This window comes from Bombina bombina, chromosome 1 (assembly GCF_027579735.1).
Source record: "Bombina bombina isolate aBomBom1 chromosome 1, aBomBom1.pri, whole genome shotgun sequence".
NCBI classification, from domain to species: Eukaryota; Metazoa; Chordata; class Amphibia; order Anura; family Bombinatoridae; genus Bombina; species Bombina bombina.
This window is the reverse complement of record NC_069499.1, coordinates 362,710,190-362,854,368: the sequence shown is the minus strand read 5'-3', so window position 1 is coordinate 362,854,368 and position 144,179 is coordinate 362,710,190. Positions and strand designations below refer to the sequence as shown.

General features: G+C 39.6%; 1 protein-coding gene across 1 annotated transcript; it reads right to left on the bottom strand.

Moving 5' to 3' along the window:
• Nucleotides 1-26,661: 26,661 nt before the first annotated feature.
• UBXN4 (UBX domain protein 4) lies at nucleotides 26,662-131,578 on the bottom strand. Its single transcript, XM_053698248.1, has 12 exons — nucleotides 131,474-131,578; nucleotides 130,423-130,451; nucleotides 128,887-129,005; nucleotides 128,312-128,474; nucleotides 128,121-128,223; nucleotides 121,061-121,115; nucleotides 106,510-106,674; nucleotides 97,940-98,067; nucleotides 97,734-97,836; nucleotides 71,955-72,086; nucleotides 70,603-70,814; nucleotides 26,662-27,282 (listed from the first exon to the last, which is right to left on the bottom strand). The coding sequence occupies exons 4-12, from the start codon at nucleotides 128,472-128,474 to the stop codon at nucleotides 27,147-27,149; spliced, it is 1,197 nt and encodes a 398-aa protein (XP_053554223.1). The 5' UTR covers nucleotides 128,887-129,005; nucleotides 130,423-130,451; nucleotides 131,474-131,578; the 3' UTR covers nucleotides 26,662-27,146.
• Nucleotides 131,579-144,179: the final 12,601 nt, after the last annotated feature.

Here is a 144,179-nt window from a genome sequence, read left to right as displayed (position 1 = left end):
GCAAATAAGAGTTAGGAAATATCACAAATAAGGAAACAAGTGTAACAAAATGTGCCACAATAATGTGCAAAGTCTCTACAACGTAGCAAAGGATATTTGCAAAAAGTCCCAAAGCAGTGGTTCCAAAATTGGGCGGTATTGACCCCTGGGGGGCAGTTAGATTACTGAAGGAGGGGACTGATAGGCATTAGAGGTGGAAGGGCAGCACTGGGGTTACCTTAGGGGCACTACTAGGAAAGGTGTGGAAGACACAAGAATAATCATCATAATTAGTTGTGGTTTATCCTATATGAGTAAAGCAAAATGTCTTTCTCTTTTTGTATTTGAAGTTTTACTGCTCTTTGCCTTCAAGGCTTTTTCTTCTATGTTATTTCAGGTTTATTAGCAACTTACACTTTTCTCTCACTATGATAAATTGCAGTACTGTAGGCTTGCATTCTTTGTTTTGCCAGCGCTGTACATTAGCACTGATTATTATTAACATGACCTGCACAGTTTAGAAATGATTGTGTAGTAGCAGGAAACACAGCAAAGGGCTGTTGTGCTTGTCTGAGTAGCTTTGTAAACAGAAAAGGTTTTTAAGTCTTCTGTCATCAGAAATGATCTGGCGTTGCACTACATAACATTTTAGTAAGTAGAAAACACTTTCTATAAAGTGGATTTATTGGTGCAGTAGTAAAACTAAGCTCTAAGGAAAAAAAATCAACTCTAGATCACCAACTATGGAAATTTAAGACTCCATCAGATTAAGTTTTTGAACAGTGACATTATTAAAGGGACAGTCTAGTATAAATTAAACTTGCATTATTCAGATAGGACTTTGAATTTTAATTGACTTTCTAATTTACTTTTATCATCAAATTTGCTTTTTTCTCTTGGTATTCTTAGTTTAAACTAAACATAGGTAGGCTCATATGCTAATTTCTAAGCCTTTGAGGGCTGCCTCTTATCACATGCTTTTTAAATCTCTTTTCAACACAAAGAGACAGAAAGTACACGTGGGCCATATAGATAACACTGTGTTCAGGCACAGAAAGTTATTTAAGATCTAGCACAATACAATGCTAAATGTAAGACAATAGATAATAAACAGTCACAGTCATCTGATCATGGGGCTGGAAGAAGGTCCCTAGATACAAGGTAATCACAGAGGTAAAAAGTGTATTAATATAACTGTGTTGGTTATGCAAAACTGGGGAATGGGTAATAAAGGGATTATCTATCTTTTAAAACAATAACAATTCTATGGTAGACTGTACCTTTAAATGTGGTTTATAAGAATCTTGCACAGTGACTATTGACTGGTATCAGAAGATAAAGATAATACAGTATCAAATAAAAAAAATATCTTCTAAAATGTTTAATAAGTTACTCCTTTAGATTGTATTAGGTTATTATCTTTATTAAGTGTTGTGCCCTTCTGGGGCCCCATTTAAGACCATTGCTACTTAACCTCTCTGCTACCTCAAGGCTCACAAAGTTAAATTATTCTGAGAAGATTCAAATCTGGATTATTGACAAGACCTGCTCTTGTGTTATTGGCTGTGCGAGAGCAGGGGACAAGGCTGCACAAGCAATTGCTTGTGCAATGTTAAATGCAGGCAGTGAATGCTGCCCGATTGCCATAATGCCTGGTGGACAGGGTTACCAGAGGCGAACCTCTTACGTCCAGCTTTAATAAATGGGGCTCCTGGCCGGAATATTTGTATGGTTTTGTTAGGGGGACACTGATGGTAAGTTTATAGAACTAAGGAAGTGAACCAAAAACGTTTGTGAACCACTGTCCCAGAGTTTTGTAGCTTGAAGAAATCCTCTATGCAAAAGTGTGAAGCAAACACACATAGGGGCCAATTTACCAAGTAGTCAACCGGCCCCCAATGCATCTAATTCCATGTGAGCCTTCAGAATCAGAAATTAAGAAGTAGCAGTCTTAAGACCTCTGCTCCTTAACTCGTCCGCCTGCTCTGAGGCTGCGATCGTGTACGATTGAGTTGACACCCCCTGCTAGGGGCCGATTGGCCGTGAATTTGCAGAGGGTGGCATTGCACAAGCAGTTCACCAGAACTGCATGTGCAATGTAAAATGCCAAGTGCGTATGCTGTCGACATTCAGCGATGTCTGGCGGACATTGATAAATTGTCCCCATACTGTTTTATCTACGCTCTCTCAGTGATATATGAAAACAATGTACTCACACACGACAGAGGAACTAATTGCTCTATTTATAATGCTTGTCGTATGCTTAAAAGGGACATGAAACCTAAATGTTTCTTTCATGATTCAGATAGCGAATTCAATTTTAAAATAACTTTCCAATTTACTTCTATTGTCTAATTTACTTCAATCTCTTGGTATCCTTTGTTGAAGAAACAGCAATGCACATGAATGAGTCAATAACTTCTGGCATATATGTGCATCCACCAATCAGTAGCTCTTTAGCCTACCTAGGTATTCTTATAACAAAGGATACCAAGAGAACAAAACAAATTAGATAACAGAAGTAAAATGGAAAGTTGTTTAAAATTGCATGTTTTATCTGAATCATGAAGGGAAAAATTGGGCTTCATGCCCCTTTAATGAGTTACGTCAGTCAATATCCAAGGAATGATCTGACCAAGAAAATGTTACTATATATAGTGTAATGGCACCCAGTAATTAGCTCTATTTACGTACACTATATGCCTTTGTTTCACAATTTGTTTTATAGACTATTTACTATATATAGTGTAATGGCACCCAGTAATTAGCTCTCTTTACGTACACTATATGCCTTTGTTTCACAATTGACGATTTACTATATATAGTGTAATGGCACCCAGTAATTAGCTCTCTTTACGTACACTATATGTCTGTTTCACAATTTGTTTTATAGACGATTTACTATATATAGTGTAATGGCACCCAGTAATTAGCTCTCTTTACGTACACTATATGTCTGTTTCACAATTTGTTTTATAGACAATTTACTATATATAGTGTAATGGCACCCAGTAATTAGCTCTCTTTACGTACACTATATGTCTTTGTTTCACAATTTGTTTTATAGACGATTTACTATATATAGTGTAATGGCACCCAGTAATTAGCTCTCTTTATGTACACTATATTCCTTTGTTTCACAATTTGTTTTATAGACAATTTACTATATATAGTGTAATGGTACCCAGAAGTAAAATGGAAAGTTGTTTAAAATTGCATGTTTTATCTGAATCATGAAGGGAAAAATTGGGCTTCATGCCCCTTTAATGAGTTACGTCAGTCAATATCCAAGGAATGATCTGACCAAGAAAATGTTACTATATATAGTGTAATGGCACCCAGTAATTAGCTTTATTTACGTACACTATATGCCTTTGTTTCACAATTTGTTTTATAGACGATTTACTATATATAGTGTAATGGCACCCAGTAATTAGCTCTCTTTACGTACACTATATGCCTTTGTTTCACAATTTGTTTTATAGACGATTTACTATATATAGTGCAATGGCACCCAGTAATTAGCTCTCTTTACGTACACTATATGTCTGTTTCACAATTTGTTTTATAGACGATTTACTATATATAGTGTAATGGCACCCAGTAATTAGCTCTCTTTACGTACACTGTATATCTTTGTTTCACAATTTGTTTTATAGACGATTTACTATATATAGTGTAATGGCACCCAGTAATTAGCTCTCTTTACGTACACTATATGTCTGTTTCACAATTTGTTTTATAGACAATTTACTATATATAGTGTAATGGCACCCAGTAATTAGCTCTCTTTACGTACACTATATGCCTTTGTTTCACAATTTGTTTTATAGACGATTTACTATATATAGTGTAATGGCACCCAGTAATTAGCTCTCTTTACGTACACTATATGCCTTTGTTTCACAATTTGTTTTATAGACGATTTACTATATATAGTGTAATGGCACCCAGTAATTAGCTCTCTTTACGTACACTATATGTCTGTTTCACAATTTGTTTTATAGACGATTTACTATATATAGTGTAATGGCACCCAGTAATTAGCTCTCTTTACGTACACTGTATGTCTTTGTTTCACAATTTGTTTTATAGACGATTTACTATATATAGTGTAATGGCACCCAGTAATTAGCTCTCTTTACGTACACTATATGTCTGTTTCACAATTTGTTTTATAGACAATTTACTATATATAGTGTAATGGCACCCAGTAATTAGCTCTCTTTACGTACACTATATGCCTTTGTTTCACAATTTGTTTTATAGACGATTTACTATATATAGTGTAATGGCACCCAGTAATTAGCTCTCTTTACGTACACTATATGTCTTTGTTTCACAATTTGTTTTATAGATGATTTAATATATATAGTGTAATGGCACCCAGTAATTAGCTCTCTTTACGTACACTATATGTCTGTTTCACAATTTGTTTTATAGACAATTTACTATATATAGTGTAATGGCACCCAGTAATTAGCTCTCTTTACGTACACTATATGCCTTTGTTTCACAATTTGTTTTATAGACGATTTACTATATATAGTGTAATGGCACCCAGTAATTAGCTCTCTTTACATACACTATATGCCTTTGTTTCACAATTTGTTTTATAGACGATTTACTATATATAGTGTAATGGCACCCAGTAATTAGTTCTCTTTACGTACACTATATGTCTGTTTCACAATTTGTTTTATAGACAATTTACTATATATAGTGTAATGGCACCCAGTAATTAGCTCTCTTTACATACACTATATGTCTTTGTTTCACAATTTGTTTTATAGACAATTTACTATATATAGTGTAATGGCACCCAGTAATTAGCTCTCTTTACGTACACTATATGTCTGTTTCACAATTTGTTTTATAGACAATTTACTATATATAGTGTAATGGCACCCAGTAATTAGCTCTCTTTACGTACACTATATGTCATTGTTTCACAATTTGTTTTATAGACGATTTACTCTATATAGTGTATTGGCACCCAGTAATTAGCTCTCTTTACGTACATTGTATGTCTGTTTCACAATTTGTTTTATAGACGATTTACTATATATAGTGTAATGGCACCCAGTAATTAGCTCTCTTTACGTACACTAAATGCCTTTGTTTCATAGACGATTTACTATATATAGTGTAATGGCACCCAGTAATTAGCTCTATTTACGTACACTATATGCGTTTGTTTCACAATTTGTTTTATAGACGATTTACTATATATAGTGTTATGACACCCAGTAAATAGCTCTCTTTACGTACACTAGATGTCTTTGTTTCACAATTTGTTTTATAGACAATTTACTATATATAGTGTAATGGCACCCAGTAATTAGCTCTCTTTATGTACACTATATGCCTTTGTTTCACAATTTGTTTTATAGACGATTTACTATATATAGTGTAATGGCACCCAGAAGTAAAATGGAAAGTTGTTTAAAATTGCATGTTTTATCTGAATCATGAAGGGAAAAATTGGGCTTCATGCCCCTTTAATGAGTTACGTCAGTCAATATCCAAGGAATGATTTGACCAAGAAAATGTTACTATATATAGTGTAATGGCACCCAGTAATTAGCTCTATTTACGTACACTATATGCCTTTGTTTCACAATTTGTTTTATAGACGATTTACTATATATAGTGTAATGGCACCCAGTAATTAGCTCTCTTTACGTACACTATATGCCTTTGTTTCACAATTTGTTTTATAGACGATTTACTATATATAGTGTAATGGCACCCAGTAATTAGCTCTCTTTACGTACACTATATGTCTGTTTCACAATTTGTTTTATAGACGATTTACTATATATAGTGTAATGGCACCCAGTAATTAGCTCTCTTTACGTACACTATATGTCTGTTTCACAATTTGTTTTATAGACAATTTACTATATATAGTGTAATGGCACCCAGTAATTAGCTCTCTTTACGTACACTATATGTCTTTGTTTCACAATTTGTTTTATAGACGATTTACTATATATAGTGTAATGGCACCCAGTAATTAGCTCTCTTTATGTACACTATATTCCTTTGTTTCACCATTTGTTTTATAGACGATTTACTATATATAGTGTAATGGCACCCAGAAGTAAAATGGAAAGTTGTTTAAAATTGCATGTTTTATCTGAATCATGAAGGGAAAAATTGGGCTTCATGCCCCTTTAATGAGTTACGTCAGTCAATATCCAAGGAATGATCTGACCAAGAAAATGTTACTATATATAGTGTAATGGCACCCAGTAATTAGCTCTATTTACGTACACTATATGCCTTTGTTTCACAATTTGTTTTATAGACGATTTACTATATATAGTGTAATGGCACCCAGTAATTAGCTCTCTTTACGTACACTATATGCCTTTGTTTCACAATTTGTTTTATAGACGATTTACTATATATAGTGCAATGGCACCCAGTAATTAGCTCTCTTTACGTACACTATATGTCTGTTTCACAATTTGTTTTATAGACGATTTACTATATATAGTGTAATGGCACCCAGTAATTAGCTCTCTTTATGTACACTATATGTCTTAGTTTCACAATTTGTTTTATAGACGATGTGTCCCAAACAGAGACTTTGCACATTATAATAAAATGTAATGTAATATACCCCAAAACTAAACACAAACAGGACATAAAAGTGCAAACAGAAAATGTTCTGTTGTGTTACAGCTTTTTAAATTGCGCATTTGCTTGTGCATAACTGTACTAGGCCAAAGGGTTAATGAGAAGCATATGTGAGTAGCTAATTACCAGCAACCTCCCAGTGGTTTATTACAGCTCATGAGTCTACCTAGGTATGCTTTCCAACACATGATACTAAGAGAATAAAGTCAATTTGATAACAGAAGGTCTTAAAGTTGTACGCCCTATCTGAATCATGAAAGTTTACTTTCCCTTTCCTATTGTTTGCATGAGTGTGAACTTTAACCTTGTCATTTATAGTCATACATGGATCTAATATCTGTAGTGTCACTCCAGAGCTTTATTTAAAATAAAAAAGTAAATTTATGCTTACCTGTTAATTAATTTCTTCTATGGTACGACAAGTCCACGGATTCATCCTTTACTTGTGGGATATTATCCTCCTGCTAACAGGAAGTGGCAAAGAGCACCACAGCAGAGCTGTCTATATAGCTCCTCCCTTAGCTCCACCCCCCAGTCATTCGACCGAAGGTACAGGAAGAAAAAGGAGAAACTAAAAGGTGCAGAGGTGACTGAAGTTTAAAATAAAAAAATATAATTTGTCTTAAAATGACAGGGCGGCCCGTGGACTCGTCGTACCATGGACAAAATTAATTTATCAGGTAAGCATAAATTTACTTTTCTTCTATAAGGTACGACGAATCCACGGATTCATCCTTTACTTGTGGGATACAATACCAAAGCTACAGGACATGGATGAACGGGAGGGACAAGACAGATGGCTAAACAGAAGGAACCACTTCTTGAAGAACTTTTCTCCCAAAAATAGCCACCGAAGAAGCAAAAGTATCAAATTTGTAAAATTTGTAAAAGGTATGAAGCGAAGACCAAGTAGCAGCCTTACAAATCTGTTCAACAGAAGCATCATTTTTAAAAGCCCATATGGAAGCCACCGCTTTACTAGAGTGAGCAGTAATTCTTTCAGGAGGCTGCTGTCCAGCAGTCTCGTATGCCAAACGGATGATGCTTTTCAGCCAAAAAGAAAGAGAGGTAGCCGTAGCTTTTTGACCTTTACGTTTTCCAGAATAGACAACAAACAAAGAAGATGTTTAACGGAAATATTTGGTCGCTTGCAAGTAAAACTTCAAAGCACGAACCACGTCCAAGTTGTGCAACAGACGCTCCTTCTTAGAGGACGGATTAGGACACAGAGAAGGAACAACAATTTCCTGATTAATATTCCTATTAGTAACAACCTTAGGAAGGAATCCAGGTTTGGTACGCAAAACCACCTTATCAGCATGGAAAACAAGATAAGGTGAGTCGCATTGCAATGCAGATAGTTCAGAAACTCTTCGAGCCGAAGAGATAGCAACTAAAAACAGAAACTTTCCAAGATAGAAGCTTAATATCTATGGAATGCATAGGTTCAAACGGAACCCCTTGAAGAACTTTAAGAACTAAATTCAAACTCCATGGCGGAGCAACAGTTTTAAACACAGGCTTGATTCTAAATAAGCCTGACAGAACGACTGAACGTCTGGAACATCTGCCAGACGCTTGTGCAATAAAATTGATAAAGCAGGTATCTGTCCCTTTAAGGAACTAGCTGATAGCCCCTTCTCCAATCCTTCTTGGAGAAAGGACAAAATCCTAGGAATCCTGATCTTACTCCATGAGTAGCCTTTGGATTCGCACCAATAAAGATATTTACGCCATATCTTATGATAACTTTTCCTAGTGACAGGCTTTCGAGCCTGAATCAAGGTATCTATGACCGACTCAGAGAGTCCCCACTTGGATAAAATCAAGCGTTCAATCTCCAGGCAGTCAGCCGCAGAGAAACTAGATTTGGATGCTGGAACGGATCTTGAATCAGAAAGTCCTGTCTCAGTGGCAGAGTCCATGGTGGAAGAGATGACATGTCCACCAGGTCTGCATACCAAGTCCTGCATGGCCACGCAGGTGCTATCAAAATCACAAAAGCTCTCTCCTGTTTGATTCTGGCAATCAAACAAGGAAGGAGAGGAAATGGTGAAACACATAAGCCAGGTTGAACGACCAGGGTACTGCTAGAGCATCTATCAATACTGCCTGAGGATCCCTTGACCTGGACCCGTAACAAGGAAGTTTGGCGTTCTGACAAGACGCCATCAGATCCAATTCTGGTGTGCCCCATTGCTGAATCAATTGTGCAAACACCTCCGGATGGAGTTCCCACTCCCCCAGATGAAAAGTCTGACGACTTAGAAAATCCGCTTCCCAGTTCTCCACTCCTGGGATATAGATTGCTGATAGATGGCAAGAGTGAGTCTCTGCCCATTGAATTATTTTGGAAACCTCTATCATCGCTAGAGAACTCTTTGTTCCCCCCTGATGATTGATATATGCTACAGTCGTGATATTGTCCGACTGGAATCTTATGAATCCGGCCAAAGCCAGCTGAGGCCACGCCTGAAGCACATTGAATATCGCTCTCAGTTCTAGAATATTTATCGGGAGGAGAGCCTCCTCCTGAGTCCACACACCCTGAGCTTTCAGGGAATTCCAGACTGCACCCCAGCCCAATAGGCTGGCGTCCGTCGTCACTATGACCCATGCTGGCCTGCGGAAACACATTCCCTGGGACAGATGATCCTGTGACAACCACCAAAGAAGAGAGTCTCTGGTGTCTTGATCCAGATTTATCTGAGGAGATAAATCCGCATAATCCCCATTCCACTGATTGAGCATGCATAGTTGCAGTGGTCTGAGATGCAAGCGAGCAAACAGAACTATGTCCATTGCCGCTACCATTAGTCCGATTACCTCCATAAACTGAGCCACTGACGACCGAGGAATGGAATGAAGAGCTCGGCAGGAGGTTAAAATCTTTGATTTCCTGACCTCCGTCAGAAAAATTTTCATGTCCACCGAATCTATCAGAGTTCCCAGGAAAGGAACTCTTGTGAGCAGGATAAGAATACTTTTTTTTTTACGTTCACCTTCTACCCGTGAGATCTTAGAAAAGCCAACACGATGTCCGTGTGAGATTTGGCTAGTTGGTAAGTTGACGCCTGAATTAAGAAATTATCCAGATAAGGCGCCACTGCTATGCCCCGCGGCCTGAGAACCGCCAAAAGGGACCCTAGCACTTTTGTGAAAATTCTGGGAGCTGTGGCCAACCCGAAGGGAAGAGCCACAAACTGGTAATGCTTGTCCAGGAAGGCGAACCTGAGGAACTGGTGATGATCTTTGTGGATAGGGATGTGTAGATACGCATCCAAGTCCACGGTGGTCATATATTGACCCTCCTGGATCATTGGCAAAATAGTCCGAATGGTCTCCATCTTGAAGGATGGGACTCTGAGGAATTGTTTTAGGATCTTGAGATCTAAAATTGGTCTGAAGGTTCCCTCTTTTTTGGGAACCACAAACAGATTGGAGTAAAACCCCTGCCCCTGTTCTGTTTTCGGAACTGGGCAGATCACTCCCATGGAATATAGGTCTTCTACACAGCGTAAGGACGCCTCTCTTTTTGTCTGGTTTACAGACAATTGAGAAAGATAAAATCTCCCTCTTGGAGGAGAATCCTTGAAATCTAGAAGATACCCCTGGGTTACGATTTCTAACGCCCAGGAGTCCTGAACGTCTCTTGCCCAAGCCTGAGCAAAGAGAGAAATTATGCCCCCTACTAGATCCGGTCCCGGATCGGGGGCTACCCCTTCATGCTGTCTTGGTGGCAGCAGCGGGCTTCTTGGCCTGTTTACCTTTGTTCCAAGTCTGGTTAGGTCTCCAGACCGACTTGGATTGAGCAAAATTCCCCTCTTGCTTTGCAGCAGGGGAAGAGGTAGACCACCTTTGAAGTTTCGAAAGGAACGAAAATTATTTTGTTTGATCCTCATCTTATTTGTCTTATCCTGAGGAAGGGCATGGCCTTTTCCTCCAGTGATGTCTGAAATGATCTCTTTCAATGCAGGCCCGAATAGGGTCTTACCTTTGAAAGGGATGGCTAAAAGCATAGATTTTGATGACACATCAGCAGACCAGGACATAAGCCATAACGCTCTACGCGCTAAAATGGCAAAACCTGAATTCTTCGCCGCTAATTTAGCCAGTTGAAAAGCGGCATCTGTAATGAAAGAATTAGCTAGCTTGAGAGCCCTAATTATATCCAGAATATCATCTAATGGAGCCTCCTCCAGAGCCTCAAACCAAAAAGCAGCTGCAGTAGTTACAGGAACAATGCATGCTATAGGTTGGAGAAGAAAACCCTGATGAACAAATATTTTCTTAAGGAGACCCTCTAATTTTTTATCCATAGGATCTTTGAAAGCACAACTGTCCTCAATAGGTATAGTTGTACGCTTAGCCAGGGTAGAAATAGCTCCCTCCACCTTAGGGACCGTCTGCCACGAGTCCCGCATGGGGTCTGATATGGGAAACATTTTCTTAAAAGTAGGAGGGGGAGCGAACGGAATGCCTGGTCTATCCCACTACTTAGTAACAATATCCGAAATCCTCTTAGGGACCGGAAAAACATCAGTGTAGGCAGGAACCTCTAGAAATCTGTCCATTTTACACAATTTCTCTGGAACTACAATAGGGTCACAATCATCCAGAGTCGCTAAAACCTCCCTGAGCAACAAGCGGAGGTGTTCTAGTTTAAATTTAAAAGCCGTCATATCTGAGTCTGTCTGAGGGAACATCTTTCCTGAATCAGAAATCTCTCCCTCAGACAGCAAATCCCTCACCCCCAATTCAGAACATTGTGAGGGTACATCGGATATGGTTAATAAAGCGTCAGAGGGCTCAGCATTTGTTCTCACACCAGACCTACTGCGCTTCCCCTGCAACCCAGGCAGCTTAGATAAAACCTCTGTGAGGGTAGTATTCATAACCGTGGCCATATCTTGCAGGGTGAAAGAATTAGACGCACTAGAAGTACTTGGCGTTGCTTGTGCGGGCGTTAATGGTTGTGACACTTGGGGAGAATTAGATGGCATAACCTGATTCCCTTCTGACTGAGAATCATCCTGCAACATACTTTTAGTAGCTAAAATATGTTCTTTGCAATTTATTGACCTTTCAGTGCATGAGGGACACATTCTAAGTGGGGGTTCCACAATGGCTTCTAAACATATTGAACATTGACTTTCCTCAATGTCAGACATGTTGAACAGGCTAGTAATGACTATAAACAAGCTTGAAAACAGAATTTATGCTTACCTGATAAATTACTTTCTCCAACGGTGTGTCCGGTCCACGGCGTCATCCATAACTTGTGGGAATATTCTCTTCCCCAACAGGAAATGGCAAAGAGCACAGCAAAAGCTGTCCATATAGTCCCTCCTAGGCTCCGCCCACTCCAGTCATTCGACCGACGGACAGGAGAAAAAACAGGAGAAACCATAAGGTGCCGTGGTGACTGTAGTTAAAGAAAGAAATTAATCAAACCTGATTAAAAAACCAGGGCGGGGCCGTGGACCGGACACACCGTTGGAGAAAGTAATTTATCAGGTAAGCATAAATTCTGTTTTCTCCAACATTGGTGTGTCCGGTCCACAGCATCATCCATAACTTGTGGGAACCAATACCAAAGCTTTAGGACACGGATGAAGGGAGGGAGCCAATCAGGTTACCTAAACGGAAGGCACCACGGCTTGCAAAACCTTTCTCCCAAAAATAGCCTCCAAAGAAGCAAAAGTATCAAATTTGTAGAATTTGGCAAAAGTGTGCAGGGAAGACCAAGTCGCTGCCTTACATATCTGATCAACAGAAGCCTCGTTCTTGAAAACCCATGTGGAAGCCACAGCCCTAGTAGAGTGAGCTGTGATGCGTTCAGGAGGCTGCCAATCGGATGATGCTTTTTAGCCAAAAGGAAAGAGAGGTAGCAGTAGCTTTTTGACCTCTCCTCTTGCCAGAATAAACGACAAACAGAGAAGACGTTTGTCTGAAATCCTTTGTTGCTTCTAAATAGAACTTTAAAGCACGAACTACATCTAAATTGTGTAACAAACGTTCCTTCTTTGAAACTGGATTCGGACACAAAGAAGGCACAACTATTTCCTGGTTAATATTCTTGTTGGAAACAACCTTTGGAAGGAAACCAGGTTTAGTACGCAAAACAACCTTATCTGAATGAAACACCAGATAGGGCGGATTACACTGCAAAGCAGATAACTCAGAAACTCTTCTAGCAGAACAAATAGCAACCAAAAACAGAACTTTCCAAGATAACATCTTGATATCTATGGAATGTAGAGGTTCAAACGGAACCCCTTGAAGAACTGAAAGAACTAAATTCAGACTCCAGGGAGGAGTCAAAGGTCTGTAAACAGGCTTGATCCTGACCAAAGCCTGAACAATGGCTTGAACATCAGGCACAGCTGCCAGTCGTTTGTGTAACAAGACAGTTAAAGCAGAAATCTGTCCCTTTAGAGAACTCGCTGATAATCCCTTATCCAAACCTTCTTGTAGAAAGGAAAGGATCCTAGGAATTTTGATCTTACTCCATGAGAATCCCTTGGATTCACACCAACAGATATATCTTTTCCATATTTTATGGTAAATTTTTCTAGTTACAGGTTTTCTGGCTTGTACCAGAGTATCTATTACAGAGTCCGAAAACCCACGCTTAGATAAAATCAAGCGTTCAATTTCCAAGCCGTTAGCTGGAGGGAAACTAGATTTGGATGTTCGAATGGACCTTGTACTAGAAGATCCTGTCTCAAAGGTAGCTTCCATGGTAGAGCCGATGACATATTCACCAGGTCTGCATACCAAGTCCTGCGTGGCCACACAGGAGCTATCAAGATCACCGAGGCCCTCTCCTGCTTGATCCTGGCTACCAGCCTGGGAATGAGAGGAAACGGTGGAAACACATAAGCTAGGTTGAAGGTCCAAGGCGCTACTAATGCATCCACTAGAGTCGCCTTGGGATCCCTGGATCTGGACCCGTAGCAAGGAACCTTGAAGTTCTGACGAGACGCCATCAGATCCATGTCTGGAATGCCCCATAATTGAGTCAACTGGGCAAATATCTCCGGGTGGAGTTCCCACTCCCCCGGATGGAATGTCTGACGACTCAGATAATCCGCCTCCCAGTTTTCCACACCTGGGATGTGGATCGCAGATAGGTGGCAGGAGTGATCCTCCGCCAATTTTATGATTTTGGTCACTTTTCTCATCGCCAGGGAACTCCTTGTTCCCCCCTGATGGTTGATGTAAGCAACAGTCGTCATGTTGTCTGATTGGAATCTTATGAATCTGGCCTCTGCTAGTTGAGGCCAAGCCCTGAGAGTATTGAATATAGCTCTCAGTTCCAGAATGTTTATCGGGAGAAGAGACTCTTCCCGAGACCATAGCCCCTGAGCTTTCAGGGAGTCCCAGACCGCGCCCCAGCCCACTAGACTGGCGTCGGTCGTGACGATGACCCACTCTGGTCTGCGGAAGCTCATTCCCTGGGACAGGTGATCCTGGGTTAGCCACCAACGGAGTGAGTCTCTGGTCTTCTGATCTACTTGAATCACTGGAGACAAGTCTGTATAGTCCCCATTCCACTGTTTCAGCATGCACAGTTGTAATGGTCTTAGATGAATTCGCGCAAAACGAACTATGTCCATTGCTGCAACCATCAACCCTACTACTTCCATGCACTGAGCTATGGAAGGTCGTGGAACAGAGTGAAGAACTTGACAAGCGTTTAGAAGTTTTGACTTTCTGACATCTGTCAGGAAAATCTTAATTTCTAAAGAATCTATTATTGTCCCCAAGAAAGGAACTCTTGTCGACGGAGACAGGGAACTTTTTTCTATGTTCACTTTCCATCCGTGAGATCTGAGAAAGCCCAGAACGATGTCTGTGTGAGCCTTTGCCTTTGAAAGGGACGACGCTTGTATCAGAATGTCGTCCAAGTAAGGTGCCACTGCAATGCCCCATGGTCTTAGAACCGCTAGAAGGGACCCGAGTACCTTTGTGAAAATCCTTGGAGCAGTGGCTAGCCCGAATGGGAGAGCCACAAACTGGTAATGTTTGTCCAGAAAGGCGAAACTTAGGAACTGATGATGATCTTTGTGGATAGGAATATGTAGATACGCATCCTTTAGATCCACGGTAGTCATAAATTGACCCTCCTGGATTGTAGTTAAAATCGTTTGAATAGTTTCCATTTTGAACGATGGCACTCTGAGAAATTTGTTTAGGATCTTTAAATCCAGAATTGGTCTGAAAGTTCCCTCTTTTTTGGGAACTACAAACAGATTTGAGTAAAAACCCATTCCTTGTTCCACGGTTGGAACTGGGTGTATCACTCCCATTTTTAACAGGTCTTCTACACAATGTAAGAATGCCTGTCTCTTTATTTGGTTTGAAGATAAGTGAGACATGTGGAACCTTCCCCTTGAATTCCAGAAGATAACCCTGAGAAACTATTTCTAGTGCCCAGGGGTCCTGAACATCTCTTGCCCAAGCCTGAGCAAAGAGAGAGAGTCTGCCCCCTACTAGATCCGGTCCCGGATCGGGGGCTACTCCTTCATGCTGTTTTGGTAGCAGCAGCAGGCTTCTTGGCCTGCTTACCCTTGTTCCAGCCTTGCATCGGTTTCCAAGCTGGTTTGGTTTGTGAAGCATTACCCTCTTGTCTAGAGGCTGCAGAGTTGGAGGCCGGTCCGTTCCTGAAATTGCGAAAGGAACGAAAATTAGACTTATTCTTGGCCTTGAAAGGCCTATCTTGTGGAAGGGCGTGGCCCTTACCCCCAGTGATGTCTGAGATAATCTCTTTCAATTCTGGCCCAAAAAGGGTTTTACCCTTGAAAGGGATATTAAGCAATTTTGTCTTGGAAGATACATCCGCTGACCAAGACTTTAGCCAGAGCGCTCTGCGCGCCACAATTGCAAACCCTGAATTTTTCCCTGCTAATCTTGCTAACTGCAAAGCGGCATCTAAAATAAAGGAATTAGCTAACTTAAGTGCGTGAATTCTGTCCATAACCTCCTCATACGGAGTCTCTCTACTGAGCGACTTTTCTAGTTCCTCGAACCAGAACCACGCTGCTGTAGTGACAGGAATAATGCACAAAATAGGTTGCAGGAGGTAACCTTGCTGTACAAAAATATAGGAGGGGGGGACAAAAGGTATGCCGGGCTTCTCCCACTCCTTATTCACTATGTCCGCCACCCGCTTGGGTATAGGAAAAGCGTCGGGGTGCACCGGAACCTCTAGGAACTTGTCCATCTTGCACAATTTTTCTGGAATGACCAGGTTGTCACAATCATCCAGAGTAGATAGCACCTCCTTAAGCAGTGCGCGGAGATGCTCTAATTTAAATTTAAATGTCACAACATCAGGTTCTGCCTGTTGAGAAATTCTACCTGAATCAGAAATTTCCCCATCTGACAAAACCTACCTCATGGCCACTTCAGATTGATGTGAGGGTATGACAGAGCAATTATCATCAGCGCCCTCCTGCTCTACAGTGTTTAAAACAGAGCAATCGCGCTTTCTCTGAAATGCAGGCATTTTGGATAAAATATTTGCTATGGAGTTATCCATTACTGCCGTCAATTGTTGCATAGTAACAAGCATTGGCGCGCTAGAAGTACTAGGGGTCTCCTGCGTGGGCAAAACTGGTGTAGACACAGAGGGAGATGATGCAGAACTATGTCTACTCCCTTCATCTGATGAATCATCTTGGGCAACTTTACTATCTGTGGCAGTACTGTCCTTACTTTGTTTGGACGCTATGGCACAATTATCACACAATTTTGAAGGGGGAGACACATTGGCTTCCATACATACAGAACATAGTTTATCTGAAGGCACAGACATGTTAAACAGGCTTAAACTTGTCAAAAAAGTACAAAAATCATTTTAAAAAAAAACTGTTACTGTCTCTTTAAATTTAAGCAAATTTTCAGCACAGTGTCTTAAAGCATTGCACCCCAAATTTCAGACAGTTAACCCTTAAAATGAGGAAACCGGGGCCGGTTACAGTTTTAACCCCTCTACAGTCCCAGCTACAGCCTTTGCTGCAACTTTACCAAACCCAGGGGGGTATACGATACCAAATGAAGCCTTCTAGGAACCTTTTCAACTACTTTCAGACCCACACACATGCAGCTCTCAAAAGTAACATGTCCTGCTTTCAAAAGTAACTGCGCAGTAATGGCGCGAAAATGAGGCTCTGCCTAATACAGAGAAGGCCCTTCTTGACTGGGAAGGTGTCTAAACCAGTGCCTGACGTAAAAAACATAATTTATGTATGAACTTACCTGATAAATTCATTTCTTTCATATTAGCAAGAGTCCATGAGCTAGTGACGTATGGGATATACATTCCTACCAGGAGGGGCAAAGTTTCCCAAACCTCAAAATGCCTATAAATACACCCCTCACCACACCCACAAATCAGTTTAACGAATAGCCAAGAAGTGGGGTGATAAGAAAAAAGTGCGAAAGCATAAAAAATAAGGAATTGGAATAATTGTGCTTTATACAAAAAAATCATAACCACCACAAAAAAGGGTGGGCCTCATGGACTCTTGCTAATATGAAAGAAATGAATTTATCAGGTAAGTTCTTACATAAATTATGTTTTCTTTCATGTAATTAGCAAGAGTCCATGAGCTAGTGACGAATGGGATAATGACTACCCAAGATGTGGATCTTTCCACGCAAGAGTCACTAGAGAGGGAGGGATAAAATAAAGACAGCCAATTCCTGCTGAAAATAATCCCCACCCAAAATAAAGTTTAAATGAAAACATAAGCAGAAGATTCAAACTGAAACAGCTGCCTGAAGTACTTTTCTACCAAAAACTGCTTCAGAAGAAGAAAACACATCAAAATGGTAGAATTTAGTAAAAGTATGCAAAGAAGACCAAGTTGCTGCTTTGCAAATCTGATCAACCTAAGCTTCATTCCTAAACGCCCAGGAAGTAGAAACTGACCTAGTAGAATGAGCTGTAATCCTCTGAGGCGGAGTTTTACCCGACTCAACATAGGCATGATGAATTAAAGATTTCAACCAAGATGCCAAAGAAATGGCAGAAGCTTTCTGGCCTTTTCTAGAACCGGAAAAGATGACAAATAGACTAGAAGACTTTCGGAAAGTCTTAGTAGCTTCAACATAATATTTCAAAGCTCTAACAACATCCAAAGAATGCAATGATTTCTCCTTAGAATTCTTAGGATTAGGGCATAATGAAGGAACTACAATTTCTCTACTAATGTTGTTGGAATTCACAACCTTAGGTAAAAATTTAAAAGAAGTTCGCAACACCGCCTTATCCTGATGAAAAATCAGAAAAGGAGACTCACAAGAAAGAGCAGACAATTCAGAGACTCTTCTGGCAGAAGAGATGGCCAAAAGGAACAAAACTTTCCAAGAAAGTAATTTAATGTCCAATGAATGCATAGGTTCAAACGGAGGAGCTTGAAGAGCCCCCAGAACCAAATTCAAACTCCAAGGAGGAGAAATTGACTTAATGACAGGTTTTTATTTAAATCATAAGTTTTTATTGAGGTATTTACACATTACACTAAAACAAAATATATGTTCTGTCACATATACCACAGTTGCATAAATATCAAACACAATGATACATATTTAATTAAATTGAGTTACATTTTTACCGAAACATATTTAGCCAAGAAACCTCAGATTTTAATTTTTATATACCTCCTATCTAACGCTATAGGACACTCTTGGACCCATCCCTAATAGCTTGTATCGCTGGAGGAAAACATGGTATCTCTTTATCAAGATATGCTATCTAATAGGATGATACTTTAATCCTACCAACGTAAGCCAAAAACATATCATCTTTATTGAGAGATACAGCTCTTCACATAAAATATATAGTATTGAAATTTTAGCATTAAGCAACAGTTAGCCTGCACATTCATTACAACCTATGTTCACTTTAATATAATTTCTCGCCTGGGATACTTACATAGCTGAAAATGATAACACTCATAAGCTATATCTATGTGCTTATAGTATAAAATATTATTATTAATCCAGACATGTGATCAAACCTTAACCGCTCATTGAGCCTAATAGTGAACAAAAATGATGAGAGATATACTGATTATTATGGATGCCCACTTGCAAACAGTCTGAAAGCCAAGTTGAACACAACTAAATACAAATAAATTGAAAGCTAGTATCTCTGATTTATAATGAGGTAACTGTTTGCAATAAGCATCCAATACAATTGTATAAGCATACATTCTAATAGATAAGCGAGTTACCAGAATTGTCGAAGTAAATAAAGAGAGCAATTTATATATATGTATAACTAAACCCTAGAGTGAGAGCGAAAATAGCAAGCTAATTTTAGAGTAAACTATGTGCACGAAAACTAGATAAAATGACCATGTCACTATTCAATAAGATGTACATACAGTCAGCTATATATTCAAGAACTGCTTGCAACGTCCCACAAATCTTAAGAAATAATACAATAAAGTATGTAACCTAAATACCATCCTGCTTCCAAAACTACACCTCACACTTCTTGCATAGGTCTAACTGGAAGAAAAAAAAAACAACAACAACACATACGAATGTACATCAGACTAAAGTCTTCATTGAGCTGTATGAACACAGAATATAAGTCTATACAGTCCTTTTCGTATGGGTTGTGAGAGCAGCGACAGAGTTATCCTATCCCAATACGTGTAGCCACAGTTGCTGAGCTGCAATAACTGAAAAATTGGTGGGTATGATAAAGAGAATGATACAAGCTGGGAGATACACTCGCCTGTAGTCCATCCACCTGTAGCAAGGGGCAAAGGAGGGTGTGAGGATCCAATGACTCCTTCTCGCTATCTCCAGAGCACACTGGGGAGACTCCACAAGCCCAGGTCCGCTCCGGAGCGCAACAAGGTTCCATCTTATATTGTGGGCGGTCGGCCGCATCCGCCCGATCATGAAGTGATCTCACCTCCTCTAAGCTCTCCAGCTCCTGCTCAAACTTGATGTAGTTTGGAGTTTCAACATACCCAATGTCACATTCGGCTCCTTGCTCCCCAGTCGGTATTAAATCCATGAGCAGCGAATAGTCTTGGGCAGGTTCATTCTCACAGACAGTACTGTATGAATCATCTCGCCCCTCCGATATACAATCTTCCTTTACTCTTAAGCACCCAATGAGGGAGACCAAGTGACCCTCCATTTTGTGGGATATCGCATCTAAAAGCGTTAGTGCAGCAGATGCCATTTTTTAAATAGTTCACTTTCTTATGCTCCAATTCTCGGCACGTTGTGTTGCTCACTTGTATATTGCAACGAAGTACAGCTAATATGATGAATTTCAAAGATCATAGCAGGTGAATACTGCTTTACCCGGCATGAATCCAGCCGGGGGGGATGGATAAAAAGACATAGGCCGCAGACAACAAATATTGTAATTTCAGAGCTTATAATGTCCTGATCTCACCCAAACACACTTCAATCAATTCCAGATCATCTTGTTGTGTGACATCAAAAATTACAGTTATAAATGTAGAAGTGGAATGAAAATAAAAGCCAGCCAAGTCAAATTATAATCAGAGCTACTGCAATCCATGTCTTATCATGGCCGCGGCTTAGTCACGCCCCCCTTAATGACAGGTTTTATACGAACCAAGGCTTGTACAAAACAATGAATATCAGGAAGATTAGCAATCTTTCTGTGAAAAAGAACAGAAAGAGCAGAGATTTGACCTTTCAAGGAACTTGCGGACAAACCTTTATCTAAACCATCCTGAAGAAACTGTAAAATTCTCGGAATTCTAAAAGAATGCCAGGAAAAATTATGAGAAAGACACCAAGAAATATAAGTCTTCCAGACTCTATAATATATCTCTCTAGATACAGATTTACGAGCCTGTAACATAGTATTAATCACAGAGTCAGAGAAACCTCTTTGACCAAGAATCAAGCGTTCAATCTCCATACCTTTAAATTTAAGGATTTGAGATCCTGATGGAAAAAAGGACCTTGCGACAGAAGGTCTGGTCTTAACGGAAGAGTCCACGGTTGGCAAGAGGCCATCCGGACAAGATCCGCATACCAAAACCTGTGAGGCCATGCTGGAGCTACCAGCAGAACAAACGAGCATTCCTTCAGAATCTTGGAGATTACTCTTGGAAGAAGAACTAGGAGGCGGAAAGATATAGGCAGGATGATACTTCCAAGGAAGTGATAATGCATCCATTGCCTCCGCCTGAGGATCCCGGGATCTGGACAGATACCTGGGAAGTTTCTTGTTTAGATGAGAAGCCATCAGATCTATTTCTGGAAGTTCCCACATTTGAACAATCTGAAGAAATACCTCTGGGTGAAGAGACCATTCGCCCGGATGCAACGTTTGGCGACTGAGATAATCCGCTTCCCAATTGTCTATTCCTGGAATATGAACCGCAGAGATTAGACAGGAGCTGGATTCCGCCCAAACCAGAATTTGAGATACTTCTTTCATAGCCAGAGGACTGTGAGTCCCTCCTTGATGATTGATGTATGCCACAGTTGTGACATTGTCTGTCTGAAAACAAATGAATGATTCTCTCTTCAGAAGAGGCCAAGACTGAAGAGCTCTGAAAATTGCACGGAGTTCCAAAATATTGATCAGTAATCTCAGCTCCTGAGATTTCCAAACCCCTTGTGCTGTCAGAGACCCCCACACAGCTCCCCAACCTGTAAGACTTGCATCTGTTGAAATTACAGTCCAGGTCGGAAGAACAAAAGAAGCCCCCTGAACTAAACGATGGTGATCTGTCCACCACGTCAGAGAGTGTCGTACAATTGGTTTTAAAGATATTAATTGAGATATCTTTGTGTAATCCCTGCACCATTGGTTCAGCATACAGAGCTGAAGAGGTCGCATGTGAAAACGAGCAAAGGGGATCGCGTCCGATGCAGCAGTCATAAGACCTAGAATTTCCATGCATAAGGCTACCGAAGGGAATGATTGTGACTGAAGGTTTTGACAAGCTGAAATCAATTTTAGACGTCTCTTGTCTGTCAAAGACAGAGTCATGGACACTGAATCTATCTGGAAACCCAAAAAGGTTACCCTTGTCTGAGGAATCAATGAACTTTTTAGTGAATTGATCCTCCAACCATGATTTTGAAGAAACCACAAAAGTCGATTTGTATGAAATTCTGCTAAATGTGAAGACTGAGCAAGTACCAAGATATCGTCCAGATAAGGAAATACCACAATACCCTGTTCTCTGATTACAGATAGAAGGGCACCGAGAACCTTTGTAAAAATTCTTGGAGCTGTTGCTAGGCCAAACGGCAGAGCCACAAACTGGTAATGCTTGTCTAGGAAAGAGAATCTCAGAAACTGATAGTGAGCTGGATGAATCGGAATATGCAGATATGCATCCTGTAAATCTATTGTAGACATATAATGCCCTTGCTGAACAAAAGGCAGGATAGTCCTTACAGTTACCATTTTGAATGTTGGTATCCTTACATAACGATTCAATATTTTTAGATCCAGAACTGGTCTGAAGGAATTCTCCTTCTTTGGTACAATGAAGAGATTTGAATAAAACCCCAGCCCCTGTTCCAGAACTGGAACTGGCATAATTACTCCAGCCAACTCTAGATCTGAAACACATTTCAGAAATGCTTGAGCTTTCGCTGGGTTTACTGGGACACGGGAAAGAAAAAATCTCTTTGCAGGAGGTCTTATCTTGAAACCAATTCTGTACCCTTCTGAAATAATGTTCTGAATCCAAAGATTGTGAACAGAATTGATCCAAATTTCTTTGAAAAAACGTAATCTGCCCCCTACCAGCTGAGCTGGAATGAGGGCCACACCTTCATGTGGACTTAGAAGCTGGCTCTGCTTTTCTAGAAGGCTTGGATTTATTCCAGACTGGAGATGGTTTCCAAACTGAAACTGCTCCTGAGGATGAAGGATCAGGCTTTTGTTCTTTGTTGAAACGAAAGGAACGAAAACGATTATTAGCCCTGTTTTTACCCTTAGATTTTTTATCCTGTGGTAAAAAAGTTCCTTTCCCACCAGTAACAGTTGAGATAATAGAATCCAACTGAGAACCAAATAATTTATTACCCTGGAAAGAAAGGGAAAGTAGAGTCGATTTAGAAGACATATCAGCATTCCAAGTTTTAAGCCATAAAGCTCTTCTAGCTAAAATAGCTAGAGACATAAACCTGACATCAACTCTGATAATATCAAAAATGGCATCACAGATAAAATTATTAGCATGTTATGAGAATCATGATCTGTTACTTGTTGCGCTAAAGTTTCCAACCAAAAAGTTCAAGCTGCAGCAACATCCGCCAAAGATATAGCAGGTCTAAGAAGATTACCTGAACACAAATAAGCTTTTCTTAGAAAGGATTCAATTTTCCTATCTAAAGGATCCTTAAAGGAAGTACCATCTGCCGTAGGAATAGTAGTACGTTTAGCAAGGGTAGAGATAGCCCCATCAACTTTAGGGATTTTGTCCCAAAACTCTAATCTGTCAGACGGCACAGGATATAATTGCTTAAAACGTTTAGAAGGAGTAAATGAATTACCCAAATTATTCCATTCCCTGGAAATTACTTCAGAAATAGCACCAGGAACAGGAAAAACTTCTGGAATAACTACAGGAGATTTAAAGACCTTGTCTAAACGTTTAGATTTAGTATCAAGAGGACCAGAATCCTCAATTTCTAATGCAATTAGGACTTCTTTAAGTAAAGAACGAATAAACTCCATTTTAAATAAATATGAAGATTTATCAGCATCAACCTCTGAAACAGAATCCTCTGAACCAGAAGAATCATTAGAATCAGAATGATGATGTTCATTTAAAAATTCATCTGGATAAAGAGAAGTTTTAAAAGACTTTTTATGTTTACTAGAAGGAGGAATAACAGACATAGCCTTCTTAATAGATTCAGAAACAAAATCTCTTATGTTATCAGGAACATTCTGAACATTAGATGTTGATGGAACTGCAACAGGTAATGGTATTTTACTAAAGGAAATATTTTCTGCATTAACAAGTTTGTCATGACATTTAATACAAACAACAGCTGGAGGAACAGCTACCAAAAGTTTACAGCAGATACACTTAGCTTTGGTAGTTCCAGCACCAGGCAGCAATTTTCCTGAAGTATCTTCTGACTCAGATGCAACATGAGACATCTTGCAATATGTAAGAGAAAAAACAACATATAAAGCAAAATTGATCAATTGACAGTTTCAGGAATGGGAAAAAATGCCAAAGAACAAGCCTCTAGCAACCAGAAGCAATGAAAAATGAGACTTAAATAATGTGGAGACAAAAGCGACGCCCATATTTTTTTAGCGCCAAATAAGACGCCCACATTATTTGGCGCCTAAATGCTTTTGGCGCCAAAAATGACGCCACATCCGGAACGTCGACATTTTTGGCGCAAAAGAACGTAAAAAATGACGCAACTTCCAGGGACACGTATGATGCCGGAAACAGAAAAGATTTTTTGCGCCAAAAAAGTCTGCGCCAAGAATGACGCAATAAAATGAAGCATTTTCAGCCCCCGCGAGCCTAACAGCCCACAGGGAAAAAGTCAAATTTTTTAAGGTAAGAAAAAATGATTGATTCAAATGCATTATCCCAAATATGAAACTGACTGTCTGAAAATAAGGAATGTTGAACATCCTGAGTCAAGGCAAATAAATGTTTGAATACATATATTTAGAACTTTATAAAAAAGCGCCCAACCATAGCTTAGAGTGTCACAGAAAATAAGACTTGCTTACCCCAGGACACTCGTCTACATGTCGTAGAAAGCCAAACCAGTACTGAAACGAAAATCAGCAGAGGTAATGGTATATATATAAGAGTATATCGTCGATCTGAAAAGGGAGGTAAGAGATGAATCTCTACGACCGATAACAGAGAACCTATGAAATAGACCCCGTAGAAGGAGATCATTGCATTCAAATAGGAAATACTCTCCTCACATCCCTCTGACATTCACTGCACGCTGAGAGGAAAACCGGGCTCCAACCTGTTGTGGAGCGCATATCAACGTAGAATCTAGCACAAACTTACTTCACCACCTCCATAGGAGGCAAATTTTGTAAAACTGATTTGTGGGTGTGGTGAGGGGTGTATTTATAGGCATTTTGAGGTTTGGGAAACTTTGCCCCTCCTGGTAGGAATGTATATCCCATACGTCACTAGCTCATGGACTCTTGCTAATTACATGAAAGAAAATGCTTTCATCCTATTGGCTGATTTGAATGTAATGATTTTTTTATTTTTTGTAATTAAGTAAAAATGAAAGAAAAACGTTCCCCAAAGTTTATAAAGTGTGAATTTCAACATAAAGCTGTATAAAATGCCCAATAAAGCAATCGATCTAGCCCATAAAAGTGTCTACCAATTTTATAGCCCATATTAAGCCCTTTATTCTGTTTGAGAAAAGAAAATGGCTTACCGGTCCCCATGAGGGGAAATGACAGCCTTCCCGCATTACACAGTCTTGTTAGAAATATGGCTAGTCATACCTTAAGCAGAAAAGTCTGCCAACTGTTTCCCCCAACTGAAGTTATCTCATCTCAACAGTCCTATGTGGAAACAGCAAACGATTTTAGTTACTGCTGCTAAAATCATATTCCTCTCACAAACAGAACTCTTCATCTTTTTCTGTTTCAGAGTAAATAGTACATACCAGCACTATTTTAAAATAAACTCTTGATAGTAGAATAAAAAAAACTACAACTAAACACCACATACTCTTCACCATCTCCGTGGAGATGCTGCTTGTTCAGCGGCAAAAGAGAATGACTGGGGTGGGCGGAGCCTAGGAGGGACTATATGGACAGCTTTTGCTGTGCTCTTTGCCATTTCCTGTTGGGGAAGAGAATATTCCCACAAGTTATGGATGACGCCGTGGAACAGACACACCAATGTTGGAGAAAAACACTTTATTTACGGTACTGCGCCTTTAAGAGAAAAAAAAAAAACACACGTTCTGCAAAACTGCTTTAAAATACATCAAACTTTCCAAATTTTTGATAGCAGTCTCAATTTGTGTAGTAAAGTTTGCCCCACAAGAAATTAAAACATTTAACCCTTTAATGTGCAAACCGGATTGAAATAAGGCCTAAATCCGGAAAAAACACCCCCAGCAGGGCTGTGGCGCCTTCCTGCCCTCAGGGATTGTAAATATGGGGTTAAAGCTTCGATTTGGCCCAAAACATCCACAAGGGCCCTCAGGAGTTGGAGCTTGCCGAGTGAAAACAACTGCGCACCTAAGGCGTGAAAATAGGCCCCGTCCATCCCCCTCGATGTCTCTACAGCCTCAAAGAACCGCACCAGAGCGGTTTTAAACTAGCCATGTGGGTTCTGAGACCCAAAAAATAAGCCAAGTGTACCCTCAATAAAGTTGCCCAAAAAACGTTATTGCCACAAAACGTTAAAAGCACTCCCAGTTACAAAACGTTTGCCTACAAACATTCAAAAACTCAGTGTCAACCATTTTTTAATTAGCCCCTTATTGCAAGCTTAGTAATGCCCTTCTATAGCTCTTAGGATTACTGCTTACCCTTACCCTCATGGGGATACCGTCAGCCTTTCTGAAATACACAGTCTCTCCAGAAAAAATAACTGAACATACCTCACTGCTATATAGCATGAAAACGTTCCTCACACTGAAGTTTCCTGCACCCCTCAGCCTATGTGGGAACTGTACTGGATCTTAGTGACAAATCATCCATCTGCTGCCTGAGAGTAAATAGTACACACCGGTACCATTTAAAACAAAAAACTCTTGCTTGAAGAAATTAAAAACTAAAATTTTATCACCTCTTTCACTTTACCCTTCCTAGTACTTAGAGTAGGCAAAGAGAATGACTGGGGGGTGGAGCTAAGGGAGGAGCTATATAGCCAGCTCTGCTGTTGTGCTCTTTGCCACTTCCTGTTAGCAGGAGGATAATATCCCACAAGTAAAGGATGAATCCGTGGACTCGTCATACCTTATAGAAGAAACATTTTGTAATAAATCACATTCAGACTATAAAAAAAGTAAGACAGGTTGCTGAAAATCTTTTATTGGCAACATTTGAAAATGGACAATGAAAAAAATTGACAAATAATTTGCTTTAGCGTGTGATAAAGTGATAAAGGAAAACAGTTTTATATAAATAAGTTATCTGATTTAAGGATTATTATCAATCTTAATTCTCAAAAAGAACGCATTACATTATAATAACAAAATATCATCAGGATAACCTCAAAATGTATAAGAATGTTAAATATTATTAAATGAATTCACCAACGCAAATGTCCATAATGCTAAAATTCTTTAGAAATGATACTTGTAAAGCTTCTAGTACAGTCATACAAAACCATACGTAAAGCCGCTAAAGAAAAGGTTATCGCGCCCAGGGTTTCAGAGCCTAGTTTCATGCACCACACTAAGTAATGGGCTTATGAACGTGTCTAAAATACAGAGGTCCCACCTGTTCTGTGGCCGTTAATCAAACCAAAAGCATATAGTACATTAGGTGATTCACTCTTCTACATTTGCTGGGTTGAGTTTCCATTCCAAGTGTTATTTTCATCTTCGTCATCCTGAGTTCTCAACCTGTAGATTTTACCTTCTTTCTTAAATTCCTCTGGTCGCTTTTCAAGCACTCTTTTCCTAAGAGTTTCCCTGAAATTTTGACAAAACAAAACAAACAACTAAGCAAACTCAAGGTCTTTGTGAACAAATGTATAATATTGTATTAATGTTGTGTCTATACATTTAAAATGAAAACCACACACAGAAAGTATATTTCAGAAAAGAATGTTGGCAGAGAAAAAATGTAATAAAATTCAAATTAACCATTTGCAGCCCACATTTTACCCACTGTTGATGCAAGTAATTAATGATTGGCAAACACTTGTTTTACGGACAAAGCTAAAACTACTTGGGACAAGATACAGTATTAGTAGCAGGTGCTGGTTGTAAAATTAAAGTAACACTGTACTGTAACATTTTTTCCTCTTTAATGTGTTGCAAATGATCAATTTCACCTGTTGAAGTGTATTACATTGATTAAAAATAGCCCCTTTACTTGTCATTTGAAAAAGTTGCTTAAGCCTGTCAAACCCCCAATTTAGTATTGGCTATAGAAAAGCTATGTAAGCAAAACGCAGCATCATGAACCAACCCTTCCAGTGGAGGGAGGGAGAGAAAGCTCAGCCAATTTGCTCCTGCATCTGTTGCTTGCTTGAGTACATTGTCTCTTTAAATATTATTAAAGGGACAGTCTACTCCAGAATTTGTATTCTTTAAAAAGATAGATAATCCCTTTATTATCCTTTCCCAAGTTTTGCATAACCAACAAGGTTATATTAATACACCTTTTACCTCTGTGATTACCTTGTTTCTAAGCCTCTGCAGACTGCCCCCTTATTTCAGTTCTTTTGACAGACTTGCATTTTTTGTCAATCAGTGCTGACTCCTAGGAAACTCCACGTGCGTGAGCACAATGTTATCTATATGGCACACATGAACCAACGCCCTCTAGCTGTGAAAACTTGTCAAATGCATTCAGATAAGAGGCTGCCTTCAAGGGCTTAGAAATGAGCATATGAGCCTACCTAGGTTTAGCTTTCAACAAAGAATACAGAGAGACAAATAAAATGTGATGATAAAAGTAAATTAGAAAGTTTAATTTTGACTAGACTGTCCCTTTAAACACACACAATAGACAAAAAGCAGCCCCCAAACACAAACCATCATCACCTAGAGATACTTAAAATACTTAAAGGGACACTAAACCCACATTTTTTTCTTTCATGATTCAGATAGAACATGCAATTTTAAAGGGACAGTCTAGTATAAAGTAAACTTTCATTATTCAGGTAGGACTTTTAATTTTAATCAAATTTCCAATTTACTTTTATCATCAAATTTGCTTTTTTCTCTTTGTATTCTTAGTTTAGACTAAACCTAGGTAGGCTCATATGCTAATTTCTAAGCCTTTGAGGGCTGCCTCTTATCACAGGCTTTTTAAATCTCTTTTCAACACAAAGAGACAGAAAGTACACGTGGGCCATATAGATAACAGTGTGTTCAGGCACAGGGGGCCATTTAAGATCTAGCACAAAACAATGCTAAATTTAAGACAATAGATAATAAACAGTCACAGTCATGTGATCAGGAGGCTGGAAGAAGGTTCCTAGATACAAGGTAATCACAGAGGTAAAAAGTATATTAATATAACTGTGTGGGTTTGCAAAACTGGGGAATGGGTAATAAAGGAATTATCTATCTTTAAAAACAATAACAATTCTATGGTAGACTGTCCCTTTAAGGTACTTTCTAATTGACTCCTATTATCATTTATTCTTCATTCTCTTGCTATCTTTATTTAAAAAGCAGGAATGTGATGCATAGGAGCCGGCACATTTTTGGTTGAGAACCTCGGTTATAGATGGCAACAGTGATATAAATGATGACCGGGAGAGATTTGCAGGTAAAATTGTGATTTTACCTGCAAATCTCTCCCAGTCATCATTTATATCACTGTTGCGATCTATGTTTCTTCTCTGTGACTTTGCCAATAGGGGTTTGGAGAGCCCCAGCAGCAGTGGTGATTTATGCCGTTTTGCCAGAATTATACTGTCATTCTGTGAGGCCCTGGACTAAAGCTCTTCATGCATACAAGTGCTCGGTGCTACATGATTGCACTGTTGTTCGCAACTGGAGATTAGGAGATCGTTCCACACCGAAAGGGCAACATTCTGGGTGAGTCCTCATTTGCAAGTTATTTATACTTGGAATGTATATCGTGTGTTAAAGGTGACATCCGCATTAGTGGGACTCTTTGATAGAGTCGGTTATGAACTTTCATTTTATACTAATTGGTCTGTACAACAACAATACTGAGCAGTCTTTTTTTCCTTTGAACATTATCTGGGTTATACTTGCTTATTGGTGGCTAAATGTCAGCCACCAATAAGCAAGCGCTATCTATGGTGCTGAACCTAAAATGGGCTGGCTGCTTAGATTTACATCACCAAAGGAAGTGTATGCATTAAGCAAGTATATGCAGTATGTATAAATATAAGTGATAGATTTATTACTCTCAAATGTTGCCGTTAAAATTCAAATTGACATATACAGTTAAAAAACATAATTTATGTAAGAACTTACCTGTTAAATTCATTTATTTCATATTGGCAAGAGTCCATGAGCTAGTGAAGTATGGGATATACAATCCTACCTACCAGGAGGGGTATCCCAAAGTTAACCAAACCTCAAAAATGCCAATAAATACACCCCTCACCACACCCACAATTCAGTTTAACGAATAGCCAAGTAGTGGGGTGATAAAATAAGGAGTAAAAAAAGCATACAAAAAAAGGAACTGGAAATAAAATTGTGCTTTTTATACAAAAATCATAACCATCATAAAAAAGAGTGGGCCTCATGGACTCTTGCCAATATGAAAGAAATTAATTTATCAGGTAAATTCTTACATAAATTATGTTTTCTTTCATGTAATTGGCAAGAGTCCATGAGCTAGTGACGTATGGGATAGAAATACCAAATATGTGGGAGACCACAGAAGAGTCACTAGAAAGGGAGGGATAAAATAAAAACAGCTATTTACGCTGAAAAAATTAAATACACAAAAAAATAAGTCTCTTAAAACAAATTGACATAAATTTCAAGAAAAAAACTTAAATCATAAGCAGAAGAATCAAACTGAAACAGCTGCCTGAAGAACTTTTCTACCAAAGACTGCTTCAGAAGAAGCAAATACATCAAAATGGTAAAAATGTATTAAATGTATGCAAAGAAGACCAAGTTGCTGCTTTGCAAATCTGGTCAACTGAAGCTTCATTCTTAAAAGCCCAAGAAGTGGCGACTGATCTAGTAGAATGAGCTGTAATTCTCTGAGGCAGGGCCTGTCCCGCCTCTACATAAGCCTTGTGAATCAAAATCTTTAACCAAGATGCAAAAGAAATGGCAGAGGCTTTCTGACCTTTCCTAGGACCAGAAAAAATAACAAATAGACTAGAAGTCTTCCTGAACTCTTTAGTAGCTTCAACATATTTCAAAGCTCTTACAACATCCAAAGAATGTAGAGATCTTTCAAGAGTATTCTTGGCATTAGGACACAAGGAAGGAACAACAATTTCTCTACTAATTTTGTTAGAATTCACAACCTTAGGAAGAAATGTAAACGAAGTCCGCAAAACAGCCTTATCCTGATGGAAAATCATAAAAGGAGACTCACAAGAGAGAGCAGACAATTCAGAAACTCTTCTAGCTGAAGAGATAGCCAAAAAGAACAACACTTTCCAAGAAAGTAGTTTAATATCCAAAGAATGCATAGGCTCAAAAGGAGGAGCATGCAAAGCCTTCAAAACCAAATTAAGACTCCAAGGAGGAGAGATGGCTTTAATAACAGGCTTAATACGAACCAAAGTTTGAACAAAACAGTGAATATCAGGAAGATTAGCAATTTTTAAGTGAAATAAAACAGAAAGAGCAGAGATTTGGATTCAAAGTACTTGCAGACAAACCTTTATCCAAACCATCCTGAAGAAACTGTAAAATTCTAGGAATTCTAAAAGAATGCCAAGAGAATTTATGCGAAAAACACCATGAAATATAGGTTTTCCAAACCTGATAACAAATCTTTCTTGAAACAGACTTACGAGCCTGTAGCATAGTATTAATCACTGAGTCAGAGAAACCTCTATGACTAAGCACTAAGCGTTCAATTTCCATACCTTCAAATTTAGTGAGTTGAGATCCTGGTGGAAAAAACATAATTTATGCTTACCTGATAAATTCCTTTCTTCTGTAGTGTGATCAGTCCACGGGTCATCATTACTTCTGGGATATTACTCCTCCCCAACAGGAAGTGCAAGAGGATTCACCCAGCAGAGCTGCATATAGCTCCTCCCCTCTACGTCACTCCCAGTCATTCGACCAAGGACCAACGAGAAAGGAAAAGCCAAGGGTGAAGTGGTGACTGGAGTATAAATTAAAAAATATTTACCTGCCTTAAAAACAGGGCGGGCCGTGGACTGATCACACTACAGAAGAAAGGAATTTATCAGGTAAGCATAAATTATGTTTTCTTCTGTTAAGTGTGATCAGTCCACGGGTCATCATTACTTCTGGGATACCAATACCAAAGCAAAAGTACACGGATGACGGGAGGGATAGGCAGGCTCTTTATACAGAAGGAACCACTGCCTGAAGAACCTTTCTCCCAAAAATAGCCTCCGATGAAGCAAAAGTGTCAAATTTGTAAAATTTGGAAAAAGTATGAAGCGAAGACCAAGTTGCAGCCTTGCAAATCTGTTCAACAGAGGCCTCATTCTTGAAGGCCCAAGTGGAAGCCACAGCTCTAGTAGAATGAGCTGTAATTCTTTCAGGAGGCTGCTGTCCAGCAGTCTCATAAGCTAAACGAATTATGCTACGAAGCCAAACAGAAAGAGAGGTAGCGGAAGCTTTTTGACCTCTCCTCTGCCCAGAGTAAATGACAAACAGAGAAGACGTTTGTCGAAATTCCTTAGTTGCCTGTAAGTAAAATTTTAGAGCACGGACTACATCCAGGTTGTGCAGTAGACGTTCCTTCTTTGAAGAAGGATTTGGGCATAAAGAAGGAACAACAATCTCTTGATTGATATTCCTGTTAGTAACTACCTTAGGTAAGAACCCAAGTTTAGTACGCAGGACTACCTTATCCGAATGAAAAATCAAATAAGGAGAATCACAATGTAAGGCTGATAATTCAGAGACTCTTCGAGCCGAGGAAATAGCCATTAAAAATAGAACTTTCCAAGATAACAACTTTATATCAATGGAATGAAGGGGTTCAAACGGAACGCCCTGTAAAACATTAAGAACAAGGTTTAAACTCCATGGTGGAGCAACAGTTTTAAACACAGGCTTAATCCTGGCCAAAGCCTGACAAAAAGCCTGGACGTCAGGAACTTCTGACAGACGTTTGTGTAACAGAATGGACAGAGCTGAGATCTGTCCCTTTAAAGAACTAGCAGATAAACCCTTTTCTAAACCTTCTTGTAGAAAAGACAATATCCTAGGAATCCTAACCTTACTCCAAGAGTAACCTTTGGATTCACACCAATATAGGTATTTACGCCATATCTTATGGTAAATCTTTCTGGTAACAGGTTTCCTAGCCTGTATTAAGGTATCAATAACTGACTCAGAAAACCCACGTCTTGATAAAATCAAGCGTTCAATTTCCAAGCAGTCAGCTTCAGAGAAGTTAGATTTTGATGTTTGAAGGGACCCTGTATCAGAAGGTCCTGTTTCAGAGGTAGAGACCAAGGTGGACAGGATGACATGTCCACCAGGTCTGCATACCAAGTCCTGCGTGGCCACGCAGGTGCTATTAGAATCACTGATGCTCTCTCTTGTTTGATTCTGGCAATCAATCGAGGAAGCAACGGGAAGGGTGGAAACAAGTAAGCCATCCTGAAGTCCCAAGGTGCTGTCAGAGCATCTATCAGGACTGCTCCTGGATCCCTGGATCTGGACCCGTAACGAGGAAGCTTGGCGTTCTGTCGAGACGCCATGAGATCTATCTCTGGTTTGCCCCAACGTCGAAGTATTTGGGCAAAGACCTCCGGATGAAGTTCCCACTCCCCCGGATGAAAAGTCTGACGACTTAAGAAATCCGCCTCCCAGTTCTCCACTCCCGGGATGTGGATTGCTGACAGGTGGCAAGAGTGAGACTCTGCCCAGCGAATTATCTTTGATACTTCCATCATAGCTAGGGAGCTTCTTGTCCCTCCCTGATGGTTGATGTAAGCTACAGTCGTGATGTTGTCCGACTGAAACCTGATGAACCCCCGAGTTGTCAACTGGGGCCAAGCCAGGAGGGCATTGAGAACTGCTCTCAATTCCAGAATGTTTATTGGCAGGAGACTCTCCTCCTGACTCCATTGTCCCTGAGCCTTCAGAGAATTCCAGACGGCACCCCAACCTAGAAGGCTGGCGTCTGTTGTTACAATTGTCCAGTCTGGTCTGCTGAATGGCATCCCCCTGGACAGATGTGGCCGAGAAAGCCACCATAGAAGAGAATTTCTGGTCTCTTGATCCAGATTCAGAGAAGGGGATAAGTCTGAGTAATCCCCATTCCACTGACTTAGCATGCACAGTTGCAGTGGTCTGAGGTGTAAGCGTGCAAAGGGTACTATGTCCATTGCCGCTACCATTAAGCCGATTACCTCCATGCATTGTGCCACTGACGGGTGTTGAATGGAATGAAGGGTGCGGCAAGCACTTTGAAGTCTTGTTAGCCTGTCCTCTGTCAGGTAAATCTTCATTTCTACAGAATCTATAAGAGTCCCCAGGAAGGGAACTCTTGTGAGTGGAACGAGTGAACTTTTCTTTTCGTTCACCTTCCATCCATGTGACCTTAGAAATGCCAGCACTAACTCTGTATGAGACTTGGCAGTTTGAAAGCTTGAAGCTTGTATCAGAATGTCGTCTAGGTATGGAGCTACCGAGATTCCCCGCGGTCTTAGTACCGCCAGAAGAGCACCCAGAACCTTTGTGAAGATTCTTGGAGCTGTAGCCAATCCGAATGGAAGAGCCACAAACTGGTAATGCCTGTCTAGGAAGGCAAACCTTAGGTACCGATAATGATCTTTGTGAATCGGTATGTGAAGGTAAGCATCTTTTAAATCTACAGTGGTCATGTACTGACCCTCTTGGATCATAGGTAAAATTGTCCGAATAGTCTCCATCTTGAACGATGGAACTCTTAGGAATTTGTTTAGGATCTTTAAGTCCAGGATTGGTCTGAAAGTTCCCTCTTTTTTGGGAACCACAAACAGATTTGAGTAAAACCCCTGTCCCTGTTCCGATCGTGGAACTGGATGGATTACTCCCATTAACAAGAGCTCTTGTACGCAGCGTAGAAACGCCTCTTTCTTTGTCTGGATTGTTGACAATCTTGACAGATGAAATCTCTCTCTTGGAGGAGAGTATTTGAAGTCCAGAAGGTATCCCTGAGATATTATCTCTAGCGCCCAGGGATCCTGAACATCTCTTGCCCAAGCCTGGGCGAAGAGAGAAAGTCTGCCCCCCACTAGATCCGATCCCGGATCGGGGGCCCTCAATTCATGCTGTTTTAGGGGCAGCAGCAGGTTTCCTAGTCTGCTTGCCCTTGTTCCAGGACTGGTTAGGTTTCCAGCCTTGTCTGTAGCGAGCAACAGCTCCTTCCTGTTTTGGTGCAGAGGAAGTTGATGCTGCTCCTGCTTTGAAATTACGAAAGGAACGAAAATTAGACTGTCTAGTCTTGGCTTTGGCTTTGTCCTGAGGCAGGGCATGGCCTTTACCTCCTGTAATGTCAGCGATAATCTCTTTCAACCCGGGCCCGAATAAGGTCTGCCCTTTGAAAGGTATATTAAGCAATTTAGACTTAGAAGTAACATCAGCTGACCAGGATTTTAGCCACAGCGCCCTGCGTGCCTGAATGGCGAATCCTGAATTCTTCGCCGTAAGTTTAGTAAGATGTACTACGGCCTCCGAAATGAATGAATTAGCTAGTTTAAGGACTCTAAGCCTGTCCGTAATGTCGTCCAGAGTAGCTGAACCAATGTTCTCTTCCAGAGACTCAATCCAGAATGCCGCTGCAGCCGTGATCGGCGCAATGCATGCAAGGGGTTGCAATATAAAACCTTGTTGAACAAACATTTTCTTAAGGTAACCCTCTAACTTTTTATCCATTGGATCTGAAAAAGCACAGCTATCCTCCACCGGGATAGTGGTACGCTTAGCTAAGGTAGAAACTGCTCCCTCCACCTTAGGGACCGTTTGCCATAAGTCCCTTGTGGTGGCGTCTATTGGAAACATTTTTCTAAATATCGGAGGGGGTGAGAACGGCACACCGGGTCTATCCCACTCCTTAGTAACAATTTCAGTAAGTCTCTTAGGTATAGGAAAAACCTCAGTACTCGTCGGTACCGCAAAATATTTATCCAACCTACACATTTTCTCTGGTATTGCAACTGTGTTACAATCATTCAGAGCCGCTAACACCTCCCCTAGTAATACGCGGAGGTTTTCCAGTTTAAATTTAAAATTTGAAATATCTGAATCCAGTCTGTTTGGATCAGAACCGTCACCCACAGAATGAAGTTCTCCGTCCTCATGTTCTGCCACCTGTGACGCAGTGTCTGACATGGCCCTAATATTATCAGCGCACTCTGTTCTCACCCCAGAGTGATCACGCTTACCTCTTAGTTCTGGTAATTTAGCCAAAACCTCAGTCATAACAGTAGCCATATCCTGTAATGTGATTTGTAATGGCCGCCCAGATGTACTCGGCGCTACAATATCACGCACCTCCCTCTGAGCGGGAGATGTAGGTACTGACACGTGAGGCGAGTTAGTCGGCATAACTCTCCCCTCGTTGTTTGGTGAAATTTGTTCAATTTGTACAGATTGATTTTTATTTAAAGTAGCATCAATACAGTTAGTACATAAATTTCTATTGGGCTCCACTTTGGCATTGCAACAAATGACACAGGTATCATCCTCTGAATCAGACATGTTTAACACACTAGCAAATAAACTTGCAACTTGGAAATACAATTCAATTAGAATAATATTAAAACGTACTGTGCCTTTAAGAAGCACAGAAGATCTATGACAGTTGAAAATTAATAAATTGAAACAGTTATAGCCTCAATCCTTGTAAACAACACAACTTTAGCAAAGGTTTAATCCCATTAGCAAAGATAACAAATTCTGAAAGCAGGAAACAAATTACAGAATAAACGTTTTTTATCTCAGTCAAACTATAATTCTCACAGCTCTGCTGAGAGAAATTACCTCCCTCAAAATAAGTTTTGAAGACCCCTGAGCTCTGTAGAGATGAACCGGATCATGCAGGGAATACAATGAGTTGCTGACTGAAATATTTGATGCGTAGTAAAAGCGCCAAAAAAACGGCCCCTCCCCCTCACACACAGCAGTGAGGGAGAACAGAAACTGTCAGAAAACAGATTAAGCAACTGCCAAGTGGAAAAATAGTGCCCAAACATTTATTCACTCAGTACCTCAGCAAATGAAAACGATTTTACATTCCAGCAAAAACGTTAAACATAATCTCTAGTTATTAAACAGCTTTATGTATTTCTTACAGTGTAATTCTAGTGAAGTACCATTCCCCAGAATACTGAAGTGTAAAGTATACATACATGACATTATATCGGTATGGCAGGATTTTCTCATCAATTCCATTGTCAGAAAATAAAAACTGCTACATACCTCTATGCAGATTCATCTGCCCGCTGTCCCCTGATCTGAAGTTTACCTCTCCTCAGATGGCCGAGAAACAGCAATATGATCTTAACTACTCCGGCTAAAATCATAACAAAAACTCTGGTAGATTCTTCTTCAAACTCTGCCAGAGAGATAATAACACACTCCGGTGCTATTTTAAAATAACAAACTTTTGATTGAAGATATAAAACTAAGTATAATCACCATAGTCCTCTCACACATCCTATCTAGTCGTTGGGTGCAAGAGAATGACTGGGAGTGACGTAGAGGGGAGGAGCTATATGCAGCTCTGCTGGGTGAATCCTCTTGCACTTCCTGTTGGGGAGGAGTAATATCCCAGAAGTAATGATGACCCGTGGACTGATCACACTTAACAGAAGAAATGGCCCTTGAGACAGAAGGTCTGGCCTTAAAGGAAGTGGCCAAGGTTGGCAACTGGACATCCGGACAAGGTCGGCATACCAAAACCTGTGAGGCCACTATGCGATTGTTCCAAAATGATCTTGGAGATCACCCTTGGAAGGAGAACTAGAGGCGGAAAAATGTAAGCAAGTTGGTAAAACCAAGTAACTGCTAACGCATTTACCAGCTCCGCCTGAGGATCCCTGGACCTGGAAAGGTACCTGGTAAGCTTCTTGTTTAGATGGGAAGCCATCAGATCTATTTCGGAGAGACCCCACATCTGTACAATCTGGATGGAGAGACCACTCCCGTGGATGTAAAGACTGACAACCTGGAATATGTATCGCAGAAATTAGACAGGAGTTGGATTCCGCCCAAGAAAGTATCCGAGATAATTCTTTCATCGCTAAAGGACTGCAAGTCCCCCCCTTGATGATTGACTTATGCCACAGTTGTGATAATATCTGTCAAAAATTTAATTAATAATTCTCTCTTTAATAGTGGCCAAGCCTGAAGAGCCCTGAAAATAGCACAGAGTTCTAAAATATTATTTGGTAACCTCGCCTCTTGAGGATTCCAAACTCCTTGTGCTGTCAGAGACCCCGAGACAGCTCCCCAACCTGTGAGACTTGCATCTGTTGAAATCACAGTCCAGGCAGGACGAACAAAAGAGGCCCCTTGAATAATCAGATGATGGACTAACCACCAGGACAGAGAGAGTTGAATGTTGGGATTTAAGTATATCAACTGTGATAGAGTATAATCCCTGCACCATTGATTCAGCATGCAAAGATGCAGAGGTCTCATATGAAAACGAGCAAAGGGGATTATGTCCGAAGCTGCAGTCATGAGACCTAAAACTTCCATGCACAGCCACTGAAGGGAATGATTGAGACTGAAAGTTCATTTGTCTCTTGTCTGTTAAAGACAAAGTCATGGATACTGAATCTATCTGGAAACCTAAAAAGTTGACCCTTGTCTAAGGAATCAAGGAACTCTTTGATAAATTGATCCTCCAACCATGTCTTCGAAGAAACAACACAAGTTGATTTGTGTGAGATTCTGCTAAATGAAAAGATTGAGCCAGTACCAAGATATCATCCAAATAAGGAAACACTGCAATACCCTGCTCTCTGATTACAGATAGAAGGGCACCGAGAACCTTCAAAAAGATTCTTGGAGCTGTTGCTAGGCCAAATGGAAGAGCAACAAACTGGTAATGCTTGTCTAGAAAAGAGAATCTCTGAAACCGATAGTGGTCTGGATGAATCTAGTGGTCTGGATGAATCTAGTGGTCTGGATGAATCGGAATATGAAGATACGCATCCTGTAAGTCTATTAAGGACTTGTAATGACCTTGCTGAACAAAAGGCAAAATAGTCCTTATAGTCACCATCTTGAAAGTTGGGACTCTTACAAAATGATTCTAAAACTTCAGATCCAGAACTGGTCTGAAAGAATTCTCCTTCTTCGGGACAATGAATAGATTTGAATAAAAGCCCAGACTTTGAAAGCTCTAGATCTGAAACACATTTCAGAAAAGCTTGAGCTGTCACAGGATTTGTTGGAATGTAAAAGAGAAAAAATATTCTCACAGGAGGTCTTATTTTGAAACCTATTCGATACCCCTAGGAGACCATATTCTGAATCCAATAATTCTGAATGGAACCTGCCCAAATGTTTTGAAATAATTTCAATGTGCCCCCCCACCAGTAGAACTGGATCGAGGGCCGCACCTTCATGCAGCTTTGGTTTCTTGTAAGGCTTGGATTTATTCCAACTTGAGGAAGGCTTCCAATTGGAGCCAGAGTCTTTAGGGGAAGGAGTGGTATTATTGTTCTCTATTCTGTCGAAAGGAACGAAACCGATTAGAAGCTCTAGATTTGCATTTAGACTTTATCTTGAGGCAAAAAAAACTCCCTTCCCCCCAGTAATAGTGGAAATAATTGAATCCAACTGGGAACCAAAGACATTTTTACCCTGGAAAGAGATAGTAACCTAGATTTAGATACCATGTCAGCATTCCATGATTTGAGCCACAAAGCTCTTCTAGCTAAAATAGCTAAAAACATAGATTTAACATTTATCTTGATGATATAAAAAATAGCATCACAAATAAAATAATTAGCATGTTGAAGCAAATGAACAATACTATGCAAATGAGAGTCTTTTTCCCGTTGTGCTAAGCTATCCAACCAAAAAGTTGATGCAGCCGCAATATCAGCCATAGAAATGGCAGGACTGAGCATATAGCCAGAATGCAAATAAGCTTTCCTTAGACAAGATTCAATTTTCCTATCTAAAGGATCCTTAAAAGAGGTACTATCTTCCATAGGAATAGTAGTACGTTTAGCAGGAGTAGAAATAGCCCCATCAACCTTAGGGACTTTTCCCCAAAACTCTAATCTAGCCACTGGCAAAGAATACAACTTTTAAAACCTTCAAGAAGGAACAAAATAAGTACCAGGCTTAGACTATTCCTTAAAAATCACATCAGAAATGGCATCAGGAACAGGAAAAACCTCAGGAGTAGTCACAGGAGGTTTATAGACAGAATTTAAACGTTTATTGTATTTATTATTAAGAGGACCAGACTCCTCAATATCCAAAGTTATTAACACTTCTTTTAACAAAGAACAAATATACTCAATCTTAAAAAGATAAGATTTATCAGTGTCAATGTCTGAAGTAGGATCCTCTGAACTAGAGAGATCCTCATCAGAGGAGGATATTTCAGTATGTTGTCGGTCATTACAAATTTCATCAGTATTATGAGAAGGAAGTTTTAAAAGACCTTTTACGTTTATTTGAAGGCGGTATAGCAGACATAGCCTTCTGTATCACATCAGCAATATCATTTTTCATATCAACAGGGATATCATGTACTTTAGATGCTGAGGGAACAACAGATTCTGTACTAGCACTAACAGAAACCTTTTCTGCATTCAAAAGCTTATCATGACAACTGTTACATACTGCAGCTGGAGATATAATCTCCACTAGCTTACAACAGATACACGTAGCTTAGGTAGAACTGTGTTCAAGCAGCATGGTTCCTACAGCAGCTTCTGAGACAGGATCAGATTGAGACATCTTGTAAAATGTAAAAAAAGAAAAATAACTGTCACGAATACCTCAGGATTTATCTGCTAAGGGGTAAATTCTGTTAAGCCTGTGAGCTAAAAAAAGATTTGTTTTTCAAGAAGAACTGTTTGTTTGTGTTTTCTTTGAAGTGCCAGGAGCCTCATAAATACTTTGTAGCATACACAGAATAGAGCTTTATGGCTCAGGCTGTCAGCAGCGGGCATGATGCAAAACAGTGCCTCAGTCACAGAAGCTGACGAGGTCAATAAAAGGACATTGGTACAATATATATATATGTGTTTAAAGCTGTTATGACATTAGATGAATGGAAATATGACAACCCTGTCATATTTGGTATCAAATTGATTCTCCCAATAAAACTAAGATTGTCTATCAGAAATTATAATGTGTTCTATAATTTCAGGCAAGTTTATTGAAGGTCATAAAAGACAGGGGGGTTTCTTAGCCCACCCAGGAGGGTGTGGTCAGGCAACTTGATCTCTGGAAAATAGGTATAAGATTTTTGTTTTTAACTATAAGATTGTCATTCTTACAAGGGAGGCTGTGACAACACAATAAGGACCCAATTGCTTCATGCCATCTCTCTGGTAACAGATTCCAAAGACTAGTACAGTATATGGTGTCTATTTTCTTATTTTAACCTGTTTGCTGTGTGTAATTTTTATTTGTAACAACTTTTTATTAATAATGCATTGTGCACAATATTTTTGGCATAATAAATCATTCATTTATTAAGCTTTGGCCTTTGTCTAATAATTGAACCACGTTACTGAAGAGACTGGAATATTAGAACTGTATATTTTAAGTTATTTTCTGCTAAATTGTATTCTAAGAGTTAATGTGTAAATCTGAGGTTTCCTTAAGATTTCCCATATCATATAATCTTAAGTGGTGGCAGCTAGATATTATAGTTAGTTTAGTGTGGGTGGCATTAAAGGGGAGTTTTGGGCATTTCTTTTAAGTCTAGTACAGACTGGAGAGTGTTGTTAACCCTTGCACCCACTGAACTAAATCACAAGCTTGCCTGGTGTGGCTAGATTGTGACATATTAGTGAGAATAAAAGGGGTCCGATAACCCTTTCTGTACCAAATAAGTAACTGGCGCAGGGTTGGATAACCCTGGTCGTCAAAGATTTGTGGGCAGCAGGGTGTAGATAATTTTTGTTATTAGATTTTAGTGCTTGTGGATTTGCTAATGTGAAAATCCCAGTAATAAAAAGAAATTGTAACTCACAATTTCCAAAGGCTAAAACTCAGTGCATTATATAGTCACACATTGCAAACAGTCCCCTTCCCTATTCTCTGTTTTTCTATTTTATTTTTACTATGGAGTTATATCAGCAACAAACGAAGGAAATGTTGGCACTGTTATGCCAGGAGCGAGATATCCCATCCCGTGGAAAGAACAAAGATAGACTAATACAACTCCTTATTGAATATGATAACAGCCAAGCCACCCCAGCGAAAGTCTCAGGAGGGGTGTCTGCAGCTGGGGGCAGCGATTCATCAGGTTCTGAGGATTCATTGGACTGTTATTTGCAAACTGTTCTGAAACATATGGGCTCAGTGGATGCAAGTTTGCGCATGGAACTGATTACAAAATTTTATGAGAGACAGGTTGCTGTGGCTGAGAGACAGGCGGCTGTGAAAGCAGCTGAGAGACAGGCGGCTGTGAAAGCAGCTGAGAGACAGGCGGCTGTGAAAGCAGCTGAGAGACAGGCGGCTGTGAAAGCAGCTGAGAGACAGGCGGCTGTGAAAGCAGCTGAGAGACAGGCTGTGAAAGCAGCTGAGAGACAGGCTGTGAAAGCAGCTGAGAGACAGGCTGCTGAGAGACAGGCTGAGAGTATCAGCTACAGCTTGTACGGTTGGAGAGAGGGATGTCTCACCTGTTGTTAGTAAACCTAGAGACCCAACTGTTCCCAGAGTGCGTGCAGAGAATTTTCCCACTCTGGAGAAAGATGGCGATGTGGATGTATTCCTGCGTAGCTTTGAGAAAGTTTGCAGACAGTTCCAGCTGCCAAGGGAGCAGTGGGCCAAGTACCTTACCCCTGGCCTGAAAGGTCCTGCACTGGAGGCTTTTGCTGAACTAACCCCAGAATTTGATCAGGACTATGATTCCATCAAAGCTGCACTGAAGAGGAGCTATAATCTTACTCCTGAGGTGTACAGGAAGAAATGCCGTTCTCTGCAGAAAGGTTCGTCAGAGAGCTATACTGCAGCTGTTGGAAACCTGATGACAGCCTTTAAACAGTGGGTCAGAGGGCTAAAGATTGCCACTATCGAAGAGCTGGAAGACCTGATAGTGAAGGAGCAATTTTTTGCAGCTGTGCCCAGCAGACGTTCAAGAATGGGTTTTGGATCGTAAACCCATAAAAGCATTGGAAGCTGGTGAGCTGGCTGATTTTTACACAGCCAACAGGTCACCAGGGAATGGGAGAAAATCCTTTGCTAAGGGGGGATCCACCTGGAAAGGAGCTGCTGCACGACCCCCCTTCACAAAACCTGTTGTGCCTTTGTCTAGTGTGTCTGCTCCCTCTGGGAAAGGAGGGACGGGTGCTGCACCTGGGCATGGAGATACCCGCAAGTTTTTTGCCTGTCAAAAAATGGGTCACATCAGCACTAACTGCCCAGAGAGGAAGAAACCTTCAGCATCAGCAGGAGGAGGCTGCTCCTCAGGAAAGTACCAATGAGAACTTACAACCTGTGACTGTTGGAGATAAGGTAACATTGGGGCTTCAGGACACGGGTGCAGAAGTGACTATTGTGCGTCCAGAGCTAGTGAGCTCGAAGGACATTATCCCTGGAAAGACTCTAGCAGTAAAAGGGATTGGGGGAGTACAGCCTGCAGTGCCTATGGCACGAGTATATCTAGATTGGGGAGCAGTAAGAGGGTTAAGAGATGTGGGAGTGTCAGATAATATTCCTAAAAATGTATTGATTTGGGTAGATTATTGTCACAGTATATACCTGATCATGATACCTGTGACCTAGTTAAACAAAATAGGGGTCCTAATGTACAAGAGACCATGTGTAACTTTGCCCAGATATGTGCTGAATGGGAGGGGGGGCAGGGTGTGTGTGTGACACAGCCTTTTACTTGAACTAGACATGTCTGTAGTGCCCTGTGAAAATGTGGAAGGATGCACTGACAGAGAGAGAGAGAGCTGAATGAGAATGACAGTCTGTTGGTGTGTGAACCAATCATCCCTCAGTACCAGAAGTGTTTGGAAGTAGTGCCAGAGGGGGAGGGCCCCTCTGTATCAGTGGTGACCCGACAGCAGTCTGCCCAGATTAGGGAGCAGGGGGTGCTTCAGCCTGAGAACACTGATAAGGAAGGTGGGGGGCCTCAAACAGCACAGCAACTAATAATTGGTCAGTCAGGATTTTCAGCAGGCCCAGGGGACCGATCCCACACTAGAGAAGATCAGGGACCTAGCCAGGCAGCTGCCTGCTGACTCTGATAAAGAGAGTGTGTACTGGGATAAAGGGAAGTTGTACCAGGAGTCCATTCCAGTGGAGGGACAGGATCCCTGGCTAGCTGAGAGACAGTTAGTGGTACCTAAACAGTTTAGAGCGCAACTGTTGGGAGTGGCCCATGAAATTCCTATGGCAGGACATCTAGGGGTACAGAGAACCAAAGCCCGGTTATCCCATCACTTTTATTGGCCGGGGATGGGTACTGATGTTGCTAATTATTGTCGCTCCTGTCCTGCATGTCAGAAAGTGGGGAAACCTGGAGAAGTGGGTCGTGCCCCTTTAATTCCCCTTCCCATAGTGACTGAGCCATTTGAGAGGGTGGCTGTGGATATAGTAGAGTCCCTAGCTATCCCAAGCAGTTCAGGGAAAAGATTCATTCTGACGGTAGTGGATTATGCGACTCGCTACCCAGAGGCGGTGGCCCTGTCATCTATCAGGGTTGATAAAGTGGCTGATGCTTTATTGGGTATCTTTTCAAGGGTAGGTTTCCCTAAGGAAATGCTAACTGATCAGGGCACCCAATTTATGTCTGACCTGATGCAGAGTCTATGTAAAAAAGTGCAGGTAGAACACCTAGTGACTAGCCCATACCACCCCCAGACCAATGGCTTGTGTGAAAGGTTTAATGGGACCATGAAGCAGATGCTCAAAACCTTTGTGGAGTCACAGGGGAATGACTGGGAGCGTTACCTGCTGCACCTCCTATTTGCTTATAGAGAGGTGCCCCAGGAATCCACTGGTTTCTCCCCCTTTGAACTCCTATATGGACGCAGAGTGCGTGGCCCCCTTGATCTGATTAGGGAGGAGTGGGAAGGAAAATTGGGTGCTCAAGAGACTTCGGTAGTAGAATAAGGTTCAGAATGCATAGCCTAGTGGGGGAGGTACAGGAAAACCTAAAGGCTGCCCAGTCTAAGCAGAAGCAGTGGCATGACCAGATGCCAGAGAGAGAGAGAGTGTATGATGTGGGACAGAAAGTGCTTGTTTTAATACCCATGAGAAAGAACAAACTACAGGGTGCCTGGGAGGGTCCGTTCACTATCCTAAAGAGAATGAATGATGTGAACTATGTGGGGTGTCTGGATGAGGAGGGTAAAAGGCAAAAAATCTATCATGTAAATATGATAAAAGCCTATTATGACAGAGAACCCACTGTGTTAACTGTATGTAGTTTGCCTGGAGAAGAGCATGAAACTGACCCCCACCAGAAAAAAAAACAACACCCTAGAAGCCGCCCAGATTAGTGCCCACTTAACTGGGGATCAGCGGCATCTGCTGTCTGAGGTGCTTAGGCCTTACTATAGCATGTTCACAGGGAAGCCTGGCAGGACACACTTAGTCACACATCATGTAGATACTGGGAATCACCATCCCCTCAGACAGCTTACAGGGTATCCTTGCAGGTCAGTGCTGACATAAAAAGGGAGATAGAGGAGATCCTAGAGCTGGGAGTGATTTGCAAGTCCCACAGCCCCTGGGCCTCCCCAGTAGTACTAGTCCCCAAAAAGGACAAAACCACTAGATTCTGTGTGGATTACAGAAAGCTAAATTTAGTGACTGAATTTGATGCCTATCCTATGCCTCGCATAGATGAGCTACTGGACAGGCTAGCAGGAGCCAAGTTTCTTAGTATCATGGATCTTAGCAGGGGATACTGGCAGATCCCTATGACCCCAGAAGCACAAGAGAGGTCTGCCTTTATCACTCCTTTTGGATTGTATGAATTCCAAGTGATGCCCTTTGGGATGAAAAATGCCCCTGTCACATTCCAACGGCCAGTTAACCACTTGTTGGAGGGGCTAGAGGGGCAAGCTGTTGCATACCTGGATGATATTGCAGTGTGCAGCGATACCTGGGAGGAACACCTCACACATTTAGCCAGCGTATTGTACCGAATAGCCACTGCTGGGCTAACTATAAAACCAGATAAGTGCCAGCTGGGCATGGGGGAGGTCCAGTACTTGGGTCACCTGGTGGGAGTAGGGGTACTGCGTCCCGAGCCAAGTAAAATTGAAGCCATAATGGCCTGGCCCACCCCTAAGACACAGAAACAGGTTATGTCCTTCCTGGGTACCGCAGGGTACTATAGAAAATTTGTGCCACACTATAGTACCATAGCCAAACCTCTAACAGACCTTACAAAAAAAAGCCTACCTCAAACAGTCAAATGGACCCCTGAGTGTGACAGGGCTTTTAATTCATTGAAAATTGCCTTACGGACTCCCCTGTACTACAGGCCCCTGATTTCCACAGGAGATACGTAGTGCAAACCGATGCTTCTAACTATGGGCTAGGGGCTGTGCTGAGTCAGGTGGATAAGAAAGGTGAGGAGCACCCCATTGTGTACCTCAGCAGGAAATGACTTCCACGAGAAGTGGCATATGCCACTGTGGAAAAAGAGTGCCTTGCTATAGTTTGGGCCTTGCAAAAGCTACAGCCTTATCTATATGGATGCCAGTTTACTGTAATAACTGACCACAACCCCTTACACTGGTTACATAGGGTAGCCGGCTCAAATGGTAAACTCCTCAGGTGGAGCCTAGCTCTACAACAACATGAGTTTACCATACAACATAAAAAGGGCAGTATGCATGGTAACGCTGATGGTCTTTCATGCCAGGAGGAGTGTCCTCTTTGATACGCAGCTGGAGTGGCTTATGGCCACCCCCTTTTGCGTCTCTTATTGGGGGAGGTGTCACGAATACCTCAGGATTTAGCTGCTAAAGGGTTAATTCTGTTTAGCCTGTGAGCTAAAAAAAGATTTGTTTTTCAAGAAGAAATGTTTGTTTGTGTTTTCTTTGAAGTGCCAGGAGCCTCATAAATACTTTGCAGTATACACAGAATAGAGCTTTATGGCTCAGGCTGTCAGCAGAGGGCATGATGCAAAACGGTGCCTCGGTCACAGAAACTGATGAGGTCAATAAAAGGACATTGGTACAATGTATATACCTGTATGTGTTTAAAGCTGTTATGACATTAGATGAAGGGAAATATGACAACCCTGTTGTACTTGGTATCAAATTGATTCTCCCAATGAAACTAACAGATTGCCTATCAGTCTATATAAAAATAGATTTACCTAGCAGAAATTATAATGTGTTCTAAAATTTCAGGCAAAGACAGAGTTTATTGAAGGTCATAAAAGACAGGGAGGTTTCTTAGCCCGCCCAGGAGGCTGTGGTCAGGCAACTTGATCTCTGGAAAATAGGTATAAGAATTTTGTTTTTAACTATATTACAAGGGAGGCTGTGACAACACAGAGTAAGGACCCAATTGCTATCTCTCTGGTAACAGATTCCAAAGACTAGTACAGTATATGGTGTCTATTTTCTTATTTTTATTTTAACCTGTGTGCCGTGTGTAAATTTTATTTGTAACAACTTTTTATTAATAATGCATTGTGCATAATATTTTTGGCATAATAAATAATTCATTTATTAAGCTTTGGACTTTGTCTAATAATTGAACCACGTTACTGAAGAGACTGGAATATTAGAACTGTATATTTTAGGTTATTTTCTGCTAAATTGTAGTCTAAGAGTTAATGTATAAATCTGAGGTTTCCTTAAGATTTCCCATATCATATAATCTTAAGTGGTGGCAGCTAGATATTATAGTTAGTTTAGTGTGGGTGGCATTAAAGGGGAGGTTTGGGCATTTCTTTTACGTGTTGTTAACCCTTGCACCCACTGAACTAAATCACAAGCTTGCCTGGTGTGGCTAGATTGTGACATATTAGTGAGAGTAGAAGAGGTCTGATAACCCTTTCTGTACCAAGTAAGTGACTGGCGCAGGGTTGGATAACCCTGGTCGTCACAATAACATTAAACAGAAATATCTTATTTCCACATATAGCAGTTTCAGGAATGGGAACAAATGCAAGTGCTAAATTTGGCAAAAAATAAAATAGCATAGCCCTCTGAGCATAAAGAAGGCAAGGAGCATATAGGAAGTGAGGTAAAATAAAGCTAATTTTTTTTGGCGCCAAGTATAACGCACAACACAAAAGGAACTTGAGAAAATTTTTGGCGGCAGCAAACATCCGGAAATGACGCAATTCGCGTCATAACACAATTTTGCGCCAAACATCCTTACGTCAACTAAGACACAGGAAATAACGAACTTGCATCATGACAGACGCACATTCAAAAAATTATTGTGCCAAAAATGACGCAATAAATAACAGCATTTTGCCCGCAAGTTTTCCAAGAAAAAAAGTAAATTTATGCTTACCTGATAAATTAATTTCTTCTATGGTAAGACGAGTCCACGGATTCATCCTTACTTGTGGGATATTATCCTCCTGCTAACAGTAAGTGGCAAAGAACACAGCAGAGCTGTCTATATAGCTCATCCCTTAGCTCCACCCCCCAGTCATTTGACCGAAGGTACAGGAAGGAAAAGGAGAAACTACAAAGTGCAGAGGTGACTGAAGTTTAAATCAAAAAAATATGATCTGTCTTAAAATGACAGGACGGGCCGTGGACTTGTCAAACCATAGAAGAAATTAATTTATCAGGTAAGCATGAATTTACTTTTCTTCTATAAAGGTAAGACAAGTCCACGGATTCATCCTTTACTTGTGGGATACAATACCAAAGCTACAGGACACGGATGAACGGGAGGGACAAGACAGATGGTTAAACAGAAGGCACCACTGCTTGAAGAACTTTTCTCCCAAAAATAGCCTCCGAAGAAGAAAAAGGTATCAAATTTGTAAAATTTGGAAAAGGTATGAAGCGAAGACCAAGTCGCAGCCTTACAAATCTGTTCAACAGAAGCATCATTTTTAAAAGCCCATGTGGAAGCCACCGCTCTAGTAGAGTGAGCTGTAATTCTTTCAGGTGGCTGCTGTCCAGCAGTCTTGTATGCCAAACGGATGATGCTTTTCAGCCAAAAGGCAAGAGAGGTAGCCGTAGCTTTTTGACCTCTACGTTTTCCAGAATAGACAACAAACAAAGAAGATGTTTGACGAAAATCTTTGGTCGCTTGCAAGTAAAACTTTAAAGCACGAACCACGTCCAAGTTGTGCAATAGACGCTCCTTCGTAGAGGAAGGATTAGGACACAGAGAAGTAACAACAATTTCCTGATTAATATTATTATTAGTAACAACCTTAGGAAGGAATCCAGGTTTGGTACGCAAAACCACCTTATCAGCATGGAAAACAAGATAAGGCGAGTCGCATTGCAATGCAGATAGTTCAGAAACTCTTCGAGCCGAAGAGATAGCAACTAAAAACATAACTTTCCAAGATAGAAGCTTAATATCTATGGAATGCATAGGTTGAAACGGAACCCCTTGAAGAACCTTAAGAACTAAATTCAAACTCCATGGCGGAGCAACAGGTTGAAACACAGGCTTGATTCTAACTAAAGCCTGACAGAACGACTGAACGTCTGTGCAGTAGAATTGATAAAGCAGATATCTGTCCCTTTAAGGAACTAGCTGATAGCCCCTTCTCCAATCCTTCTTGGAGAAAGTACAAAATCCTAGGAATCCTGATCTTACTCCATGAGTAGCCTTTGGATTGGCACCAATAAAGATATTTACGCCATATATTATAATAAATTTTCCTGGTGACAGGCTTTCGAGCCTGAATCAAGGTATCTATGACCGACTCAGAGAACCCCCGCTTGGATAAGTTCAAGCGTTCAATCCCCAAGCAGTCAGTCGCAGAGAAACTAGATTTGGATGCTGGAACGGACCTTGAATCAGAAGGTCCTGTCTCAGTGGCAGAGTCCATGGTGGAAGAGATGACATGTCCACAAGGTCTGCATACCAAGTCCTGCGTGGCCACGCAGGTGCTATCAAAATCACTGAAGCTCTCTCCTGTTTGATTCTGGCAATCAAACGAGGAAGTAGAGGAAATGGTGGAAACACATAAGCCAGGTTGAACGACCAGAGTACTGCTAGAGCATCTATCAGTACTGCCTGAGGATCCCTTGACCTGGACCCGTATCAAGGAAGTTTGGCATTCTGACGAGACACCATCAGATCCAATTTTGGTGTGCCCCATTGCTGAATCAATTGTGCAAACACCTCCGGATGGAGTTCCCACTCCCCCGGATGAAAAGTCTGACGACTTAGAAAATCCGCTTCCCAGTTCTCCACTACTGGGATATAGATAGCTAATAGATGGCAAGAGTGAGTCTCTGCCCATTGAATTATTTTGGTAACCTCTATCATCGCTAGAGAACTCTTTGTTCCCCCCTGATGATTGATATATGCTACAGTCGTGATATTGTCCAACTGGAATCTTATGAATCTGGCCGACGCCAGCTGAGGCCACGCCTGAAGCGCGTTGAATATCGCTCTCAGTTCTAGAATATTTATTGAGAGGAGAGCCTCCTCCTGAGTCCACAATCCCTGTGCTTTCAGGGAATTCCAGACTGCACCCCAGCCCAATAGGCTGGCGTCCGTCGTCACTATGACCCACTCTGGCCTGCGGAAACACATTCCCTTGGACAGATGATCCTGTGACAACCACCAAAGAAGAGAGTCTCTGGTCTCTTGGTCCAGATTTATCTGAGGAGATAACTCTGCATAATCCCCATTCCACTGTTTGAACATGCAAAGTTGCATTGGTCTGAGATGCAAGCGAGCAAACGGAACTATGAGAAATTTATCAGGTAAGCATAAATTTTGTTTTCTTTCCTATGACATGGAGAGTCCACAACGTCATTCCAATTAGTGGGAACCAATACTCAAGCTAGAGTACACGGAATGAACAGGGAGGGAGAAAAAAAGGCAGGAGGACCTAAACAGAAGGCACCACCGCTTGAAGAACCCTTCTCCCAAAAGAAACCTCCGCCGAGGCAAAAGTTTAAAATTTATAGAATTTGGAAAAAGTATGCAAAGAGGACCATATTGCTGACTTGCAAATCTGTTGCACAGAAGCTTCATTTTTGAAAGCCCAAGAAGTGGAGACAGCCCTAGTGGAATGAGCCGTAATTCTCTCAGGAGGCTGCTGTCCAGCAGTCTCATAAGCCAAACCAATCAAACTTCTCAAGCAGAGAGACAGAGAAGTAGAAGTGGCCTTCTGACCCTTACGCTTTCCAGAGAAAGCAACAAACAGGGCAGAAGATTGCCAAAAATCTTTAGCAGCTTGTAAGTAAACATTTTAGAATCCGCACAACATCCAAGTTATGCAAAAGACATTCCGATTGAGATGAAGGATTAGGACAAAGAGGAGGAACATCAATTTCCTGATAAATGTTTCGATCCAAAACCACCTTAGGGAGAAACCCCAATTTAGTACGATGTACCGCCTTATCAGCATGAAAAATAAGGTAGGGGGAATCAAACTGCAGAGCTGAAAGCTCAGACACTCTGTGAGCGGAAGAAATGGCAACAAGAAACAAAACTTTCCAAAATAACAGTTTTATATCAACAACATGCATTGGCTCAAACAGAGCCTGCTGCAAAACAGAACTAAAGTAAGGCTTCACGGGGGAGCAACAGGTTTAAATACAGGCCTGATTCTAACCAGGGCCTGTACAAAAGCTTGAACATCTGGAAGGTCTGCCAGACGTTTGTGCAAAAAGGATAGATAACGCAGAAATCTGATGCTTTAGAGTAATGACCAATAAACCCCTATCCAGTCCATCCTGAAGAAAAGACAATATCCAAGGAATCCTCACCCGGCTCCAAGAGAACCCCTTAGATTCACACCAATAAAGATATTTACTCCATATCTTATGGTAAATCTTGCGAGTAACCGGTTTTCAAGCCTGAATCATAGTTTCAATGACCGCTTTAGAAAAACCACGTTTAGATAGAACTTTCAATCTCCAAGCAGTTAGCTTCAGAGAATCTAGGTTTGGATGGCGTAAAGGACCCTGAATTAGAAGGTCTTTCCTCTGAGGTAACGTCCAAGGAGGTAAAGATGACATACTCGCTAGATCCGCGAACCAGATCCTGCAAAGCCATGCAGGAACTATTAGTATCACTGATGCTCTCTCCTGTTTGATATGAGCAATGACTCGTGGAAGTAGAGAGAAAAAACAGAGGAAACAGATAAACCAGAGAAAACTTTCAAGGAACCGCTAGAGCATCCATCAGAACGGCCTGAGGATCTCTTGACCTTGAACCGTACTTTGGAACATTGGCGTTTTAACGGGACGCCATCAGATTCAACTCTGGAACCCCCCACTTGAGGGATATCTGAGAGAACACTTCCAGATGGAGAGCCCACTCCCCAGGATGAAAGGTCTCTCTGCTCAGAAAATCTGCTTCCAAGTTGTCCACTCATGGAATGTGGATGAGATATAGACAATCGTGGGCTTCCACCAAATGCAGAATTCGAGTCACCTCCTTCATGGCTAAGGAACTCAGAGTTCCTACCTGGTGGTTGATGTAAGCCACTGAGGTGATGTCCGATTTGAATCTTATAAACCGGACCAACGACAGTTGAGGCCACGCTGATAGGGCATTGAAGATCGCTCTCAACTCTAAGAGGTTTATGAGAAGAGAGGACTCTTCCCGAGCCCACAGGCTCCTCAGCCTGATAGGCTGGCATCTGTAGTCACAATTTCCCAGGAAGGTCTCAGAAAACAAGTGCCCCGAGATAGATGTTCCTGTGACACCCAACACGAAAGTCTCTTGTTAGAGGGCCAGATTTATCCTCTGAGATAAATCCAAATGATCTCCGTTCCATTGATGGAGCATACAAAGCTGCAGCGGTCGTAGATGGAACCGAGCAAAAGGAATGATGCCACCATCAGACCAATCACCTCCATGCATCGGGCCACAGATGGATGAAAGGCAGACTGGAGAGAAAGGCAGGAAGCAAGAATCTTGTCTTTTCTGACCTCTGTCAGAAAAATCTTCATGGACAGGGAATCTATTATAGTCACTAGGAAACACACTTTGGTAGATGGAACAAGAGAACTTTTCTCCAAAATTCCTTCCACCCATGGAAACGTAGAAAAGATAACAGCATCTCTGTATGAGATTGGACTAGTTGAAAAGATGACGCCTGAACCAAGATGTCGTCTAGATAAGGCGCTACAGCAATTCCCTGGGATCTGACCACAGCCAATAGCACCCCCAGAACCTTTGTGAATATTCTGGGAGCCATGGACAGACCAAATGGAAGTGCATGTCCAGTAATGCAAACTTCAGATACTGATGGTGTTCCCTGAGAATGGGAACATGAAGGTATGCATCCTTCAGGTCTATGGTCGTCATAAACTGACAATCCTGTAACAAAGGAAGAATGGAACGAATAGTTTCCATCTTGAAGGACGGAATCCTGAGGAATTTGTTGAGACACTTGACGTTTAGAATGGGCCGAAAAGTTCCCTCCTTTTTGGGAACAAAAAATAGATCTGAATAGAATCCTAGACCCTGTTCTGCTAGAGGGACAGGAACAATAACTCCCAGAGAGTATAGGTCTTTTACACAGTTTAAGAAGCTCTTGACAGGAGAAATTTGCCCCTTGGAGGGCAAGACTTGAATCCCATTCTGTAACCCTGGGATACTATGTCCACCGCCCAAGGGTCTGGGACATCGCGTATCCAGGCTTGATGAAAAAAAGAAAGCCTGCCCCCACCAGATCCACACTGGAATCGGGGGCGGAACCTAATGCTGAGGCAACAAAAGGCTTCTTGTTTTGTTTTCTCTTGTTCCAGGGCTGGTTGGATTTCCAAGATGATCTGGGTTGATCTGGTTTAGAAGAGGAGGACTTTTATCCCTTAAAGTTACGAAACTATTTTTCTATTTTTCTTGTCCTGAGGTAGGAAAGATCCCTTTGCACCTGTGATCTCTAAAATGATCTCTGCCAGACCAGGTCCAAACAAACAGAGTTTTTCCCTTGTAAGGTAAAGCCAAAAGCTTGGCCTTAGAAGAGACATTGACCAAGATTTTAACCACAGAGCCCTGTGGGCTAGAACTGTACAGCTAGACATCTTATCTGCATATTGGCATCACAGATAAAAGTATTGGTCAATTTAAGAGCTTTGATCCTATCTTGGATCTCCTCTATTGTAGTTTCCTCTGTGATAAGATCAGACAATGCATTGTACCAATAAGATGCAGCTCCTGCAACCGTCGCAATACTCGCTGCTGATTGCCACTGTAAACCTTGATGGATATACATCTTTTTTAAGTAAGCCTCTAGCTTCTTGTCCATTGGGTCCTTAAAAGAGCAACTATCCTCTATCTATAGGAATGGTAGTTCTCTTAAAGGGACAGTCTAGGCCAAAAAACTTTTATGATTCAGATAGAGCATTTTAAACAATTTTACAATTTACTTTTATCACCAATTTTGCTTTGTTCTCTTGGTATTCTTAGTTGAAAGCTTAACCTAGGAGGTTCATATACTAATTTCTTAGACCTTGAATGCCACCTCTTTAAAGAATGCATTTTAACAGTTTTTCACCACTAGAGGGTGTTAGTTCATGTATTTCATATAGCTAACACTGTGCTCGTGCACGTGAAGTTATCTGGGAGCAGGCACTGATTGGCTAAACTGCAAGTCTGTCAAAAGAACTGAAATAAAGGGGCAGTTTGCAGAGGCTTAGATACAAGATAATCACAGAGGTTAATAGTATATTAATATATCTGTGTTGGTTATGCAAAACTGGGGAATGGGTAATAAAGGGATTATCTATCTTTTAAAACAATAAAAATTCTTGTGTAGACTGTCCCTTTAAGTAAGAGTAGAAATAGCTCCTTCTACTTTAGAAACAGTGCGCCATGAGTCACGAATAGAGTCAGCAACAGGAATCATCTTCTTAAAAACAGGGGCAATAATTGCATCTTCCTTGGGACAGGAAAAACCTCCTCATAAGTGTTGCTGTCCTTCTGTACCTAGAAGGAAAAGGCACTTACCTTAGATCCAACTCCATAATATAAGTTGATCCTCAAGGTGTGGCAGGCACCATGCTCCCTGTCATGGGCCTGTAGGAAAAGAAAGAACAGAGTAACCAACTCTGGCTTTCCGCAAAAGAGTAGCAAAGTGTTAAAAGTAAAGCAAAGACTTCCTCACCGCCTTTTAACTGCTAAAAGCCACCACTACTCTTACTCAAGAGATTGACGTGGACACAGCTAAACCCCAATCCTTGCTTGCAGGGAATAGTACCCATAAAAGGATTACATTTCTTCAGACACTGACTTTGCACAACCTCCATTGACAGAGGCAAAGAGAATGACTGGGGATTATGGGTAAGGGAAGTTACACTTAACAGCTTTGCTGGGGTGCTCTTTGTCTCCTCCTGCTGGCCAGGAGTTGAATATCCCACTAGTAATTGGAATGACGTTGTGGACTCTCCATGTCATAGGAAAGAAAAGACCCAGCAACACAGAAGCGCAACCGCTTCGCAAAAAGGCAGCGGAAACAATTTACTTCTGTGAAAGCATAACTATGGTCACCCACAGAATCGAGCTAAACAACACGTAAGGCTTGTGTTATAAGTCCATAACTTTTAGACCAACACAGGAGAATCCCCTAGAGAGCAGGAGGATGTCAGCCTGTATAGACACTTATCCCTGATAGAATAAGGAAAATCTAATAAACTTGCCCCCTTTAGATTTTGTATTGAGGAGTAAAACGAAGTACATTAGAGCAGACCTTGCAGACTCTTAAGCTCCTTTTGGCCCCTTCAGCTATCATGACAGCTTAATTTTTAAAGCCGGATTCGCACTGACCAGTAAGTAATGGGTAGGACAGAGAACCCGGAAAATAACTAAGGTGCCATTGTATGACATCCTCTTCATATCCTTTTTCTTTAAAATGCACTCGTTTGGTAATTTGTCCGCCATATATAGAAAGGCGCAAACTGACTATGACGCCGTAACCCAATCTCCTAATATATAAACAATATCTAACAGGGTTATCTTAAAGTGTCCTCAAATAAAAATGAACCCTTGAAGGTGCTCAGTATTAAAGCAGTATATATAATTTCTTAAATAATGGAGTGTGGTGGTCTCTTACCTACTTAACACAAGAGACAGATTATCCGCAACTGAAAGGAAGCACTTTAATACCATATGCTTCATTCACTATGCTCCTCACACCACTCTCCGATCCTCAATAAAAGGCATCTAAAGCCTGAGAAGGGAACTGACAGAGTGGAAATGCGTGCAGCAGAAACAAAGCGCGCAAAAAGGAGCTGCTAACAGGCTGCGGCCGGACTGACCCATTTTATACTCTGTAGAACCTGGGATTTTCAATAAAATTATTCTCCATAGTGAAAAAAGGTATAGAATAAAGGGGATCACTCTGACATATTACACACAGAGAGAAGATTGGCTTAATATAGCAATGGTTGCCCTCATGTGTAAATACTTCCCATTTATTCAAATCCCAGAAAAGGATATAATTGCCCCCAGGCTCCATATTCAAAATGGAGGGATTAACCCCCAAGTGCTGAGCCTTTTCACCTAGAAGGGATAAAAGCACTTGCCTTAGGAGCTTCAGCTGCAGGGCAGATGCAGCATAACTGGTCTGTCAGCCTCATCCGACCGCCGACAGGGACCAGTAGAAAAGTAAAGAGCAGAGTAACCAACTCTGGCTTTCTATAACAGGGGTAATAATAATGCTAGAAATAAAGCAAAGACAACCTCACCGCTTTCTAAATGCTAATAGCCACCATTACTGTTACTAAAGAGATTGACATAGACACAGCATAGCCCCTAATCCTTGCTTGCCGGGAAAAGAACCTATAAAAGGATTAAATATCTTCAGACACCAACTTCACACATCCTCCATTGACAAAGGCAAAGAGAATGACTACATTATGGGTAAGGGAAGTTACACTTAACAGCTTTGCTAGGGTGTTCTTTGCCTCCTCCTGCTGGCCAGGAGTTGAGTATCCCACTCCCACTAGTAATTGGAATGACGTTGTGGACTCTCCATGTCATAGGAAAGAAATTGGTATTTACATTCTCCTTTAAAAATAAAGAAATACGTGTTTTAACATTCCCCGATAATCCATTAAGCACTCCATCTTTTTGGGTATGAGTTTTTCAGCATGGCACATCTTGACTTGGCAAGATTTGCCCACTCTTCTTTGCAAAAACACTCCAAATCTGTCAGATTGTGAGGGTATCTTGTGAGGGCATCTCTTGTGCACAGTCCACTTAAGATCACCCCACAGATTTTCGATTGGATTCAGGTCTGGGCTCTGACTGGGCCATTCCAAAACTTTAATCTTCTTCTGGTGAAGCCATTCTTTTGTTGATTTGGATGTATGCTTTGAGACGTTGTCATGCATAAAGATGAAGTTCTTCTTCATGTTCAGCTTTCTAGCAGAAGCCTGAAGGTTTTGTGCCAATATTGTCTGGTATTTGGAACTGTTCATAATTCCATCTACCTTGACTAAGGCCCCAGTTCCAGCTGAAGAAAAAAAAAAAAAATTATGCTTACCTGATAAATTTCTTTGTCTTGTGGTGTATCCAGTCCAAGGGTTCATCCATTACTTGTGGGATATTCTCCTTCCCAACAGAAAGTTGCAAGAGGACACCCACAGCAGAGCTGTCTATATAGCTCCTCCCCTAACCCCCACCTCCAGTCATTCGACCGAAGACAAGTAAGAAAAAGGAGAAACTATAGGGTGCCGTGGTGACTGTAGTTTTAAAAATAAAAACACCTGCCTTAAAGTGACAGGGCGGGCCGTGGACTGGATACACCACAAGAGAAAGAAATTTATCAGGTAAGTATAAATTTTGTTTTCTCTTGTAAGGTGTATCCAGTCCACGGGTTCATCCATTACTTGTGGGATACCAATACCAAAGTTTTAGGACACGGATAAAGGGAGGGACAAGGCAGGAACTTAAACGGAAGGCACCACTGCCTGTAAGACCTTTCTCCCAAAAATAGCCTCCGAGGAAGCAAAAGTATCAAATTTGTAGAATTTAGAAAAAGTATGAAGCAAAGACCAAGTCGCCGCCTTACAAATCTGTTCAACAGAGGCCTCATGTTTAAAAGCCCATGTGGAAGCTACCGCTCTAGTAGAATGAGCTTTAATTCTTTCAGGAGGCTGCTGGCCAGCAGTCTCATAAGCTAAACGGATTATGCTTCTCAGCCAAAAAGAAAGAGAAGTTGCCGAAGCCTTTTGGCCTCTCCTCTTTCCAGAATAGACAACAAACAATGCAGATGTTTGATGAAAATCCTTAGTAGCTTGCAAATAAAACTTTAAAGCACGAACCACGTCAAGATTGTGTAACAGACGTTCCTTCTTTGAAGAAGGATTAGGACACAGTGACGGAATAACAATTTCCTGATTGATATTCTTATTATATACCACCTTAGGAAGAAACCCAGGTTTGGTACGCAAAACTACCTTATCTGCATGAAAGATCAGATAAGGGGAATCACACTGTAAGGCAGATAACTCTGAAACTCTTCGAGCCGAAGAGACAGCTACTAGGAACAGAACTTTCTAAGATAAAAGCTTGATATCTATGGAATGCAAAGGTTCAAACGGAACCCCTTGAAGAACTAAATTTAAACTCCATGGCGGAGCAACAGGTTTAAACACAGGCCTGATTCTAACCAAAGCCTGACAAAACGCCTGAACGTCTGGAACATCAGCCAGACGCTTGTGCAAAAGAATAGACAGAGCAGAAATCTGTCCCTTTAAGGAACTAGCCGATAATCCCTTTTCCAATCCTTCTTGGAGAAAAGATAATATCCTAGGAATCCTGACCTTACTCCAAGAGTAACCCTTGGATTCACACCAATGAAGATATTTACACCATATCTTATGATAGATTTTCCTGGTGACAGGCTTTCGAGCCTGTATTAAGGTATCAATGACCGACTCGGAGAAACCACGTTTTGATAAAATCAAGCGTTCAATCTCCAAGCAGTCAGACGCAGAGAAATTAGATTTGGATATTTGAATGGACCTTGGAGTAGAAGGTCCTGCCTCAGCGGCAGAGTCCATGGTGGAAAGGATGACATGTCCACCAGATCTGCATACCAAGTCCTGCGTGGCTACGCAGGTGCTATCAAAATCTCTGCCCAAAGAATTATCTTGTTAACCTCCATCATTGCCAGGGGACTCCTTGTTCCCCCCTGATGGTTGATATAGGCTACAGTCGTGATATTGTCCGACTGAAATCTGATGAATCTGACCGCAGCTAGCTGAGGCCAAGCCTGAAGAGCATTGAATATCGCTCTGAGTTCCAGAATGTTTATCGGAAAGAGGGCTTCCATGAACCCTGAGCCTTCAGGGAGTTCCAGACTGCGCCCCAGCCCAGAAGGCTGGCATCTGTCGTCACTATAGTCCACTCTGGCCTGCGGAAACTCATTCCCCTGGACAGATGGACCCGAGATAACCACCAGAGAGAGAATCCCTGGTCTCTTGAACCAGATTTAACAGAGGAGACAAATCTGTGTAGTCCCCATCCCACTGATTGAGCATGCAAAGTTGCAGTGGTCTGAGATGTAGGCGGGCAAACAGAACTATGTCCATTGCCGCTACCATCAGGCCGATCATTCCCATACACTGAGCCACTGACGGCCGAGAAGTGGAATGAAGGGCACGGCAAGAAGTTAGAAGCTTTGCAATCCTGACCTCAGAAAAAACAGAATTTATGCTTACCTGATAAATTACTTTCTCTTGCGGTGTATCCAGTCCACGGATTCATCCTTTACTTGTGGGATATTCTCATTCCCTACAGGAAGTGGCAAAGAGAGCACACAGCAGAGCTGTCCATATAGCACCCCCTATAGCTCCACCCCCCAGTCATTCGACCAAAGGTTAGGAAGAAAAAGGAGAAACCATAGGGTGCAGTGGTGACTGTAGTTTAACCTCTTAAGGACATATGACGGAATTTTTCCGTCATAAAACAATTGAGCAAAGCTGTGTCCTTAAAGGGTTAAACAAAAATTTTTTACCTGACTTAAATGCCAGGGCGGGATTTATCAGGTAAGCATAAATTCTGTTTTCTCCTGCAAGGTGTATCCAGTCCACGGATTCATCCTTTACTTGTGGGATACCAATACCAAAGCTTTAGGACACGGATGAAGGGAGGGAACAAGACAGGTACCTTAAACGGAAGGCACCACTGCTTGCAAAACCTGTCTCCCAAAAGTAGCCTCCGAAGAAGCAAAAGTATCGAATTTGTAAAATTTGGCAAAAGTATGCAGTGAAGACCAAGTCGCTGCCTTACAAATCTGTTCAACAGAAGCCTCATTTTTGAAAGCCCATGTGGAAGCCACTGCTCTGGTAGAATGAGCAGTAATTCTTTCAGGAGGCTGCTGGCCAGCAGTCTCATAGGCCAAACGGATGATACTTTTCAGCCAAAAGGAAAGAGAGGTAGTAGTCTCTTTCTGACCTCTCCTCTTACCAGAATAGATAACAAACAAGGAAGATGTTTGTCTGAAATCCTTAGTTGCTTGTAAATAGAACTTTAAAGCACGAACTACATCAAGATTGTGTAAAAGATGTTCCTTCTTCCTTCCACAGAGAAGGAACAACTATTTCCTGGTTAATATTCTTGTTAGAAACAACTTTAGGAAGAAAACCAGGTTTGGTATGCAAAACTACCTTATCTGCGTGGAACACCAGGTAAGGTGAATCACACTGTAAGGCAGATAATTCTGAAACTCTTCGAGCAGAAGAGATAGCTACCAAAAACAAAACTTTCCAAGATAACAATTTAATATCTATGGAATGTAAAGGTTCAAACGGAACCCCCTGAAGAACTGAAAGAACTAGATTCAAACTCCATGGCGGAGCCACAGGTTTATAAACAGGCTTGATTCTAACTAAAGCCTGAGCAAACGCTTGAACGTCTGGTACCTCTGCCAGACGCTTGTGTAACAGGATAGACAAAGCAGATATCTGTCCTTTTAAGGAACTAGCTGACAATCCTTTCTCCAATCCTTCTTGTAGAAAGGACAATATCCTGGGAATCCTAATCTTACTCCATGAGTAACCCTTGGATTCACACCAACAAAGATATTTCCGCCATATCTTATGGTAGATTTTCCTGGTGACAGGCTTTCTAGCCTGAATTAGAGTATCTATAACCGACTCAGAGAACCCACGCTTTGATAGAACTAAGCGTTCAATCTCCAAGCAGTCAGACGTAGAGAAACTAGATTTGGATGCTTGAACGGACCCTGTATTAGAACATCCTGCCTCATTGGCAGTGTCCATGGTGGGACAGATGACATGTCCACTAGGTCTGCATACCAAGTCCTGCGTGGCCACGCAGGCGCTATCAGAATCACTGAAGCCTTCTCCTGCTTGATTCTGGCGACCAGACGCGGGAGGAGAGGAAACGGTGGAAAAACATAAGCCAGATTGAAGGACCAAGGCGCTGCTAGAGCATCTATCAATACCGCCTTGGGGTCCCGGGACCTGGACCCGTAGAGAGGAAGTTTGGCGTTCTGACGGGACGCCATCAGATCCAATTCTGGAATGCCCAATAGCTGAGTCAGCTGGGCAAATACCTCCGGGTGGAGTTCCCACTCCCCCGGGTGAAAAGTCTGACGACTTAGAAAATCCGCCTCCCAGTTGTCTACTCCTGGGATGTGAATTGCTGAGAGGTGGCAGGAGTTATCCTCCGCCCACCTGATTATTTTGGTTACTTCCGTCATCGCTAGGGAACTCTTTGTTCCCCCCTGATGATTGACGTAAGCTACAGTCGTGATGTTGTCCGACTGAAATCTGATGAATTTCGCCGCAGCTAGTTGAGGCCATGCCTGAAGAGCGTTGAATATCGCCCTCAGTTCCAGAATGTTTATCGGGAGAAGTGTTTCTTCCCGAGACCATAAGCCCTGAGCTTTCAGGGAGTCCCAGACCGCACCCCAGCCTAACACACTGGCGTCAGTCGTTACAATGACCCACTTTGGCCTGCGGAAACATATTCCCTGAGACAGGTGGTCCTGAGACAACCACCAGAGAAGAGAATCTCTGGTCTCCTGGTCCAACTGAATTTGAGGAGACAAATCTGCATAATCCCCATTCCACTGTTTGAGCATGCATAGTTGCAGTGGTCTGAGGTGTATCCGAGCAAAAGGGACTATGTCCATTGCCGCTACCATTAAACAGATTGTCTCCATGCACTGAGCCACAGATGGCCGGAGAATGGAATGAAGAACTCGGCAAGTATTTAAGAGTTTTAATTTTCTGACCTCCGTCAGAAAAATTTTCATTTCTACCGAGTCTATTAGAGTCCCTAGGAAGGGATCCCTTGTGAAAGGGGAAAGAGAACTCTTTTTGATGTTCACCTTCCACCCGTGAGACTTCAGAAAGGCCAGTACAGTCTCCGTGTGAGACTTGGCTCTTTGGAAAGACGGTGCCTGAATTAAAATGTCGTCTAGGTAAGGCGCCACTGCTATGCCCCGCGGTCTTAGCACCGCCAGAAGGGACCCTAGCACCTTTGTGAAAATTCTGGGAGCAGTGGCTAAGCCGAAAGGAAGAGCCACAAACTGAAAATGCTTGTCCAGAAAGGTGAACCTGAGAAACTGGTGATGATCTTTGTGGATAGGAATGTGTAGGTATGCATCCTTTAAATCCACGGTAGTCATATATTGACCTTCCTGGATCATTGGTAAGATTGTACGAATGATCTCCATTTTGAATGATGGGACTCTGAGGAATCTGTTTAGAATTTTTAGATCCAGGATGGGTCTGAAAGTTCCCTCTTTTTTGGGAACCACAAACAGGTTTGAGTAAAAACCCAGCCCTTGTTCCACAATTGGAACTGGGTGGATCACTCCCATTGTATGTAGATCTTCTACACAGGGTAAAAACGCCTCTTTCTTTGTCTGATCTGTAGCCAGACAAGAAATGTGGAACCTCCCCCTTGGAGGAGAACCCTTGAATTCTAGAAGATATCCCTGGGATACAATATCTAACGCCCAAGGATCGTGTACATCTCTTGCCCAGGCCTGAGCGAAGAGAGAGTGTCTGCCCCCTACTAGATCCGGTCCCGGATCGGGGGCTACCCCTTCATGCTGTCTTGGTGGCAGCTGCAGGCTTTTTGGCCTGTTTCCCCTTATTCCAGCCCTGGTAAGGTTTCCAAGTTGCCTTGGGCTGTGAAGCGTTACCCTCTTGCTTTGCAGCCGGAGAGGATGAAGCGGGGCCGTTCCTGAAATTATGAAAGGAACGAAAATTAGCTTTGTTCTTTGTTTTAAAGGACTTGTCCTGAGGGAGAGCATGGCCTTTTCCCCCGGTGATTTCTGAAATAATCTCTTTCAAATCAGGCCCGAAAAGGGTCTTTCCTTTGAAAGGGATGTTCAAAAGCTTGGATTTAGACGACACATCGGCCCACCAGGACTTTAGCCATAGCGCCCTGAGCGCCAAAATGGCGAAACCTGAATTTTTTGCCGCTAACTTAGCTATTTGGAAAGCGGCGTCAGTGATAAAAGAATTAGCTAGCTTTAGAGCCTTAATTCCATCCATGGAGCGAGTCTTCCAGCGCCTCAAACCAGAAAGCGGCTGCAGTAGTTACAGGAATAATGCAGGCAATAGGCTGGAGAAGAAAACCTTGTTGAACAAAAATTTTCTTAAGTAAACCTTCTAACTTTTTATCCATAGGGTCTTTGAAAGCACAACTGTCTTCAATTGGTATGGTTGTGCGTTTAGCAAGTGAAGAAACAGCCCCCTCCACCTTAGGGACCGTCTGCCACGAGTCCCGCGTGGTGTCAGATATGGGGAACATTTTCTTAAAAACAGGAGGGGGAACAAAGGGAACACCTGGTCTATCCCACTCCCTAGTAACGATATCCGCAATCCTCTTAGGGACCGGAAACGCATCCGTGTAAACAGGGACCTCTAAGTACTTGTCCATTTTACACAATTTCTCTGGGATCACCAAAGGGTCGCAGTCATCCAGAGTAGCTAATACCTAAGCAAAACGCGGAGGTGTTCTAGTTTAAATTTAAAAGCCAGTGTATCTGAATCTGTCTGAGGAGGAACCCTTCCTGAATCAGAGACTTCTCCCTCAGACATCAAATCCCTCGCTCCCACTTCAGAGCGTTGTGAGGGTATATCGGATACGGCTACCAAAGCGTCAGAATGCTCATAATCTGTTCTTAAAACAGAGCTATCACGCTTTGCAGGTAACCCGGGCAGTTTAGGTAAAAAGGCTGTAAGAGAATTATCCATGACTGCCGCTAAGTCTTGTAATGTAAACGGGTTAGACGCACTAGAGGTACTAGGCGTCGCTTGCGCGGGCGTAACTGGTTGTGACACTTGGGGAGAGGCAGACGGGCTACCCTCGTTACCTTCAGTCTGAGAATCATCTTGGGCCACATTCTTAAGTGCAACAATATGATCTTTAAAGTGCATAGACATATCAGTACAAGTGGGACACATTCTGAGAGGGGGTTCCACCATGGCTTCTAAACACATTGAACAAGGATTTTCCTTAGTGTCAGACATGTTAACCAGACTAGTAGTATACACAAACAGGCTTGGAAATCACTTTAATCAAATAAAAAACACAATTTGAAAAAAAAACGTTACTGTGCCTTTAAGAGATAAAAAGAGTACACAATTTTACAAAACAGTGACAAATGCAGCAATCCTTTTGAAATTTTCATAGTATGTACCTAAAGCCTTAATAAGATTGCACCACAAGTTGCAGAACGATTAACCCCTTAATGCCCAAACCGGAGCAGCCTAAAGCCAACACTCAGTTAAAATTACTACAGCACCTTGCCACAGCCTTGCTGTGGCCCTACCTGCCCTTAGGGATCAGATTTGGGGGACTATAGCTTCTTTAGGGCCTTCAAACAGCAGCAGGACCCTCCATGTGAAGCAGCATGAACTCCTCTGCAATTCTAAGTGCGCATCTGAGGCGCGAAATTAGGACCCTCCCACTCTACTCCGGAGCTGTGAGGCCTACTAAATCACTCCTAAGTGACTAAAAAACAGCCATGTGGGTAATAACCCCAGAAAGAACCCAAAAGAGCTTTCAAAGTGTCTTGCAAAATGATTTTTCCTTAGCTAAACAATCCATTGACCTGCATAAGTGTCATCCAGTATATTAGCCCTATTATGTAAGCATTCAATTCCTTACTAAGTCTGTGAATATAGCTTACCCTCCCCTCATGGGGATATTGTCAGTCTCTTCTAGCATTATCTCAGTCTTGTCTAGAAATAAATGACTGAACATACCTTATTGCAGATCACCCTGCAAACTGTTCCCCCCAACTGAAGTTTTCTGGTACTTCTCAGTCCTGTGTGGGAACAGCAGTGGATTTTAGTGACAACATGCAAAAATCATTTTCCTCTCAGCAGAAATCTTCATCACTTTTCTGCTAGAGAGTAAATAGTACAAACCGATACCATTTAAAATAACAAACTTTTGATTGAAGATAATAAAACTACAAATTTAACACCACATTCACTTTACCCTCCCGAGAGAGACCCTAGTGCTTAGAGCCGACAAAGAGAATGACTGGGGGGTGGAGCTAGAGGGGGAGCTATATGGACAGCTCTGCTGTGTGCTCTTTTTGCCACTTCCTGAGAATATCCCACAAGTAAAGGATGAATCCGTGGACTGGATACACCTTGCAAGAGAAATTTTCATTTCTACTGAATCTATCAGAGTTCCTAGGAAGGAGACTCTTGTGAGGAGAGAGTGAACTCTTTTCTCTGTTCACCTTCCACCCGTGAGACCTCAGAAAGGCCAGAACAATGTCCGTATGGGACTTGGCGATTTGAAAAGTCGACGCCTGGATCAGGATGTCGTCTAGGTAAGGAGCCAACGCGATGCCCCGCGGCCTTAGAACCGCCAGTAGAGACCCTAGAACTTTCGAATAGATTCTTGGCGCCGTGGCTAATCCGAAGGGAAGAGCCACAAACTGGTAATGCCTGTCTAGGAAGGCGAACCTGAGGAACTGATGATGATCTCTGTGAATCGGAATGTGGAGATAAGCATCCTTTAAGTCCACGGTAGTCATATATTGACCCTCCTGGATCATAGGGAGGATGGTTCGGATCGTCTCCATCTTGAAAGATGGGACCCTGAGAAATTTGTTTAGGATCTTGAGATCCAAGATTGGTCTTAACGTTCCCTCTTTTTTGGGAACTATAAACAGGTTTGAATAGAAACCCTGCCCCTGTTCCTCCCTTAACCAGTAGGTTTTGAACGCAATGTAAGTATGCCTCTCTCTTTATCTGGTTTGCAGATAGTTGTGAGAGGTGAAATCTCCCCTTTGGAGCTGAACCTTTGAATTCCAGACGATATCCCTGGGAAACAAATCTCTAGTGCCCAGGGATCCTGGACGTCTCTTGCCCAAGCCTGAGCGAAGAGAGAAAGTCTGCCCCTACTAGATCCGGTCCCGGATCGGGGGCTACTCCTTCATGCTGTCTTAGAGGCAGCAGCAGGTTTTTTGGCCTGCTTCCCCTTGTTCCAAGCCTGGTTAGGTCTCCAGACTGGTTTGGACTGGGCAAAATGTCCCTCTTGTTTTGCATTAGAGGAAGCTGAAGCTGCGCCACTCTTGAAGTTTCGAAAGGAACGAAAATTATTCTGTTTGGTCCTTAACTTATTGGACCTATCTTGAGGAAGGGCGTGACCTTTTCCTCCAGTAATATCAGAAATTATCTCCTTCAGACCAGGCCTGAATAGGGTCTGTCCCTTAAAGGGGATGTTAAGAAGCTTAGACTTTGAAGTAACGTCTGCTGACCAGGACTTAAGCCATAGCGCCCTACGCGCCAGAATGGCAAAACCTGAATTCTTAGCCGTTAGCTTGGTTAAATGAAAAACGGCGCCAGAGATAAAGGAATTAGCTAACTTAAGAGCTTTAATCCTGTCTAAAATATCATCTAACGGGGTCTCCACCTGTAGAGCCTCCTCAAGAGACTCAAACCAAAAAGCCGCTGCAGCAGTAATCCATCTTACACAATTTCTCTGGAACCACAATGGGTTCACAGTCATCCAGAGTCGCTAAAACCTCCCTAAGCAATAAGCGGAGATGTTCAAGCTTAAATTTAAACGCTGTCATTTCAGAATCAGACTGAAGCAACGCCTTCCCTGAATCTGAAATGTCACCCACAGATAGAAGCTCTCCTGCCTCGGCTTCTGAGTATTGTGAGGGTATATCGGACACAGGTATTAAAGCGTTAGAAAGCTCTGTATTTGTTCTAGCCCCAGAGCTGTCTCTCTTTCCTTGTAACCCTGGCAGTTTGGACAATACCTCTGAGAGGGTAGCATTCATAACTGCCGCCATGTCCTGTAAGGTAAAAGAATTAGACGCGCTAGATGTACTTGGCATCACTTGAGCGGGAGTTATAGGTTCTGACACATGGGGAGAGCTAGATGGCATAATCTCCCTCTTTTCAGTCAGAGAATCCTCTGGAGATAAATCTTTAAGCGCCATAATATGGTCTTTATAGTTGATAGAAATTTCAGTACATTTGGTACACATTCTAAGAGGGGGTTCCACAATGGCTTCCAAACATATTGAACAAGGAGTTTCCTCTACGTCAGACATGTTTAACAGACTAGTAATGAGACAAGCAAGCTTGGAAAACACTTTAATAAATGTGAAACAGCAATTAAACAAAAACGTTACTGTGCCTTTAAGAGAAAAAAACTAGCACTTAAACTGCAAAACAGTGTAAAAATATAGTAAAATCTTCAAAATTTTTACAGTATGTGTAAGGGACTAAAGCAACATTGCACCCACTTGCAAATGGATGATTAACCCCTTAGCCCCCAAACCGGATTTAAAAAACGTCAACCACCAGTAAAAGCCAGTTAAGCACCTTGCCCCAGCTCTGCTGAGGCTCCTACCTGCCCTCAAATACGATTTAGGGAAGAAATAAACCCTCTATAATGGTCCTCAGATGCCAGAGGACTCCTCTAGGGAAGCTGGATGTCTCAGTCTGAAGGAAACTGCGCATCTAGAGCGCAAAAATAGGCCCCTCCCACCATGTACTGGATGTCAGAGGGGCCTTAAGAAAATACTCCTAGGAGTATCTAACTAGCCATGTGGAAAACTAGGCCCCAAGAAAAGACTTATCTCCCTCAGAGAAAAAACATTCTATTTATAAAACATGAAAACATTTTGTCACCAAGTAATATGAGTATTAACATGAGTATTACCCTGTTTTGTAAGCATGATCCCAGTCGTCGTTAAATCACTGCATCTAGCTTACCTCAAATACACAAGGCTTTGTCAGCATTTTCTAGAACTTTTATTCATCTCTGTAGAAATAAAAAATACTGAACATACCTAAAAGCAGGTAATCTGCAGACCGTTCCCCCAACTGAAGATTTCCCATACTCTTCAGTTATGTATGAGAACAGCAATGGACCTTAGTTACAAACCGCTAAGATCATGAACCTCCAGGCAGAATTCTTCTTCTAATTTCTGCCTGAGAGTAAAACAGTACAACGCCGGTACCGTTTCAAAATAAACTCTTGATTGAAGGTAAAACTACACTAAGTCACCACATATCTCTTGATACTTCCTATCTTGTCGAGAGTTGCAAGAGAATGACTGGGGGTGGGGGTTAGGGGAGGAGCTATATAGACAGCTCTGCTGTGGGTGTCCTCTTGCAACCCGTGGACTGGATACACCTTACAAGAGAAACAGACCCAAAGCATGATGCGCCATATTTTCTCCACTTGATGATGACTGTATTCACTGTGTTCCATGGTATATCTAATGCCTTGGAAATTCTTTTGTACCGTTCTCCTGACCGATACCTTTTAACAGTGAGATCCCTCTGATGCTTTGGAAGCTCTCTGCGAACCATGGCTTTTGATATATAAGTTGCGACTAAGAAAATGTCAGGAAAGACCTACTAGAACAGCTGAACTTTATTTGGGGTTAATCAGAGGCATTTTAAATGATGGCAGGTGTGTACTGACTCCTATTTAACATAATTTTGAATGTGATTGCTCAATTCTAAACACAGCTACATCCCCAGTTATGCACACTTATGCAACCATATTTTTTAATTTTATTTTTACTTCCCTCCACCTAGAAGTTTCAGTTTGTTTTTCAATCAAGTTGTACAGTTTATAGGTCACATTAAAGGTGGAAAAAGTTCTGAAATGATTTATCTTTGTCTCGTTTTATTCATCACATATATACATACATATACACATACAGTGGATATAAAATGTCTACACACCCCTGTTAAAATGATTTAGATGTATGCATGACAACACCCCAAAGCGTACATCTAAATCAACAAAGGAATGGCTTCACCAGAAGAAGATTAAAGTTTTGGAATGGCCCAGTCTGAGCCCAGACCTGAAACCAATCGAAAATCTGTGGGGTGATCTTAAGTAGGCTCTGCAGAAGAGATGCCCTCACAATCTGACAGATTTGGAGTGTTTTTGCAAAGAAGAGTGGGCAAATCTTGCCAAGTCAAGATGTGCCATGCTGAAAAACTCATACCCAAAAAGACGGTTTGTTGCAACCATATTATTTTAGTTTTTTATTTCTACTTCCCTCTTCCCTCTACCTACTGTTCTCTGTAAGAGGATGTGTATAGTTCTCAGCGGTGAGAACTATACACATCCTCTTACAGAGAACAGTCTTGATAAAGGTCCCTGTGAGGACCGAAACGTTGACTGACAGAATTAATGAAATATTAATAAATTTTGTGTTAAGTCCTGTGTGTGCCTCTTCTCCTTATGAAAGTTTCTGCCTATCTACCATAGAGTGCACCCAGGCAATTCAACTTACAGTGAGTGCTTGGATCCTAAAACTAATATATATATATATATATATATATATATATATATATATATATATATATATATATATATATAAAGCAACAACTGTATTTTGCCAGCAGCAAAATGGAGAATGTCTTTCCCTCCTTATACCAATCGGCTTCCTGTTTGCTAATTTCAACCCCATTCATCTTTCAACTTCTCTCTTACCACTGGTATAATTACCAATAGTTTAGAACACTGGCTTCACCACACACTACTTATCCAACCCAGTGGTCAATAAAATTTAGGAGCCAGATATACTTTTAGGAGCCAGACAGTGGAATGTGTATTTAGATATATGAAGAATAACCCAAAAAGTTAGGAGCCAGGGGAAAAATAATTGTCAAGCCCTGCCTTATGTTCCAGTTTGCTTACTACTGTGTGCTCTAGAATATTAGAATAATTAAGCTAGAAATCACTCCATTACTACTGTTTTGGTGTCCAACTTGACTATTCTCTGTTACACCTTATATCCATGCACTTGGTAAATCTTGCCTCTCTCATCTAAATAACTTCTGTAGAATTTACCCTTTCCTTTCCACACTAACAACAAATTAATTCACTCACTTATCTGGTGTTGACTTCCTAGCATTCACTCTCTCTCCTTTTAAATCCTACAATGAATGTCTCTGTTAGAATCTTCTATCTATAGTGCTGAACATAATCAGTCCCAACACTGTCTCTCCATATGCCGCCAACTAAAATAGACCTCATAGAGCACATTGCAGGCTTCACACACTTCACCCTGACTCATATCTTTTCCTGACTGGTTTCAGCAGAGATGATAAAATAAGAATTGCAAAACAAAGTATGTTTTGTTAAAATAATGTTCATGGCTAGCTGTGTCTTTTCCAGGGAGAAGTCTGGATTAGCTTATTTGAGCATTGGGTGAAGTTTGAATATTGAAAAACAACTGCAGTAAAAACAATGTATTAACACATTTTAAACATTTTCACACTCACCTAATATATAAATGTATTGCATGGCTGCCAAAACATATTTACTGTAAGATGCAAAGTAAACAGAACAATGTAAATGCAGAGCAGATTTTCTACTCACCTCTTTGGTTCTGAACTGTTGGATGTTGATGGATTTGTATTTTCATGGGGATGATGTGATGCACTGTCTGTATTTTGTGTAGATGAAGGGCTGCTGAATAAGAAATTGCTCAAGAATCTCCAGACTGCTAGAAGTGGATATAATATTGTACCGAAAAAAGTCCAGACGCCTCCTTCTGAAGAAGGTATTACAGCTCGCGTTGGTCTTCCCGCCTGATGAGGGAACATACACGTGTAAATGGCAATTAAAATGTCATTATTTTTTAACCACATCATCAGTGAGCAGGCTGTGTGCTGCTGCTTATTTACAACACATTATCCCGAGCAGTCACTGATTGGCAGCTACATGCATATTTGCTCCTAATTGGCTAACCTGGCATGTCCTGCTTAGGGGATGCAGGGCATTACAGTTCCCAGAAGGCCTTGAGTGTTTAACCCTTTACAAGGGCTAAACACGTAGTTAGATCATTTCATTTTTATATTACTGTCCCTATCAAACAAATTAATGAGTTTCATTTTGCCTTTTAATTGCTGTGGAAAACATGCCAGTGCGATATTTAAAATTTCTACCAAGAGTAGAAAAACAGAGCGCATAGTTAATATGACTTTGCTAGTAGCAGGGTATTTCTATAAAAACTGACATTCCTCTAAGTCACTGTTAGTCTGATATAGACATTACTTGGCTGTTTATTTGTTTTTTTTTTGCAGAAAAGGCATAGAATTGCTGCAACCTTGTGCTCAAGGGTTAATAGTCATACCCCATTAGCATTTAAAACAGTTAACATACGCAGCAGCATATACAAGTAGAAGACGTTTAGTTGCAAATTCTTTTTAACAAATCTAATGCCATCCACTACTAACCCGACCATGTTTTGTAAATTATTTCAAGACAGACCTTGTCCGGCCTTTGTTCGCATGTTTTCCAGTGAACTTGAATCTACACTACTAGAATTCAAGTTCTTTTATAGATTACAAGGCCTAGATCAAAACACAAGTTCCCACCTTTGTCTTAAAAAAAAAGCAATGTGCACAAACATATAGACAGCTGCAAGTAAACAGGACTATGTAAATGCACAAAGCAGATGAAAAACTACGAAGTATGGGTACAAACTTATCCATTCTTTATGCACCTACTCCCTAATAGAAAGGCACTGTTGTCCTAAAAGCACCCATAAGTGATAGTTATTATTTACATCCCTAATGATAACTGTGTTACAATAATTTGCAGATATGCTATTTAGTATCAGCTGAACCTGTTAGTTACAATTAGGCACATATCTATTATTATTTACTGGACAATTAAATAACATTAAAAAAAAAAAAAAAGATAACAATTAGCACACATACACATACCGGCAGGAGAACTATAGATGCACTAGGTGAGAGTTCCAATGACTGCAGAGATTTGCTGTAATCCTCCTTAGTAAATTCTCTCCGAGGAAACATAGTTGCTAGTGAAAAATTCCCATAGGTGTTTCCAACTGTCTGTAAGTGTGCAAATAAGTAATGTATAAGTAAAACAGTTTCGTTTCTCTTGGAACATTGAACAAAAAAAGAAAAGAACATTTCTCACAGTGAAAATGCAGTTCAAAATAATTCTTCTCTATGCACAGTAGAAGCATTCACCAGTGTTCAGTTCGCCCATATCAATATTGATGTGTGTGTGTGTGTGTGTGTGTACTATATCCGAAGGTGGATTCTTTAACCACCCTGCCATTTTCGGAATCCACCGGGATGCAAGCTGCATCCCGGTGGATTCCGAAAATGGCAGGGTGGTGAAAGATTGAGAATCCACCGGGATGCAGCGAAGGAAAACGGAGCATTAAAAAAGCAAAAACTAACCGCCCGCATCAAGTAAAATAATAAAAATAACACGCCTGCACGAAATATAACAAAAAAGAACAACCTCCTACACAAAGTATTAACACATACACTGCAAACCCCCACATCGCTAATAAAGTAATTAATCCCATAATCACTTAACCGTCAACCACCCACATCACAATACACCTAATTACCCTATTAACCCCTAAACCACAAAACCCCCACATCACAATAAACCTAATTATCATATTAACCGCTAAACCGCAAAAAGCCTATATCACAATAAACATAATTGAAAAGCCAATAAGATTTCACTTGCTCTCATCCTATTGGCTGATGTGAAAATGTCAGCCAATAGGAATTCAAGGTACCCCAATAAATATGGGGTACCTTGTATTTAATTTTCAGTCTGCGGCAGACGATCGCATGAATAGGAACCTCCACGCCGCCACGGAGCGCCGCCGCCGGGAACCGCTGCCAAGGACCATCGCCACCAATGAGGATTGCTAAATCTGGAAACAATGATCCGCATCGCGCCGCCTTTGCTGTGGACGAAGATGATGGACCCGTCTGGAAGAAGATCTTCTCCGCCGAACTTTAGGAAAAGTGAGTAGCAACCTGGGGGTTAGGCTTAGGTTTTTTTTTGTTTTGGGGGGGGGGGTTGTTTTATTTAGATTAGGGATGGGCAGTAAAAGAGCTAAATGCCTTTTCAGGGCAATTGGTAGTTTAGGTTTTTTTAGTGTTAGGTTTTTTATTTTGGGGGGTCTGGTGGGTGGGGGTCTTAGGGGTTACTGTTAGGGGGGACTTTGTGTATTTTTTGTAAAAGAGCTGATTATCTTGGGGCAATGCCCTGCAAAAAGCCCTGGTAGTACTGGTAGTTTATTTCTAAAGTAGGGGGTGTTTTTATTTGGGGGGGGGCTTTTTTATTTTCATAGGGATTAGGTTTAATTTTGTAAAATGTGGTAATTTGATTTTTTATTTTCTGTAATGTTAGAATGTATTAGTATAGGTAATTTGGGTTAATTTAAGGGGGTGTTAGGTTAGGGTGCTTAGTTATTTAAATAGTTATTTGCGTTGTGGGTTTTGGCAGGTTAAAGGGATTAATAAGTTAATAAGGTTTACTGCGATGTGGGAGTTTTGTGGTTTAGGGGTTAATAGGGTAAATAGGTTTATTGCGATGTGGGGGTTTTGCGGTTTAGGGGTTAATAGGGTAAATAGGTTTATTGCGATGTGGGGGTTTTGCGGTTTAGGGGTTAATAGTTTAACTGGTGTTTCTATATCTGTAGTTTAAAAGAAATAATTAGACTGCCCTTATCGATAATATATATATATATATATATATATATATATATATATATATATATAAAAAATTGTGATTTTCTTATAAATGACTATAACACTTTCAATTTGCATTATAAAGTTTATTTAACACTACAGAATCTTAATGTACATGTCTCTCAATGTCCAATACACTCTTGGAGCATAAAAATATAAACCACAAAATAGTTAAAATAAAATTTGCTACCTGTGATGTGATTAAATAGTAGCCACTAGCCAGTTATTAGGTCTTATGACACACAGCATTGTCATGTTTTCTTGGACAGTCATTCTAACTGTGGACAGTGGTATGATTAACAAATGAAGCAGTGTAAGCCACACACACACACACATTATATATATATATATATATATATATATATATATATATATATATATAATATTTTTTTTCTTCTTTTTTAAACATTTTAATTTGACTGAAAATGAGCCCTGCTCCTGTCCAGGAATCCATTACAGGCATATAGCAGTAGGGGTGGGGGGCTGCTCCTTTAAGAAATTCTGTGCCTTGCTGATAAAAAATACATTGTAGATGCAGTTAAGTTAACCCAGCAGCAGAGGGGACTGCAGTTTTAGCCTTTTTGGGAGCCGTGGGGTTAACTGCATCTGCTATATATTTAAGCCGTTTCTCAGAGACCAGGAGATTGTGTGGGAGGTTCCATAATGTTTACATACCCTAAGTTTCAGACTGCAGATGTCCCTAGGGGGAAATATAAGTAAGTGGCTTTCTCTGCTCTTCATTCCTGCATGGGCTCTGCTTTTAGATTTCTAGATTGATCGGCTGCTTATGAGAACAGAAAGTGAAAGTAAAAGAGCCATTTTACAAATGTGTGCTAAAAGCAACCACTAGATGGAGCTGGTTTACAAGAAATCACAAATAAATCAATGCATTACATTTCTTTCCCCTCTCTCATATCTCTTCACTCTTTTTTTTTTCATTCTGTCTTAAAGGGCCAGTAAACCTAGAAAAAAATGTTATATAATTCTGCACATAGTGCAGAATTATATAACATTATATTAGTGCTAGCTTTTTATAACATAATATTGTCTGTGAATTTTTATTAAAAAAAAGGAGGGTTTTTCAGACCCTCTATTGCGCGGGTCTGGTTTTCCCTCTGAGCGCATCTAGGCAGCTGTCTAGTCACAGCCCGGCCCGACAGCATCATTACACTCAATGTAGCTCGCTCCCGCTGTCAGGGCAAGAGCGAGCTACATTGAGTGTAATGGCGCGGTCGGGCCGCGCTGTAACTAGACAGCTGCCCAGATGGGCTCAGAGGGAAAACCAGACCCGCTCAGTAGAGCATAGAGGGCGGGTTTGAAAAACCCTCTTTTTTAATAAAAATTAACAGGTAATATTATGTTATATAAAGCTAGCACTAATATAAATGTTATATAATTCTGCACTATGTGCAGAATTATATAACATCTTCTAGGTTTACTGGCCCTTTAATTCTACCTTCTCTACTTTTACCCTTAGCTGACGTCAGCTAAGTCTGTGCGCTAACCCTCCAATGGGATCACAAGCGTGTCGGCATTGTTTGATATTTTCATGGGTCTACGATTTATTTTTTTGGCGTTTGTACTTTGACTCTTTGGATTTGGGAGCTTGTGGTTTGAAGCCACTGTTATTATTTGTCACTATTTATGTTACCAGTTATACACTTTGATTGCTTAGTCTAATCACTATCATGTATATTTTGCACACGCTGCCTTCTCGTTGGAAGACAGTTTGAGGAGGGCCTTACAGGCCTATTTATGTTTAGTTTGCACACGATTTGTTTGTCAGAGGAAGGGGTTTGTTTACTCCGAAACGTCAAGCTTGAATAAATATATCTTATTCACTGTTGACTGAAGACCAGTGCTTTATCTATTTCTTACATACATATACACATACACATACACAAGTATATATTTTATTAATTTATTTTTTTCTTCAATATGTGCGCAAATATATGTGTACAGTATATAAGTGTATATACATGTGTATTTATATTTTATTGAAATATAGAAGGAGTATACAAATAATACAGTATATCAATAACATTGAACAAAACTTTGTTTAGAAAGCATCACATTCGATATACATTTATCTCGTAAGTTAGGAAGAGAGAGTTTACACATTAAAAGGTTGGCAGATGCATTATAGAGTAAATAAGGGTTCATTTAAATTGGGTTTATTATATCTGTGTGTTATCCCTTGAACAATTTCTGTGTTCCCTGGAACCTACTAATGTGAAGAATTACAGTAATATTCTCAAAGGAAGTTGATCTAAACGCTTGGTTAGTACGTAAAATTTACTTTTTACCGTCTAGATCTTAGATTGAAAAGACTTGGGGCACTGACCACATATCATTAACCTTAAAGTGCAAGGCACAGATATTTGTTCTGGAGCCAGTAACAACTACATTGTTTTTCCTAAAGTATTAATCTCTCAATATTAGCTGTTAAGTCAAGTCTTATAGCATTAATAGATCTGCAGTAACTTCAGTTATACTTGAGAGTTGTCTTCTGACCAATATTGTACAGCTAATAGAGGATATACACAATAATGGTTGAATTATTACACATTGAAATAAAAAAAGATACTTAAAGGGACACTAAACCTATTTTTTTTCTTTTGTGATTCAGATAGGAGTAAATTAGAAAGTTGCTTAAATTTCATGCTCTATTATCAATTTTTCTTTGTTCTTATGCTATCTTGATTTGAAAAAGCAGTACTGTAAGTTTTAGAGCCAGCCCATTTTTTGTTCAGCACCTGGGTAGCACTTGCTGATTTGTGGCTAAATGTAGCAAACCAATCAGCAAGCGCTACCCAGGTGCTGAACTAAAAATGGGCCGGCTCCTAATCTTTAATTACTGCTTTTTCAAATCAAGGTAACATGAGAACAAAGAAAAATTGATAATAGGAGTAAATTAGAAAGTTCCTTAAAATTGCATGCTCTATCTGAATCATGAAAGAAAAAAATTGGGGTTAGTATCCCTTCAAATTTAACTTAAAGGGATATGAAACACAATTTTTTTCCTTTCATGATTCAGATAGAACATGCAATTTTAAGCAACTTTCTAATTTACTCCAATTATCAATTTTTCTTCGTTCTCTTGGTATGCTTTGTTGAATGAGCAACAATGCACTACTGGTTGCTGACTGAACACATGGGTGAGCCAATGATAATGATCGGTATATATATGCAGCCACCAATCAGCAGCTAGAACCTAGGTTCTTTGCTGCTCCTGAGCTTTCCTAGATAAACCTTTCGGCAAAGGATAACAAAAGAAGGAAGCAAATTAAATAATAGAAGTAAATTGGAAAGTTGTTTAAAATGGTATGTTCTGTCTGAATCATGAAATAAAAATGTTGGGTTTCATGTCCCTTTAAGTTTCTTATCCATTGGATTTTAAACACAACTGCATCATCCATTGGGTATATCATGGTTTTCGCCAAGTAAGAAATGGCTGCATGAAAATTTGGATAACCCATACAATTAGTAAACGGGATTAAATGTAATCTTCCTATTTATCAGTAACAAGTAATTGCTCGAGTGTCCTTTCTGTCCTACACCAACACAACCTTGAGGAAACCAATGTTTAATCAACTTCTTAATAATTTATTTTCACCAAGAAAATAGTTTGAGGAACAGTAAAGGGGATTATAATAATGTCCTAATCAGAGGAGCAGCAGCAACCATGTAAAAAACATAACTTAACTGATAAATTCATTTCTTTCATATTGGCAAGAGTCCATGAGCTAGTGACATATGGGATATACAATCCTACCAGGAGGTTGCAAAGTTTCCCAAACCTCAAAATGCCTATAAATACACTCCTCACCACACCCACAATTCAGTTTAACGAATAGCCAAGTAGTGGGGTGATAAAGAAAGCAGTAAACAGCATCAACAAAGAATCTGGAAATAATTGTGCTTTATACAAAAGAAATCATAACCACCATAAAAAAATGGTGGGCCTCATGGACTCTTGCCAATATGAAAGAAATGAATTTATCAGGTAAGTTCTTACATAAATTATGTTTTCTTTCATGTAATTGGCAAGAGTCCATGAGCTAGTAACGTATGGGATATCAAATACCCAAGATGTGGAATTCCATGCAAGAGTCACTAGAGAGGGAGGGATAAAAATAAACAGCTATATGCTGAAAAATTAATCCACAACCCAAAATATAAGTTATTCTCATGAAGAAAAGAAAAACTTAAAACATCAGCAGAAGAATCAAACTGAAACAGCTGCCTGAAGAACTTTTCTACCAAAAACTGCTTCTGAAGAAGCACATACATAAAAACGGTAGAATTTAGTAAATGTATGCAAAGAGGACCAAGTTGCCGCTTTGCAAATCTGATCAACTGAAGCTTCATTCTTAAAAGCCCACAAAGTGGAGACTGATCTAGATGAATGAGCTGTAATTCTCTGAGGTGGGGCCTGACCCGACTCTAAATAAGCTTGATGATTCAAAAGCTTTAACCAAGAAGCTGTCAGGATGCCAGGAATCAGACAGACGAGAAGTGCAAAAATAATCACACCTTTATTAATAGCAAAAAATTATAAAATGTCCACAAGTCAAATAACAAGCCAGGAGTCAAAACCAGAGCTGGTAGTCAGACGAGCCGAGTCAGTAGCCAAAGCGAATAGTCAGACGAGCCGGAATCAGGAACAAGGAGAACAGCAGAGTCAGGAACAAGCCAGGGATCAGGAACGATGTCAGGCAGCCAGGTAATACACAGGAACTCTCACAAACAGGTCTCAGACAACGCAAAGCATACTGAACAGAGGCCCTTTAAATAATAAATGATGACATCACAATTCTGAGACTGCATCGTGTCTCACATGGATGATGCACAACAGTCTGGCCATAAAAGGAAGTGCAGGAAGTGAGCAGCATCCCCCACAATGCACCAAGTCAGGAAGAGAGGTGAGTAAAATGGCTGCCAGCAGCACATGGCAAACACAACAGGGAAAAACCCTGACAGAAGCCAAGGAAATAGCAGAAGCCTTCTGACCTTTCCTAGAACCAGAGAATATAACAAATAGACTAGAAGTCTTTCGTAGCTTTAGTAGCTTCAACATAATATTTCAAAGCTCTCACCACATCCAAAGAATGTAAGGATTTTTCCAAAGAATTCTTAGGATTAGGACACAAGGAAGGGACAACAATTTCTCTACTAATGTTGTCAGAATTCACAACCTTAGGTAAGAACTTAAATGAAGTCCACAAAACCGCCTTATCCTGATGAAAAATCAGAAAAGGAGATTCACAAAAAAAAGAGCAGAAAGCTCAGAAACTCTTCTAGCAGAAGAGATGGCCAAAAAAAACAACACTTTCCAAGAAAGTAGTTTAATGTCCAAAGAGTGCATAGGCTCAAATGGAGGAGCCTGTAACGCCCTCAAAACCAAATTAAGACTCCAAGGAGGAGAAATTGATTTAATGACAGGCTTAATACGAACTAAAATAGAATAAAATGAATACAGCACCCACTACTCACAGCAGCAAAGTAGGCAGTGATTTACTTTTGGTAGAGGACTCTTGTTTCTTGTGCCTCCACAGGCAATGTAACAGACTTTGTAGATAAAGGTTTATATGCAGACCTGCTATATCCAGCTACAAGTTGCAACAATGGTGAAACTGAGATCAATGATGTTAATGATGTCAATATCGTACACAATATCTCAGGAGTTAATTTAACTGATGCTGAAATTTCTCTCCTCAATAAGGGGTTATCATATTGCCCTATTAATAAAGGAAATCTATTCCAAGTTAAACATTAATTACATACATTTTTTCGTACTATTATATTGAAATTATTTTTTGATTAAAAAAAATTAAATCTCAAGATAAAGAAATGTATACTAAGGGAAATGAAATGCTCACTTGTGAGATGGTAGGACTTAGAAATACCAGCAAGTTTAACCCTGTAACTACTGATAATGGTGCTAATACATTCTTTGATTTGGTACTTAGGGATGTTGAGCAATTATTCCAGAAACCTGATTTTATGTTTCAGTAAAGATTTATGGAGTATCAAAATGACTCAGCTTCTCTAAAGACCTTGAAATCAAGAAAGGAATTGGCTATTAAAGCGGCTGATAAGGGCGGCGCCTTAGTAGCAATGAATCAGGAGGCCAATATATCTGATAGAACAACAACTTAGTGATACTTCAGTTTATACTATGATTGGTTATGACCCCACACATAAGATTCAAAATGAAATTGCTAATATTCTGTGTCAAGCTATGAAAAATGCATTGATCTCAAAAGGTTTGAATTAATTTTTAAATATTAAACATCCTGTCAGACCAGTCATATACTGTCTGCCAAAGATCCATAAAAATGAATTGAAACCCCCGGGCAGACCTATAGTGGCAGGTTCAGGGTCTATTTTTACTAATATTTCTATTTTTTTGGACAGAATTTTGCAACCCTATGTAGTTAAATCCTCATCTTACATTCAAGACACTTATGATTTTCTGAGCAGCTGAGCAGCTTAATTTAGAGAATAACAAAGTAATTTTATTTACACTTGATGTATCAAGTTTGTACACGTCTATCAAGCACACGAGTGGGATTGAGTCAGTAGCTAAAGTTCTAAGGTGTAATAATAAGTATAATCAGGCCTAAATACAATTTTTTCTGGAATTGTTGGAAGTTATACTTTACATGAATTATTTTCTCTTTAAGGATGATTTTTTCTTCCAGAAAAGGGTACTGCTATGGGATCCAATGTCGCCCCAACCTATGCCAACATCTTCATGAACAATTTTGAAGAATTATTAGTCTATGAACATACATTGTTTAAGAAATTTGGAGCCACCTGGTGGCGGTTCATTGACTACGTGTTTGGCATATGGTATGGCGACATTGGATCCCTATTTTCCGTTGTTGATTATCTCAATAGATCAGTTAATGGAATTAAGTTTAACTTGACAAGGAATGAACAATCTGTTAAATTTTTAGACACGTGTATCTATAAGGGTGAAAATGGATTGAGGGCTGATATTTATTCAAAACCAACGGATAAAAACAACACTTTGTTGTTCAATAGCTTTCATCCACCTTCTACCTTTAAAGCTATACCCAAAAGTCAGTTATTGCGAGTAGATCGCATTGTGTCTGATAATGATTTAAAAATAACACTATTGGAACAAATGTCCAAAAAATTTATGCAAAGAGGTTACCCTGCTGATCTTGTGCACAAAGAAAAACAAAATATTATCTTAAGATCTAACACTGGGTCCATTACAACAAAAAAAGAAAAGAAAAAAACAGATAGGTTGATTTTTGTATCACAATACAATACTAGAAGTAGTCAGATAAATAAAATTATACGTAAGTATTGGCACATTTTACAGAAATGTCATTCTGACATTAACGCATTTTCAGAGCCACCTATGCCAGCCTACAAAAGAAGCCCTAACATAAAGATCAGTTAGAGCAGATGTTGGCAGTTGTAAATATACTCAAAGAACCATAACTGGTAAGCAACGTACAGGATGTTCTTATGAGTCAATTGCAACTCTATGATAGTGTATTTTTTACCTGTGTAGGGATGAAAATTTTTATTAGGGAATATTTGACTTGTAGATCAGACAGGGGCGTATTTATGCAAAGGCCAACAAGGCCGGTGCCTATGGCGGCAGATTTGAAGGGGCGGCAGCACTGGCACTATGTTGGCAAGGTTGGCAATGGCGTGTATTAATTTTTATTAATAAAAAATGTTTTCCCCGTTCTGCGGTCACGTGACCCGGCTTTTGCCGACGTCACGTGACGTCACTGACGTTACTTCCGCCCGCCTCACACGCCGCCCGCACTGGAGGGAGCAGCAGGAGTAACACACGTGCACACACGTGATTAAACCAGGCACGCGTCACTTGCAGGCATTTGGACTCCCCATGACCCCAGCAGCGGTACCCGGGCAGGCGCGTAAGTAAAAAGTGTGTCTGTGTGAGTGACTGAAGATCATGTGACATTGTTTGTTTGTGAGAGTGAGAGAGTAGGACGCAGCAGACAGAGCCACCTTGGAACTTGCTTGGAGGTAGACTGACAGACTCAGAGACGACCACGAGTGAGTGACGCGGCACCGCATCGGGCAGCCTGAGACTTCACTGAGTCTGAGTGAGTAAGAGTGAACTGGTGTTAATGTTGTTAACGTAACGTAACATAGAAGAAATGTACGGCCAGCGGTTTGCTATATAAACATAGCATGCAACTGTTTTAAAACATTACAGCTGGAAATGTAATTCCATTAGGGTGGCCAGTTAGTGGGGGTGAGTGGGAGATGAAGAGCGGTTTGCAGGCAGAGTTTTGGGGGAGGTGTGGGATTTTTGCAAATAAGGATCAAAAGACTAAAATAAGCCAAATATATTATAGGGAAGAAGATTTGAAAAGCAATTTCATATGATATAGAATAGAAGGCCTCTCAAAAGTGTTATGTTAAAGATCAGTTGGCTAATCACTAATGCTTTATACAGCATGGAAAAAGAAGCAATAAAACTACATTCTTTGGATATTGATATGGACTGTCATAAAATAGTAAAGATAAAAACATATGTCATTGTTATTGTATTTTAGTTATAAAGATTTCATTTGAAATTATAGTAATCAATTCAGTACCAGAACAGAAATCTAATGCATATCTTGCTATAAACTTTATTCATTAGCTCAAACTTTATTTAGAAATCAATCCAAATATTATTTATATATTAACCTCTGCTATGGGGTACATAACTTCAGAGCCGTTAAATGTGTTACTATGGGCTCTCAAGGGTTTTATACAATATATAAACTAAAATAGAGTGTGTGGGCTGAATCTTTTTGACAAATGTTATGCTTTATTGCTCCTGTAAAGGAGAAGAAAGCTGTCAATACACACCAGTTGTTTTGCACTTTTCGGGTGCTTGCTCATCGAATGTGGTGTGTCACGTGTGCGTGTGAGCTGGGGCTTTATATACATATCTATTGTTCATGTGTATTTCAAACACATTATTATCAAGTTCAGAAATTCCACAAGAGCCACAAAATGTTTCATAAATGTATTAAACATTTATTTATTGTCAACATAAATTTACATCTTGAAAATGCACATATTCATGATAAACCAATAATTTATTGATGCTGCGTTAATAACACTTTAAGTAATTGCAATTCTAATCTATGCTGTGCTGATGTTGGCTGTGTGTGAAGGAGAGTGGCTGTGTTGGGGGGGGAGAGTGGCTGTGTGTGGATGGGAGAGGGGCTGTGTGTGTGTGTGTGTGTGGGAAAGGGGCTTTGTGTGTGTGAGGGAGAGGGGTTGTGTGTTTTTTTATATATATATATATATATATATATATATATATATATATATATATATATATATATATATATATATATATATTCAAATTACACCATGACCAAAAAATATTATGGCCGAAAAACAGCCTAAAACTTAGGGGGGGTAGGTGGTGGGGGGGGCAGCAGAATTTTAAGTGCCTAGGGCAGCACAAAACCTAAATACGCCCCTGAGATCAGAGGTTATTATTTATGCAATCAAGTGTCCATGTTCGTTGTTATATATTGGACAATCGACCAGAGAAGCACGTGAGAGAATCTCTGAGCACAAGTAAAATATTAGATGCAGTAAGGATGCTCCAGTTTCCTCACACTTCTTACAAGCTGGCCATAATATCAGCCAACTTAGATTCCAAATTTTGGAACAAAATCATATGCCTAGAAGAGGTGGTGATAGGGAAGCTTTAGTAAATAAAAGGGAGGCCTTTTGGATTAATGAACTTAACACCTTATGGCCTAAATGCCTCAATAGAGAATGCAATTGGACAACGTTTAAGATTAAAAATTTTGGTTCTCTTTGGTAGTCTCTTTTTCATGCATCTACTTTACCTATGTGTTTAAGTTATTGTTGATTTTGCATTTCTATGGGTTATGTTTAATTATGTAATAATACTAAGTACAGATTTGGAATTAACCCATTAATATACTGAGTATCTATTAGTTTTTAAATATATATTTTTGACTTACTAAGGTATAGGGGATTTTAATTTTAAGGATTCTCATATATCAAAATAAAAATAAAAAATCCATACATGTGATAGTGTTCTTATAAATAAGGAAGTTTTTATAGATGAAATTATAATATGAGTATTTGTCACTATTTTAAATTAAAGTTATTTTTAATATCGAATTTAAACAACTTAAGTTCACATTATATTATATTGTTTTTTTCACAATTTGATTTGTCTTTTAGGATCACTTGGCATTATATCCTTTAGTGGATATACTGTTAAATTTTGAAGCACATATTTTGTAACAAATTTTTGTATAGAAAATATCTTAATATGCAGTATTTATTTTGACCACTAGATGGCGATATTTATGCATTTATCACAATTGTTTGGCGCCATTAGGGCTATTTAAACATTGTTTTACTCGCTTAAAGGGACAGTATACACTCTTTTTCATATAACTGCATGTAATAGACACTACTATAAAGAATAAGGTGCACAGATACCGATATAAAAATCCAGTATAAAATGGTTTAAAAACGTACTTAGAAGCTTTCAGTTTAGCTCTGTTGAAAAGGTGGTTGGAAAGCCCACTGCAAGTGGGAAATAAGACACTCCCCCTCTCCCCCTTCTTTTGCATATGAAAAGACCCTTTACACAAACAGGAGCAAGCTGGAGAAGGTAGCTGGCGGTATTCAAATAAAACTTTGGGGCTTGGTTAGGAGTCTGAAAATCAGAGCAATGTTCTTTAAAAATAAGCAAAATTATACATTAAAAAAAAAAAAAAAAAAAACTTTATGGGCTTTACAAATAGATCATCTACAAAACATTTATGCAAAGAAAAAAATGAGTGTATAATGGCCCTTTAATGTCAAGCTTGAGAAAGGGCTTATTGTTAGCCCGAAACGTTGCTTTGTTATATTGGACGCAGTATGTAAAATAAAGGTCACTTTACTCACCACAGCTGGAGATTACTTTTTCATCTTAATACGAACTAAAGCCTGTACAAAACAGTGAATATCAGGAAGAGTAGCAATCTTTCTGTGAAATAAAACAGAAAGAGCAGAGATTTGTCCCTTCAAAGTACTTGCAGACAAACCTTTATCCAAACCATCCTGAAGAAACTGTAAAATTCTAGGAATTCTAAAAGAATGCCAAGAGAATTTATGAGAAGAACAACATGAAATGTAAGTCTTCCAAACTCGATAATAAATCTTCCTAGAGACAGATTTACGAACTTGTAACATAGTATTAATTACCGAGTCAGAGAAACCTCTATGACTTAGCACTAAGCGTTCAATTTCCATACCTTCAAATTTAATGATTTGAGATCCTGATGGAAAAACGGACCTTAAGACAGTAGGTCCGGCCTTAACGGAAGTGGCCAAGGTTGGCAACTGGACATCCGAACAAGAACCGCATACCAAAACCTGTGGGGCCATGCTGGAGCTACCAGCAACACAAATGATTGTTCCATGATGATTTTGGAGATCACTCTTGGAAGAAGAACTAGAGACGGAAAGATATAAGCAGGTTGATAACACCAAGGAAGTGTCAGCGCATCCACTGCTTCCGCCTGAAAATCCCTGGACCTGGACAGGTATCTGGGAAGATTCTTGTTTAGATGAGAAGCCATCAGATCTATTTCTGGAAGACCCCACTTCTGAACAATCTGAGAAAACACATCCGGATGGAGAGACCACTCCCCTGGATGTAAAGTCTGACGGCTGAGATAATCCGCCTCCCAATTGTCTATACCTGGGATATGAACCGCAGAAATTAGACAGGAGCTGGATTCCGCCCAAACAAGTATCCAAGATACTTCTTTCATAGTTGGGGACTGCGAGTCCCACCCTGATGATTGACCTATGCCACCGCTGTAACATTGTCTGTCTGAAAACAAATGAACGGTTCTCTCTTCAACAGAGGCCAAAACTGAATAGCTCTGAGAATTGCACAGAGTTCTAAAATATTGATTGGTAATCTTGCCTCTTGAGATTTCCAAACCCCTTGTGCTGTCAGAGATCCCCAGACAGCTCCCCAACCTGAAAGACTCGCATCTGTTGTGATAACAGTCCAGGTTGGCCCAACAAAAGCGGCACCTTGAAGTAAACGCTGGTGATTTAACCACCACGTCAGAGAGTGTCGAACATTGGGATTTAAGGATATTAATTGTGATATCTTTGTATAATCCCGGCACCATTGATTCAGCATACAAAGCTGGAGAGGTCTCATGTGAAAACGAGCAAAAGGAATCGCGTCCGATGCTGCAGTCATGAGGCCTAAAAGTTCCATGCACATAGCCAATGAAGGGAATGACTGAGACTGAAGGTGACGACATGCTGCAACCAATTTCAAACGTCTCTTGTCTGCTAGAGACAGAGTCATGGACACTAAATCTATCTGGAAACCTAAAAAGGTGACCCTTGTCTGAGGAATCAAGAAACTTTTTGGTAAATTGATCCTCCAACCATGTTTTCGAAGAAACAACACTAGTTGATTCGTGTGAGATTCTGCAGAACGTAAAGACTGAGCTAGTACCAAGATATTGTCCAAATAAGGAAACACCGAAATACCCTGTTCTCTGATTACAGAGAGTAGGGCACCCAGAACCTTTGAAAAGATTCTTGGAGCTGTTGCTAAGCCAAATGGAAGAGCAACAAATTGGTAATGCTTGTCTAGAAAAGAGAATCTCAGGAACTAATGTTCTGGATGAATCGGAATATGAAGGTAAGCATCCTGCAAGTCTATTGTAGACATATAATATCTTTGCTGAACAAAAGGCAGAATAGTCCTTATAGTCACCATTTTGAAAGTTGGTACTCTTACATAACAATTCAACATTTTCAGATCCAGAACTGGTCTGAATTAATTTTCTTTCTTTGGGACAATGAATAGATTTGAATAAAACTCCAGACCTTGTTCCTGAAAAGGAACCGGCATGTTTACCCCTGAAACCTCCAGGTTTGAAACACACTTCAGGAAAGCCTGAGCTTTTACTGGATTTACTGGGATGCGTGAGAGAAAAAATCTTACTCTGAATCCTATTCGGTACCCCTGAGAGACAATGCCCTGAATCCATTGATTTTGGACAGAATTTGCCCAAACATCCTTGAAAAACCTTAATCTGCCCCCTACCAGCTGAGTAGGAATGAGGGCCGCACCTTCATGCGGACTTAGGGGCTGACTTTGGTTTCTTAAAAGGCTTGGATTTATTCCAATTTGAGGAAGGCTTCCAATTGGAAACAGTTTCCTCGTTGGAAGGATTAGGTTTTTGTTCCTTATTTTGACGAAAGGAACGAAAACGATTAGAAGCCTTAGATTTACCCTTAGGTTTTTTATCCTGAGGCAAAAAAACTCCCTCCCCCCCCAGTTGAACAGTTGAAATAATAGAATCCAACTGAGAACCAAATAAATTATTACCTTGGAAAGAAAGAGAAAGTAATCTAGACTTAGATGTCATATCAGCATTCCAAGATTTAAGCCACAAAGCTCTTCTAGCTAAAATAGCTTAAGACATGGATCTAACATCAATTTTGATAATATCAAAAATTGCATCACAAATAAAATGATTAGCATGTTGTAGTAAACGAACAATGCTATATAAGTCAGAATCCAATTCTTGTTGCGCTAAATTCTCCAACCAAAAAGTTGAAGCAGCTGCAACATCAGCTAAAGTAATTGCAGGCCTAAGAAGATGAACTGAATATAAATAGGCTTTCCTTAGATAAGATTCAAGCTTCCTATCTAAAGGATCTTTAAAGGAAGTACTATCTTCCATAGGAATAGTGGTTCGTTTAGCAAGAGTAAAAATAGCCCCATCAACTTTGGGGATCTTTTCCCAAAACTCTATTGAAATTGCTGGTAAAGGATACAATTTTTTAAACCTTGCAGAAGGATTAAGAGGAGTACCTGGCTTATTCCATTCCTTAGAAATCATATCAGAAATAGAATCAGGAATAGAAAAAACCTCTGGGGTAACCACAGGAGGTTTAAAAACAGAATTTAAACGTTTACTGGTTTTAATATCAAGAGGACTAGCTTCCTCAATATCCAAAGTAATTAACACTTCTTTTAACAAAGAACGCATATAATCCATTTTAAATAAATAAGTAGATTTGTCAGTGTCAATATCTGAGGAAGGATCTTCTGAATCAGATAGATCCTCATCAGAGGTGGATAATTCATTGTGTTGTCGGTCATTTGAAATTTCATCAACTTTATGAGAAGTTTTAAAAGACCTCTTACGCTTATTAGAAGGCGGAAATGCAGACTAAGCCTTCTGAATAGAATCAGTAACAAATTCTTTAAAATTCATAGGTATATCATGTACATTAGAAGTTGAAGGAACTGCAACCGGCAATGTACTATTACTGATGGACACACTATCTGCATGTAAAGGTTTATCATGGCAACTAATACAAATGACATTAGGAGATATAATCTCCACAATTTTACAACAAATGCACTTAGCTTTGGTAGAACCGATGTTAGGCAGCAAAGTTCCAACAGATACTTCTGAGGCAGGATCAGATTGAGACATCATGCAGAATGTAAAAGAAAAAACAACATATAAAGCAAAATTATCAATTTCCTTATATGACAGTTTCAGGAATAGGAAAAAATGCAAATAGCATAGCCCTCTGACATAGAAAAAGGTAAGAGGCAAACAGCAATGGGGCAAATAAATAATGAAAAAAGTTTGGCGCCAAGTATGACGCACAACGTAACAAAGTTTTTTTGGCGCCAACCATGTCCGGAAATGACACACTCGCGTCACTACCGACGCAACCCTGTATGAAACTTTTGCATCAATTACGACGCCGGAAATGACTAACTTGCGTCAACGGACGTGACTTTCGCGCCAAGAATGACGCAATAAAGTGTAGCATTTGGCGCACCTGCAAGCCTAAGTCAGCCCACAATTTGAAACAAAGTAGTCAATTGAAAAAAAAGACTAAACCCCAGGTAAGAAAACAATATTTCTTAATATTAACTTTCCCCAAATATGAAACTGACAATCTGCAAAAGGAAATGCATGAACCTGACTCATGGCAAATATAAGTACAATACATATATTTAGAAATTTATATAAATGCATAAAGTGCCAAACCATAGCGGAGGTGTCTTAAGTAATAAAAACATACTTACCCAAAGACACCCATCCACATGTAGCATATAGCCAAACCAGTACAGGTAATGGTATATGAGAGTATATCGTCAATCTGAAAAGGGAGGTAGGAGATGAATCTCTACGACCGATAACAGAGAACCTATGAAAAAGACCCCCGTTAGGAAAATCATTGCATTCAATAGGTGATACTCCCTTTACATCCCTCTGACATTCACTGTACTCTGAGAGGAATCGGGCTTCAACAATGCTGAGAAGAGCATATCAACGTAGAAATCTTAGCACAAACTTACTTCACCACCTCCATAGGAGGTAAAGTTTGTAAAACTGAATTGTGGGTGTGGTGAGGGGTGTATTTATAGGCATTTTGAGGTTTGGGAAACTTTGCCCCTCCTGGTAGGATTGTATATCCCATACGTCACTAGCTCATGGACTCTTGCCAATTACATGAAAGAAACTACATTTTATCTCAACTACTGTCATAGTAGTGATGCCTCATTCATTCTCAGGTTTAAAAATAAGAGAAAATAAACAAAGGCAAACATGTCTTAAATAGACTATCCATCTGGTATAGAAAATTATAGTCTGCTATATCATGGCAATTTTATGAGCATACATAAATAAAAATAAGTGGTTCTTGAGGCAGCCGCATGTCCCTCTGTACACATTGTTTCTACATTTATTATCGTATTTATTTATTGTTTGCAAACTATAGTTACAGATTTGTTATTATCTCACACTTGTTGGCTCTATGGAAATTAAGCCTTAGTATGTATCCATCAGTAATGGTTTGCTGATATGTGCAGCGATTACTAAATGTGACAACATGGAATGGCCCCTATTGAGTATTTTTATGCAACAGTTTCTGTTATTTTCCTATAACTTGTCAAACCTTAACTGGAGAGTAACAAACGACGCAGCAGGAGATGAGTAAACTACAGTTCTAGCCTCAGTAGGTAAGAAATACAATTATCCACCACAGATGGTTTAAGGATCAGAGCAAACTGTGAATACTTTTTTTTTAATAAAACCCCAAACCAATGTGATGTTCATTCACACACAGTTTATGACATAACCAGTCAACCAGAGCATCCTATTATTCATCCCATTAGATAATTAAAGGGTTAATAAACTCAAAATGTTATATCAAACCTGACAACACAAGCAGCATTAATACATTTTGGAAATAAATCTTTTTGATAACAGCAATGTCCCTTTAATGGTATAAGTATGAGTAAAACTTAAGGCTTCTAGAAAAAAAAAGTTCAGTATTGTATTAACAACAGATACAGTGTAAAACAAGCTGGATGCAGTTACATTATGCACAAAGAACGTTTACATTTAAAGTGATGGTAAATCCTAGCGTTTCAAAAATAAATAACTACCATATCAGCAGCAGGTCACAGGCATTTATTTAAAAGTTGCATAACATTTTAAAAAAGAACTTTCGCAAGTTAGAGTCTATTGCAAAAATGTTCCTGACTAAATCTGAAATGCACAGCAGTTTAATTTGAATATAACCTTTGTTGTCTTTAAAGGGACTGTCTACTCCAGAATGTTTATTGTTTAAAAAGAAAGATAATCCCTTTATTACCCATTTCCCCAGTTTTGCATAACCAACACGTTATACTGTATTAATATACTTTTTACCTCTGTGAATAATTTGTATCTAACTCTCTACAGACTGCCCCCTTATTTCAGTTCTTTTGACAAACTTGTATTTAAGCCAGTGTTGACTCATAAATAACTCCATGGGAATGAGCACAATGTCATCTATATGGCACACATGAGCTAGCACTGTTTAGCTGTGAAAAATGGTAAAAATGCACCTGAGCCTATCTAGGTTAAGCTTTCAAGAAAGGAAGTTGTTTAGAATTGCATGCCCTATCTGAATCATGGAAGTTTAATTTTAACTGTCCCTTTAAAAAAGAACAGAAAAGAAAGTAGTAATTAGGGATGGGCGAATGTTTCGCAACATTCGAAAAATGTCACGAATTTTAACACATTCGTTCGAATCGAATTTCAAATGTTTACATAACATTTTAACATTCGATTTTCGAATGTTCGGTTTCGAACATTATTTTTAAAAAATTCGAATTTAGATTGTAATAGTATTTCTAATTCTTTTTCTTTAAATGTAATATTCGAATTATGCAATATTCGAATTCGAAAAATTCGAATTTAGATTGTAGATTGTAATAGTATTTCTAATGCTTTTTCTTTAAATGTAATATTCAAATTATGCAATACGTGTATTCGAATTCGAAAATTCGAATTTAGATTGCAATAGTATTTCTATTGCTTTTTCTTTAAATGTAATATTCGAATTATGCAATATTCGAATTCGAAAAATTCGAATTCGAAAAATTCGAATTTATATGTTTGTAATAGTATTTCTAATGCTTTCTTTAAATGTAATATTCGAATTATGCAATATTCTATATGGAAACATTTGAAATTATATATTTGTATCTATTATGTATCAATTTACTAGATTCCCGCCCTACCACATGAACTATTGAACTTCTGAATAGTATTTGATAAATAGAATGTTAAATTCGAAATTTCGAATGTGGACATTCGATATAATTATAAACATTCGAATTCGAAAGTGACATTCAAAAACTGTAAATAACATTCAATTTTCGAATTTTTAAGAATATTCGTTCTTATCGACATTCGGATTTAGAATTCGAATTTCGGTAATAACATTTGTTCTACATTCGAAATTTTACACATTCGCCCATCCCTAGTAGTAATAGGCAGTGATTTGAATTTTTTTCATCTCATAATTAAAAAACAGAATTTATGTTTACCTGATAAATTTCTTTCTCCTACGGTGTGTCCGGTCCACGGCTTCATCCTTACTTGTGGGATATTCTCTTCCCCTACAGGAAATGGCAAAGAGAGCACACAGCAAGAGCTGTCCATATAGCCCCCCCTCTGGCTCCGCCCCCCAGTCATTCGACCGACGATTAGGCGAAAAAGGAGAAACTAAAGGGTGCCGTGGTGACTGTAGTGTATGGAATAAAAATTTTAAACCTGACTAAAAGCCAGGGCGGGCCGTGGACCGGACACACCGTAGGAGGAAGAAATTTATCAGGTAAACATAAATTCTGTTTTCTCCTACATTGGTGTGTCCGGTCCACGGCTTCATCCTTACTTGTGGGAACCAATACCAAAGCTTTAGGACACGGATGAAGGGAGGGAACAAGTCAGGTTACCTAAACGGAAGGCACCACGGCTTGCAAAACCTTTCTCCCAAAAACAGCCTCCGAAGAAGCATAAGTATCGAATTTGTAAAATTTGGCAAAAGTATGCAGAGAAGACCAAGTCACTGCCTTACAGATCTGATCAACAGAAGCCTCGTTCTTGAAGGCCCATGTGGAAGCCACAGCTCTAGTACAGTGAGCTGTAATTCGTTCAGGAGGCTGCCGTCCGGCAGTCTCATAAGCCAATCGGATGATGCTTTTCAGCCAAAAAGAAAGAGAGGTAGCAGAAGCTTTCTGCCCTCTCCTCTTACCAGAATAAACGACAAACAAGGATGATGTCTGTCTGAAATCCTTTGTTGCTTCTAAATAGAATTTTAAAGCACGGACCACATCTAAGTTGTGTAACAAACGTTCCTTCTTTGAAACTGGATTCGGACACAGAGAAGGAACAACTATTTCCTGGTTAATATTCCTGTTGGTAACCACCTTTGGAAGAAAACCAGGCTTGGTACGTAAAACTACCTTATCTGTATGGAATACCAGATAGGGAGAAGTACACTGCAAAGCAGATAATTCAGAAACTCTTCTAGCAGAAGAAATAGCAACCAAAAACAGAACTTTCCAAGATAGTAACTTAATATCTATGGAATGTAAGGGTTCAAACGGAACCCCCTGAAGAACTGAAAGAACTAAATTTAGACTCCAAGGAGGAGTCATAGGTCTGTAGACAGGCTTGATTCTAACTAACGCCTGTACATCTGGCACGGCTGCCAGACGTTTGTGCAACAAAACAGACAGAGCAGATATCTGTCCTTTTAAAGAACTAGCTGACAAACCTTTATCCAAACCCTCTTGGAGAAAGGAAAGTATCCTAGGAATTTTAATTTTACTCCAAGAGAATCCCTTGGATTCACACCAACGGATATATTTTTGCCATATCTTATGGTAAATTTTCCTAGTTACAGGTTTTCTGGCTTGAACCAGAGTATCTATGACTGAATCTGAAAACCTACGCTTAGATAGAATCAAGTGTTCTATTTCCAAGCAGTCAGTTGCAGAGAGACTAGATTTGGATGTTCGAATGGACCTTGTACTAGAAGATCCTGTCTCAAAGGTAGCTTCCATGGTGGAGCCGATGACATATTCACCAGGTCTGCATACCAAGTCCTGCGTGGCCATGCAGGAGCTATTAGAATCACGAGGCCTTCTCCTGTTTGATCCTGGCTACAAGCCTGGGAAGGAGAGGGAACGGTGGAAATTCATAAGCTAGATTGAACGACCAAGGCGCCACTAATGCATCCACTAGTGTCGCCTTGGGGTCCCTGGATCTGGACCCGTATCGAGGAACCTTGGAGTTCTGACGAGACGCCATCAGATCCATATCTGGAGTGCCCCATAGTTGAGTTAACTGGGCAAAGACCTCCGGGTGGAGTTCCCACTCCCCCGGATGGAAAGTCTGACGACTCAAATAATCCGCCTCCCAGTTGTCTACTCCTGGGATGTGAATTGCAGATAGGTGGCAGGAGTGATCCTCCGCCCATTTGATGATCTTGGATACCTCTCTCATCGCCAAGGAACTCTTTGTTCCCACCTGATGATTGATGTACGCTACAGTCGTCATGTTGTCCGGCTGAAATCTTATGAATCTGGCCTTCGCTAGATGAGGCCAAGCCAGGAGCGCATTGAATATCGCTCTCTGTTTTCCAGAATGTTTATCGGGAGAAGAGACTCTTCCCGAGACCATAGACCCTGAGCTTTCAGGGAGTCCCAGACCGCGCCCCAGCCTAAGAGACTGGCGTCGGTCGTGACGATGACCCACTCTGGTCTGCGGAAACTCATTCCCTGAGACAGGTGATCTTGAGTCAACCACCAGCGGAGTGAGTCTCTGGTTACCTGGTCTACTTGAATCTGGGGAGACAAGTCTGCATAATCCCCATTCCACTGTTTGAGCATGCACAGTTGCAATGGTCTTAGATGAATTCGAGCAAAAGGAACCACGTCCATTGCTGCAACCATTAATCCTATTACCTCCATGCACTGAGCTATGGAAGGCTGAGGAATAGATTGAAGAACTTAACAAGCGTTTAGAAGCTTAAACTTTCTGACCTCCATCAGAAAAATCTTCATTTCTACAGAATCTATTATTGTTCCCAAAAAAGGAACCCTTGTGGACGGGGACAGGGAACTCTTTTCTATGTTCACCTTCCACCCGTGAGACCTGAGATTAGAATGTCGTCTAGGTAAGGTGCTACAGCAATGCCCCTCGGCCTTAGAACCGCTAGAAGGGACCCTAGCACCTTTGTGAAAATTCTGGGAGCAGTGGCTAAACCGAATGGAAGAGCCACGAACTGGTAATGTTTGTCCAGAAAGGCGAACCTCAGGAACTGATGATGATCTTTGTGGATAGGAATATGCAGGTTCGCATCCTTTAAGTCCACGGTAGTCATATATTGACCCTCCTGGATCGTTGGTAAAATCGTCCGAATGGTTTCCATTTTGAAAGATGGAACTCTGAGGAATTTGTTTAGAATTTTTAAATCCAGAATTGGTCTGAAAGTTCCCTCTTTTTTGGGAACTACAAACAGGTTTGAGTAAAAACCCAGACCTTGTTCCGCTGTTGGAACTGGGGTATCACTCCCATCTTTAATAGGTCTCCTACGCAATGTAAGAATGCCTGTCTCTTTATCTGGTCTGAAGATAAGCAAGACATGTGGAACCTTCCCCTTGGGGGAAGTTCCTTGAACTCTAGAAGATACCCCTGAGAGACTATTTCTAGTGCCCAGGGATCCGGAACATCTCTTGCCCAAGCCAAGAGAGAAAGTCTGCCCCCTACTAGATCCGGTCCCGGATCGGGGGCTACCCCTTCATGCTGTCTTGGTAGCAGCAGCAGGCTTCTTGGCCTGTTTACCCTTGTTCCAGCCTTGCAATGGTTTCCATGCTGGTTTAGGCTGGGAAGCGTTACCCTCTTGTCTAGAGGCTGCAGAGTTAGGAGCCGGTCCGTTCCTGAAATTGCGAAAGGAACGAAAATTAGATTTGTTCTTAGCCTTGAAAGGCCTATCCTGTGGGAGGGTATGGCCCTTTCCCCCAGTGATGTCAGAAATAATCTCCTTCAATTCTGGCCCGAAAAGGGTCTCACCTTTGAAAGGAATATTAAGCAATTTTGTCGTGGACGACACGTCCGCCGACCAAGATTTTAGCCAAAGCGCCCTGCGCGCCACTATTGCAAAACCTGAATTTTTCGCCGCTAATTTTGCCAATTGAAAGGCGGTATCCAAAATAAAGGAATTAGCCAACTTTAGTGCATGAATTCTGTCCATGACTTCATCAGATGGAGTCTCCTTTTGGAGCGAATTTTCTAGTTCCTCGAACCAAAAAGACGCCGCCGTGGTGACAGGAATAATGCACGAAATTGGTTGAAGAAGGAAACCTTGCTGAACAAATATCTTTTTAAGCAATCCTTCCAATTTTTTATCCATAGGATCTTTGAAAGTGCAACTGTCCTCAATAGGAATAGTTGTGCGCTTGGCTAATGTTGAAACTGCCCCCTCTACCTTAGGGACCGTTTGCCATGCGTCCCTTCTAGGGTCGACAATGGGGAACATTTTCTTAAATATAGGAGGGGGAACAAAAGGTACACCTGGCTTCTCCCACTCCTTAGTCACTATGTCCGCCACCCTCTTGGGTATCGGAAAAGCATCAGCGTGCACTGGGACCTCTAAGAATTTGTCCATTTTGCACAATTTCTCTGGAATCACCAAAGAATCACAATCATCAAGAGTAGCTAGCACCTCCTTAAGCAGGGCGCGGAGATGTTCTAGCTTAAATTTAAATGCCACTATATCAGGTTCTGCCTGCTGAGAAATTTTTCCTGAATCAGAAATTTCTCCCTCAGACAGACCCTCCCTCACTGCCAACTCAGATTGATGTGAGGGTATAACAGATAAATTATCGTCAGCGCCTACTTGCTCATTCTCTGTATTTAAAACTGAGCAATCACGCTTTCTGGGAAATGCTGGCAGCTTGGATAAAAGATTTGCTATAGAATTATCCATTACTGCTGTTAATTGCTGCATAGTAACAAGCATTGGCGCGCTAGATGTACTAGGTATCGCCTGCGCTGGCAAAACTGGTGTTGACACAGAAGGAGAGGATGATGAGCTATCCCCACTACCTTCATTTGAAGAATCATCTTGGGCAACCTTATTAAATGTGACAGTACTGTCCTTACTTTGTTTGGACGCCATGGCACAATTTGCACATACATTTAAAGGGGGAACCACCTTGGCTTCCATACACACAGAACATAAGCTATCTGAAGGTACAGACATGTTAGACAGATTTAGGTAGGCTATTAATGCAATAAAGACGATTTTAAACAAAACCGTTACTGTCTCTTTAAATAATAAAAAGAGCACACTTTATTTCTGAATGTTCAAAAAACTATCAAGGAAATATCCGATCTTTATAAAATTTACACCCCAGTGTCTTAATGCTTTGAAAGTATTGCACACCAAATTTCAAGTCTCTAACCCCTTAAATGAGCAAACCGGAGCTAATAGTTCAATTTACCGGTTTAAACACTCTACAGTCCCTGCCACAGCTTTGCTGCGGCTTTTATCCTTAGGGGTGATTCACCACAGAATATAAGCCTTCCTGAGTCCGTTTCTCAGCCACAGGACCCTCTCACATGAAGCTGCATGCACTGCCTTTAGAAGTAACTGCGCAACTGAGGCGCGAAAATGAGGCCTCCTTCCTCTGCATACCAGAGTGAAGGGGCCTTTCTGACTAGATTAGGCGTCTAAACAACTGCCAGGCGTAATAAAAACGTTCCCAAATGTGTTTCAAAGTTCACAAAACACTCCAAATGCCATATAAATATGATAAAAATAAATCGATTTAGCCCACAATAGTGTCAACCAGCATAGAGCCCAATTTATAAGCCTTAATTCTGTTACTGAGTCTAAGAAAATGGCTTACCGATCCCATAAGGGAAAACTGACAGTCTTCTAGCATTACTGGGTCTTGTTATAAAAGAGACTGGTCATACCTGAAGCAGATAAGTCTGCAAACTGTTCCCCCCAACTGAAGTTCTCTGGTTTCAACAGTACTGCGTGGGAACAGCAATGGATTTTAGTTACTGGTGCTAAAATCATACTCCTCTTTTAACAGAAATCTTCATCACTTTCTGTTGTAGAGTAAATAGTACAAACCGGCACTATTTTAAAATAACAAACTCTTGATAGAAGAAATAAAACTACAACTAACACCACATACTCTTTACCATCCCCGTGGAGATGCTACTTGTTCAGAGCGGCAAAGAGAATGACTGGGGGGCGGAGCCAGAGGGGGGCTATATGGACAGCTCTTGCTGTGTGCTCTCTTTGCCATTTCCTGTAGGGGAAGAGAATATCCCACAAGTAAGGATGAAGCCGTGGACCGGACACACCAATGTAGGAGAAAACAGCATATTTAGAGCTCTATACAAATATTGCTTACATCAAAGTTAACTAGATTCATCTCACAATGTACCTCTGTCCTTTACGAATACCGCAAATGGTATGAGGGGTGGTGGTTGGGGGTGTGAGTTTTGCGAGTGTGCTGCTACACATACTACACAGCTTTACCTGAGCAGCAAACTGCCTTGCTTCCTCTAACGGAGATTCTGATGGGAACTGGTTTGTGAAGGAAGATCCATCAGGAAGTCGAAACTGTATTCTAGCAATGGCACTGAACAAAGAGATGTCAGATTTAAGGCAAAGAAAAAGAGAACAAAGTGTCTACTTCTAGAAGTGTAAATATGTAGGAGGAAGTAGGGAACAGAAAAACATACTTTCTTTCTTTTTGTGCAGATTCTCGTCTAGCCTCCATCTCAGCTTGCCGTGCCTGTAGTTCTGCAGCTTTCAAAGCATCAAGTTCTTCCTTTGTTTTGGCAAAGCGAGCGGCTCTGTCAGCGCGGTCCTGCATATAACAAAACAAAAAGAGCTGGCTAGTAACTTACACCAGAATGATATTTCACAAATGTTATTTTATAGTAGGGAAGGAACTACAGTCTGATTAGTGAGCAAATATGTGAGTGCAGGACAATTAGTCTGTGAAGTAAAATACATTACGTTGGTTTATTGGTTTAAAGGGTACATAAAACGCACATTTTTTTTTTCTTTCACGATTCAGATAAATCATACGATTTTTAACACCTTTCCAATTTACTTCTATCATGCAATTTGCTTCATTCTCTTGGAATCCTTTTTTGAAGGAGCAGTAAAGCACTCCTGAGAGTTAGCTTAAAGCTAATGGCAACATGCATATATTTGCAGCCACCAACCCACAGCTTCTCAGTTTACCTATATATATTTTTCAACAAGGGATACAAAAAGAACAAAACAAATTAGATAACAGAAAAAAAATAAAGTTAATTAAAATTGCATGCTCTGTCGGAATCATGAAAGAAAGAAAAAAAAAATAGGTTCCATGTCCCTTTAAAGGAGTAGGGCATAATTAACCATGACAAAAGTAATTTTAATTAATTTCAGTGTGTAAGGCCCAGCACTCACTGCCCAGGCAATCAGATGCACGCTGTAAGGACTCTGCAGCAGTCCCTTAGTCCATTCAGTAATAGCAAAAAACAGCAGCACCTTATTAATGCATCAAGGTATCTTTATTTGTGAGACATCACAGCTTACAAGAAACGACGTTTCGGTCAATCAATGACCTTAATCATGTTGTACATTACACCCTCCTTGTACACAATTTATACCCTTTCAAAAGGGGGAGGGGTCTAATTACCTGTTCAGGTGTATCAACAATTCTCATCCACATACAAAATTTACACACCCCCTCTAGTGGCCACAACAGAGTGAAATCTTCTTTAACACATTAGGACCTGGAAAACATACATCCTTGTTTAAAAACACATCTATAGTTATTAAAAATTATTTTCAATAATACATATTCTAACAATAACAACCATCTATAATCAAACATAATCGGATATACTACATCACCACATCAGTACATAAGCAACTGTTAAAGTAGTTTGTTCTACAGAGTAGCACCCCAATCTATCTATCTCTTTATTCATTCCTATTGGTGCCATAGACTGTAGGGTATAAATCCAGAAAGTCTCCCTGGATTTAAGCATTTTTATCCTATCACCCCCCCCCCCCATCTAGGTCTCCTAATGTGCTCGATAATCTGGAATCTGAGTTGAGAGATAGAATGACCAGCTTGTAAAAAATGATTGGACACTGGGGCATCCATATTCTTCCTACGGATGTTGGATTTATGCTCATTCATTCGATCTCTGGCTCTACGTGTTGACTCCCCAATATAAATTTTTGAACAGGGGCACTTAATTAAGTATATAATAAAATCAGTGTTACACGTATAAATGCCAGAGATCCTAAATAACACTAAACTGTAAATAACACTAGTATGGAAACGTTTATGCAATTAGTTCTGAGGGATGTAGATCTACTGAAACAGAGCAGCATGTTGGGTCGGGGTAAAAGGATAACCTATAGAGATAAAGAAAAGACACTAACATCTAGGCATAATTTTACTGTTTCTGAATTTAAAGTTTTGAGGGATCTGAGTACCAATAAACAGATTGTATGTAAGCCGGCCGATAAGGGCAGAGCAACGGTAATACTAGATAAAAACTACTATATACAGGAAATCAGATCCCAACTTCAAGATAGAGATGTGTAATTACCACTGGACAGGGACCCCAATATAAATTTTTGAACAGGGGCACTTAAGTATATAATAAAATCAGTGTTACACGTATAAAAGCCAGAGATCCTAAACTTTTTCCCAGTTAATGGGTGAACAAAAACATCTCCTTTAATCATGTTGTTGCAGTTGCAACACCCCAAAAAGGGGTAACTACCCATCCGTGGATTTGAAATAAACGTTTGTCTAAACCCCTTTTCAGGGCCAATGTCAGCCTTAACCAGCGTGTCCCTTACATTCTTACTTCTCCTATACGCTGGCATAGGAGGCTCCTGAAACTCTCTAATGTGTGTATTGAGATCTCTAACCAATGGCCAGTGTTTCCTAATGATTCCATTAATTTTTTTACTTAAGGGGTTGTACTCTAACAAACATGAGTCTATCTTTATTTTCCACTCTTTCATTTCCTTTGCTTCCCTTAAGGATGGATTTCCTTTGGGTCATCTCAATCTCTCTAACTTGTTCAATAAGGGATTTTGGAAAACCACTCTCAAGAAAACAATTCCCCATTTCTCTTAATCTAGTACTTACTTTTGTTTCATCTGAAACAATTCTCTTGACATGTAAGAGTTGACTCCTAGGTAAACTTTTGATAAGTGAGGGAGAGTGTGCACTGTCAAACTTTAATAGACTATTCCTATCGCTTGTTTTCCTATACAGATCAGTCTTAAAAAATCTACCCTCCTTAATAACCGAGTTGTCCAAAAAGGCCACAGACTCCTCACTAAAAGTTAATTTAAATTTAATGTGCCGTGTGGAAATGTTCAGATCCGCCACAAACTCATATAGTGAGTCAATGTCACCCCCCCCCCCCATATGCCAAACACATCGTCTATGTAACTGAACCAACATAATCCATATTGTTGGAACATGTATTAAAGTAAACAAATCTCTCCTCATAGATATTCATATAGATGTTGGCATATGTGGGGGCGACATTTGACCCCATGGCCGTCCATTGACATTGAATATAAAACTGATCTTGAAAAAGAAAATAGTTACAATAAAGGACCAACTGTAACAATTGAAGGACAAATTCCCTTTCATTATCTGATAGTATAGCACTAGAAGTAATAGCCTGTCTTATGGCATCCAAACCACTGTTATGTGCAATCGATGTATAAAGGCTATTCACATCTAGTGTATACAAGATAAATTTGTCACTCTGCAGAACAATTTCGTTAAGTTTGTTCAAAAAGTCCCCAGTATCTTTGATATAAGACATTGATGTAGTAACCAAAGGCCTCAGTATCCTATCAAGGTAAATTGATACATTGGTAAGGATAGAGTTAGTGCTTTCCACAATTGGACAGCCCGGTGGTTTCTCACAGCTCTTTTGTATTTTTTTGGCAATGTGTAAAAAACTGGTATGGAGAAGGTACTCTGAATCAAAAAACTCTGTTCCTTTTCAGAAATTAACCCATTACACATTGCCTTAGATACACATTTTTCAAGCTCTTTCTTAACCTCAAAAGAGGGGTCCCTGTCCAGTGGTAATTACACATCTCTATCTTGAAGTTGGGATCTGATTTCCTGTATATAGTAGTTTTTATCTAATATCACCGTAGCTCCGCCCTTATCAGCCAGTTTACATACAATCTGTTTATTGGTACTCAGATCCCTCAAAGCTTTAAATTCAGAAACAGTAAAATTATGCCTAGATGTTAGTGTCTTTCCTTTATCTCTATAGGGTATCCTTTTACCCCGACCCAACATGCTGCTCTGTTTCAGTAGATCTACATCCCTCAGAACTAATTGCATAAACGTTTCCATACTAGTGTTATTTAGGATCTCTGGCATTTATACGTGTAACACTGATTTTATTATATACTTAATTAAGTGCCCCTGTTCAAAAATTTATATTGGGGAGTCAACACGTAGAGCCAGAGATCGAATGAATGAGCATAAATCCAACATCCGTAGGAAGAATATGGATGCCCCAGTGTCCAATCATTTTTTACAAGCTGGTCATTTTCTCTCTCAACTCAGATTCCCTATTATTGAGCACATTAGAAGACCTAGACGGGGGGGGGGGGGGGTGATAGGATAAAAATGCTTAAATCCAGGGAGACTTTCTGGATTTTTACCCTACAGTCTATGGCACCAATAGGAATGAATAAAGAGATAGATTGGGGTGCTACTCTGTAGAACAAACTAGTTTAACAGTTGCTTACGTACTGATGTGGTAATGTATTATATCTGATTATGTTTGATTATAGATGATTGTTATTGTTAGAATATGTATTATTGAAAATAATTTTTAATAACTATAGATGTGTTTTTAATCAAGGATGTATGTTTTCCAGGTCCAAATGTGTTAAAGATCTCACTCTGTTGTGGCCACTAGAGGGGGTGTGTAAATTTTGTATGTAGATGAGAATTGTTGATACACCTGAACAGGTAATTATACCCCTCCCCCTTTTGAAAGGGTAAAAATTGTGTACAAGGAGGGTGTAATGTACAACATGATTAAGGTCATTGATTGACCGAAACGTCGTTTCTTGTAAGCTGTGATGTCTCACAAATAAAGATACCTTGATGCATTAATAAGGTGCTGCTGTTTTTTGCTATTACTAAAAGTAATTTTAATGCCAACTGTAAAATACTTAGAAAGAACAATTGAAAATGAACATTTTAGAGCTTTATCTCTTCCACATCCCACTGTGAGTTTCATTCCTTCTGCTGGCTGTGTTAACATAGTTTCTAAATAGCCTATACCTAGGTATAGAAACTTTCAGTATAGGTATGGATACTACAGGCTAAATCAGCCTAAAATCAGGCTAAAATTTAAAATGCCAATATAAAGACTAAGGAGCTATTGGTAAACAATTTAATACACTCCAGCAGGTAAAATGGACCAGTGGGAACAAATTGAAGGAGAGAACGTTTTAGGGTAAACTGACTCTTTAAGGAAACATGTCTGTGAAAAGCACAATTGGGCTAAAAGAGGCTGATCCAAGGTTGTAAATTGCCATAGAACAAGCTACTGAGAAGTTATCCGTTCCTGAGAGAGTGCTTCTCTTTCTGTACACAATTATTTAAAAAATGCTTCCAGCAAAAGTTTTAACTGTTCAAAGGAAAACCCAATATGTTTCTTTCATGTTTCACATAGAACATACAGTTTTAAATAACTTTCCAATTTACTTCTATTATCAAATTTGCTTCATGCGCTTGGAATATTTTTCTAAAGGAGCAGCAAAGCACTAATGGGGGCTAGTTAAGGATACTAAACCCAATTTTTTTCTTTAATGATTCAGATAGAAAGTTGCTTAAAATTGCATGCTCTAATATATTCCTGTTATCAATCTTTCTTTGTTCTCTTGCTATCTTTATTTAAAAAGCAGGAATGTAAAGCATAGGAGCCGGCCCAGTTTTGGTACAGAACTTGAGGTTATGCTTGCTTATTGATGACAATGTCAGCCACCAATAAGCAAGCACTATCCATGGTGCTGAACCTAAAATGGGATGGCTCCTAAGCATTAAATTCCTGCTTTTTAAATAACGATAGCAAGAGAACAAAGAGATTGATAACAGGAATATATTAGAAAGTTGCTTAAAATTGCATGCTCTACCTAAATCATTAAAGAAAAAAATTGGGTTTAGTATCCCTTTAAATAAATCAGGTGAGCCAATTACAAGAGGAATATATGTGCAGCTACCAATCAGCAGCTAGATCCCAGTAGTGCATTGCTGTTCCTGAGCCCAACTAGGAATGAATTTCAAAGGATACAAATAGAACAAAGCAAATTAGGTAATATAAAGTGAATTGAAAAGTTGTTTAACCCCTTAATGACCACAGCACTTTTCCATTTTCTGGCCGTTTGGGACCAAGGCTATTTTTACATTTTTGCGGTGTTTGTGTTTAGCTGTAATTTTCCTCTTGCTCATTTACTGTACCCACACATATTATATACCGTTTTTCTCGCCATTAAATGGACTTTTTAAAGATACCATTATTTTCATCATATCTTATAATTTACTATAAAAAAAATTATAAAATATGAGGAAAAATGGAAAAAAACACACTTTTTCTAACTTTGACGCCCAAAATCTGTTACATATCAACAACCACCAAAAAACACCCATGCTAAATAGTTTCTAAATTTTGTCCTGAGTTTAGAAATACCCAATGTTTACATGTTCTTTGCTTTTTTTGCAAGTTATAGGGCCATAAATACAAGTAGCACTTTGCTATTTCCAAACCATTTTTTTTCCAAAATTAGCGCTAGTTACATTAGAACACTAATATCTTTCAGGAATCCCTGAATATCCCTTGACATGTATATATTTTTTTTTAGTAGACATACCAAAGTATTGATCTAGGCCAATTTTAGTATATTTCATACCACCATTTCACCGCCAAATGCGATCAAATACAAAAAATCGTTCACTTTTTCACAAATTTTTTCACAAACTTTCGGTTTCTCACTGAAATTATTTACAAACAGCTTGTGCAATTATGGCATAAATGGTTGTAAATGCTTCTCTGGGATCCCCTTTGTTCAGAAATAGCAGCCATATATGGCTTTGGCATTGCTTTTTTGTAATTAGAAGGCCGCTAAATGCCGTTGCGCACCACACGTGTATTATGCCCAGCAGTGCAGGGGTTAATTAGGGAGCTTTTAGGGAGCTTGTATGGTTAATTTTAGCTTTAGTGTAGTGTAGAAGACAACCCAAAGTATTGATCTAGGCCCATTTTGTTATATTTCATGCCACCATTTTACCGCCAAATGCAATCAAATTTAAAAAAAAAGTTAAATTTTTCACAATTTTAGTTTTCTCACTGAAATTATTTACAAACAGCTTGTGCAATTATGGCACAAATGGTTGTAAATGCTTTTCTGGGATCCCCTTTGTTCAGAAATAGCAGACATATATGACTTTGGCGTTGCTTTCTGGTAATTAGAAGGCCGCTAAATGCTGCTGCGCCTCACACGTGTATTATGGCTAGCAGTGAAGGGGTTAATTAGGGAGTTTGTAGGGAGCTTGCAGGGTTAATTTTAGCTTTAGTGTAGAGATCAGCCTCCCACCTGACACATCCCACTCCCTGATCCCTCCCAAACAGCTCCCTTCCCACCCCCACCCCACAATTGTCCCCGCCATCTTGAGTACTGGCAGAAAGTCTGCCAGTACTAAAATAAAAGGGTTTTTAAAAATAATTATTTTTTTATAGCATATTTACATATGCTACTGTGTAGGATCCCCCCCTTAGCCCCCAACCTCCCTGATCCCCCCCAAAACCGCTCTCTAACCCTCCCCTCTGCTTTATTGGGGGCCATCTTGGGTACTGGCAGCTGTCTGCCAGTACCCAGTTTGCAAGAAAATATGTTTTTTTTTTATTTTTTCCCCGGTTTTCTGTAGTGTAACTTCCCCCTCCCCACAGACCAACCCCCACCACCTAACTGATGTGTTTTTTATCTTATTTTGTAAACATTTTTTAACAGTATATTTAATTTCCTTAAGTTTTTTTTCCCGTGTGTAGCGGTTGCCACCCGCTCCCTCCCCGTGCACGCGCCCGCCCCCACCCTCCCGTGCACGCGCCCGCCCCCACCCTCGCGCGTCAGTGCGCGCCCCTGGCATCCCCGCCCACGATCCCGCCCCCCTCCACATCACGAGGGCCATCGATGGCCGCCACCCGCCTCCCGGTTCGGCTCCCACCCACCAACGCACTGTAAGCCATGATCTCCGGTGCAGAGAGGGCCACAGAGTGGCTCTCTCTGCACCGGATGGCTTAAAAAGGTTTTTGCAGGATGCCTCCAAATCGAGGCATCACTGCAATAACCGGAAAGCAGCTGGAAGCGAGCAGGATCGCTTACAGCTGCTTTCCACACCGAGGACGTGCAGGGTACGTCCTCAGGCGTAAACTGCCTTTTTTTTTTGAGGACGTACCCTGCACTTCCTCGGTCGTTAAGGGGTTAAAATTGCATGCTCTATCTGAAATATGAAAGAAAATTTTGAGGTTTCATGTCCCTTTAAGTAACAGCTGTTATTGTGCAAGTGGCATATTTACATATGCCCTGTGCACGCTCAAACACCGCACCCACTTAGAGACCCAACAAAGCCATTGCCAAAGCAGCATATTCTCTTTGAGTAGTAAAATGTTTAAAATACAGATGCATTACATCTATACAAGTCTATAACTGAACTCATGATAACTTCTACTAGAAGTATTTTGCCAATTCAGTTTTTTTTGTAAAAATGCTTCTATTTACAATTAAAATGCACTTTTGACTTTTATGTCCCTTTAAAGAAAAATGTTCTGTGCAGCCAAAGCTTAGTGTACCTGTCACTAGACTAGTGTGAGTTTGTAAATAGATCATGACTGGGTCTCACTCACTGGGCTGTGGAATGTGACTGCAAGAGTTGGCTTCACCCTAAAGCAATGTGCAGTAGTAGAAAAGGGACACTGGATTAGTGTTAGATGTAGGACTGCTGACATCTGATCACTTAATGGCCATTACCCAGAAGCCCCCAGGAGTTGCATTTTTTCTCCTGTTGGGTTGACACTTTTTCAGTTGGTGAATTAGCCGATAAACTATACAAGCTAACAGGACTGATACACTTTGAGTAATGAAAAATAAATTAAAAAAACAAAAACAGATCGGGTCTTCAAACTTTTAACAAATTACAAATAATTATGATGTCAGTGCAGACGTAAGCACACCCTACCTGAGCGATCTGTTGTCGAATACGGTCCCTGGCTGCTTTATCTTCTGCTTTCTCTCTGTTCCTTTCCTCCAGAGCCCTCTTTGCCACATCATCTTCCTGTTTTCTTTTATACTCCAGCATTTCTTTGCCTGATTTTCTCCTTTCAATTTCTTTCTTGATCTCATGCTGCATAAAACAGGATGATATTTTATCTACTACACAAAGATTTTTGTAGCATGTGAGAGAGAACAAATAGAGAGAAATAAATACTGACACAAAGATTAAAAAAGATAGAAAGAAAAGTCAAATATACTATACTAGTCTAATATACTAATATTAGACCGAACCTGTATACACCGTTGCTCTGTGTGTATTGTCTCTATATATGGATAAGCAAAGAATAAAGTTTACTACTGTTTTTACCAGTTGGACCAAACTTGTTCTTTCTACAGAAAGAAAAGTATATAAGTTTCAGACAAATTGTTATAGGCTTGAGATTTTCCAAGAAACAAGCAACCATGGCTCTCAAAAGCGTATGTCTTTATAATAATTGAAAGAGATTAATTACAAAACATACAATCACATTGGAACAAAAAGAAAGTAATAAACTTAATAGTCTTATCTAGGGGTGAGAGTAGCTGTTATCTTGGAAATGCGCATTCTAACTCATAACAATGTTGGGACTTGAGGGCAACAGTTATTGGTTCAATTCAAATAGCTGCTTCATTGTCCACATCCATGTTCTACCAATGGTGACAAATTATGGATAAAGCAAGGACACCCGTTAAAGGGACAGCAAACACCTTGTAATTACAAGACATTTCTGTTGTGTTGCTATAGAATAACATAATTTATGTAAGAATTTACCTGATAAATTCATTTCTTTCATATTGGCAAGAGTCCATGAGCTAGTGACGTATGGGATATACAATACTACCAGGAGGGGCAAAGTTCCCCAAACCTCAAAATGCCTATAAATACACCCTTCACCACACCCACAATTCAGTTTAACGAATAGCAAAGAAGTGGGGTGATAAAGAATGGAGTAAAAAGCATCAACAAAGGAATTCGGAAATAATTGTGCTTTATACAAAAAAATCATAACCACCATAAAAACAGGGGGTGGGCCTCATGGACTCTTGCCAACATGAAAGAAATTAATTTAAAAGTTCTTACATAAATTATGTTTTCTTTCATGTAATTGGCAAGAGTCCATGAGCTAGTGACGTATGGGATAGCAATACCCAAGATGTGGAACTCCACGCAAGAGTCACTAGAGAGGGAGGGATACAAATAAAAACAGTCATTTCGCTGAAAAAAAATTAATCCACAACCCAAATATAAATTTATTTTCAAAAAATAAAAATAAAAACTTAGATCATAAGCAGAAGAATCAAACTGAAACAGCTGCCTGATGAACTTTCCTACCAAAAACTGCTTCCAAAGAAGCAAATACATCAAAATGGTAGAATTTAGTAAATGTATGCAAAGAAGACAAAGTTGCTGCTTTGTATGCAAAGAAGACAAAGAATGTAAAGATCTCTCCAGAGGATTAGGACACAAAGAAGGGACAACAATTTCTCTATTAATGTTGTTAGAATTCACAACCTTAGGTAAGAATTTAAATGAGGTCCGCAAAACTGCCTTATCCTGATGAAAAATCAGAAAAGGAAAATCACAAGAAAGAGCAAATAATTCAGAAACTCTTCAAGCAGAAGAGATGGCCAAAAGGAATAACACTTTCCAAGAAAGTAGTTTAATGTCCAAAGAATACATAGGCTCAAATGGAGGAGCCTGTAAGGCCTTCAAAACCAAATTAAGACTCCAAGGAGGAGAGATTAATTTAATGAAAGGCTTGATTAGAACCAAAGCCTGTACAAAACAATGAATATCAGGAAGTTTAGCAATTTTCCTTTGGAATAAAACAGAAATAGCAGAGATTTGTAATTTCAAGGAACTTGCAGAAAAACCTTTATCCAAACCATTCTGAAGAAACTGTAACATTCTAGGAATTCTAAAAGAAAGCCACGAGAATTTATGACAAGAACACCATGAAATGTAAGTCTTCCAAATTCGATAATGAATCTTTCTAGAAACAGATTTACGAGCCTGCAACATAGTATTAATCACTGAGTCAGAGAAACCTCTATGACCAAGTACTAAGCGTTCAATTTCCATACCTTCAAATTTAATGATTTGAGATCCTGATAGAAAACGGACCTTGAGATAGAAGGTCTGGCCTTAATGGAAGTTGCCAAGGTTGGCAACTGGACATCCGAACAAGATCCACATACCAAAACCTGTGAGACCATGCTGGAGCCACCAGCAGCACAAACTATTGCTCCATGATGATCTTGGAGATCACTCTTGGAAGAAGAACTAAAGGCGGGAAAATATAAGCAGGTTGATAACACCACGGAAGTGTCAATGCATCCACTGCTTCCGCCTGAGGATCCCTGGACCTGGACAGGTACCTGGGAAGTTTTTTGTTTGGATGAGATGCCATCAGATCTATTTCTGGAAGCCCCCACATCTGAACAATTTGAGAAAACACATGGAGGAGTGACCATTCTCCCGGATTTAAAGTCTTACGACTGAGATAATCCGCTTCCCAATTGTCTATACCTGGGATATGAACTGCAGAAATTAGACAGGAGCTGGATTCCGTCCAAACAAGTATCCGAGATACTTCTTTCATAGCTTGAGGACTGCGAGTCCCACCATGATGATTGACATATGCCACAGTTGTGATATTGTCTGTCTCAAAAACACAGAGGCCAACACTGAAGGGACCTGAGAATTGCATGGAGTTCTAAAATATTGATTGGTAATCTCGCCTCTTGAGATTTCCAAACCCCTTGTGCTGTCAGAGATCCCCAAACAGCTCCCCAACCTGAAAAACTTGCATCTGTTGTGATCACAGTCCAGGTTGGACGAACGAAAACATAATTTATGCTTACCTGATAAATTTATTTCTCTTGTAGTGTATCCAGTCCACGGATCATCCATTACTTGTGGGATATTCTCCTTCCCAACAGGAAGTTGCAAGAGGATCACCCACAGCAGAGCTGCTATATAGCTCCTCCCCTCACTGCCATATCCAGTCATTCGACCGAAACAAGACGAGAAAGGAGAAACCATAGGGTGCAGTGGTGACTGTAGTTTAATTAAAATTTAGACCTGCCTTAAAAGGACAGGGCGGGCCGTGGACTGGATACACTACAAGAGAAATACATTTATCAGGTAAGCATAAATTATGTTTTCTCTTGTTAAGTGTATCCAGTCCACGGATCATCCATTACTTGTGGGATACGAATACCAAAGCTAAAGTACACGGATGATGGGAGGGACAAGGCAGGAACTTAAACGGAAGGAACCACTGCCTGTAGAACCTTTCTCCCAAAAACAGCCTCCGAAGAAGCAAAAGTGTCAAATTTGTAAAATTTTGAAAAGGTGTGAAGCGAAGACCAAGTCGCAGCCTTGCAAATCTGTTCAACAGAGGCCTCATTTTTAAAGGCCCAGGTGGAAGCCACAGCTCTAGTAGAATGAGCTGTAATCCTTTCAGGGGGCTGCTGTCCAGCAGTCTCATAGGCTAGGCGTATTATGCTCCGAAGCCAAAAGGAGAGAGAGGTTGTCGAAGCTTTTTGACCTCTCCTCTGTCCAGAGTAAACGACAAACAGGGCAGATGTTTGACGAAAATCTTTAGTAGCCTGTAAGTAAAACTTCAAGGCACGGACTACGTCCAGATTATGCAAAAGACATTCCTTCTTTGAAGAAGGATTAGGACACAATGATGGAACAACAATCTCTTGATTGATATTCTTGTTAGAAACCACCTTAGGTAAAAACCCAGGTTTGGTACGCAGAACTACCTTGTCTGAATGAAAAATCAGATGAGGAGAATCACAATGTAAGGCAGATAACTCAGAGACTCTTCGAGCCGAGGAAATAGCCATCAAAAACAGAACTTTCCAAGATAAAAGTTTAATATCAATGGAATGAAGGGGTTCGAACGGAACTCCCTGAAGAACTTTAAGAACCAAGTTTAAGCTCCACGGGGGAGCAACAGTTTTAAACACAGGCTTAATCCTAACCAAAGTCTGACAAAATGCCTGGACGTCTGGAACGTCTGCCAGACGCTTGTGCAAAAGAATAGACAGAGCAGAGATCTGTCCTTTTAAAGAACTAGCTGATAAGCCTTTGTCCAAACCCTCTTGGAGAAAGGACAATATCCTAGGAATCCTAACCTTACTCCATGAGTAACTCTTGGATTCACACCAATAGATATTTACGCCATATCTTATGGTAGATTTTCCTGGTGACAGGCTTCCGAGCCTGTATTAAGGTATCAATGACTGACTCGGAGAAGCCACGCCTTGATAGAATCAAGCGTTCAATCTCCATGCAGTCAGTCTCAGAGAAATTAGATTTGGATGATTGAAAGGACCTTGTATTAGAAGGTCCTGCCTCAGAGGCAGAGTCCATGGTGGAAGAGATGACATTTCCACTAGGTCTGCATACCAGGTCCTGCGTGGCCACGCAGGCGCTATCAGAATCACCGATGCTCTCTCCTGTTTGATTTTGCAAATCAGTCGAGGGAGCAGAGGAAACGGTGGAAACACATAGGCCAGGTTGAAGAACCAAGGAGCTGCTAGAGCATCTATCAGCGTTGCTCCCGGGTCCCTGGACCTGGATCCGTAACAAGGAAGCTTGGCGTTCTGGCGAGACGCCATGAGATCCAGTTCTGGTTTGCCCCAACGATGGACCAGTTGAGCAAACACCTCCGGATGGAGTTCCCACTCCCCCGGATGAAAAGTCTGACGACTTAGAAAATCCGCCTCCCAGTTCTCTATGCCTGGGATGTGGATTGCTGACAGGTGGCAAGAGTGAGACTCTGCCCAGCGAATTATCTTTGAGACTTCTAATATCGCTAGGGAACTCCTGGTTCCCCCTTGATGGTTGATGTAAGCCAGATCGTGATGTTGTCCGACTGAAATCTGATGAACCTCAGTGTTTCTAGGCAAAATTCAAGCCAGCCATGTGGAAAAAACTAGGCCCCAATAAGTTTTATCACCAAACATATATAAAAAACGATTAAACATGCCAGCAAACGTTTTAAAATACACTTTTATAAGAGTATGTATCTCTATTAATAAGCCTGATACCAGTCGCAATCACTGCATTTAAGACTTTACTTACATTACTTCGGTATCAGCAGCATTTTCTAGCAAATTTCATCCCTAGAAAAATATTTTAACTGCACATACCTTATTACAGGAAAACCTGCACGCTATTCCCCCTCTGAAGTTACCTCACTCCTCAGAATATGTGAGAACAGCAAAGGATCTTAGTTACTTCTGCTAAGATCATAGAAAACGCAGGCAGATTCTTCTTCTAAATACTGCCTGAGATAAACAGTACACTCCGGTACCATTTAAAAATAACAAACTTTTGATTGAAGAAATAAACTAAGTATAAAACACCACAGTCCTCTTACGACCTCCATCTTAGTTGAGAGTTGCAAGAGAATGACTGGATATGGCAGTGAGGGGAGGAGCTATATAGCAGCTCTGCTGTGGGTGATCCTCTTGCAACTTCCTGTTGGGAAGGAGAATATCCCACAAGTAATGGATGATCCGTGGACTGGATACACTTAACAAGAGAAAGAGGCCCCTAGAATTATACGATGGTGATCTAACCACCAAGTCAGAGAAAAGTCGAACATTGGGATTTAAGGATATTAATTGTGATATCCTTGTATAATCCCTGCACCATTGGTTCAGCATACAAAGCTGGAGAGGTCTCATATGAAAACAAGCAAAGGGAATCGCGTCCGATGCTGCAGTCATGAGACCTAAAACTTCCATGCACATAGCTACTGAAAGGAATGACTGAGACTGAAGGTTCCGACAGGCTGCAACCAATTTCAAACGTCTCTTGTCTGTTAGAGACAAAGTCATGGACAATGAATCCATCTGGAAACCTAAAAAGGTTACCTTTGTCTGAGGAATCAAAGAACTTTTTGGTAAATTGATCCTCCAACCATGTCTTTGAAGAAACAATACTAGTTGACTCGTGTGAGATTCTGCAGAATGTAAAGACTGAGCGAGAACCAAGATATCGTCCAAATAAGGAAACACCGCAATACCCCGCTCTCTGATTACAGAGAGTAGGGCACCGAGAACCTTTGAAAAGATTCTTGGAGCTGTCGCTAGGCCAAAAGGAAGAGCGACAAATTGGTAATGCTTGTCTAGAAAAGAGAATCTCAGGAACTGATAGTGATCCGGATTAATCGGAATATGAAGATATGCATCCTGTAAGTCTATTATGGACATATAATGCCCTTGCTGAACAAAAGGCAGAACAGTCCTTATAGTCACCATATATAGTCGATTCAAAATCTTTAGATCCAAAACTGGTCTGAATTAATTTTTTTTCTTTCTTTGGGACAATGAATAGATTTGAATAAAACCCAAGACCCTGTTCCTGAAACGGAACTGGCATGATTACCCCTGATAACTCCAGGTCTGAAACACACTTTAGGAAAGCCTGAGCCTTTACTGGGTTTGCTGGAATGCATGAGAGAAAAAATCTTCTTACAGGCGGTCTCTCTCTGAATCCTATTCTGTACCCCTGAGAGACAATACACTGAATCCAATGATTTTGGACCGAATTGATCTCCAAACATCTTTGAAAAATTGTAATCTGCCCCCTACCAGCTGAGCTGGAATGAGGGCCGCACCTTCATGCGGACTTGGGGGCTGGCTTTGATCTCTTAAATGGCTTGGATTTATTCCAATTTGAGAAAGGCTTCCAATTGGAAACAGATTCCTTTGTGGAAGGATTAGATTTCTGTTCCTTATTATGTCGAAAGGAACAAAAACGGTTAGAAGCTTATTTTATCCTTAGGTTTTTTATCCGGAGGCAAAAAAAAAAACTCCCTTCCCCCCAGTGACAGTTGAAATTATTGAATCCAACTGAGAACCAAATAATTTATTACCTTGGAAAGAAAGAGATAGCAATCTGGACTTAGAAGTCATATCAGCATTCCAAGATTTAAGTCACAAAGCTCTTCTAGCTAAAATAGCTAAAGACATATATCTAACATCAGTTTTGATGATATCAAAAATGGCATCACAAATTAAATTATTAGCATGACGAATCAACTTAACAATGCTAGACAAATAATGATCCGATACTTGTTGCGCTAAAGTTTCCAACCAAAAAGTTGAAGCAGCTGCAACATCAGCCAAAGAAATTGCAGGCCTAAGAAGATGACCTGAATATAAATAAGCCTCCCTTAGATAAGATTCAAGTTTCCTATCTAAAGGATCTTTAAAAGAAGGTAAAAGGAAAGACAGCGCCTCATAGTGCAAATAAGTTGCAACAGTAATGGATCACACTGAGCAAATAACAGATGGTAATATACTCACAAGGATATTGGCACCTTTGTTGAAAGAGGTGCAAAAAGGCAGACTGACATTTAAATCAGCAGTCAGTACGCTGGAGCCAAATAGATTCAGCTTTCCTGGATGGGCCGCTGTGGACTCTCCTCTTTTAGACAGGAGCAGAATACTCTGGTGTTATGCTGTATAAATAAACAGCAGGCGGTGTTGTATTTGGCAGGCAAAGTAAAAAGCAATTAGTGCTGAGATAGATAAAGTTTAAAAACACTTTATTATATGAGCTTAGGACGCGTTTCTCGGCCGCAAGCTCCTGGCCGTTTCATCAGATATTGATTAATTGTCACCGTTCCCTGTAACATTCCTTATTACTTTTGTTTAAACAAAAAGAACTTAAGGTCTCTTTGTAGATATTTACATCAATGTTTTAAAAATGAAGCATCACCCTCTAAAAAATGTAAATATAGATACTTTATGGTAGCAATGGCAGATACTGAAACAATTTTAAAAAATGGGGAGAGGGACAGAGGTATCATATGGCACACTTGGGGAAGAGCCTAGAAACACATTGTTTGGAAGTGAGCTTGAAGGACTGATCAAACATAAAATATAGCTTTTATTGATTTAATTGTAAAAACGTGAAAACACAAATAAAATATATATGGCAAACACACAGAAATGTCCCAACAGGTATGAATTTAATGTAATCAGGAATTGTTCTAGGTGAGGTTTACTAGTTAACAGTCTCTTTATCTACCTGAAACAAATATGTATGTTGTTCTCTATAAAGTTATAGAGACGCAAAGTCTCCTATGTCTTTGTCCAAATATACAGAGAATGGTAAGACAAAATCTCGAGACAGTTAAGGTCTAGCATAACCCCTTCTAAACCATAAGGGATACAATAATTAGTCCTTGTGGGGGCACAGATATTGTTGACACAAGATGCGAGTGCCTATATATATATAAAAAAGATGGCATAGAGCCATCTCTACTATCTAATAGAGGAAACGAAAGTGTTAAAAAAATAAACGTGTGTTAAAAGAGAAACACACTGGTTTAATATAGAATTATCACAAGCTTCTCTTAAACCGAAAGGGACATAAACCCTTCACCCATTAAGTTAAACATATGCCATTAAAGCTATACAGATAAATGTACGATGTGCAATACAAATAACCAAGGATAAGTAGGGATAAGTTAGTTTTGAAACTATATTTCGGTATTCAGGCACTGCCCTTTAGGGATACATAGGCTTACCCTAAGGGGATACCCGGTTGAGAGCTCTAGCTCTTCCCCTCAACTCCTCTATTCATAGGGGTTTTTTCTTTCATGTAATTAGCAAGAGTCCATGAGCTAGTGACGTATGGGATATACATTCCTACCAGGAGGGGCAAAGTTTCCCAAACCTTAAAATGCCTATAAATACACCCCTCACCACACCCACAATTCAGTTTTACAAACTTTGCCTCCCATGGAGGTGGTGAAGTAAGTTTGTGCTAGATTCTACGTTGATATGCGCTTCGCAGCAGGCTAAAGCCCGGTTTTCCTCTCAGAGTGCAGTGAATGTCAGAGGGATGTGAAGAGAGTATTGCCTATTTGAATACAAGGGTCATCCTAACGGGGATCTATTTCATAGGTTCTCTGTTATCGGTCGTAGAGATTTCTTCTCCTACCTCCCTTTTCAGATCAACGATATACTCTTATATATCATTACCTCTACTGATTCTCGTTTCAGTACTGGTTTGGCTATCTACTATATGTAGATGAGTGTCCTAGGGTAAGTAAGTCGTATTTTTATTTATGACACTCAAAGCTATGGTGGGCACTTTATATGTAAAGTTCTAAATATAAGTGTTTAAACTTATATTTGCCATGATTCAGGATATTCAGTATTCCTTCATTCAGACTGTCAGTTTAATTTTTTTTGGAAAATGCATATGAATTAAATATTTTTCTTACCTAAATTTTCAATTGACTTTTTTCCTTTAAATTGCGGGCTGTTAGGCTCGCGGGTGCAAAAAATACTAGAATTTATTGCTTCATTTTTGGTGCGAGATTGACGTTTGTCTGACGTCAATGACGTCATTTCCAGCGTCGTAGTTGACGCCGGATGTTTTCACGTAGTTGCGTCATTTTTGGCTCTCGTGTTTGTTGCAGACGTTTTTGGCGCCAAAAAATATGTGGGCGTCATTCTTGGCGTCAGATTTATAACATTATTTAAGTCTCATTTTTTAGTTGCTTCTGGTTTCTAGAGGCCTGTTCTGTTTGCATTTTTTTCCCATTCCTGAAACTGTCATTTAAGGAATTTGATAATTTTGCTTTATATGTTGTTTTTTTCTATTACATATTGCAAGATATTTCAAAAACTGTTCCTGTATCAGAAAATGCTGAGGGATTCCTGATGACTGATATCAGTCCTACCAAAGCTAAGTTAATTTATTTTAATGTTATGAATGTTTATCTTTAGCTATGGTTTGTAATAAGTTATCATGATAAACTTTTACATGCAGAGTCCATTAGTATTTATGCATTATATATTGCTATTCTTTTTACATCTAATGTACAAGATATACTTAGGAATTTTTAAGAATATTTTTCTGATTCTATTCTAAAGGCTTTGTCTGACATCCCGCCTTCTAATACAATTTTTAGGTCTTTTTTAAACTTCTCATTTAGTTGATGAAGTTTCAAATGACCAACAACATACTGAATTATCCTTCTCTGATGGTGTTTTTTCTCATTCAGAATTTTCTTCATCAGATATTGACACTAACAAATCTACTTTTTTTTTACATTCGTTCTTTGTTGAAAAGGTGTTGATTATTTTGGATATTGAAGTAACTAGTTCTTTTGATTTTAAGACTAGCTAACATTTTAATTCTGCTTATTAACCTTCTGTGGTTTCTTCAGAGGTTTTTTTCCAGTTCCTGATACTAGGGAATGGAATAGGCCAGGAATTTCTTTAATTCCTTCTTTAAGGTTTTTAAATTGTATTCTTTGCTGGAAGTTAGTTTTAAGTTTTGAGGAAAGATCCCCCAAGTTAATGGGGCTCTCTCTACTCTTGCTAAACATACTATTATTCCTATAGCAAATAGTATTTATTTTTTTCCTTCAGATGGGAAACTTGTATCTTATTTAAGGAAAATGATTTATTTTCAGGTACTTTTCTTAGACCTGTAATTTATTTGGCTGATGTTGCAACTGCTTCAACTTTCTGGTTGGATACTTTAGTGCAACAAGTATCGGATTATGATTTGTTTAGCATTCTTGAGTTGATCAACATGCTAATAATTTCATTTGTGTCGTCATTTTTTTGATATTTTCGCAAATGAGGTTTAATCTATGTCTTTAGCTATTTTAGCTAGAAGAACTTTGTGATTTCAATCTTGGAATTCTAATTTGATTTCTAAATTCCATATTTCTTTTTTTCCCAAGGTAATCAATTATCTGGTTCACAATTGGATTCAATTCTTCAACTGTTACTCTGGGCTTCAAGATTGAGTTCTAAGACTAAATTTTAAGCTTATATTAGTTTTTGTTCTTACTATGGAACGGAATCCTAAATTCTTCCCCAAGTAACATGTTTATAATTGGAAGTTTTCTTCATTCAATTTAAGCCATTTAAAAGATCAAAGTCAGCTCCCCAAATTTGCATGTAGGTGCGGTTCTTATTCCAGCTTAGCTGGTAAGGGGCAGGTTAAGACTTTTTTTTTAAATTTTGGTTCAATTCGGTCCAAACCTCTTAGATTTGGGTACAGAATAGGATTCAGAGTAAAACAGTCTGTGAGAAGTCTTTTTTTCTCTAACATATTCCGGCTATTCCAGTAAGGCTCACACTTTCCTGAAGTGTGTTTCAGACCTGTATGTATTGGGTACTTGTGAAGCGCGGCTGGTCACCCGTTGGGGCTCAAGGCGCTGCTCAGACCTGGAGTTTTCTGGGGTATTTATACCAGTTCCATTTTAGGAACAGGGTTTGGGGGTTTTATTCAAAACTATTCATTGTCCCAAAGATAGAAAATCTTTTTGAATTATCATATAAGTGTACCATCTTTTAGAATGGTGTTTATATGGTCTATTCTGCCTTTTTGGTCAGTAATGGCATTATTTGTTTACAATAGATACAATAGATGCATATCTTCATTTTCTGTTTTCATTCAGATTATTTTCATTTTCTGAAATTCTCTTTTTTTGACAAGCATTAACAATTTGTTGCTTTTCCTTCTGGTCTAGTGACAGCTCTAAGAATCTTTTCAAGGTTCTCAGTGTTTCCTTATTTGGACGGTCTCGTGGTACTGGCTCAGTCTTTTCGTTCTGCAGAATCTCATACGATTCAACTTTTGTTGTTTCTTCAAGACATGGTTAGAGGATCTTTTTATCAAAAGCTCGATTCCTCACACAAGGGTCACCATTTTTAGGTTTCCAGATAGATTGTGTCAATGTCTTTGTCTCTAACAGACAAGTGACAATTTTATTGGGTTCCGTTTGTCGGAACCTTCAGTCTCTATTTTTTCCTTAAGTTGCTATATATGCATGGAAGTTTTAGGTCTCATGGCTGCAGCATTGGATTCGATTCCCTTTGCTCATTTTCATAGGAAACCTTTCCAGTTTTTTATGCTGAATTATTGGTGCAGGGATTCTAGGATTTCACTTTTTATATCTTTGAATCCCAATGTTTAACTATATTTGATTTGGTGGTTAGATCACCATCATTTAGTTCTACGGGTCTCTTCGGTTCATTCAACCTGGACCATGATCACTACAGATGCAAGTCTTTTAGGTTGGGAGGCTGTCTGGGGATCTCTGTCAGCACAAGGGGTTTGGAAATCTCAGGAGGCGAGATTACCATTTGATATTTTGGAACTCCGTGCATTTCTCAAAGTTCTTCAGTTTTTGGCTTCTTTTTGAAGAAAGAGACGTTTATTGTTTTTCAGACAGACAATGTCACAACTGTGGCGTATGTCAGTCATCAGGGTGGGACTCTCAGTCCTTAGGCTGTGAAAGAAGTATCTCGGATATTTGCTTAGGCTAAATCTAGCTCCTGTCTAATTTCTGTGGTCCATTTCCCAGGTATAGACAATTGGGAAGCGGATTATCTCTGTCAATCAAGCTTTACATCCGGGAGAATGGTCTCTTTACCCAGATGTGTTTTTTTCAAATTGTTCAGATGTGAGGGCTTCCAGAAATAGATCTGATGGCATCTTATCTAAACAAGGAACTTCCCAGGGGCCTATTCAGGTCCGGGGATCCTCAGGCGGAAGCAGTGTATGCATTGACACTTCCTTGGAGTTATCAATCTGCCTATATTTTTTCGCCTCTGGTTCTTCTTTTTAGAGTGATTTTCAAAATCATCAGGGAGCAATCTTTTGTGTTGCTGGTGGCTCCAGCATGGCCGCACAGGTTTTGGTATATGGTTCTTGTTCGGATGTTCAGTTGCCAATCTTGGTCACTTCCATTTAGGGCCAGACCTTATATCTTAACATTCGTTTTTTTCCATCAGGAACTCAAATTATTAATTTGATGGTATGGAAATTTAACGCTTAGTACTTAGTCATAGAAGTTTCTCTGACTCAGTGAGCAATACTATGTTGCAGGCTCGTAAATCTGTGTCTAGTAAGATTTATTATCGAGTTTGGAAGATTTACATCTCATGATGCTCGTCTCATAAATTCTCTTGGCATTCTTTTAGAATTCCTAGGATTTTATAGTTTCTTCAGGATGGTTTGGATAAGGGTTTTTGTCTGCAAGTTCCTTGAAAGGACAAATCTCTGTTTTTTCTGTGCTGTGTTCACAGAAAAATTTGCTAATCTTTCTGTTATTCATTGTTTTGTTCAGGCTTTGGTTCGTATCAATCCTGTCATTAAGCCAATTTCTCCTCCTTGGAGTCTTAATTTGGTTCTGAGGGCTTTACAGGCTCTTCCGTTTGAGCATATGCTTTCTTTGGACATTTAAATTACTTTCATGGAAAGTATTGTTCCTTTTAGACATCTCTTCAGCTAGAACAGTTTTTTGAATTATCTGCTCTTTCTTGTGAGTCTCCTTTTTCTGATTTTTCATCAGGATAAGGTGGTTTTGCTGTCTTCATTTAAATTTTTACCTAAAGTTGTGAATTCTAACAACATTAGTAAAGGAATTATTGTCCCTTCCTTGTGTCCTAATCCTAAGAATTCTTTGGAAAGATTCTTACATTCTTTGGATGTGGTAAGAGTTTTTAAATATTATGTTGAATCTACACAGATTTCAGAAAGACTTCAAGTCTATTTGTTATCTTTTCTGGTTTTAGGAAAGGTCAGAAGGCTTCTGTCATTTCTTTGGCATTTTGGTTAAAGTTTTTTTGATTCTTCATGCTTATTTGGAGTCGGGTTAATCCCCGCCTCAGAGGTTTACGGCTCATTCTACTAGGTCAGTTTCTACTTCCTGGGCTTTTAAGAATGAAGCTTCTGTTGATCAGATTTGCAAAGCAACGACTTGGTCTTCTTTGCATACTTTTACTAAATTCTACCATTTTGATGTTTTCTCTTCTTCAGAAGCAGTTTTTGGTAGAATAGTACTTCGGGCAGCTGTTTCAGTTTGATTCTTCTGCTTATAATTTCAGTTTTTTTAATTATAAAAATGGAAACTTTTGTTTTGGGTTGTGGATTAATTTTTCAGCGGAATTGGCTGTCTTTATTTTATCCCTCCCTCTCTAGTGACTCTTGCGTGGAAGTTCCACATCTTGGGTATCTGCTATCCCATACGTCACAAGCTCATGGACTCTTCCTAATTACATGAAAGAAAACATAATTTATGTAAGAACTTACCTGATAAATTCATTTCTTTCATATTAGCAAGAGTCCATGAGGCCCACCCTTTTTGTAGTGGTTATGATTTTTTTGTATAAAGCACAATTATTCCAATTCCTTATTTTTGATGCTTTCGCTCCTTTCTTATCACCCCACTTCTTGGCTATTCATTAAACTGAATTGTGGGTGTGGTGAGGGGTGTATTTATAGGCATTTTAAGGTTTGGGAAACTTTGCCCCTCCTGGTAGGAATGTATATCCCATACGTCACTAGCTCATGGACTCTTGCTAATATGAAAGAAATGAATTTATCAGGTTTTTACATAAATTATGTTCTTAACAGATACTTATTGTAAATGAACATAAATGACAAGGGTTTTCTATTTTACCTGTTCAATTTCCAGCTTCTTTTGCTCCCGTCTCTCTTCTAGCTTCTCTGTTACCCTAAGGAATGTAAACCACAGTAAGCCCATACCTACATTACCGAATCAATGTTCTTCAACAATGGTTATTAGGGCTGCAACTAACAATTGTTTTCATAATTGATTAATTGGCCAATTATTTTTTTGATTAATCGACTAATCGGATAAAAAAAAGAATCAATTTCCTATATTTTAAATAAAATCCACATACTGAGTGTTACAAATATAAACTAAAAGGGACATGAAACCCAAAATAAATATTTCATAATCCAGATAGAGAATACAATTTTGAACAACTTTCCAATTTACCTCTATTATTTAATTTGCTTCATGCTCTTATTATCCTTTGCTGAATGGTTTATCTAAGAAAGCTCAGGAGCAGCAAAGAACCTAGGTTCTAGCTGCCAATTGGTGGCTGCATATATAAACACCGATTGTCAATGGCCACTCATGTGTTCAGTTTCAAACCAGTAGTGCATTGCTGCTCTTTCAACAAATGATACCAAGAGAATGGAACAACATTTGATAATAGAAGTAAACTGGAAATTTGTTTAAAATTGTATGTTCTAAATAAATCATGAAAGACAATTGTTGAGTTTCATATCCCTTTAAGACTAAAACTTTACATTAACACAACTGTTTGTCTAATTTTTAAGCAGCAGAACACATTTTATAATTAAGCAAAGCAAAACCACAAACAGTTTGAAAAGGAGGTAGAACTAGAAAAGGTAGACTATCACTGTTTATAACATTCTATTATTCACTCGTGCAAAACTGTAAACATGTCCACATACTCCTGGCTGACGCTGGCTCTCTGTTTGCAGCTATGCAGCTATGTTGCCTGCAGCAGAGAAGAGGTGCTCAGATGGTGTTTTGGTGTCTGAGATGCATAAATAGGGTTTTGCCAATTTTGCCAAAGTTGGATATTTATCTTTGTTAGCTCTTCAAACAATGCTAAGTGTTTTCCACCTTGACAAGGTGCCTAGCAAACAATGTAATCCTGGACTTCATTCTAACAAAGAAATATCTTGAATATCTATATAAAATTGTAAATAACTAGCTAAAAGGTTATGGACAAATATCTAGTCCTCTGTAAAAATAACAGATATATGCTTATAGAGGTTGAATCTGGTACATATTATCGCAATTAATTAAAAATATTTGAAAAAAAAAAACAATTAAGAAGTCAAAAGCGCTAAGGACTTTATATCCACAACAGGACAAAGCCTTACATATTTATCCATACAGTACATATAATCAGCAATAGCAAGCAATCCGCTAATAATTGTGCAAACAGATAATAGTGCACATCGGTTCAAATAACTCCCATATCTAGGGCTAGGCGTAAACAACAAGTTCAGCACTATATCATGCAAAGCATAGTCCCAAATCACCTGATTTAATATAAACAATGCAAATGAGAACTCTTATTTCTGGGTTGCACTTAAGCCAGGAGTAGTTGTAAACTTATACTGTCCTGAAAAAGTGAGAAGTAAAATGTCTGTAGACGTCCTTTAGGCTAAATACATAAACCATAAAACACAATACAAAGAAATGATGAACAAGTTAAAGTGGAGAGTACACACAGTATAAGCCAGCCAATGTCAGACCTTATTGTTTGAATAGTCAAAAGTACAAGCTTAATAAAGTGTGGGTGGGGCTTGCAACAAATGAGGAAAAGGAAAACTATAAAAAGTGGTCAAACTAGTGCTGTAAATCTCACCCCTTGCTATCAGACCGGGTAATCAGTGTGAGTGACATCTGGGTACAGTGCTGGGACATCCGCTGTTCACTATTTAAGACATCAGCATAGCATCTTCCCCTGTGTGCACCACACAAAACAAATATATAGTAATCCAATTTTCACTCACCCACATCTATGATGTACTTGATAAGACCGCTGGAAATTGGCAGATTTGAGACTTCTGGATAAGGAAGCACAGAGCAGCATGGAGATGCTTCAGCTTCGTAACGCTGCTTGACTCCTCCTGGATACTCCCAATCACATGACCGATGCAGGGCCAATCCACACGTCTCAGGATTCTTGCGTCAGCAACTGTGGGGATATAGTAATCCTGATAGGTTGTGTGCGCTATCAGGCAGATTGTAGTGAGACTCGATCAGTAGGAGCGGACCCATTGTAGCGAGACTCGATCAGTAGGAGCGGACCCTTTGTAGTGAGACTCGATCAGTAGGAGCGGACCCTTGTAGTGAGACTCGATCAGTAGGAGCGGACCCTCAGTTTTGAAGGGATTTCAGGTGAGGAACAGGGTATTGGGGAGGAAGATCAGCCACAACCATTAAATATACCCATTCCTTCAGGGGGTACAAATAGGAGTATACTTAAGGGCTCCAGTAATAAAAAGGGCTAGACCTTGCAACATTCCAATGTGCAGGTTTTTCACAGGGCAAACAGAATATGGCCACCCCAATCACACAAACAGGGAATCAAGAACAGCCCAGGTATTCTTTAAGAGACAAAAACAAAAAGCAAAAGAAGTACCAGTAGACATGGTGATAAATATATCCACTGTCAGATGTTGATCGCAGAGTGCTTAATTATGGTTTAGGGTTTGTTCCATCGAGAAGTTTTGACCTGTTTCAGACAATCCTTGATGTTAAACTTGTACGAGACCTTACGCTCCGCAAGTATTTTTCTGATACTGGCATTTCCATTGATAGATATGGTGATGTTGTACCATGTGTTACTGGTCCTAATGAAGATTTTGACTTTACAGATGCCTGTGCTGTTGTATCCCTTGAGGACCTGCATTATGAAGGTAGAGACCATGATGAAATTACAGGGGGTACAGTTCTGTCCAATTTTAAGTCAAAGTCTACCTTTTATCCTATTCATGTTAGGGGTAAATCCCTAGAGGTTTTCCATCAGCAAGTGCTTGAGGACCTGACTAAGTTGTCCATGGCCATACAAGGTGGACCACACAATCTGACCATGAAAGAGAAGGAAGCACTAACTGCTTTAAAGAACAATGATCAGATTATAATTAGACAGTCAGATAAGGGTGGAAGTGTTGTGATCATGGACAAATCCAGCTATGTGGCCGAGGCCCAACGCCAACTGAATGACACAGACACGTACTTGGAACTTTACGGGACCCTACCCAGAGGTTCTCCTGTGAACTTAGGCACCTTGTTGATGAGGCGATGAAGGATGGGTTGATGAATTATGAAACACCGAACCATTTACTGGTGAGTGACCCAGTTGTCCCCATCTTCCACCACCTCCCCAAGGTTCATAAAAGTGTAGTCAATGTCAAAGGTAGACCCATAGTGGCTGGGATAGGCTCGTTAATGGAACCTTTGTCCAAATGGGTTGACCAATTTTGCAACCTTTGGTTCCCAAACTACCCAGCTACATAAGGGATACTTACCCATGCTTTACATATCATGGAAGGTGTACTTTGGAGGGAAGAGTAAAGCTGGTTGACTGTGGATGTCGTATCGCTGTACTCTTCCATCCCTCATATACATGGTTTGAGAGCAGTAGAATATTTTTTAGACCTACTCTCTGACTTATCTTTTGATATGAAGGAATTGGTGGTACGGGTAGTTAAGTTCCTTTTGGAACACAATTTCTTCATGTTTCAGGGACACTACTACCTCCAGAGGCGTGGAACGGCAACGGGAGCAAAATTTGCTCCCTCCTACGCCAACCTCTTCATGGGGTGGTGGGAGAGGATCCACGTCTATGGAGGTAGTGGTGTGCCCCCTACCCCGTATATCGTCAAATACGTACGCTATATTGACGATTTGCTTATGGTGTGGTCAGCTGATTTCATGCAGGCAATGTAGTTTGTGGAAGGTTTGAATACCAATGATGTAGGCATACAGTTCACCTTTGAGTGGAAGAAGGACATCATTGCCTTTCTGGATATTTCCCAGAAGGGTTTACCATTGGAGGGCAAGGTGGTCTCTGCTCTCTTCAGGAAACCTATTGCTGGCAATAGCTTGCTTCATGCTCGGAGCAGTCACCCTAGGCTTGTCTTTAAGGGCATAGCATAGCCACCCTAGGCTTGTCTTTAAGGGCATATCCAAAGGGCAGTTTATGAGAATGCGACGCAATTGCATCCTAGATGGTGCCTTTCTTGAAGAGAGCAGAGATCTAAGTAATAGATTGAGGGAAAGAGGGTACCTTAAGAACACTGATAGGGCCTTTTTTTGATGTCAATCAAATGGAGCGAAACTCCCTTTTATCTAGAACCCCTAGAAGTAAGAATCTGGAAGCTTTCCCAAAACAAACTAAACCCAAATTTGTTACCTCATTTTCTAATCGATACGATCAAGTATGTAAAATAATCCACAAAAATTTGCCATACTTATGGGAGATAAGAAACTGAGGAGTGCTGTGGAAGAGGGGTGTATGTTTGTTGCTAAGAGAGGAGCCACATTAGGTAATATTCTATCACCAAGCCTGCTTAGAGATGGGAGGGTCCGCAGCTCATGGCTTCATTGCAATGGAACCTATAGGTGTGGGAGACGGATATGCACCTCTTGTGATCACGTCCAAATAGGCAAAACATTTACATCCACACATTCTGGTGAAGTTTTTGACACTAAGGGGTGTGTAAACTGTAAAAGTACATTTGTCATTTACCTGGTTGATTGTACCCAATGTCAGAAATACTACATAGGCAGAACTACTAGGGAAGTAGGCATGTGTATTAGGGAGCACTTATCCTATATAACAGGTGAAAGGCCTTGTTCAGCATTATCTAGAGGTACATAGGCAGGACGTAACACATTTTAAAAAGGAGAGCCATTGAGCAGATCAAGAGAGGACAGGTTCTCTATGCTTTGCAGGCAAGAAATATTTTGGATATTTAGACTTAATAGTCTAATCTCCTTTGGGTTCAACTCAGAATATGACATCATCAATTATTGGCAGAGATAATGGAGTTTAGTTATCTGCTTGCGAAGGTTATTTTATTTATCTACCTCCTGAATGGTATGCTCTTCTCTATCTATCTTTAGGTTCTTAACTAGACGGACGCTATGATAATCCCCTACCACTTATAGCTGCTTGTTTTAATATGAAGGTTCTGTTCAGTCATCAAGGTCTAAGATCTCTGTGTCTAATGTATGTGTTTTCACACATCTGATGATGTTAGTCAGAATAATTTCCTGCTTCTGATTTTTGATTACATCATGTTTGTGTTTATGTTAGGCTGATTGTTTACTCTACATTAGGTAGGAAAATATTATAATTATGCACCATGCTAAACCCCCATTTTCTAAACTGTATGTAACTGTTCCTTTAAGCTGTATCAATCTCCCTAGCCATTTGTTTTTTAATTCAATCAAACAGAGTTTGAGCCTTTAAATTCTGTGTACAGACTTAGCTAATTATGTCTACGATTACGGTCCTTGTGACAAAATTTTGGCCAAGGGTTTTTATCCATCCTTCTGTTCCTGTATGCTTTTAAATGGATGAAATAAAGAGTGATTTTATCTTTCTACTATGAGGCTCGTTTTGGACTTCTTTAACTTCATAAAACACAATACCATGTGCAGGAGATCATTGTAGTAAAGCAGCTGGTGTCGTGCACAGACCAACTAAATGCAATCCAACTAATCTATTATGAGATTTGTTGACAACTATTTTCATAATCGAGTATAACGATTAGTTGTTGCAGCTCTAATGGTTATCTTAAAGGGACAGTATACACCAATTTTCATTTAACTGCATGTAATAGACACTACTATAAAGAATAAAATGCACAGATACTGATCTAAAAATCCAGTATAAAACCGTTTAAAAACTTACTTAGAAGATCCCAGTTTAGCTCTGTTGATGAGGTTAGCTGGAACACCCACTGCAAGTGGTTCTATAGCAAAAAAAAAAAACAGACACTCCCCCCTCCCCCTGCATATGAAAAGACTCTTTACACAAACCGGAGCAAGCTGAAGTCAGTATACATCAGTATTCTCCTAAAACTTTGGGGCTTGGTTAGGAGTCTGAAAATCAGTGCAATGTAATTTAAAAATAAGCAAAACTATACTAAAAAAAAACCACCTGTATAGGCTACATTAATGGATCATCTACAAAACATTTATTCAAAGAAAAATCTAGTGTATAATGTCCCTTTAAGCTCTGAATTTCATACTGACACTGAAAATAATTTTTACCATCAATGAGTGTATATTCATTTTTACAGAATAGGCAAGAATATATTTCTAAAGAATTTATAGGGATACACAATGAGCACTCACATAAGATGCTGGATGATTTGATCACAGGGTACATGATGTCAAAACACAGAGAGTGACTGCTGTCTGCCTATTTTATTGCATTAGGAATCCAAAGCCACAAGTTATATGGCAAATATGAAATGTGCTTGTTTATAAACACAGGTACATGTTTTATATGAAGCATTCTATTACCAGAGCCTATAATGTAGTATTGGTGTAGAAAGTATTTTTTCCCTTTGTTATAAAGAAGAGATAAGATCCACTTGCTTTATATCAGACCAATAATGTACATTTTCTTCTAATATTTCACTCTGTTGTCACTAATGAAATGATCATTAAAAGGGACATTTAGCTTCTTCCAACATTTCACTCTGTTGTCACTAATGAAATGATCATTAAAAGGGACATTAAAGTAAAAAAAAATGACATGCTGAATTTTTTTTTTAGAGCATGTCATTTTAAATCTAATGACCATGTACCTCTATTTAACTCCTGCAAATGGGCATGGGTGCTGTTACCAAGTGGAAACTGCTGCTGGTCCAATCAGCTGTGCTAGTTACATAGCTAGATCCTACGACTGGCCTTTGCGGGGGTTAAACCACAGAGATGCAGGGTCCCTAGTCTTAAAATGACTTGCTCTAATAAATAAGAGCATGTCATTTTTTAACTATAATGGCCCTTTAGCCTTGTACGTTCAGTTTCTCTACTTCACATTGTCAAGAATGTTCAACATTTATAACCCTAAATTGTTTACTTTAAAGCACTTTTTTGCATTTTAGCTACTTCCATGTAACTTTAAGATCAATTCCCACCTCACCTTTGAACCCTTTCTGCAAGGTCGTCATCTGATTTGGATTCTGGTGTTGACTGAATGACAACTTCAGTTGAGTCTTCAGATTTTTCTGTTAGTGCTGCAGAATCTAAAAGAATAAAGTTGTCAAAGCACAAATGAAACACTAACGGCACTGTATACAGCATAAATAATGCGTTTTGAACTAAAACAATCACCTGTGGAAGATGCTGAAGAAGCAAGCTCCATCTCTACCGGTTGCACATTATTAGAAATGTTGTTACATTCAGGAACAGGGCAAGATTGAGCTGAACACTCAACAGGAGGACTTTCCACAAGACTTGAATTTTGCAACAAACCATGATTTTTCTGTGTATGCATCTAGGATTATAAAAAACATGAGTAATGAGGAGTACAGAGACAACGGTTCATTTAACCCATTTTTACAGCAAAGTGGTCTGTTTGACAGTACAGATTTGTGAGACTCAGACATTCTAAAAAAAGTACACTTTAAAATGTAGGCCTATTATTCAGAAAAACCTATATGAACCCCAATTTATGAGACATGCAAAAGGGACAAAATACCACAAGTTTAATAAATGAATTGATAATAAATAATACATTTACTAATAAATTAAGTGATACATTTCAGTAAACAGAAGGCTATTCCCTAGGTAGTCCCAATATCATTCTTTAGGTTCAGACAGCCATAACAGTAATTGTTTGGAAGCACTGTATATGAAAGGCAGTTAAGACGTGTGTGTGATCACCATGAATTTGATAGGTACAGCACCTGTTTCACTTTGGATAACTTTGATATTAGTTCATCAGCAGAAATACTTCCAGCAATTACTTCCAATGGAATTCCATTCTCCCCAATAAAGAAACTAGATGGAACACACACTACAGGATCTGAAAAAAAATCTTGTAAAGGATGCAATAAACTTTGTACACTGTACATGTTCTGTACAGTATATGAACATAATCAATGAGGAGTTTAAATGTCTATTCCGAGTCTTGATCTATATTAATATTTTTTTGTATAACTTAAGATTATAATAATAATAATAATAATAATAATAATAATTGCACAGTTTAACATACATTTGTTTAATGATAATTTGTGCAATAAACATCGAAAAAATGTTAATATTGGCTAAAAATTTTAGCTTGGTGGTGCACCCATTAAAAAGGTCCTGGGGAGAACACTGTATCTAGAGGTTTTCTGTGGGGGAAAAACAGCTCTTCTGATTTGTCTACACAATGAGTTATTCTCTCTATAATCTGTGCACAGTGGAGGATTTTAATATGACTTTTCAACTCCCCATAATTTTAAAAGTTGTTTTTCGCAAGGAAATCAACTTCACCCAGCAGTGATTTAACCTACTCCCAGCTGATGAGTGGCAAAAAACCATGAAATAGCTGTCCTTGGATGGTTCTGTATCACCGTATTAACCCTAGATAATATTAAAAGCTGTGTAGACAGCAATGATGTGGCTAAAAGGGAGAAATTGTGAACCTAATGTTCATATATTACCCATAATCCTTTGCTGTATTGGAAACAATTTATCTAGAGGTTTATTGTGGGAAAAACAAGTCTTATAATTTGTCTAGATTTGTTAAAGGGCTGCACAGTGAAAACATTTTTAAAGTAATTGTCTAACAGGATTTCCACACAACCTTGTTTGCATAGTCTCTTTTATGGCTAGATTTATGTGTGTCCCCAGCTGTTCCAGAGCCAAGTTTAACAATTTGTTTATCCTCTTTTGGTGGTGGCGTAAATTAATAATGCGTTAGAGCATTTTTTTCTCTTTATTGCTGCCTTACATCCTTTTGATTGTGTAGAACAAAAACACATCTCTCTTGAATAACTATTCTCTGGACTCGGGTTTTGACACTCGAACGTGGTAACAGTTTAAAGAAATTATGAGATGCCCTCATAGATTGTATACAATATATAAAAAGTAAAAAAAATGCAAAAGATCCTTTTTAAGAATTCCGGCATCATAACTAAACATATTACTCTGACACTTACAAAATAAATAGTTTTCACTAAACAACATATGCATAAAGCAAGCTAGAGTAGAAAGCTTTACTACAACTTATTACATGAGAGATATGTCTCTAGTCCTTCTCTCAACTGAACTCATTCATGTGAAAGAAACACCAATAATATCCCATGGTACAAGCAGATCATGCAGAAAGCATTTTTAAATGTCCACATAACTACTAGCTACTGCAAAGAAAAGTGTTTCTGTAGTTCCTTTGAGAAGCCAGAAATCTTTAGAATATTTTTAGACACAAGATCTTGCAATATAAAAAAGGATACAGATTTGGGAAAACTGTAGACATGTTTCACTGAAAAATAAAATATATTTAGATTAGAGATTGGTTGTTTTAGAATACCTTACAGCATATAAAATTGTTAAACATCAAATGCAATAAAAAATAAAAACGGCTTTAAACCAGGGCTCTTCAAACTTTTTTTTCCTAAGACCCAGTGCCATGATACTACCACATACTTTCACAACCCTATTTTTATGTTTGGTCTGGAAATTTCTGAAGCATTCTCATATAAAACACACACACTCTCCTACAACACCCACCCACACTCTCATATACCACAAACACACCACACATTCTCATATAACACACACACACACACTAATAACACCCACACATCACAACCCAGTAAACATGGTGTAGCAACCCAGTAATGGGTCCCAACCTGTGCTTTGAAGAATCACGCTCTAAACAGACAGATACGTTCAATTAAATTAAAAGAAATTTAAAAGTAGCCAACTGCATTATAAAATGTATCATTTCAGCAACCTCTGGAGAGCACTACATATGGCCATATGCATACCTGCATATCACCACTTGCACTGTGCACACAGCCTGCACGTAACTAACAAATATGCATACACCTTAGCCCACCAGTGTGCATAAAAATAACATTAAAACTGTAAATTCAATTATACAAACGAAAGATGCGCAAACAAATCCTCATACATTACCCTTGCTTGAAAATAGGTTAAATCAAAACCAGTTTACATTTAAATTGAAACTGGGAAGAATTTTGTGTTTGCACAACTGATTTTGCTGTATTGATGCCCACTGAATAGCAGTGACAAAATAAAGTTGGTTTAGTAAGCACAGAATCATCCACTATGTGCAAAAAAAAAAAAAAAAAAAAAAGGCTACAGTAATCAGAAATATTTATCGCTGTTCTCATTAAAAAGACATTCAACTTGTTACAATTTGACCTGTTTCTATCCAGTTATTTTGCTCTTCAACATAATTCTATTGATAAGTAAACAGTTAGGGAAGGCAAACATGGTAAAGCTACACAGCTCAACAACAAGGTACATAAGACTAACCTTTTGCTGTCAAGTTTGATAGCAACAAACCCATCCGAGGCAGTTGCTTGCACGTTTCATTTTCCCCAGCTCTCTGCCATTTTTGTAGACTGCTCATCATCTCCTGCAATGAAGCATAATAATTCAAATCACCAGGGAAGATCCACGCAGCAACAAAAGAGAATGCACGGTTTAATTGTACATGAATACAACTATGTGATCGATACACTACTCTAGGGGAATGATGACTGCTACCACTGAAGAGTCATTATTTATAAAGCACCAACTTCTATAGTTTCAATCATGAATGATATAGGATGAAACAAGAATTATTCACCCACTCCAGATTTTTTTTTAAGCCACATGCAAATATAATTGTTATTCACACACTGGAGATTTTGCAGTTGTTCATTTTTTATTTATTTTATAAATGTAATATTTCAAGGGAACACTTTTTAAAATCTTCCTTTAGCAAATGATCTGCCCAATAATTCAATACACCATTTATAACATTTAAATACCAATTTCCCTACTTACAACTTGCTTGTAACAATGTTCACCCTCTGCTCAAATCCTTTAAGTATTATATTTTAGTTGAAGTGTGAGGTACATCAGATCAGACCCACCTACCACACGCAAATTCAGCTTCTCCAGCTCTGTATGTGGTAGTTGGGTGAGAGATCTGTGCTATCTTATATTAGAGAGGGCTTTATGTCTTCTAGAAATTAGCATTTGGATGCTTTATGAGGATTCGAAAGCAGAAGTAGGTGGCCACTTGTGCCATTCAGATCTTTTTGTAGCCAAATTGATTCTAGTGAAAGTTCCCCACACTAAGATCTGGATTTGCACAGATCTTAGTGTCTGTTTATCTTTCACTAGCATCAATCCGGCTACGAAAAGATCCGAACGGCACAAGGAGCCACCTACTTTCACATTCAGATCCTCAACGAAGTATCCAAATGCACATCTCTAAATGAACTGGGCGTTGGGTGATGACAAGGGGTTGGCAGCAACAGGGTTTAAAATGGAGTCACGGAAGGTGCACTGGTAGATTTTAAAACGTGGACTACAAGGCCCCTTAAAATGATTATTATATAAACGGATAGATTTGGCATTTAGGAATTCATTAGATACACGCAATCAGCAGGCTGGAATCCAAAAGGTTTAAGCTCTCATGGTTTTAAAGGGAGATGGAAGTAAAGATTGAGGAATGAGTGCCCGGTTTTTAATAATCCTATTAAAAACAGGGGCACTTTCATTTATCAAACTTTAAATTACACTGCTTTTGTTAAAATACTCACCTTTTCTTTCTGCAAGCCGCTCCAGCGCTTCTCCAGCCCGGCATCCTCCAATCACGGCTTCCCCCCCGGGGAATCATTGCCTAAAGCAACACCGTGATTGGTGGAAGGCCGAAATAGTCATTTCTGACATCGGCAGAGGCATGCGACGGTTGGAGGAAGTGCTGGAGCTGCTTGCAGAAAGAAAAGGTAAGTATTTTTTTAAAAAAAAAAAAAAAGCAGTTGAAAATTTAAAATTTTGATGAATAAAGGTGCCCATGTTTTTAATAGGATTATTAAAAACCGGCACTGATTCATCAAATTTTACATTCACTTTAAACTTTCATGATTGAGATATAGTGTACAATTATAAAACATATTTCCTATTTACTTTTTCTCTTTGTATCCTGTGTTTTAACGTACCTTTGGTTTGAGAGCATGCTTGTCTTGAATACTATATACTATATATAGGTCTGAGAAAGGGGATACTTTGTCCCCGAAACATCACTATTTTAACAGTAAAGGATTTTTTCAAGAAAAGACCAGAGAGTGCAAGTTTTGTGTTCAGATTATATATATATTTATTATTTATATATAACAACAACATTACAAGCATTATTGCATATACAGCAGATTTTATCAAAGTCACACTACGCCTAGTTTGCAATGTCGACCCCTGCTTGCGTGCAGCCAATCGAGCATGGGCTGTCAATCTTCTCAGTTGGAAAAGTCCAGCTCATTGAATTTACGCCACATAACCGGGTGACAAAGTGTGTTAAGAAGCAACAGGGTTAAAAAGCACACTGTATCTGAATCATACAAGTTTAATTTTGACTCATGACCCTTTAAAAAAAATACTGTGAATAGTACCAAACATTACATACAACATAGCTAGACTCGTATATGGAATTCTGCGGCGCTATACAAATAAATGATAATAATAATAAATAATAATATATTGAATGATGATTAAAGTTTTAATCTGATGGACAGGATTGCAGTGTGAAATGCAGCAAATCAGCATCACTTGCACTAAAAATACTAAATGAATGCAGTCGGATTATAACAACAGCAGATGTATGTCAACAAGTTACAGCTCGGTCCAAGGACACAGGGTTGCTATCTGATACCAGTATTTCAACACAAGAATGCCATTCTCTTCTACTATAAACAAGTTTTTAGATGTTATAGTTCCGTCATATATAACATTTAGCTAAAATATTTTTGATATCAGTTGTGTTAAAGGGACATAAAAGTGCAAACTGAAAATGATCTGATGTCTTAGGGCATTTTATTATTACACGACTGCTTGCATATAACTGTGTACTTAACCCCGGCAAACACATAGTTGAAGTCAGCTCCAGAGAAGCAATACTGGGACCTAGCTCAACACATTCAGAGAACCAATGACAAGAGGCATGTCTGTAGCCACCAATCACCAGCTAGCTACCAATAATGCATTGCTATTCCTGAGGGGCCTAAGCGAACCAAATAAATTTAATAACAGAAGTAAATTGAGTAAAATTACATGTTCTATCTGAACCATGAAAGGTTAATTTTGACTTTCATATTTCTTTAAACATTTACAACCAATTAGGAATGTTCAACTACCTAAATCAAGTTAAAAAAATAGCGCACATGTATATATTAAATAACTAGCTATTTACTGTGAATATATAATAGAACCAAACATTTTCAAATGAGGAGCTACCATATTTTGTCCACTCTAACAGCCTATTTTAGAAATTCCATTAAAAAAAAAAAAAAAAAAAAAAAAAAACCAAACACATAAAACAGAGATCAGTTAGCAAAAGTTTTAAAAGAATTTCTTTATATTCATATACATTAGGTCCAACCAGAGTGGACAGGAGTAAGGGCCTGTTATTATTTTAACACTCTGGGCCAAATTACAAGTGGAGCGCTAAATATTGCTTGCACGCAAGCTATATAAGTGCTCCACTTTGTAATACCAGTGCATGATAATGTGCACTGGTATTACAAGTTATTGCAATGCGAACTCGCGTTCGCATTGCAAGGAAGAATTGAGCCCACAAGAGCGTGCTTTTTTCTTTCAGCGAAAGAGGTAAGTAGCGCAGCGATGGGCATTTTTTAATATATATGTATATGAATATATACATATATATTTATGTGTTAATATGTATATATACACCATAATAACACAAATATATATGTATATAATCATATACATTATATATTTATATTGCGTTCTAATGGGAACACACAGTTCCCATAGACCGCAATGTAAAGGCACTTTCAGTGACTTTTTCTTACCAACCCCCACTCCACCAACTTTAAAGCCACAAAACTGCCTAATTTAAAAAAAAAAAAAAAACATACCACAATGCCCTCTATTTTGAGGGCATTTGGGGCACTTCTTAGAAAATTATTCAGATCTAATCTCTAGTTAATTATCGGAGCGCTAATTGCTACCACAAGCTCGATAATTTAGCAATCCACTTGTAACCTAGCCCTCTGTGTATAGTAAACTGAGTGCTATACATAAATCTCTTGTGGACGCATGTAATCCACCTGAAAGTTCTGTAAAATACCTCCATGGTCCAGACACAATATTTGTGGTATTTTTTTTTTGGAGGGGGGGGTCATATAAAAAAAAAAGCACTGGTGGGTGGTGTGTTGTGGTTCCTGATCCTTAGGTTTGACAAGCATTAGTGAACAAAGCAAAGCAGTAAACTGGTTTACCTCTCACGTAATTATTCTTTTCTTGGCCTTTGATAATAATAAACCAGAAATTATTTATTGCTATTGGTTAATTATTAACATATCTTCTCCACATAAAACACAAAGGCATAAAATAAAAAGTATTAATTAGTAAGTAGTATCAATGGGCACTTCCCCAGAGCTAGGCATTTTCTTAATCTTCCAGGGCAGACAATATCCAGAACATTGAGGAGCTAATCAAGACTAATCAGTGTGGGGATTGCCTCTGCAACTCTAACCCAAAAAGCTTGCAATTACTAAACCGCTCTCTAAACAACAAGTATAGTAATCTCAGTTAGTTCCTCACCTTGGCTGTCAGAGAGCACCTCACAAAACCTGGCTAGTTATCCCAAGCTACTGTGGCCCTTCAGCTCTTGAAGGCCATGTGTTAGAGCAGGGATCTATACATTTGTCAAGTCCAGAACATTACCCAAAAATGTAAGAACGGGAATTGTTTCATGCTATTTTTAGAATGCAATACAATGTATGAGTGATCTTATCTCCTAAATTACAAGCTATCTACAGCAGTCATTAAAGTTATTGTCTGCTATAACAACCTGATCTAAAACTCCCAGATAACCAGAATATGCACCCAGTAACTACCAGTAGACATGCAAAAAAATCATTCTATTGGCTTCCAGTTACATATACACAGCGATTTAACATTCTTTATTGCTTGTAACAACACACACGTACAAATAATGTATCCTCTGTCGCCCTGACGCTCATTGGCAGTATTTATCCCATAAATTAGCTGAAACATCACAGCAGATGTTTTTAACTCCCCTGATTGCCAGTAACATAGGGAACAATAATTTTACCACATGAACAGCTCTTAATATATAGCAGAGATTTAACCTGCTTGGACTGGCAAGTAACAAAACCTGCAGGCGGTGGTTTTAGTGTCTGAACTGAAACCTTACAGGTCCAGTGACCTGATAATGCTTCATGTGCTGAATGCTGCCTCTTCCTTGCAGCCAAGAATGAACTTAAATAAAGGAAGGAGGGGCCCTGAGGCCAGTCCTACTGCATGTTCACGTGTCAGACAGGTGGAAGTCATAAGCATTGTGCATGCCACAAAAAAACAAAAAGCAACTATAACCCCACACCAGGTTTTTCTCTAAACCTTTTAAAAAAAAAAAGCATCATGGTGTCTAGTATTTGTGAACCCTAGGTTTCAGAACATTCATCATACCTCTCCCTTTTTCCTATGTAATGTTTATTGTATTTCACAACACTATCTGTGGCCATAACATATTATTGTCAGTGCATTCTGTTTCATTCTTTACTTACAAAACATGGGAGATCCCTACATCAGAGATTGTTTGTACATCCACCCACATCTGATGTTCACTGGTCCCTTAATTGTAGAAACTGTCAAATGTCACCCCCCCAAAAGGACTTGGTCCCTCACTAATAAGCAGTAAACATATACTCAGATTATCTATGGACTGAAATTCACTTTCATTTGATTGAAATACACTACCATTAACTACAATTAACTGTGGCTTCTTGGTGGGCAGGCAATGGTGAAAGCTGCCTTGAAAGGAGCTCCGTCTGGCTTGGACCCTTGTACCCGTAAATTAGTCCCGTCCCCCCCCAGTTAATTATTACCTGGCCAGCTGGAGCATCCCTTGGCAGAAAAGATGGACCGGAATCTGTGGATGTCTGAATAACAGACAGTGATTAGCTGGAGACTTTATATCTTGTCTCCCCCATCAGAAAGCTCGTTGCTCAAACAATTTTAATACCTAGGCAATTTGCAATTACACTCACGGGACATATAGATATGGAGAATCATGTGTGTGCCCCCGTGACATGATTGTCTCCCTTAAAAGCTTGATATTGCCAGCCACTTAAATAGTAAACAACATGCCCAGCTAATGAACCAGTTTCAATCATCGGATATTTGGTGTATTTGAGACAGAAAGGCATCAAGCCTTTTCAGCTGCAATAATTGACACACAAAATCTCTATCTTTGATGGACTGCCTACAGTTCCTGCTAGGTTACTCTACAATGAAAATTAAGAGAGGCTCTTGGTATTGGTTATGAGGACAGGTGAGAGGATATTTTTACACCTACCACTACATCTATGAGAATATCATACTTTCTATATTCACTACAGTGAGTAGGAATGGCATGAACTGTGCACATATCTGTTAATTGCAGCACCAAGCTAGGAGAAATCCTTTCTATTCTGGTGTGTTTAATTTTATGTTTGGTGCTGCTACACCTTATTTTCGTTTTACATAGGAGAAATCTTGATACTTCACTTTTAGGGGGTTGACAGTCTAACTCCTAATGAAAAGAGAAGTCTGGATATATATACTCCTGTCTTTGTTCCCTTTTGTAACTCTTTTTTTATTTTGTTATTTGCTCCAATTATTGTATTTTCTGAGTATAATAGAGGGGAATGATTTCTATTTGAGATCTTTATGAGACAGTTTATTTGCTTTTTATTAGCAGTACCAGTATATTATACAGTGAAGACGAGAAGTATATTTTCACCTAAGCATGTTTCTGACTTTCAGTTGTTCATAGACATGAATATTGCACTGCTTAATGTTCTCTGAGATTTAGCTTGGAACACAAGATTTAATCTCAATTTTTTATATAAAAAAAATACTGAAAAATGTGTCCTCCTTACCACCTCTAAGTAGATGCCTCCATTGGAGTTTTTTTCTTGGTTTAGGATAACTCAGTTAGTTAAAATCCTAACAAAGCAGATTTAGATTTTATAGTCAACCACATGGCTATGGTTTGAGAAATGTAAGTCCATGTGCAAACAATGTTATTTCTTCAACATTAACAATTTGTGATGCTTTCATTTCAGTTTCCTATACTTGAGTTCATTTAGTTTTATGGATAATTCTGCTCTTTAGTTCGACAAAGGCTCCTTTGTTTAATATGTTTTATAGTTTATTTACAGTTTTATCTTTTTTTCTACTTCATTTTATTTTGAAAAATTAGGAATTCAAGTACATAATAGTGGGGATCTAATTTCTCAAAATTATCCTATGATATGTTAAGGACAAGTTGTACTCACTAAAGACACCCAAGTGAACTGACTTGCATTTCCCTCTCTTTACTTACCATGAGAGCCCTAAGTCATTTGTATGTACTCTACCTCGAGTAGGCAAGACAAAGACTCCATTGGCATTGCTAGTGTTTTTGCATGGATAATTGTCAACTGCTTAATCGCAATGCCACATACATAACAACAACAACAACAACAACAACAACAACAACAACAACAACAACAACAACAACTAGCAATAACTGTTGTCCCATAAAGTTTAGAATGGCATACATGTCCAATTAGGAAAACAGATATACCTTCCTTTAGGCAAAAAGGAATATGGTCTTCCAGAATTATAAAAAAAAAAAACAGGACATAACAATGGTTAAAGGGACACTGAACCCATTTTTTTTATTTTGTGATTCAGATAGAACATGCAATTTTAAGCAACTTTCTAATTTACTCCTATTATCAATTTTTCTTTGTTCTCTTGCTATCTTTATTTGAAATAAAAGCCATCTAAGCTTTTTTGGGTTAAGAACTCTGGACAGCACTTTTTGATTGGTGGATGGATTTTTTCCACCAATCAGCAAGGACAACCCAGGTTCATCAAAATGGGCCGGCATCTAAACTTAGATTCTTGCATTTCAAATAAAGATACCAAGAGAATAAAGAAAATTTGATAATAGGAGTAAATTAGAAAGTTGCTTAAAAATTCATGCTCTATCTGAATCACAAAATAAAATTTTGGGTTCAGTGTCCCTTTAATATATTTTCAAGTGATTCTGAAAAAAAGCAAAATTCACTACTTACTACTAGAGTCATACAGTAACGAACGCTGAAGAAAGTTAGTTCACCTCATTAGGTATCACATACCCATAGGTAATAAATTATATAAAAATACAGAGCTGTGTCATTTCTCTTACATTTGTGAAAATATCTGGAAGGACATGTTTATGTAAATAAATCCATATAAAACATTACTGTTTATTTAAAATTATGTTGCTAATAAGTATGGGAAATATTTTATTCCAAGAAAGCCTTTTATGAGCTGAAATGTTATAAACAGGTTTGTTTGTTTTTTTTGCATAATTTATACGATTTAAATAAATAATCAATGAATTGCTGAATTCATTGAAAGATTAATAATTTCAACAACACTTAGTATCGTTAACCCATTCTGTGTGTCAGTTATGATCTTCCTTTCCAACTGCAGGTACTGAAGTCCCCTAGACTCATAGTATCTCTGTGAATCAACAAAGGGACAGTAAACACCATGTAATTACAATGCATTATGTTGTCTTGCTATAGAATAAAATGTCAGCCAAATCTAAACATTTTTCTAAAACAAATTAACATCTTTGTTGCAATTATTTTTTAAAAGTCAAACTCCACCTACCACTTGCCTTATTTAGAGGAGCAAATCCAGGCTTGTGTCAGCAGACAACAAGGCTAGCTACAGCTATTATGCTAACATAAACTGCTTTATTTTGCAGTTGCTATCAGCTAAATTGAATCAGGGAACAATATGTAGCATGGGTATCCTTGAGAGGGGTGCAGTGTGCATTTCCAGCTCTGAGAATTACAAGATCCTAAATTTTTAGAGCTATATTACATGACAAGGGGATAGAATAAATAAGAAAAGTATATTGCAAAGTTATTTTACTACACAAACATTTTATATAAAAATATCAAATGTTTACTGTCCTTTTAACAGCAGGGACAGAACAAATTGGTATTTGCCCCAACTAATTAGGTTCCAAATTGTTTCATCCAAAATTATCTTTAAACAACTGTATAGCTTTTGCAAATGTCTGCAGAAATAGTGCAGACAGAAAGATCCCACACTATATTATTGTTACGGACACAATTAACCCCTTGGCAGTCACGGGAGGCAGCATTGTCTTGCAAACTTGTTTTATACCCCAGGGGTTAAATTATTGTAAGGGACGTGACTACCTAATTGCTGGTTACATTCCAACTACGAAACCGGAGTAGACAATATTTCTGCCATGAAGTTACATAAGTAAACTAAACTGGTTAATCTGCTGTAGGCCATGAAATCACGTAGGGGTTATGAGATTAACCCCATGCCAGAATACTGCCAGTCACCCTATGCCCGCAGTAGCCGAATAACAGTGGCAAGTTGGGTGACAGTTATTATTCCCCAATATAGTAGCTGTCACATATACTTTTTCAGTCTCCATTCACGGAAAACTTCCAATCCTCTGATGCCCGCGATCACATATTTGAACCCGCACTACTCACCTAACACAAACACCACCAAACACGGAGCTCCGGTGCTTTGCCGCGGACTAATGGCCTGCGGGGATGGATCCTGAAACACAGCATATTCCCCGACCTGGCACAGTCAGCTTCCTATCTACTGTCACTCTCCGTATACCACAGAGATGACGGGGCGCTGTACAGAACGTAACCACTACGAAACGTATTGACGCGCACGTATACCGAAGCTACGCCCACTACGGGCAGCGCCAGGATCCTCCTGTATTGGCAATGGCAACTGTATCTGTATCATGTTATTTTTTGTTATGACTTATAATACTTTCAAAATTGTATATCTCTTTACCGATTTGTTTTATTTTTATTTAACGTGACTCTTGCAGGTTTATAGAAAAACATTTATTTTTATTTTTTTTGGAATGTTCAACGCAGGGTAACCGTGGGGGGGTGACGACAGGTCCCTAGATGTCATCAGTAAGTAAATATTCAAGTACCACTACTACGGGACAAGACTCACACTCTTTGTAATTAACCCCTGAGTTACCCAGACCACTTTTTCCAATTTGTTGGACGTTGGGACCAGGGCTCTATTTTTACATTTCTGCGGTGTTTTGTGTTTAGCTGTCATTTTCCTCTTACTCATTTACTGTTCCCCCACACATATTATATATAATTTTTATTCACCATTAAATGGACTTTCTAAAGATTCCATTGTTTGACCCTTTAAACTCTCTAAGGACATATGACGGAATGTTTCTGTCATAAAACAATCAGCAAACTGAAAGCTGTGTCCTTAAAGGGTTAAAGTGAAGGTAAAGCTACCCTCTCCGCTATCCTCAGTTACATAGTTCATTTAAATTAAATAGGACTTTCATTCATCTTTTTTTTAAGTTATATGTAAATGCATATTTCGCCGCAATTAAACTATGTTTTTTCATACTTACAATTCAACCCGTTTTTTCAATGTCTTTTTACTTCCTGATCACATTGTCCTATCTACCAATTGAATTTCTGGCCGATCGGCGGCCGTGAAGTGACATCATCCTACAATGTATGGGATTGCGCATGCGGCAAATATTTTTAAGCCAGCGTTATGTTGGACGCGCGTTCCTGAGTCGCGCATGCGCATGTATTAAACACATAAACTAGTTAGATTATATGAATCAGGGATACCTGTCACTAGTTACAATCAGTTTTTAAGCACACATGCTATTATCAAGTGTTCTATCAGTCTGTAATCTGTAGCATGGTGATTGCTAATATAGTGGAACAGATATTGGTGTCATAGGAGGTCAGGGCTGACTACCCGCTAAAAGAGGGGGTTATGCACAGGGTCACTGGTTGTGCTCTATGTTCTTCATAACTACAGTAATAGGATTTGTTAATAAATCATATGATTGGATAGAATTCCACTATAGTTCATTTTATATTTTACGATCGTAATATAACCACCCAAAAACAAAGCAATAGTCCTATGCACATTAGCGGGTTACTAGATATGTAGTATAGAAGAGATCGCATCACTGCCACTATACACCCGTTACTCACAGTCTATTGTGCTGTGTTAGATTAGCTTTATGGCGGCGATCTGGTTTTTTAAAACAGTCCAGAGTCAAAGCCGACACCAACTAGCACACAAGTTTCCCACCGTATTACCACCACATTTTTTAAAGTACCCCCCGCTTTTGACCACTAAAAGGAAGGAGGTGCCAATAAAGGCCAACAATTAAATAGTTTTCTATTTGTTAGAGAAGCAGTGCAATCATATTATTTATTAACAAATCCTATTACTGTAGTTATGAAGAACATAGAGGCACAACCAGTGACCCCGGTGGCATAACCCTCTTTTAGCGGTAGTCAGCCTGACCATCCTATGACACCATATCTGTTCCACTATATTAGGCAATCACATGCTACAGATTACAGACTGATAGAACACTATCAATTACTTTCTGTAACTCGTAACGAAAGGAAGGGAAAAGCAGCTGCTATCTCTATCGTACAATATAGTAATGAATGAATATTGCTATTCATTCAATACTATGTTTGCAAAGGATGAATGACGCATGCGCTGTAATACTCACAGGACGGGATTACACCGCAAGTAATGCGCATGCGCAAATCGTATACTCCGCCGTGCACGAGCCTTGTAGACACGTATAGAGCGGGGTGGGACTGCTCTATACGTCACAATATAGGAAAAATCAGGAAATGGCTCGTAGGAGGAGTTTAAACGGAACGGTAGGCGAAAAAATCAAAGCCCAAATATTTATAATAATAAGTAATATTTATTTTAAAATAACTTTGCGATTCTGTATTGCATCTGTTTAAAAGTACAATACTTCACAAAGACTGCTGCTAACTTACCTTCACTTTAATTGTCCTAGTCTTTACAACCAAAATAAACCACAACAACACACCACTATGGGGTATAAAAGGCTGTAGCTTATTTATTAAATAAACACAAACATTTTAACTTTTGAAGATCCATTCCCATAGGAACTTGCCCTGAAACCACCGTTATCTATGCTGAATTCATAAAGGGCAGCACCTCCCTTGATAATCACCTGTCGTTTAAAAAACCCCACACAATGGTGTAAGCCAAAACACAGGGCAATCACCCCGCCAATGCCATAGTTGCCAACATTTTTAAAACATTTCCAGGGACACTTTGCAGCTATCAATTACCTGCATGACAATTTTTACCACAACCCCTACCATAAAGCTACGCCCACTTTGCCAAACCCAAATAATTAGCATAATTTAGCCACGCCTATTTATTATGGTGCAGGTCGTTTAAACATATGGTTTATTTTGTGGAAGGGGATCATGTGATACAATGAACATAGTGTATATAATTTTCAGTGCATAGGTGCTACATGGGCAGTAGAGGATTAATAGTTCAGATACATGGGTCACAGTTAGGGTTGCCACCTGTCCCTTAAAATACAGAACACTTATAAGTTACACATGCTGCAGGGAGGAATATGAATAGTGCTGTCCAGAAACACAATACATGTTCCTCCCTGCACACCCTGCAGCATGTGTAACTCATAAGTGTCCAGGAAAACATGGCTGAGGTGGCAACCCTAGTCACAGTGCGGGTGCTGCATACACTATGCAGACCGGAAGCGATGTGGGAGGAGATTCTCGGATACAACACACAGAGGAACGCATCATTTGCGATTCAATCGGCACATATAAGCGATGGATGTGTATGACCAACATAGGGGCGGGTTCGAAGTAAGTGATATAGCTTCGCCCACTTTGGGTTACACATTAACGTAGGGGATAATATGCCTTTTCCAGTAACACATGGTATGCATAGGAGTATACTTTAAGGGTGTGGACATGTTCATCACAATAGTTGGATATATGTATCATTATATTTTTAACACACGTACACCGGAAGTGATCACTTCCGGCTTAGATTGCTAATGGAACGC

Bases quoted from the DNA above. Each gene is read 5' to 3' on its own strand.
- UBXN4 (XM_053698248.1), bottom strand. From the start codon at position 128,474: ATGCATACACAGAAAAATCATGGTTTGTTGCAAAATTCAAGTCTTGTG. The intron at 97,837-97,939 runs GTATGTTTTTCT...CTCTTTGTTCAG, and splicing joins TCTGCACAAAAAGAAAGAAA to TGCCATTGCTAGAATACAGT. The intron at 27,283-70,602 runs GTGAGTAGAAAA...TCAAAATTTCAG, and splicing joins AACAGTTCAGAACCAAAGAG to GGAAACTCTTAGGAAAAGAG.